The sequence below is a fragment of the Quercus robur genome, chromosome 6 (genome assembly GCF_932294415.1).
Source record: "Quercus robur chromosome 6, dhQueRobu3.1, whole genome shotgun sequence".
Classification (NCBI taxonomy): Eukaryota; Viridiplantae; Streptophyta; class Magnoliopsida; order Fagales; family Fagaceae; genus Quercus; species Quercus robur.
In genome coordinates this window covers 44217328-44361506 of record NC_065539.1, presented here as the reverse complement: position 1 = coordinate 44361506, position 144179 = coordinate 44217328, and the positions used below count along the sequence as shown (strand labels likewise).

General features: G+C 33.8%; 10 protein-coding genes and 1 pseudogene across 11 annotated transcripts; 4 read left to right on the top strand and 7 right to left on the bottom strand.

Annotated features, from left to right (window-relative positions):
• Positions 1-9809: 9809 nt before the first annotated feature.
• Positions 9810-10609, top strand: LOC126689738 (zinc finger protein 6-like). The gene has a single exon (XM_050384926.1). It carries the CDS (start codon positions 9862-9864, stop codon positions 10429-10431), a length of 570 nt encoding a protein of 189 aa, XP_050240883.1. The 5' UTR covers positions 9810-9861; the 3' UTR covers positions 10432-10609.
• A 26182-nt stretch (positions 10610-36791) lies between these two features.
• On the top strand, positions 36792-44135 carry LOC126688945 (uncharacterized). Its single transcript, XM_050383890.1, has 6 exons — positions 36792-37091; positions 38564-38776; positions 38909-38967; positions 39068-40804; positions 43025-43178; positions 43282-44135. Exons 2-6 carry the CDS (start codon positions 38656-38658, stop codon positions 43947-43949), a joined length of 2739 nt encoding a protein of 912 aa, XP_050239847.1. The 5' UTR covers positions 36792-37091; positions 38564-38655; the 3' UTR covers positions 43950-44135.
• An 8421-nt stretch (positions 44136-52556) lies between these two features.
• Positions 52557-53015, top strand: LOC126690242 (uncharacterized). The gene has a single exon (XM_050385365.1). The coding sequence runs from the start codon at positions 52557-52559 to the stop codon at positions 53013-53015; it is 459 nt and encodes a 152-aa protein (XP_050241322.1).
• Positions 53016-71441: 18426 nt separating this feature from the next.
• LOC126690670 (U1 spliceosomal RNA) lies at positions 71442-71566 on the bottom strand (annotated as a pseudogene).
• Positions 71567-71636: 70 nt separating this feature from the next.
• LOC126688944 (transcription factor MYB111-like) lies at positions 71637-76604 on the bottom strand. The gene is made up of 3 exons (XM_050383889.1): positions 76346-76604; positions 76055-76184; positions 71637-72941 (listed from the first exon to the last, which is right to left on the bottom strand). Exons 1-3 carry the CDS (start codon positions 76584-76586, stop codon positions 72032-72034), a joined length of 1281 nt encoding a protein of 426 aa, XP_050239846.1. The 5' UTR covers positions 76587-76604; the 3' UTR covers positions 71637-72031.
• A 7529-nt stretch (positions 76605-84133) lies between these two features.
• LOC126688943 (AMSH-like ubiquitin thioesterase 3) lies at positions 84134-93843 on the bottom strand. The gene is made up of 14 exons (XM_050383887.1): positions 93492-93843; positions 92408-92472; positions 92227-92302; positions 91937-92137; positions 91593-91693; positions 89678-89783; positions 89531-89577; positions 89004-89328; positions 88756-88845; positions 88572-88634; positions 87552-87626; positions 86392-86454; positions 85625-85677; positions 84134-84657 (listed from the first exon to the last, which is right to left on the bottom strand). The coding sequence occupies exons 1-14, from the start codon at positions 93588-93590 to the stop codon at positions 84483-84485; spliced, it is 1539 nt and encodes a 512-aa protein (XP_050239844.1). The 5' UTR covers positions 93591-93843; the 3' UTR covers positions 84134-84482.
• A 4004-nt stretch (positions 93844-97847) lies between these two features.
• Positions 97848-99304, bottom strand: LOC126688942 (uncharacterized). The gene is made up of 4 exons (XM_050383886.1): positions 99140-99304; positions 98957-99051; positions 98260-98485; positions 97848-98175 (listed from the first exon to the last, which is right to left on the bottom strand). Exons 1-4 carry the CDS (start codon positions 99219-99221, stop codon positions 98060-98062), a joined length of 519 nt encoding a protein of 172 aa, XP_050239843.1. The 5' UTR covers positions 99222-99304; the 3' UTR covers positions 97848-98059.
• A 7567-nt stretch (positions 99305-106871) lies between these two features.
• Positions 106872-107308, bottom strand: LOC126690241 (uncharacterized). The gene is made up of 2 exons (XM_050385364.1): positions 107178-107308; positions 106872-107070 (listed from the first exon to the last, which is right to left on the bottom strand). The coding sequence occupies exons 1-2, from the start codon at positions 107306-107308 to the stop codon at positions 106872-106874; spliced, it is 330 nt and encodes a 109-aa protein (XP_050241321.1).
• Positions 107309-107456: 148 nt separating this feature from the next.
• LOC126688941 ((S)-8-oxocitronellyl enol synthase CYC2-like) lies at positions 107457-115493 on the top strand. The gene is made up of 2 exons (XM_050383885.1): positions 107457-107570; positions 114177-115493. Exon 2 carries the CDS (start codon positions 114221-114223, stop codon positions 115358-115360), a length of 1140 nt encoding a protein of 379 aa, XP_050239842.1. The 5' UTR covers positions 107457-107570; positions 114177-114220; the 3' UTR covers positions 115361-115493.
• A 7382-nt stretch (positions 115494-122875) lies between these two features.
• Positions 122876-127515, bottom strand: LOC126688940 (uncharacterized). 2 transcript variants are annotated; one of them, XM_050383883.1, is made up of 7 exons: positions 127220-127515; positions 126914-126979; positions 124027-124089; positions 123872-123919; positions 123704-123766; positions 123369-123431; positions 122876-123018 (listed from the first exon to the last, which is right to left on the bottom strand). In XM_050383883.1, the coding sequence occupies exons 2-7, from the start codon at positions 126962-126964 to the stop codon at positions 123010-123012; spliced, it is 297 nt and encodes a 98-aa protein (XP_050239840.1). In that variant the 5' UTR covers positions 126965-126979; positions 127220-127515; the 3' UTR covers positions 122876-123009. The 2 variants fall into 2 exon arrangements, with proteins under 2 accessions (XP_050239840.1, XP_050239841.1); XM_050383884.1 differs by lacking the exon at positions 127220-127515 and adding an exon at positions 127068-127195.
• Positions 127516-129262: 1747 nt separating this feature from the next.
• Positions 129263-136225, bottom strand: LOC126688939 (beta-D-xylosidase 1). The gene is made up of 7 exons (XM_050383882.1): positions 135685-136225; positions 133346-133627; positions 132259-132428; positions 131989-132086; positions 131461-131811; positions 130516-130929; positions 129263-130266 (listed from the first exon to the last, which is right to left on the bottom strand). The coding sequence occupies exons 1-7, from the start codon at positions 136117-136119 to the stop codon at positions 129671-129673; spliced, it is 2346 nt and encodes a 781-aa protein (XP_050239839.1). The 5' UTR covers positions 136120-136225; the 3' UTR covers positions 129263-129670.
• Positions 136226-144179: the final 7954 nt, after the last annotated feature.

The window sequence follows — 144179 nt, the reverse complement described above, 5'->3', positions numbered from 1 at the left end:
TGGAGGTAAAGAAAAGTAGTCCGTGGATTGACAAGAAAGGTAGTGAGGAATAGCACCATCTCGAGTGGAGTTTAGTCCATCCTTAAAGGTAATCCGTTATCATTTTCCTTTCAAGAGCTAGTGCATGCACATATAATGTTCTGACCCTTTAAAAAAAATCTACACTATTTAATTCTTGCAAGTAATGTGTTTTCTTTTGATGACATTGGCTAAATTGTTAGCTAGAATGAGCATGCTCTTAGGTTATGGATGTGACATGATAATAATAAGTTAACATCCAAAAATGAACATGCATGAATGAAATTGCAATGTGAATATCCCTGATCTTTGTATGAAAAGAATTTTTTAGATTATTATGCAAACTTGATGAACATGATTCTTGGACTAATGGCTTGTAAATGTTATGTTTTCTTTGACAATAATTTGATGAATTTACATGTTTGTGTAAAGATAATATGAAATGAATTACTTGTTCATAAAATGATATGACCAGTGATTCCTAAAAGATCAACTTTTAAGTAGGCTGGGTGGGTGTCCACATTCTAATCTTTTTATTTATCTTTCGAACTTTGGTTTGGAGTCTAAATTAGTGACCTATTTATGTAACTTTCTATTTTTAGAATGTAATTAGGAGTAAAAGTGTTGTATTTATTTTTTGATTGTAACTAGGAAAACAGGCCATGTAATTTTTTGTTTTTATGAATTTTCAAGAAAGACAATGTAATATAGAAGTTCATTCAAGTAAATTTTTTTTTTTAATTGTGATTTTATTATAGAATAATCAAATGATGACTCCAAATATAAAACCTTCAAAGCGAAAGTAGAGTATTGTCAATTGAGTAACCATTTTTTGACTCATTTTAACACTGTTGGGTCGTGTTTTTTTGCAAAAGTAAGGAGAAATAAATTAAAAACTTGATAAAAAAAAGGAGAGGGTGAAATTACAGCCAGTAAAACATAATTTTTATTATATAGTATTTGAGATGATATAATTTGGATGTGAACTTATATTGTATATAATTTTATTGTGAAAATTTTGGTGACAATAGTATTCTCCAATGGACAAAATGGGCTTCTGCCATTTTCAGCCAAATTAATTAGCTTTTTGCCCTTCTTTCCAAACTAAATAGGAAAATGCCCCTCTTTTGAAACTCGACTTTTTCAAAATCGAATTAAGCCCTATAGTGACGTTTTCAAGGACTTATAGTGACGTTTTTAAGAACCTATAGTGGCGTTTTGTAACTTGATATCTAGGAAATCGAGGTATAGGCAATAAAGGTTCTTAAAACGTCACTATAGGTCCTTAAAAACGTCACTATAGGGCTCCAGAATTTTTTTTTTTTTTTTTTTTTAACTCGATTTTGAGAAAGTCGAGTTTCAAAAGAGGGGCATTTTCCTATTTAGTTTGGAAAGAAGGGCAGAAGGTTAATTAATTTGGCTGAAAAGGACAAAAGCCCATTTTGTCCATTCTCCAATGGACTAATTATGCACGTACGTATTACAGTCAAAAGATAATATTCATGTGGCTCAGTATCATTACTTAATTCTCTCCATGTCTTCAAAATTTCCTTTCCAAGACACTACACAATAAGTTTCATGACTTGAAATCAATTTGAATCGAGAAAATTTCTCCACTCTCCTCTGTGACAAGTGACTTGCAGCATTTTCCACTAGACTTGACAAAAAAGAATAAATTTGGGTCTGTCCTTCGGTCTAGCTAGCCTCCCACTAGTGGCTTCGTACATTGTCCATTAGTTCTAACAAAAATGGAAAAGAAAAGAGGTACAGTACACATTTAGTAATATTACCAAAAATGATGGTTAGAGACTTTAGCATAATATTTCTTTTTTTGGACAGGTTTAAAAGTATACACCTACAAATTTTATTTACTCATATTTTTTATATATTTATTAAAAGGGAAAAAAATTACAAATCATCCTCTTGTGTGGTTTACAATTATAATTTCGTCCATAAATTTTCAATAAATACATTTAACCCTCTAAAATTTGGATTAAAATAAAATGGTTAAGATTCTATCTAAATAAATAAAATTTGGATTAAAATGAAACTATTAGGATTCATCCGAATTAGATACATTTAACCCTCTAAAATTTGGATTAAAATTAAATGGTTAAGATTCTATCTAAATTAATAAATTTTGGATTAAAATGAAACTATTAGAATTGCTCCAAATTACTAAATTTTGCCTTGTTTAGACAAACAAATTACCCCTAATGTGATTTGATTAAACAATAGTTTAGTGCCACGAGATTTTTTTTTTTTTTTCAAAAAAATTTGTTACATTTTCTCTCCTAAGTTTGGATTAAATGAAGGATCCGGTTAATAGGTGCCATTGGGGAATTTTTTTAATTAATTATTTAAGGAAAGTTTTAATACCACTTTGATGGGAATATAAAAAGTTGTAAAACAAAGTCAGTTGTTTTTTTCTTTTCCCATAAAAAATTTCTAAAAAAATTTCATAAACCAATGTTTTTAGGGGATCCATTAACTTTTCCCTTAAATGAAATCATTGGAGGTACTTTAGGCGAAAACTTAACAATTTCATTTTACGCTTTGTTTGTTTCGATAATAATATTTTCTAAAAAATGAGTCATTTTCCAAAAATTATTTTCTATAAAACTATCTCATTCTCTTATGTTTGGTAGTAACTTTAAATGAGTTGAAAAAAAATCTTTTAACTTCTCTTATTTAGCTTACTATGAAATAGAGTTGTTTTCCAAAAAAAATTAGTGGAAAACAATTTTTAAAAATAAGTTATACTTTTTCTGTTAACCAAAAGTAGTTTTCTTTTAACTCGTTTTTCTGATACTATCAAATACTGAAAAATACGGAAAACTATTTTTATACAATGTTTTTCATTGAAACAAACGGAGTGTTAGTCCAAACCATAGGGAATTAAGTATCGCAACAGAAAATTTAAAAGTTTGTGGATTTATTGTGATTATGTCAAACTACAATGGAGTAAATTGTAATTATCCAACATGAAGCATGATAATATTATGCACTATCATGTTATTTAGAAATTTCAAATACAGAAAAACGTACTCTTGGCCATCATCATGAGCATCAATGCTTAGGAAAATAGAAAAGAAAAGACCAAGTCAAATTATAAACTAGAGGCAAGCATTCATATCATGCTTATCTAATTTAAAATGGTCATTAATAAATGCTTGTCTAATTTAAAGTGTGTTTGGATGAGAAGAGAGGAAAGGAAGTATGGGGGAGGGTGTGAGGATTTACATTCCCCTTGTTTCAAAGCTTTTTTTAAAGTGAAGGAGAAAAGATTTAAAGGGGTTTGAAGGGGTACATTATCCTTTCAAACTCTTTATTTTCAATTCCTCCAAAGTGGGGTAATTTGCCAATTTGGAGGGAGAAAAGTACTATTCAGCAAATTTTGCCCACTTTATTGATTAGTATGGACTTCCAATTTTTCCCTTAATGAATATGATATATAGAATTCAATAAATGAATTTTTATAATCATCTGTTTCTCTATTATATCTTTTCCTCTATTTTCCATTCTACAACTGAATAAGGGGTCTTTCTAAAAAAAAAAACTGAATAAGGGGAGTGATCTTTACTCTCCTCTCCCCTCTTTTAATTTTTAAAACTTCTAACAAATTGAGGGATATCTACTATACTCTTCACTCCTCTCCCTCCTATCTTCCTATCATCTCCTTTTCCTGCAAACTTCTAATCATAGTTTTAGGTGAAATCCTAATAGAGGTGATTGGATTATGGTTCTACATCTCAATATCATTTTTTATGAAGTTAATAAGTGCTGATCTCCTTTAACTGGGATTTTGAGAGCTAGGGGTGTTTAGATTACAATTCTATGTTTTAGTATTTTTGCATAAGTCGTGGTTCTTAAAACTTGACTCAAGCACTTGTGCTTTACAATTCATGATAATATGAATTTTATAATGCTTTCAAAAAAAAAAAAAAAAAAAATTATAATGCTTTGGTATTTTCAAACTTTTTTTTTTTTTGCTTTTACTTTTTCAAGTTGGGAGGATTTAAACTCATATTCTTCCCATAAATAAGACAAGTAATGTCACTAAGTCATAAGACTCTTAACAAGCTAGTATTTTCTTATTGATTAACTACATCTTTATCTTTTTATGTGTCGCATCATGTAATCTTCTTATGTTGCAAGATACAAAAACAATGGTGGAGTGAGGGAGGCCATGGTCCTTTGGATTTTGAAAATTTCCATGCTCTCCTATATATTTTTTATAAATATTAATTTAACTAATTCCCCCTTAGATTTTAAAGAAATTATACAAATGCATCATTTATTTCCTCTTACACCAAACCTAGCATTAAAACAAAGCTTATCATGTCCTAAAAAATATATAAGTTTATGTGTATAATTTTTTTTTTTTTTTTGATAATTCAATAGTTGAGGGAGGGAGAAATTGAAGCTTGTATATTCAGTTGGAAACTAAGAGGTGTCAATTGAGCTATAAAACTCAATGGGCAAGTTTATGTAAATTATTAATGTATCATTTTTCCATTTATTACTCTTTTAACCATACATAAATAGTTTATCAAACCAAAGCATATTCAATATATATGTTCCTAAAAATATATAAGTAAATTTCCTTAATTGAAGCCCTCTTTGTTTTCTAAAAGAAACAATTTTTTTTATATGGACAAGTAGAGAGATAGGGATGCTACCTTTTACTTTTATGTTAATGATGGGCCTAGATGAAAACTAATAATAAGTTAGCTATATTAACAGTTGTAAAAATATTGTAAAATAATTTATGACTGTAACATTACTCTACTTTTATTATTAGAAGAAAGAAAATTGTAGTTTTTGTAGTTAGGATTTAGAAGAAAAAAAAATTATTGCATTTGTCATTCATGAAAAATAAGGTTTTCCTTTATTTTTTATTATTGTTTTATTTTCCTTATATTGATTTGTACTACATGTTTAGGCATGCAAAGTGACACTTATTACTTAAATGATTTAAAGTTGATTAAATTTATATGTTTCATAATTTTTAAAACTATTAGTATACTATAACTATGTAATTTCTATTTTATTTTACCAAAAAATATTGATATAAAATATTTTAAGAATATCAATTATGATTAATATAATTTAAAAGATACTTCATAGTTTATAAACTGATTTGAAAAAGAAATAAAAAAAGGTTTGAATTATGGAAAGATTAACTTTATATAAATATTTTTGTTATATATAAGAAATAACATATATTAAATCATGTTATTGACACACTTTATGCATAAGTAATATATATGGGTGTGTGTGATTCATAGGTTATTTTTTAGATTTAATATTTTTAATATATTTGATTTGGTCCCCCAATTTTTTTTTTTTTTTTTTTTGCTCCACCATTGTACAAAATGATAGTATTCTCCCAATATTGCGATCTAGAGTAACATGATATGTTAGTGGGACATGATTTATTTAAGTGACCATGTGGCACGTACAGAATGTCACATACTTTTGCTTACCCTTCCAAAAATGCATCATTCTGTCACATAATGAATAAGCTACCTCCATTAAGCATTGTACTTCAATATACATCTTAATTTATATATTTGCACAAAAAAATTTTAATTTCTATGATATGTTTGACGACCTTACCATAAAAAACAAAACTTGATCATAGGGTTAGGTCCTTAACTAGCTAGCTTCGCACTACAAAAGGCACAAACAAGACAACGATAAATCACATTCGATGGTGAATGGCAAGAAGTGGACCAATATATTAAGTGGTAAAAGTAAAACGGTACACCATACTTGTGATTTAGCAATCATGGGCTGAGCTAGATTTTGAGGTCGATGCTGGGAGGGGGAGGGGGGGGCCATAGACCCCAAAATTTTTGAAAGTATATTTAGAATAACTTTATAAATAAAAGTTAATTTTTTGGTACGTGGACCCCATGGGTTATGAGCTCCTCCCTCTCAAAAGAAAAAAAAAAAACATTTAATTCAAAACTTTATCATAAAATAAGAATAAAATTATAAATATATCATAGAAAAATTGGGAAAATTATTAGATACTTCCGGAGTATCATAAATACGTACTCCCCCCTCTCATATGAATAGTGGGTCCCACCATGAATTTAATTAGTGGGACCCACCATTCATGTAAGAGGAGGGAGTACGTATTTATGATATTCTGGGAGTACACAATAATTTCCCATAGAATTGATACGAATGTCGATGTCCAATTCATATTAATTTTTTTTCTAGTATATAAAAATTAAGTCTTTATTAAGTTATAAATATTGTTAATTTCATTGAGCTTATACAATCTTACATGCTAAATATATGAAAAGAGCTTATCTGACTTACATGAAAATGATGAAATGGTGATATTTAATTAAAACTTATAATGTTAAGAAGTCTAAAAGAGAAATTGAATCAAGAGCCTTCTCTATGATGTTGATATTGTCTTTTCTTAGAAGGCATGAAATCTTCACACACACACATAAAATATATATATATATATATATATATTTGTGTATTTATGTAAGTTAATATGTAGATGCTAATTAAATATATTTTGATATTATAGTCTAGAACCCCAAACAAAATTTCCTAACTCCATTCCTGTTTATGGTCTTCCAAAAGTTATGTCAAGCATATATGAATAATCCACAAAAGATTTTATATTTAGTGTCAGAAATTCTAAGCCTCTAAAATGTGTGTAACTCACAATGCAGTATCTTCACCTTCTATAATTATAGTATTAGACTAATTATTTTTATTGTCACTATCCCCAAAAAAATTGCTAGATAAGTCTACAAATAAAAACTTCCTAGTGGAGAAGATTTGTGAAGGCACCACAGGCATTTAGAGTGCCCTCTCACAAAGACATGTCTCACATGCAAGCCCTAGCCATGTGCATATGATCGGAGAGGAGAACATGCACTAGTGGGGGCATGAAATACTAGCTCGTCCTAATGGCGCAATGTGTGGATTGTTGTGTGTTTAAATTGTGAAGATGTTGTCTGAAAAAGTTGAGATCAAAGGCAAAAAAACTTTTTGCTAAAACGACACCTCGTATATGCAAGGAACACCATCAAGGGCCGATTAAACAAAAATAAACCTCAGATCTATGATACTAACTACCAATGCTAATGAAAGAGTTTGGCATGTAAAATTAATTTTATCCTATATATTTTTGGATATAGAGAAAGATGAGGGCCCTTAAGAATAACTCTACTGCATATGAAATCTTAAAATCTTATTCATTCATTTTAAAGTGAGTAGATTAGATTTTATTTTACCATGTCATCAGCATTTAAAACACGTTTACTGGCAACATTTTGATATTAACTAATAGGGATAAAATCCCCAAATAGACGGATATAAATAACGAGAGCAAACATTAGTCATGGAGTCGCGAAAATAGACAGTCTTGGCATTCTAAAAACTAGAGGATGGGCTCACAACCTGGATGGATGAGAGACACAAAGGTTGTATTCCTTGAAGTAGATGGACGTGTGACATGGACGGAGAGAAGGTGCGACGGGTGGATCCCTCGAGGCAGACGGACCAAAGCTAGACGATCTGCTAAAGCCACGTGTCACCTTCGTGGCACCCACGTGTCACCTTTGTGGCGTGAGTGGTCTCCAAGAATCCTAGAATTGAAATATCTTGCACTCCACGCCCAACTACAATTGAAGGAAGCCTTATAAGAAAAGAATCTCGTAAATTACGAGTATTAATGGGAATCTTCTCTACAAGCAAATACCTTTTCCTCCAAGAAATTAATTAAGGTTAACTCCGCACTACTATAAAACCCCAAAGCCCTCACAAATCAAGGTACGTGTAATTTCTCCCAGCTCTAGCATTCTAGAATTGTAAAAATTCTCTAACTTAATTTTCAGAGGGTATTTAGCCAATATCATACTGGTACTCTCTGCAAGATATTAGGTTCTGTTTAGAGCACATGAGAACTATGCAGCTCACTAACGATTTTTGACATCATCATTAACGATGTTTTAAATTCTAATGCACTTATTTTAAAACAAACAAAAATGAAAAAAGATTTTTAAGAGCTCCACACTAAAATTATTTTGAGAACTGTAGATGATTTATCCTTTTAACATTCAGAGGTCTCAATTGTAATACGAGACAGACAAAAAGGTGAGTGACATGATTTAACAATTAGCATTTTTGAATGAATGGCCTTGCTTCATCAACATAACACAAATCACTAGTCCTTGGCATGCCCAGGTGCCCTTCTACCTTTTCTGTGACGAGCCGTCCCCCACCAGCTTAAAATATATGTGTATCAACTTTTTGGTTTATCGTCAAGTCCAAGAAAGAAATGTCCCTGGTCTAGATATGAAATTCTCTATTCATCATACTTTTCAATGGCAAGATAAAAGGACAAAGGAATCATCACGAAATTCAAATTATCAAGCACATTAGTGGGCCAATAGGTGTACTAGAATGATAATAGCTTTCAAGCCATTGGCTTAATGCTGTGAATTGGATTCATACCAAACACCTTGAGACTAAGGATAAGTCGTATATGAAATGAAACACGAATTAATTGATGTTTCACACAAACAAAATTCATGTCTTTTAGTTTAGTGCATTACACACAGATACACACAAACATTTCGATAATCCAAACACACACAGATATATTGCTATGTGGTCATTAATCATGCATATAATTCCATGGCCAGGGTATTGCCAAACCTTGATAAAAACAAAGGCCCTTCGTATGCTACTATTATGTTTTTTTGGTGTGTATGGCATGATATAGTACAGTTTTTGATGGGAAATGGTGATAAGTAAAGGTTCATTATCATGGCTCTTTAGAAGAAGGATCTTTCAAAGGATTCTACTTGAATATGCACACCTTTTTCCAATGGTCTCTCATTGAAGTCCCAGCGTTCCACAAAACCCGAGCCTTTGTTTAAGTCAAATGAGCTTGGATTGCGGGGAACAGGGTCATCATCTAAGCGTACAGGGAATACGAATATTGCAATTTGCAAACCCGTCCCAAAAAAAATAGTTAGTGCCGACAGTCACTTTCTGTCATAACCATCATCGATCATTTTGCAGTACTGTATGTGTGGCCAATTTCCCATGGCACAAAAACCACAATGTGGTTCATACTTTGTTAGACAGATATATATTGCCAAAACCATTAAAAAGACATCCATTTAAGCTTATACACACAGAGATCCCAATCTATTTTCAATATTATTATTTGATCAATTTATACTTCAATATAAGATATATATATATATATATATATATATTTTTATAGCAGAGCTAGCAGACAGTACGATTTTCATTTTTCTTTTTTGTTGGGTGGCCCAGGAGAATTGAATAGATGGAAAACTAAAAATGACAATAACAACAGTCAATCCTTAGTCCTAAATAGTTCTGAAATGTAGAACTAACAAAAGTAATTAATTTCAAACGTATGAAAGGAATATTTCATATATATGTTGAAAACTAATAAACCTTTATTTTTTCAGCAGATATCTTGGTCTAGGTTTAGCTAGCGTGAGTGCAAGACTCACTATCAGTCTGTCTCTCATAGCAAAAGACGACAAACAAAATTAACAGTTAATAAAGCTTTTTGGGTACCTTTACTCTCAAAACTGTAGCTTTTGATGCACTTAGATTCTTTGCTATTGGTCAGTTTTGGATTCTACACCATATTGTTCAGTGTTCACTGTTTGAGGCTAACCTTGTTTTTATTATGCATGGCACACGTTGTCTATATAAACAACCATTTTAGAATTTCACTTCCCCACGCATCTCTAAGAGTAAGACTCTTACCTCATACCAAAAACTGTCACAAGGGTTTTTTCTAGAACAACTAGCATGAGTGCTTTAGATAATGCTAACCCATATGGGTCTGAGTCTGACTCTGAGTCAGACAAAAAACCAAGAAGCTCCTCTGTGTTAAAGCTATTTGGGTTTCCTGTAACGGGCTGTGACGATGTGCCCGCAACAGAACCATGTGATAGCAAGAATAAGAGAGCTTTTGAGTGCCAGTATTGTCACCGAGAGTTCTCAAATTCTCAAGCACTTGGTGGCCATCAAAACGCGCATAAGAGAGAACGTGAACGAGCCAAGCGGGCCCAATTTCCAAATGATCATGATCATCATCAACGGTTTGTAGCTGTTCCAATTATTGTTGCCCATGCAGGAAGATCAGGACCGTTCGTTTCCTCAAGTAGTTGTGGGTCACCAAGCTTTGTTGGACCTGTTGGTGTGGCTCGGTTCCCAGCAGTGAACCCTTATCATATGTACGTTGGACGGCCACGTGAGCTTCCTGTTGTGGGCCCAGCTGATCTGGGCCGTAGGAAAGCCTTGTCAATGACAGAAGAAGTGAAAGGAGGAGATGAACTTGATCTCCACTTAAGATTGGCACCCTCCAACACCATGTGATATTTATCTCGATTATGTTTTAATTAATTAAGCAAGGTCTTTCTTTGTTCAGCCCAAAAAAGAAAAAGAAAAAGAAAAGTAAGCACTTTCTTTCTTCTTTTTTATTTGGAGTGCAACTCTTTAAGGTGTATTCTAGATGAATCTCATGTCAAAACTCGGATCAATTCACATTTTAACAGAGCAATTGCTATGCACTCTTTAAGATAAAAAAAAATGGAAAAATTAAGAAAAAATTTACTTTCTACTGGTCTCATGGAGTGCACTTTTAAAGAGTTTTGATGGATGGGCTGATTTGGATGGAGGTAAAGGAGAGGGGAAGTGTGATCATAATATATCAATTTTAATATACCATGCACCTTTCCTCCTCTTTTGCTTTTTTTTTTTATTTTTTTATTTTTTATCCTAGCATAGAGCAAATATGATCATCGGTTCAATACAGTTTGTCAGTTTTGAGATCTAATAAGATGATAACTTTAAAAAAAAAAATTAACAACTCTCTTTTGGTGAAACAATACATGGATGTTAATTGGATTGGATTTATATAGACTTTTTTTATTGTTAGGGCTTTTTTTCCCCAATGTGGGGCCTTGGAACCCTCTAGTAAAGTTTTGGGCCTAGATCTAGGGGGTAATCTTATAACATCATCAACATGTAAACCCACCAAAGATTTGACTCAAAGTGAGATGTTGGTTGATGGTTGTATGTGACCTAATTTGATATTGAAGATGCTATGATTATGATTAACTTTCTAAGAGCACTAGCATCGGGGGACCCCCCAAGTTACTATTTTACCCACCAAACCCATAAAAAAAAAGCTCCAATTGGGTTGTTATTTCTACAAAATTTTGCAACTCAGTTACAGTAAGAACATTAGCATTGGGGGGTGTAAAACCCTCTAAGTTGCTATTTTACTCACCAAACTCATAAATATGGGTATATAGAACCGTACTGTAGTAAGGATGGATAATTAAAATGATAAATTTTCTTTCCTCTCTCTTCTCTTTCTTCTCAATCTCTGACTCTTTCTTTCTCTCCTTTCTCTCTCTTCTTTTTTTCTTTTTCTCTCACTTTCACTCTCTGTCTTCGATTCTTCTCTCACTCTCCAACTCTTCTCTCTTTTCTATTCTTTCTTCATCTTTCTCTCTTGATTTGGTGGCATTTTTTTTTTTTTTTGTTGGTTGTGGGTTGTGGGTCGGGTGGAGTTGTCAGTTATGAGTCAAATAGGGTTGTGGTGGAGACGTGATCTGTGGGTTTCTAGTGGTTGTGGGTGATGCGATGGTGGCAATGTGAGGATTGTGGGTCGGATGAGCTATGGGTTTTGGTGGATCTTGGTGGGTGTGGGATGGGCTGTGGGTTCGTGTTTAGGTGGCCGAATTGGTGTTGGTATGGTGTTTAGGTGGTGGTTGTGATTGGTGATTAGTGTTTGGGTGCTGGCTTTTTTTTTTTTTTAGTGGTTGTTGCCTTGTTGGGGTGTGTGTGGTGGTGGGGTGGTGATGGTTGCTACTAGTTTGCTGGAGAGATAGAGATAGAGATAGACCAAAGAGATAGAGACAGAGACAAAGAAAGAGAGGAAATAGAGAAATGGGAGAGGAGAAAGAAATGAGTTTTTTTTTTTTTTTTTACAATTATTTTATTAGGTAGTTATATTATTTTATTGTGTTGTAATTATTTCACCCTCCAACTCCTCTCTTTTCTATTCTTTCTTCATCTTTCTCTCTCGATTTGGTGGTATTTTTTTTGTTGGTTGTGGGTTGTGGGTCGGGTGGGGTTGTGGTGGAGACGTGAGTTGTGGGTTGTGGGTTAGATAGGGCTGTGGTGGAGATGTGATCTATGGGTTTCTAATGATCATGGGTTTTGGTGGATCTTGATGGGTGTGGGATGGGCTATGGATTGGTGTTTAGGTGGCTGAATTGGTGTTGGTATGGTGTTTGGGTCATCGGATTGGTGGTGGTTTGGTGTTTGAGTGGCTGTGGGTTTGTGTTTGGGTGGTCGGATCAGTGGTGGTTTGGTGTTTGGGTGGTGGTTGTGATCGGTGTTTGGGTACTAGGTTTTTTATTTTTATTTTATTTTTATTGGTGGTTGTTGCCATGCTAGGGTGTGTAGTTGTGGGGTAGTGGTGGTTGCTACTAGTTTGTTGGAGAGATAGAGATAGACCGGAGAGATAGAGATAGAGACAAAGAAAGAGAGGAAAGAGAGAAATGGGAGAGGAGAGAGAAATGAGTTTTTCTATAATTATTTTATTAGGTAGTTATATTATTTTATTGTGTTGTAAGTAAAAGTAAAAATTGGGATGTAGGATGAGTTATGAAATGGGTTGGTAAAATAGATAAAATGGTGTTTGAGAATGAATTTTTTTTTTTTTTTTTTTTGCATCCCTGGATGTTGATACTCTATGGTTGTATAAATACAACCTTACTGTAGCAATCACTTAGGTTTTTTTTTTCCCCTTACTTTACCCTCTCTCATCTCTGACTCCCCACTTCTCTTGTTTGTGTCCCTCTTGCTTCTCTCTCCTCTCTCACTGCCCTCTCTTTTCTTTACTCTCTCACTTTTCTTACTCCATCTCTTACCTCTCTCACCTTTCTACCTTCATCAAATTGGGCTGTTGGTTACCTAGTGTTGTTCTAGGAACTGTGATTTTGGGAAGATTTTGTCTCAAGCTGTGCAAGGGAAGATATCATTTCGAAGAGGAAAGAAAGAGTGGAGATATCAGATTCTGAGGAAGACCTAGATTGTTTTTGACTTGGAGGATCTAATAAGTGAGTTTCAAGTTGGATGATGAGAGGGTCAATGGAATGCTGGGATGATCTGGCAGAAGATAAAAATTTGATTTTGGATGATCTAGCGAAGATATTGGTGTTTTTTTTTTCCTAATTTTGAGATGGATTTGGTGATTGGTAGTAGTGGATTGATGGTGGTGGTTTTGGTTGTGTTGATGGTGTTGTGGGTTTAATGTGTTTTGGGGTTGCTTTGGTTGTTGTTGGTGGTGGTTCATGGTGGATTTATGGGTTTAGTGGTGGTGGATTTGTGGGTTTTTGTGTGTTGGAGGTGGTGGTGGTGTGTGTATGGTGCAATGGTGGTGGGGACCGCGGGGTTTATGGTTTTTTTTTTTTTTTTTGAGTGATGGGTTTATTGATGATGGTGGATGATTTGTGGGTTGTTGATGGTGGTGGTGTGTAGTGCAGTGGTGGTGGGGTGGGGTTGCTTTTTTTTTTTGGCTAGTGGTAACTAGGGTGTATGTGGTGGTGGATGGGTTTTGATTCTAGGTAGTTGGGTTGGGATTTGGGTGGTGGTGATGGTGGTTGATTAGTTCAATTTTTGGTGCTTGGGTGGTGGTGGTGGTGGTGCTTGAGCTTCGATGCTGGGTATTTGCTAGATGGTTGAGCTTCGATGATTTGGTTAGATGTTTGCTGGAGAGATAGAGACAGAGGAGGAGAGGAAAGACTGAAAAAGAGAGATGGGAGAGGAGAGAAATGAGTTTTTATATATTATTTTATTAGGTAATTTATATTATTTTATTGGATTATATGTAAAAATAAAAACTGGAATATATGGTGAGTTGTAAAATGGGTTGGTAAATAGATAAAGTGGTGTTTGAGGTTGCAAAATAGGTTAATTTTTGCATACTCAAATGTTAATGCTCTAAAGAACGAGATGGTTAAGTGTATGTTTGAAACGAAGAGCTCAATAGAAGGACAGGAGAGTAGATGAGTGATTGAATTATACTAATTTATTATTCGACTACCTTTCCTCTTTCTCTATTTCCCATCCAAATAAAGGAAGGCCATAATCTATATATAAATTCAAAGTTGATTAAAAATTCAATTAGATTTTATATTGAATTCCAATTGTTGACTAATTTTGTGTCATGTGTTCTATCTAAGTTTTTTAAAGTTTTGTTTTAGGTTAGTTAATGTTATGCAAAAGACATAGAGTTTAATATAAATAAATCATGAAAAATCCAATAAACAAAAATGAGAGTAAAACTCATGTATATATCTATGGCTTAAAAAATGTGTAACTCTTACACTAGGTATAATTTGAACTCATATGTGTATGTAATTGTGATTGTTTTTAATTGTACCATGTATATGCACAAGTTATACACTAAGTAATGTTATATTAAGATGTAAACCCACCAGTTATTTAATTCAAGTTGAGCTTGATTAGGAATTAATTGTGTATGATTTGATTTGATAATGAAGTTCTCAATATTTAGTGCCTATACTAAAAAAAACATAATGGAAATTTTTTTCAATATTGAAGCAACTAATGTCAAGGAAAATGGGTAGGACTTTATCCAAAAGATAATGCAACCTTGAGGCTTGTATTAATTAACACTATCGTTTTTTTTGGAGAGGAAAATTAACACTATCTTTAAGGTGATAATTGTAATCAGCCATTTTTAGTTTTTTTACGTAAAGAAAAATATTTTACAGTGAAATATCTTTAAGGTGAAAATATTAACACACCTCAAGGTTGCATTATCCTGTGTTTGGTATGTAAAATATTGAGGAGCGTAAAAAATTTTTAGGTGATGGAACTCAAACTAAAATCAAACATAATTTACAAACAGTTCTTTGCCGACAATACAGTAGACTGTATGTGTTTGGTAATGGACAAATCTCCTTCAGAGTGCCATCATATCTTCTGGTAGGATTTGTTGGGAATGATAAAAGCTTCTGACATAGGTGGGAATGATAAAAGCTGTCAACAGATTTGGATGAGGATGAAATCTTTTCTTTTCTTAAGTGTTGAACACTATTAGTCCCATCCATCTCTTCCTTGGTACCAATCATCATCAAGATCCACGTCTGGGTCATGGTTGTCATAATAAGGGTCATTGATTGCAAAATAGTGGCCTACTTGAAGAGGATTGGGTACACCCAAGACTCAACGCATGGCAATTGTTGATGATAGACTTCTAGAGTACTTTGACCTGGTTCATTCGGGTTTTCAATTCCTGTGTTGAGAGTTTCTATCCACCTAAGTGCTTTATGCCAACATGACCAAGAAGGGTCCACATGCACATGGAGAGAGTTATTTGGATTAGTAAGCCAATGGACTTCTGGTTGGTGGAAGATTCCTTCTGCTTGAACATCATTTTTTGAATTAAGCTTGACAATCATAGATCTTGTAGTAATTTTGTGTCCAAATCTTGGATGAACTGCGGTGGTTTAAATCTCCATTATGAGCTTCATTTTTTAGGATTTCAAACTAGAATTTTTAAAATATTTATTATTGTGAGGGAAAAGGAGCTTGTAAAATCCTGGTTCAAAATGAAGGCATAGATAATACTCATTGAGCAGATACCACATGTACAGGTAATGGAACACAGTCCAATTAGATATCCAAAAGGCAAAAGGTGTTTTCCATGGCTGGTCAGGATTAGGGTAAATGGCAAGAAAATGGTTGTAATGTTGTTTAAGGTAATCATGGAGGACTCTGATAATTCTTTTGGATCTAGCTTCAAGGGTCAGGTTTTTTATATGGTCTTTTATATCTGAGGGAAGGCTTTCTACCATTACAGTTATGGAATATGAATGTAAGGATGAGGATGGGTCTGTGGTAGGGTATACACACAAGGGTGAAGAAATGACTGTAGTATTAATAGTTGGGGATTTTCTAGAAAGATAGTCGGTGATCAAATTATCTCTTCCTTTAATATTCTTGACTTGGAAGGACCACTGTGAAAACCAATTTGACCATTTGAGTAACTAGGGATGTGAGAGCATTTTCCTTTTGAACTGAAGCATTTTTGGAAAGGAGGACATGTCCATTGCTAGTAGAAAATTATGCCCAAAGAGATGAAATTGGAACTTTTCAATTCCATGCTTTACCGCAAGTATTTCTTTGAATGTGGAATGGTAATGAAGTTCTGAGGTCTTGAATGCACCACTTTTATATCCACAAATGTTCATCTTTCCATCATTTTCTTCAAAAAGGGCTGCTATCCAGTATTCATTGCTTGCATTTGTTTGTAGTATTCGTTTGTCTATCCTGAAATTTGCAATAGAGGAAGCTTTTCTGCTAATTTTTTCAATTGCTAGACTTCTTCCGTGTGGAGTGAATTCCATTATGGGGGGTTCTTTTTCAAAAGTTGAGCTAGGCAGTTTCTATACTTGGAAATCTTTGGTATAAAATCAGACATATAATTAACAATTCTAAAGAACTATTGTATCTATTTGGCACCAGAAAGCTTGTCTGGAAACTCTTTGAGAAAGGAAGTAATATGTGGCTGTAAAGTATACTTTCCATATAAGATAGTCATTCCCAAAAATTTTATTGATGTTTGCCCAATGACTATTTTTTTTTTCTCTGAGAGCATAATCCCTTGAGATTTCACTAAATTGTAAAATTCAATGAGCAATTTTTCATGGGAATCTACATCTTTTAAGAACAAGAGGATATCATCTACATAGATTGATGCATTTGCCAGGAGAGGTTGAAACAAGGTTGCCATTGTCTTTTGGAACTAGGATGGAGCATTTTTTAGTCCAAAAGGCATAACTGTCCACTGGTAATGATGATCTGGGATACAAAATGCTATTTTGTATTTGTCTTTTGGATGAATTCCTAGCTGCCAAAATCCTGCTTTAAAATCAAACTTTGAGAGCAATTTTGCATTTGAAAGATGCTAGAAGAAAGCACTTTTGTTTGGCAAAGGAAACTTGTCATTTGCTAAAAAATTATTGAGATCTTGGTAATTGATTACCAATCTAAGTTTTCATTAGATTTGCTTAGCATGCTTGTTAACATAAAAGGCTTCACAAGCCCATGGGGAAGAAGTGGGTTCAATAAGACCTTCAGTGAAGAGTATGGAAATCTCTTGTATAACTAGGGCTAAATGTTTTGGATTCATTCCTCTGTGGCTAGCTTTGTAGGATTGATGTCTTCATTTTTTTTTAAAATGAAGGTGTATGAAAAAGTCTGGGTTCCTCCATAAGGGATTTGGATTTTTCAGGAGGAAATCAGAATGGCTATTTGCGCAACAATCATTGATGATCTGGAATCTTAGGGAGTCATAGGGATCAACAATAAACAAGTGAGGGACTTGGGTCCAGGTAAGGAGGTGTTGTTTGTGTGAAAGTCCTTTTGATGACCATCTAAGGCTGGGTATTTGGAGAAGGATATTGAAACCTATAAGAAGGTCTCTACCAATGAGAGGGGATCCAAGGACTTTGTGTTTTATAGTGAGGATTAGGAAAATTCTAATGAGTATGGGTTTGCTTTTTTTTTTTTTTTTTTTTTTTTTTTTTTTTGTGATTGGGAATGTTTCTCCATTTGTTGCACGGAATATCTGGTAATGAGGTAACCAAAATTCTTCAGGTAATATTTTGGGATGGATAATTGTTGCTGCTGCACTAGTGTCAAAAAGGGCAATGACAGGGGTAGGTCTAAAATAAGAGTCAAGGAGAATGTGGACTTGGGCAATAGGAATGGGGCTAGCCAAAGAGACTAAAGTAGGCTGAGAGGTATAAATGTCTTGAATTTCTGGGTCTGAGGCCACTGATTTAGAATCTGAGTCTTCTTCAATTGTAGAATATCCCATGACTACTAGTGCTTGGGAAGAGTATTTGTCATCTAATGAATAAAGTGATTCTACATCAGAGAAGTGAGTGTCTTCTGCATGAATCTGTGCTTGCTCAAGGAGCTTTGTTGCTTTTTCTCTCTTCAGGCAATTTTTTGCAAAATGTCCTGGCTTTCTGCATACAAAGCAGACCTTGGAAGTCTTTCCTCTGAATTGCTTTTTTTTTTTTTTTTTTGATGAGGAATCTCCATTTCTTTTTCTTGAAAAACATTTTCTTTGGTTCTGCATAGTGTTTCTTTTTGAAAGAATACTTCCTAAAGTGGGTTCTTTTTTTTATCGAACCATTACAACCTTTTTCATGGAATTTTATCTGCAAATCCTTCCTCTTGCAGCTGTCTTTGAGTTTATTGTGAATCTTTTCCATTTTTGAAAGGAATTTTCTTTGATTACAGAGCTTTTCAAGGGCAATAAGCATATGTTGATAGATTTCTCCCAATGAAGCTTGGTTTAGAGTTATTCTTTGGATATTCATCATTCGGAGTGTTTCGTCTCCTAATGGTTCTGAAAGAGAATTAAGGAAGGTTCTTTTGATATTCACATCATCCATGCCATTGATAGTATAAAATCGCCTTGACATCCGATCAAAATGTCTTTCTAAATCGCTCATTTCAAATGAATAGCATTTCATGGCAAGAAATTCTTTTCGCACAACTTCTATATAATGTGTTGGTGCTCCAAGGAATTCATTATGAATGATTGTGAAGAAATCTTCCAGTGTTTGAGATTAGGCTGCATGCTTTTGACGAAATTCTCCTAGGGAAATCCACCATTCTCTTATTCTTCCTGTAAGCCTTGCAATGAATTTAGCAATTACTTGGGCAACTGTGGAATTCGGAACATAGAGTTCAGCAATGCATCATGAGTACATGTCAAAAAACTTTTCATGCCACATGGAAGGAGGAGCATCATCAGTGGTGAATAAATGCTTCAAATCTGTCATTAATGAATAGGTAAGACGAGTCTGGTTAGCAAGGACAAAAGGTGGAGGGGGAAAAATGGGTGGTGGAGGTGGAGGGTAAAGAACATCATCTTCTTCAACTGTTGGTTGGTCATCTTGTTGATGCATAAATATACCTTCAATATCCAAATCAGTATCAGTGATGATTGGGAGCAAAGGTGGGGTATTTGAGTCTTTTAAAGTGATGGTATTTAGGAAGGATGAAATTGGGTTCGGAGGATTAGGGTCTATGGTCAACATGTTCATATTTGGAGGTTTTGAGGATGCACCAATGATTGGGTCTGAGGGCTGGGATAGTGGGTATTTGTTAGGGGAGGGTTTATTTTGTGATTAGCTTTGAGACTTTGGTTTGGATTGTAATGGATACGTTATAGCTGGAAGGATTCTACTACTCTTGAGAGGGCTATGGTCAGGGTGTATTGTGGTTAAGGGCTGGAAGTTTTGACTTGGGGAGTTGGATAAAAATGGAGAGGATAAGGGTATGGATAGCTCTTTATACAATGATTGTCTAGATTGGTAAGGGGTATAGACAAACATTGGGCAAGCTTGTGTTTCTGTCTTCTAGGATTTCTCTATAAACTAGAGTTGTGTCAACATATGTTTTCTTTCTTTTTCTTTCTGTCCCAAAAAAGGGAAGGAAACTGACATATCTTTGATTGTGGATGCGATTGTTGCAAGTTCTTGTTCTATTTTCTTCTTCAAGTCATTGGTAAGAGATTCTGATGATGAAAATGTTTGTGTCACTACCTCTGCTAACTTTTGCTAATTACCAAGAATCTTTAGAAGGGCTTGGTTTTGGGACACAACATTTTCTACTTGCCAATTTAAAGCTGCTTTTGCTAACGAAACCTGTTTTCGGGTTCCATCTTGATTGGTTCCAACGGGAGTTTTGATTTTTCAAACATGTTTTGTGTTGGCTTGGGGGTGTTCAAAGTTTTCTAGTGGAGGAAAATCTTGGGCATAAGAGGGTGAAGTTTTGTCAAATGTGTAGTAGGGTAAAAGTTTTTGTGTTTGGGTTTGTGTGGAAGGAGCAAGATGATATTTATGTATTTGAGAGAGGATATTCTGGTAGTATAGGATCAATGGAGGTTTAGGCTCATGGTTAGTATCTTGTTTAGGCTTGGTTTCTTTACATGGAGGAAGTTGAAGTTTCTACTTTCTGGTTCTGGGATAAAAGACATAATAGTCAAATTTTCCAGAAGGTTCTCCCAAGAGATCTACTTTAGGATCACCTGCTTCATATCTCTCTTTCAAGCTTTGCTGGGACGATTTTTTCTTTCTTCTTCTTGGTTGATCATCATTATCAATTGATTCTTCTTTGCATTCATCGCAGTCACAAATATCTCACCATATATGGCCAAAGGGTGATTTTCCTTCATAATAAGGTTTTCCATCTTCACAGAATGCTTTAATTATTAGGCCTTTTTCACCAACATATGGTACAGGCTGCAGCATTGCCATCTGGGTTGGAAAGACTGTTACATCTTTCTTTTCTAATGAGGCCTTCAGGAATCTTGTCTTCACTTCTCCATTTTCTTTCCTGATAAAGAAAGGATTGTTAGATTGGATTGGTTGGACTACTTGGTGAAGTTCCTTGTACTTTGTAATCCATGATTTTGGGAAAAGGGAAATCATCTGGTCCCTTGTAAGTTGTCTAGGGACAAATGTACACATCGGAGTTAATCTCGAGTCAACTTGGATAAGCAATGCATCATCGGTTTGGGTCATTTCTGGCACTGCCATATCAAAGGCATGATTTTGGAGTCTATAAGCAAGCTGGTAATGGAGTGTGACTACATAAATATCTTGTACCAGAGAAGCTCCAGTAATTTAAATGTGAACTTTGGGAGCATCACAGAGATAGGGATCCTTTAAAGGTATATTGAAATTCGGGAAGTGTGTGACAAAAACAGTTCTAGCATTCAAAATTGTCTAGACAGTTCCTATAACTGTGTGTTGATACTCCAAAAATCTGGAGTCAAGGAGTGCCATTCTGGAGACTACAGGGAGTCCCTTTCTTCCGTGGAAAGTTAATGCCAACCTTACAGCACCAAAGTGGAGATGAATGTATCCTTGCTTTTGCCACGGGTTGACAAATTCTCTGGGGAGCGAAAGGGTAATGAAGTTTCACCATCATTTGCTGGAATATTGATGTTGAGAGAAAATCCAATTAAATTTCAAATTGAATTCTAATTATTGTCTAATTTTGCACCACGTTTCCTATCTATATTGTTTTTTAATCTCTAAGTGAGTTAATGTTGTGCAAAAGACAAAAAGTTTAATATAAATAAACCATAAAAAAAAAACCAATAATAAAGAGTAAACTCATGTGTATATCCAAAAAATAAAATAAAGAAGAAAGAAAGAGTAAAACTCATGTATATATCTATGACTTAAACAAGGTATAATTTGAATCCATCTATGTGTAATTGTGTTGTTTTTAATTGTATCGTGTATATGCACGAATTATACAGTAGTTTAAAGATAATAAAGAATTACAACTTAAAAAAAAAAAAAAATCACTTATGAATATTATTACTTTTCAGCCTTAACCTTTAAATATTTTTTTTTTTTTTGGAGAAATTTTCAACCTATGGTGTCCGCTCCTGATAAGCGCTCTTTATCATCAGACCAAAACACCAATTAGTTTTTGGTGTAGGCGAAGATTGAACCCCAGATCTCTTATACAACTACCAGATATTTTACTAGTTGAGCTAACTAGAATCCACTTTACCTTTTAAATTTGGTTATTTTCATATTAGAAAAACAACTTTCATTGGTTATGATCTAGTGCACTCAATTTTATTTCAATTAAATAAAAATCATCATCTAATCTTGATCAAGCTTGCCAAGTAAACCACACGTGTGCCACATGTCCATAAAATCTTTTAGGGTATGTTTGTTTGGAGGTAAAATAGGGTGAATGGAAAACTTTGGAGAGAAAATGAGAAGGAAAACTTTTTTGGAGTGTGTTTGGTTGGGTGAGAAGGAAGGAAAATAAATGGTGAGGCTTAGGTATTTTCTCTCCGGGCTCACCAAAAAGTTTTCTCCCTAAAATGGAGAGAAAATTTGGGAGGAGAAATACGATGGTTGAATGACAAAAATGCCCATGTGCAACTAGCACATGGGCTTAACGTTGCTTTTTATTATTATTATTTTTTTAGTTTTTAGCCTTAGGCTTCACAATATTGCTTCTTTAATAGCATTTTGCTTCACTGGGCGTTTACCCTTTTTTTTCTTTTTTTGTGTGTGTGTGATTTCCTGGAGCTGTGGCGTGGTGCTTTGTTTTGTTTTAACTAGACACAATTTTTTTTTTGGACATGATTTTTAATATTTAATATAATTTGGGTCATCGCTTTTTTTTTTTTTTTTTGGGTTGCTTGTCACTTTTTTTGTTTTAATTGTGCATCATTTTTTAACAAAGGTATATGAGCAAATTTATGCAAACTCACTTTTTCCATCCCTCCACTTTTTCACTCTCAACCAAACAAACATGAGGAAAATTAAAAATTTTTCTATCCTCCCACTTTTCTATCATTAATTCCACCATTTTCTATCCTCCCACTTTTCCACCCCTCCATCCAAAGAGACCCTTAATTATTTTATATGTTGGTGTAATACAGTGAAACAACATTGGTTCTTGAGCGGAGATGCGCCCAAAATTTTAAAATGTTTTATTCCATATGCATTTTTTAATGGGTCATGTTAACAGATACCCTAAAATTTTAACACCACTTATATAGGAAATATAAAAAGGTGTCAACAACATTTATTGTTTTATCATTCTTCCAATAAAATGTTTATAAAAATAGTTCCTAAACTAATGCCTCAAGGGCATCGGTTAACATTTCCCTTTTTTAATAACCTTTTACAAGTTTGGCTTTCCTTATCAAAAATAAGGAATCATTAATTTCTTTTCTTTTTATAGACAACTTTTGTTTACTCACTGAAATTTAGAAAAAAATAATAAGTTCTATTTAAAATATATATACACACACACAAAAGTGTGTTTGTATGTGCTCTAAGTTTATCTTGACCGGTTTATGAATATAAAATTTAGCTCCCAAACACAAATTTTTGTCTTACTTTATATACTCACAATTTTTTTTTGCAGTCTTCCATTAATTTTGGACATGTCATAAAACAAAATTTCATATCCTTTCTTTCATATTACAATCTAAAACACTATATATATATATATATATATATATTTTTTTTTTTATAGCTAATTGATCATTAGGCAGGAGTAGAAGGGGCAAAGTTTTCCTTTGAACTAGTTTATAGGAAAGTTCTATCAAAAAAAAGTTTATAGGACCAATCCATTGCATGTTAACTTAAAAACTATCCAAATCTACTTTTTATAACATTATGTATTTAATAGTCATATAAGTTGCTTAAATGATTTGTTGAATCATGTAATTTAAATATGCATGAATGGTCTTTTAAACCGATAAGCAATAGGTCGGACGACCCAGACTGGTGGAAAACTTTATCCAAAATATAATACTATCTAAATTAGAGAGAGATGGATGGATGGATGGAGAAGAAATGGGAAGAGTGATTGGAATAGAGTAATTCTAAAAATACTACAAATTTTTCTACATAAGTTTTACAAACTAATGCGTCACTAATCGCAAAAAAGAATTCAAACATTCATTTATTATCTTGTTGAGATTACTAAAATTATATTCATTACCACATTAGTTTATAAGCTTTTTATTGTAAAATATGTAATAATTTTAGCTTTTATTATTGTAATATACTTCAGCCACCTTCTCTTCTTCGTTCATTTCCGCTCATTCAATCACAGTAATTAAGCAATTTTGCCCTATCAACATGTAAACCAACTAAATTTTTTAGTCAAAGTACAGGTGAGGAGGGTTGAATGCATTCTGATTTGATACTGAAGCTGTAAAAACTCTGGACTATGTTAGTGGCAGCGCCCCCATAGAGGTCAGGGTGGTCCTAGGACCACCCTGACCTGAAAAAAAAAATAAAATTATATGTAACAATTAAATATTTTTTATTTATCTACCTTAAAAAAAAAAAAAGGAACACCCTCAAATTTTTTTTATGCCAATAAAATTAAAGAGAAATGCTATGTCCACAACATTTTTACAATATTTTCATAACAAATCACAGGTGGTTAGTTGTTATTAGTTCAAATTTGAACTTAGCACTAAGATTACTTTTTTATGACAACAATAATAACCAGTAACAACCTATCACTTAGGATTTATTGTAAAAATGTTGTGAAAATGCCATGGACATATCATTTCTCAAAAATTAAATTTTGGTGGATTATTTGTTACATTTCGGCTGGTACCAGTTTTTAGAAAAAAAAGAAGAAAAATCCCTAAACGGACAAACTCATTAGCACAGCATGTCATTACCTGCGTCGAATGCCTAAAAAACAAATCTAGTCATCGCAAAGGTCGCCCCTACTTCTTCTTCTTCCTTTTCTTCTTCTTCTTATTGTACTATTTTTGGTTGTTGTTTTTTATTATTTAATTACATATTTATGTTTTAATATTATAAAACAGTAATTGTTATGTAATAACTAAATGATCTGAGTGTCAAAAAAGAAAAACTAAACGATTTGTTTTATTTGAGGTTTACTTATTTGGATCAATAATTTTATGTTGTATAAGAAAATATAAATATAAATATATATTATTTTTAATTTTTTTTAGAAACCCCGAAATATCCTGAAATGGTATGTCGAAATAGATCAGTACCGAAATATTCCGTTTCACTAAACAAATTGAAACAGTGTTTAAAACAGTATTCATAACATCGCTTTCAAGCAAAAAGAAAAAGCTAAAAAAAAAAAAAAAAAATTGAACTAAAATCTAAAGAAAAAAATTGAACAAGCCCACCCAGTAATTGTTATGTCAACTTTTGGAGGAGTTGTTGAGCTTTACAAGACAATCTATTCAGAGTCTTTAAAAACTCAATGTTAAGACTTTGATAAGATTGCCAAGTCAGAATTGGTTTACTTAAATATTAAGATCCAAGAAATTACAAATGTCGTTAATTCATTGGAGTTTCCAATTAAGCACAGTTATCTCAGAAGGGGAAGTATTTACTTCAAGCGGTTACTTCAAGCACTTATATATCAGAGAACATCAGAATTCAACATGAGCCAGGCAATCAAGGGTGTCAAGGTCACAACTGCCTTGAAGTGGTAAAAGAGGTTACCAAGCTTAATTTGTTATTGTTAGGACACTTGGCAGTGGAGATGCAATCAGAAAATGACACGCAACATCGAGTACTGTAAGTATCAAAGACTCAAGTATAAATAGCCTACAAGAACATTAATAGGCACAAACCATGCAGAGCGCTTCTAAGATTAATTATTTTAGATTCTTTAAGAGATCAAGTTCTTTGTAACCAAATCAAGTAATCCTTGGACTCGTAGAAGACATTATTCTTGTAAGTTCATTTCTTTTGTACTTGTGTTATATTCAATCAAGTATTCAAGTAGTTTGATGCAAAATTTAGTTGTTTATTGAAATTTGATCTGATTTATTGCTTTCTTTGAATAGAATTACTGTTAGAATAAACAATTAGGCTTGAATTCTTTACATTTCTTGTAATCTACTTTATTTCTAGATGACTTGCTTTGGTATGATTTACTTCACACTAGGTTACTTCGAGACTTCGAATTAATTCTCTTCAAGTAGGCTTGATAATTTATGCCCAGTAACTTAGTCTTGGTAATTCAGGCTCAATAACTGAGTCATTTAGAAATTTAGTCACCTAGGATTTCTTATTCTCATTGTTAATTTGCGCATTTCTCAAAAAATCCTATTAAATTAAGCGTTTCCGAACACCATACCCTAGTCTCTTTAAAGTCAGATATTTCACAAAAGCTAGAATAAGCATCTTGACATTCACTTCGAGCAAACTGAAAACATAATTAACGAAAATTCAAAATTGGTTTGTACTCAAATAAAGTTGTGATTTTTTTTTTTTTTTTTTTTTGCTTTTTTAAAAACAGGAAAAAAGAAGAAGAAAAAGAGAAGATTAAATCAAGCTCAGCTAACTGAGCTTGATTTAATTTTCTCTTTTTATGGATCCCATTTCTTGTCCTCCCCCAACGAAAAGCACAAGAGACCAGTCTAAGTTGGGATATGTGATACAGTGGTATAGTATTACATTGGCAACTATAGCTAGTTCTCGATCTTCTTTCTCTTGCTTTTTGACCTAAAAAATGCATGTTTTTAGGTCATAATTTTATTTTATTTTTGCTAAATTTAGGTCATAATTTTTGAAGAATACAAAAAATTAAATTATTATCCTGTAATCCTGTCTGGTTGATCGGTCAAACCAATTTCTTAGGACAAATTTCCAAGAACCAGTCAAATCAAGAGGTCTTTAACCCATTTTTACAGTACCGCAGATGTAGCACAATTATTTTTATAATTTTTTGCAACTTCTTATGATCGCAAGTTAGAATTAAAATAATATATTTTTGGACAAAGTTTGACTACAACTTTATTTAATATATTTTAATTAAATGTGAATTTTTACAAATCTATTATTAAATTACATTATATTCTTATGTTCTTTATACTTACAAAATTTCTAGAAGATCAAAGATAAAAAAATCAATAACTATATCATCAATCAAATATTTAAATATCAAGTTTTTGTAGTATAATTTATGCATAAAAAAATTAGTTTATAGATTAAATAATAAATAATATTCTAATTGACACAAAATTTGACATATATATTAAGAATATAAAGAACATGCAATTTAACGGTTATATTTACAAAAGATTAAGTCATATTAATTTTTTTAGTGAAAGTTTTAGTTATTGATTATAACCAAATTTGTAGTAAAACTGTATTCTTTATTTTTACATAAATCCACCATTAACATTACTTTTATTATGTGTTAATAACAATAGACCACGCCTCATAAAAAAAACAATACACTACGTCTACATGTCCTAGGGCCAAGACTTATTGAAACATATATTGACCAAAAAAAAAAAAAAACTCCATTCAATTATTCCAGAGTCCTAATTTAAGAATGTTATGACAGATTATATTTGAATATTTTCCCTTAAGAATTCAACATATTACTTTCCATAATCATGAAGGCATTTGAGTCATCATAACAAATTATTATACAGTGCCATTATTTTCGCTTTTGAAGCAAATTAAACAAGCAAAAATAAGGATTTTACAAAAGTATACTTATATATAATAAATTTCCAACTTTTTTAAATATATGTTATTCGTTGAGTTTGCTGTTTGTGATTGGCGTCGATAAGTGGGGACTCATTTAAATGTAATGTTGCACAAGTTATCAGATATTGTATTTTTTTTAGATTAGATTAATTTTTCTCTACATATTGTAGTTCGCATGTGCCTTTTGTAATTTTTCTACATATATTTCGCATGTGACTTTTGTAATTAGTTAGAACTAGGTAGTTAGTTTGTTAGTCTTCAATTAGTTAGTTTTAGTTGTATTTCTTGTGCTTCCTGTTTTAGATGTAAGAGAAGTTAGTGATGTAATTTACATAAAATCAATAACGCAAGAAGTTTATTTATCACACCCTCTATTTTATTTAATACCAATCAAAATTTTCCACCTCTAAAATTTAAAAAAAAAAAAAAAAATGAGAAATTTGTTATATTTATCGCATTACTTATAATCAAAAATCCAAAGCTCGAGAGATATTCAAGGTCATCCACACACTATCCTTGTCTACCTGTATTTAGTATATACTTACTGTTTACAATCATTTAGGTGTCAAAAAATCTCTATACTCACATTAATTAGTTGGGAAATTTTTTTCAAAATAGCTTATGCCACCCCAGTGTCAAAAATCTCTATACTCACATTAATTAGTAGGGAAATTTAACAAAAAAAAAAAAAAAAAAAAAAAAGCTTATGTGCCACCCCAGTGTCAAAATTTATTTTCTCACATTAATTAGTAGGGGAAAAAAAAAACTTATGCCACCCCAGTGTCAAAAATCTCTACACTCACATAATTAATTGGGAAAAAAAAAAATTAAAAAATAGCTTATGCCACCCCAATCACAAAGCAATTTAAGACAGCTTGAACTGTCTTTCTTTCTCCCACAGGCACTGCAATCCTTGCTGTAATTCTCATACTTCCTCACAAAACCAAACCAGGTACGTGCTGTTTCTTTTATTCTATTGTTCTCTTAATTCCTTTTCCTCCCACTTAAAGGCACATAGAGTCATATATATATTAACCCGAGTCTCCCAATACCTAGATATATACAGTCCAGGTCTCCCTCTCTCTCTGTCTCTCTCTTTCTCATGAACTACAGGGCAAGAAATATGAGAGCTAAGGACGAGTTCCCAGGGTATAACAAGCCATACAGAAAGAATGCCGAAGGGAGGCTCCAAAACAAGCCCGGCACAAACCAGATGGTCATGGTACGTCACTGCTTGCCAGAAAAACCACAGTTCAATAGAACATCAGTATCCACGAGGTATTCTCATTTCCACACGTCCTCGTTATGGGGCTTCAATGACCCAGAAACAAAGAGGAAAAGGCGTGTGGCTAAGTACAGGTCCTTTGCGGTTAAAGGGAAAGTGAAGGCCTCCATAAGCAGAGGGTTTCGTTGGATCAAGAACAAGTATAAGCAGCTTGTGCATAGATGCTAGCTACGAAGGAGGCAGATGTGCAATAAGACTGTGTGTATGATGCATATGACATACACATAATTTTTCTATATATGTCTTCTCGTTTTCTCAAAGAGGGCATTGTATGTCCTCAGATTTGTAAATTGAGGTTTCTGTTTTTCTCATTATTATTGGGTTGAAATAATATGAGCATTGTGTTGTGTCTTCATCTTTCTCATTTGCCTGAATGTTAATTGTGGACTAAACAGAATGCGAGGATTTTCAAAGCAATTAAGAACATATGAGATGTCATTCGTTTAATCTATAAGATTTTCTCCATTAGGAGACTAATGGAGACTTAATGTGATCCATATTGAGTTTGTTTGAATCATTTAATTATCGCATATACAAATTTATTTTATTTCTCTAAAAATAAAAGTGATAGGACGAACACTTATATTTGTTAGTATATAGTTGCTTTTTAGTGAATAAACATACTTCTTGATGGAATGAGTATAGATAAAAGAAGCAATGTTAAAATTGAGGGAGTCTGTAGTCTAGCCTTGAAAAAGACTGTTTTGGATCAAAAAGTTTCTAAGAAGAAGACCAAAGGTTAAAAGAAATTCTTCATAATTCTCTGCTTTGTGGTAAGTTTAACTCTAAGAATCACTTGAGTAACCATTACATGAGGTATGTTAATTTCTTCCGGTGTTTAAGATCTCTCACATAATCAATATAAAAAAAATGTTACAATTTTTAGTTAGGATTTCTTCTTCCTTCGATTACTTTTATGATCATTTAGATTGAGTGTTAATAAAGTAAAGTTGGCTAAAAATTGGTCATGTAACTAAAACTACACATAATTAGTTTATTTAATTGTCACATGGTAGGTTGGAGAGAGTGAAATACCTCCAAATCAGTTTGAATAAATTTATTTTGAGCTTTCATGTCATTGATACTGAATTCAATAATTCAGAATTAATCCGATGCCTACATTTGGTCTCAGGATGTACTTAATTTGAAAAAGAAACTAGTTTCCATTTTGTATGTATCAATTAATTAGATTCTTCATCTAATTTTTCTTAATGCCATATTCTGTTGCTGCTTCAGAGCTTGTAAACGTAAGGATGAAATTAGTAAAAATAGTAATTAACTAGATGTAAAATATACAGCCAATGCCTACTAGAATTAGAATGAATAATTTGTTTGTAGAAACCTTTTTTTGTTATTGTTAATACCTTTTTACCCTTTAGATTTCTCAGTATTGTTTATTCGTTGAGGGAAAGGGATTAGTGGGATATTTGATCATTGGTTTGGGTTTTTGAATCCACGGACTTACCTTATGGATTTGCTGGAGGAGTTGTGCCTTGATAAATTCTTTGCTTCGTTTGATGATGATGATTGGTGTGCTACCTTGAAAACACTCGGATCTTTGTGTGAGTGAGTAGAATTCTATGGATTGTAATGGATTTGCATGCTGCCATAGTTCCATGCTGTATGTGTTGTATTTAGGTGGTGAAACTGTACGTGAAAGTGCAAAAAAAGAATGAAAATTCGTGGTTCGAAATGTTTGGTATGCTAACTTTGCATTAGGGCTCTCACAAGTACCGTTGGTGAAGATTTTGAACCCCCTTTCAGCAGTTTGGATACATCTCCTATTTATAGAGAGAGGCATTTTCTGGGTTTTTAGGGTAGTTGAGACTTGAGAGTCATGTATTTTTAATTATAAAAACTGATGTCTATCCTTTACAAAATGATTATATATATATATATATATATATATATAAAAAGATGAGTTAAATTTACATTTTTTTAACGTCGTTGATTTGTAAATTGTAGGAAACTTAAGGTTAAAAAAACATATTGACCACCTTCGTCATCCTAATTAATATAGCATCTTTTATGTTTCTCTTCCTTATTTGTGACAAATTAATTCTATCCTAATTTCTCTCTCTTTCTTACTTAATATAAAATGAAATTCTCTTCTTCTTTCTCTCACCTATTTTCTCTCTCTTGCTTCTCAGGTAAAAAACAAAATTCTCTACTTCTTTCTCTCACCGTGATCTGGGTAGAGGAAGAAAAGATAAAAACAAAATGATTTTTTTATGAATTAAAATAAAAATACGGAATTAAGAAGCTTTGCAAGAACTGGGTAGAGGAAGAAAAGATAAAAACAAAATGATTTTTTTATGAATTAAAATAAAAATACGGAATTAAGAAGCTTTGCAAGAAAATAAATCCCAGGAGGTTTTTTAAGCTTTAATTTTGAGATTTATTTTATTTTATTTTTTCTGTTTAGGAGACTTGGTTAATTGGTTTTAAGTAGAAATGTAATTAAGTATGAGTTTTGAGTTATGTTTTATATGAGGCTTTACTCTATGCCTGACACCTCTAGCAACACATGCACGGTCTTGGTGAGCTAGTTTGATTAATTTTTAGTTACACTAATTTATATATAATCATTTCATGTCCATAAATTTTTCTATCAAAATTTTTTTAATACAAAAAGAGAGTATGTGAATTAGGAGATTAAAAAAACTGAAAACCCTAAAACCATTTGAAACACAGAACAAGTCTAACAAAGAAGAAGAAACATTGTCTAATAACACCCGACCAAAAAATATCCAGCAATTTTAGGAAGAAAGGGACACTGTTAAACAACACCCAATGAGATCTATGGAAAGTAATAAATGAGGATAAAAGAAAAAAATCTTATTAATTAGGTAAATGAGGTGGAAAACAATAATCATTTAATGCTATTTTTCCAACCATTAGAAACTCTAAGTAATGTTATACTTCCCAATAACTTGTTATAGAATTCATATTTTGAAAATCTAGCCATTGAATTATATGTTTTATATGTTCTTAATATTCATGCCAATTGGATGTTATTTACCATTCGATCTATACACTCATCTTTTATGCATTATTTTAATCTACAAAAACTTGAATTTAAACAATTGATTGATGACATAATTATTAATCTTTGATCACCTTGAAATTTTGTAAATATGGAAAATATATGAAAATAATGTAATCTAACGGTGGATTTGTCAAATTTTGCATCTAATTAAAAAATTTTGAGTGGTGTAACATAGCTTGTAACTTTAACCAATGTTACACCACTCAAAATTTCGCATCTAATTAAAAAATTCGCATAAGCTTGTTCTCTTAGATAACTCAAAATTTAATAATTTCAATATTTTTCCTTTCCTTACCTACCTTTTGAAGTATGGTAAAAGGAGCATTGAGATCGTACAAGTTACATAACTTGTAACTAAAGGAATTAGTGGATAATTATTTAAATCATTACATAAGAGATTGGAGGAACAAGTTTAAGAAAATAATAATAATCTTCTAAAAAAAGTTTAGAAAACAATGAAGAAAGGAAATTTATTTAATAGAGAATTCTTCACACATATATACACTTAGATTAAGCTAGAGTAGAATTTCTATTTTAAATAAATAAATAAAATTGTTTCTACTTTGTCCTTAATGACACTCTGATTGTAATAATATCTTTTGTAATGTTTCATGTTTATGTTTTAACTCATTCTCTTATTTTCTAACTATCTACTTATATATATATATATATATATATAAATGTTTTTGCTTTGACAATAACATTTGCCTTTTTTAAAGTAATCATCATAACGAGCAAGTGAATGCATAATTCAACGAGAAATAAACAAATCAAGGAAACTTCTTGAGATACAAAAATTGTTTTTGCATTGACAATAGCATTTGCTTTTGTGAAATTAACTACTAGACAATTATTTCTTGTCATATGCTTTGTGTTTCAAAGTTTAAATTGCGGGCCAGAAAAAAATAATTGCTTTGCATATGATTCTTGTCATGTGCATAAGTACTAGATTTTGGGAGTGATTTCAGCATTTTTTGTTGGGTCCCAAAGACAAAGAGAGGCCCACTATTGGAACCAATCCTGAATTCTGAAATAAGATAAGGCAGACGTATAGGATAGGATATATATAAGCGAAGCACTGAAGTGTTTCCCTTCACACAAATTAATTCGGATCTTTCTGTTTGCTTATCCGACCCTCTTAAATTTGACTTTTTAAAAACCCTTTTGCTTCATGCTATCTTCCTCTCCATCTGACACGTACCCACATCTCCTAGGTGTAAAGTGCAGGAAAATTCTGACGCCACTACTTTTGTGCACAACTCGCCAATGGTGAGTTGTGCACAAAGTAGTGGCACCAAAACCACACATGTAAAGTGCAACGTCATCCTCAGAGTGGCAATTAAGGAAAATTCTGGTGACACAACTTTGTGCACAACTTGCCCACGTGGTAACTGGTGAGTTGTGGTTGGTAGAAGGGTGACCCACCATCACCCCTCCACCAACCACAACTCGCCACAATGGTGAGTTGTACACAAAGTTGTGCACAGAGTTGTGACACCAGAACCACTCGACAATTAATTCTTGGAAAAATACCTCAGAATCTGCATCTCCCAACATTTATTACATAACAATTTTGAGTCCTTAAAATTCATACAATATATATATAATTTTATGGGTAATTTTTTTTGATAAGTCGATAATTAAGGTGGATGGAACGAATTTGAATTCCCGATGTCTCTAAAAGTTTTAGCCCTTCACTTGTTTCAATTAAAAAAAAAAAGTTTTAAGGGGCCCATTCAATAAATAAAAGGCCCCAAAATTGCACCCAAAATGTCTCAAATTGTAAGATGATAACTAATTTTTTTATAAAGAAAATATATATGTGGATTTTGCTTCATCTTTTTTTTTTCTCCCATCTTCAAGAAGACCCCAAAAATATTGAGACAATAAAATTCAACATAACTGAAACCTTAAATTGTTTCCAATAAAAATAAAATTTTTATAAGTTAGTTATGAATTTTTTGAATAATCATTGAAAATCAATTTTCTTAAATATTTGTAAAAGAGATATTAATAAAACCTAAAGCCAGACACTATATTAGCACTTTTGAATCTTAAAAAGCAAGAAAAATAATTTAAAAAATATATAAAATTCATCGCCCTAAGCCCCAAAATGTATTAAGCCAACCATGTCCATAGTATTCATTGCATAATAATTATGCTCCATATAAGATAGTAATTGTGTATGATATTATGTAAATCTCCATTTTTAATGAATTTTATGTAAAAGATTCATAATACATTAAACAATCTAAATTTATGTGATAGAAGTTATCAACAGATGTGACAAAACTACAATTGTGTGATCTTATTACTACTTGTCTAAAGTGGCAAAAATTTGGGTTGGTGTTTGGGGGGGGAATTGAGTTACTATACAACATTAGGGAACCTACTGTTGGATTTGATGTAGCTCCTATCTTATTATGTGACTCTATCATAGTCTAACAAGAAAAATGATTTTAAAAGTTGTAGAAAGTCATGGAATTTTTTTTTTTTTTTGATAATTAGATAGCAACAATGGTGAAAGAGGAATTTGAACCCTAGACATCTTTGTTTGAAACACTAGAAAGTGTCAATTGAATTAGAAGACTCTTGACAAAAAATTGTAGAATTACTGCTCAACATGACATGACTTATAAATAAATTTGACAAAATTATTGTCGTATGTAAGTGTAACCATGTTATGCCTTACTCAAATTGACAAATAAATGAGGGAAAAAAGACCTAGGTTATTACATGATGTGTTGAAGTTATCATTGGGTTGACGAAGAAACTATCTTATGTGACCTTGTCACAATTTAGCGTGAGTTTTGATATAGCTGAAATCTAAACTCACATCTGCGTTTGCATTTAAACAGAGGGTCTCATGTACTGTTCACGGGACCTATAAGTACGGAATTTGGCAAAATTAACTTTAAAATTGAGTCTTATGGCACTATTCACACATTTAAAAATTATTTTACTATAGTGTTTTCAGTTTTCACCAATAAGCAATATCTAAACAGACCTTTAATATGAAAAAAAAAAAAAAGTTAGAATATTGTGGAATTATTGTTCAATGTGACATAAGTGACAAGCAAATATGACAAATTTACGCGTGTCATGGGAGATATCATACCCCCAAAAATATAAAGGTACCACAAAATTCCTTATTGTTTTTAATTTAATTGTATATGATATAATTGATTAAATTCCAACGGATAAATTACAATATTATTGTAGAACAATGGATTTAAGTAGGTTATCTCAAAAAAAAAAAAAAAAAAAAGGATTTAAATAGGTATAAACGTTGGCATTCTTATGCGATATATATTGCAATATGCAACGTATATTCTTATACTTACAAAGGATTTACACATCAATCCAAATATCTTTATGCTCTTCAATCATCAATTATAAAGATGTTAATCATTAAATATGTGAGATATATATATATATATATATATATGTATGTATAAAAATTCTGCATGAATTTCATAAATAGCATTACACATATTTGTCTCAAGAATAAATCCTTGAATCCAGTTTTTTTGGGGCAACTGAAAATGTTGATCAGTCAGAAGTGGTTTTACTATTAAATTGTCTCACATGATAACTTCTTACTTGAAATGATTGGTTTGAGTGGCAGAATAACCCTTAAATTAAGTTTGATCGACTTGTGAACACCCTTCTATGCTTTTGTTGGAACAAAAAAAATAAAATAAAAACTCAAATCAATTATATATCGGTGAAATTCATATATAATAGTTTTTCTTCAAATCTAATTGTAAATTAAGTAAAACTTAGATACAATGTCTTAAATGCAGTACATTAGATTTTTTAATTGCATTCAAACACTTAGTTGTCTTGAATTCAAATATTATTGGAAAAGATAACATTATTCTTGTCTTATCAATCAATGCATCCATTGCAAGTGTTTAAATTCAATTAGAAAATCTATGTTTTTTTTTTTTTTTTTTTTTTTTTTTTTTTTTTTTGTAAAATATTTTCAAATGTAAACATTTTCCAAGTGTTTGGTGTGCCCTAAAAAAAAAAAAAAATCCCATATCTCAATCTACTAGCCACCACCAACAACTACCACAAGATTAGCACAATTTGATGCGACCACACACCAAATTGGTGTCTATCGAGCTCGTCACCACCTTATCAGCCCAAAACCCACCCAGATTTATAGTCCTAACCACTAGATTGACGCAACCTAGAGGAACCTATGACCTTAGCCACCATTGGCGCCCCTCAAGACTTCAATGACTACCATGAGTCTATGATTCAAGGCTTCAATGACCACAACAACCTAAGGCTCCGATGACCACCTTTGTGAGTGAGAGAGGAGAGGGATGGGGAAGGGGGGTGGGTGGGTATACAATGAGTGTTGCGGGGGCAGGGGAATTGTCTGAGCTCAATATATAGTTTGTTAAATGCTCTTTTTTTTTTTTTTTTTTTTTTTTTTTTCTTAATAAAACATTTTACAAAATTTTACAAAGGATAATATAGTTAATTAAAAATGTTTTCAATTTTGTCCAACATTTTAAAACAAAATTTTTGGTAAAATGTTTTACAAAATTTTAGGTAAAACGTTTTACAAAAGTTTACAAACAGTTTTATGGTTAATTGAAAATGTTTTAAATTTTGACATACATTTAACAACAAAGCAGATATTGTTTTTTTTTTTTTTTTTTTTTTTTTTGATAAGAAGCAGATATTGTTAAATGCATAATATTTGACAGTGAAACAAGTAGAGCGCTAGTATAATGTATTGTACCTAACTTCTAAAATTGCAATCATTACTTAAATATTTTCATGCATTTAAAGCATCCTCAAAGCTTATGTATATTGTACTTAACAGATTTTTTGGCAAAATTATTGTACTTAGCAGAATAGATGTGTATGTTTTTTTTTTTTTTTTGGGTAAACAGAGATGTGTATGTTATCCACAATGGTATTAATATTATAATATTTATACTCTGGTAGCACAAATACAATGGATTGTAAAAGGCAAAATAAAAGTTTTACAAAAAATGAGGTTGCCTTGTTGTCATGTCTCCCCACACCAACGTACAGCCATCTGTAACTCTATCATGCTCTCTATCCAAGGAAAGGACCACTCCGAATTTGGAATTTGAAATCTCTCCCTCTCTCTCTCCTCTCCCAGAGAGACGTTATAAACTTTTAACCTTTTAATAATACCCATCTCTCATAAAATAAATAAAAAACACATTTTAAATTATTTTTGTTTTTATATATAATTATTTTGTTTTCGAAAAACACATTTTCATTGTGTCTCCATTTAATGCTTGAACTACGCACGACCTTTCTCACTCTTTCTTCTCAACTCTACTCAGTAATAGTAGCTCTCTCAGTCTTAATTTCTCTCTCTTTTGAGTCTGACCCAAAAATCTCAAATTCTCAGTCTTTCTTTAAATCTCTGCAAAAATCTTAATTGCTTCACTTGGTTGCTTTTGTGTATTTAAAACGCAAACCCCACTACCAAAAGATTTTGGTGCATTTATAGTAGTGAGTAAGTCAAAGATTTCTGGAGAAATTTAAACGATCTTACTATCATTGTTTCAAGGTAAAGTCTTTTCTTTACCTTTCTATGTTAAAGTTTGGATTTTTGAATCTGGGGTAGTGAGATTTTAGATTTTAGATTTGTAGTTTGGTATTGGTTTTTTGGCATTATTAGAATCTGGGTTTTGGTGGGTGCTGTTTGGTTGATGAGAAAGTGTGGGAAAATGAGGAAAGATTGATGTTTTCTCAAAGTGATTGTTTCGTAAAAGTGGGACTTTTGATCTTGAATTGTGAGATTTGTGGGTTGTGATTTGTTACTGCTTTGCTTAATTTGAAAAGTAGTTAGTGAAGTGAAGTTGTTGGTATTGATCTTTCTGTTTGTTACTATTTTTTATTGTTGGCTTTGTTAGATTCTGTGTTTTGTGGAGTGCTGTTTGGTTGATGAGAAAATGTAGGTAAACTGGAAAAGATTGACGTTTGTCAAATTCGTACTTCGTTAAAATTGGGACTAAGAAAACTAGAAATCTATAACAGGCTAGATTGTTTTTGTGGTTTATCTGAATAACTTAACTTTAAAAACCAATGCAATAGATTAAAAAAGGTGTTGACCTTTTTGGGTACATATAAACCGTGGAGTTTCTCAGTCAAATCAAATGGAGGATTATGCTCCATTTTTTGTTAAACTAGAGTTGTTTGGAAATTGGGGGGCTATTTGTTTTTCTGAATTAGGGGATGCATTTAGCTTAGTTAAGTTAGCTGATCCGAAAGTTTTGGGATGCAGGCTTTGTTGTTGTCTCCCCTCATTGATTTATAAAGTTTAGTTGCATCAAGTTCATTGAATGTTGAGCAAATGCATATCACACTGTATTGATTTTGAAGCAGATTATGGTTTTCAAATAAGGAATATGAAAGTAGAACAATTTATGTGCAAATCGTTGTTTCCTTTTGGTGGCAGTAATTCAAATTTAATAAAAATTAGGGTCCTGTTCTTTGCATCCAATATTTTTGTTTCCTCTTTCCGTACTTGTGTTAATCGTCTCTATTTTGTTTTTGGAAAATGCGAAAGTTATTACCAATCTTATTACAAAAATCTTACAAACTAACATGTCAACAATTGTGATTGGTGCTACATTAGCAACATAATAAAATTTCTTATTTACTTTTTCTTTTTGTGTTTAAAAGTTAATGCATCAGTTTGTACAGCTTATGTAGTAAACTTTGTAGTATACCTAACATCATTCTTTGTTCTATAACATTTATGACCTATTTCCACCACCATAAGAATAGATCAGAACAAGTAGTAACAATAAAGTCAATTGTAAAATTCTAGGTCAGCTGATAAAAGGCTATCAATGGTTTACAATATATATCTGTGGTCTCTGAAAAGTCATGATGCAAAATTTGCCCATTAAAATGTGAAACCACTTCTATTCAAGTGTATGAGTTGTTCGGTGCATGAGTCACATTTACCAATCAGAAAAGGAAAAAAAGTGTGTTTTAAGGTTGAAAATTTTGTTCTGTTTGATCATGTTGCAGATGGATTTTGGTTGGCGAAAGGGGATTTGTTGCTTGCTCTTGCTTCTTCAGTTTTAAACATTGAATTACTTTTTATTTTCTGTGTGAGAAAAATGGGAGTTGAGAAAGAAGGTTCGAAAAGTGGAGGAGGTTATGTAGGCAGTTTTTTTCACCTGTTTGACTGGAGTGCCAAATCTCGGAAGAAGCTATTCTCAAGCAAGTCAGATTTATCTGGTACAATTATATTCCATGTGACTAGAATATTCAATATCAAATTTCAGTCCCTGTGTAGATTTAATGTTGCACATATGATTAGTATCTTCCATTATCGGTTTTGGATTTATATTTTTTCTTCATTTTGTGTAGAGCTTTCCATACAGGGAAAGAAATGTGATGGGAACATGCCAATGACGCGGCTCCATCTGGTGGGAGTGTGGCTACTTATTGTTTCTGTATTTAAGATCTTATTACTTGGTTTGTAAAATTTAATCTAAGACATTTTATGGATTCTTTTAACATGTCCAGGTAGATGACGATGACACCAGAGCAAGGTCAAGCATTAAAGGAAGCGATTATAGTTGTGCTTCATCAGTTACAGATGAAGAAGGGTGTGGAACTAGGGCCCCTGGGGTAGTGGCCAGGCTTATGGGATTAGAATCTTTACCCAAATCCAACTCGCCTGAGCCCTACTCCACGCCATATTTTGATACTCAGTCTCTTCGAGATGCTCCTTATCAGAGGAAAGATTTTGATTATCATCATGACCACCAAATCATGTATTCTGGAAATCTACTGAATAAGGTGGATGGCCCTGCCAGGAACTTTGTGGAGTCAAAACCCCTGAAGATGCTAAACAGGCCAATTGAGAAGTTTCAAACTGAAGTTTTGCCTCCTAAATCAGCTAAATCAATTCCAATTACACACCATAAACTTTTGTCTCCTATAAAGAGTCCTGGCTTCATTTCTACAAAGAATGCTGCTCACATAATGGAAGCAGCTGCAAAAATTATTGAGCCTGGACCTCAAGCTACTACCAAGACCAAGGTGCCTCTGGTAGGTTCTTCATCAGTACACTTGACAGTTCGGGATCTCAAAGAAAAAGTGGAGGCTGCACAGAAAGTGCCTGTGGTTGGGTCTTCTTCAGTAAACATGAAAGTTCGAGATCTAAAAGAGAAAGTAGAAGCCACTCATAAAGCATCTAGGGTTGCTGATACTTCTCAAAGGCCAGTTGAGTCTAATGCTGCCAAGTATCTAAAGGGACAATCTATGAACAAGAGCTGGAATGGATCTGTAGATACGTTGTTCAGGGCTTCTCCTGACATAGAAGAAGGCTCTTCTGGTTCAAGGAGTAAGTCAAAGTCCATTTCACTTGCAATCCAAGCAAAGGTCAATGTCCAGAGAAGAGAAGGAATAAATTCAAGTGCCAGTAGAAATTTGGTAAGCCAGAAAGAACAGAGTGAGGCTAACATAAACCAGCCCTTCAAGAGCCAGCCAATTATTCATAAGAATTTGAATAAGAAATCTTCCATACATAATGCTTCAGGAGTTCTAAGGCAGAATAATCAGAAACAAAATTGCCTCATGGACAACAAATTGCCCTCCAAACCTTTGGGTTCAAACTTGCATAGTAGAAAAGTGATGTCTGGGGATTCATCTTTTGGGCGTCACAAAAGTTCAAATAAAACCGCTGGGAACTCCAGACTTGGGTCCAGAAAGTTAGGCGTAGAGGCAGCTGATGGTGATAAAGACACATATTCTAGTACAAAGAATTTCCCTAGGAAGAAGCGAACAATAGATAGGGAATTTCACTTTGAGAAAAATCAGACTGTTGATAATGTGTTGAATGACAAAAATCAGAGGCCAGGTCAATCTAATCTGGCTATGGACAGGGACTTTAGTCGGGCTCAAGATAGCAGAAAGAAAGGCATGGATGTTATTTCTTTTACATTCACAGCCCCACTGGCACGATCAATGCCTGGTTCTGACCCCTCTTGCCAGGCTGCACAGAAAAATAATGCTATTTCCATGGATCATCGAAGTAAAAGAGCGTTGCTTGACTCAGATAGTATTAAGTTATCTTCACTGGGATACAATGTGATAGGGGGTGATTCATTGAGTATGCTTTTGGAACAAAAGTTAAGGGAGTTAACGTATGGAGTTGAGTCTTCTTCCAGTGACTCCTTGAATGTAGGGTCAGCTTCTAGTTCTGTGTCATTTTCCTCCTCTAATTCTTCTACCTTCAGATGGAAAAATAAGTTTCAGGTATATAATTTTTCATTAATTAATTTTGAGAAATTTTTTTTGGTAATTATTTATCTTCTGTTTATTTGGACTTTAGACTCTTAGTCATGCTAGATACAAACGATCTAGTGCTATTCATGCTAGATGCACTGAACTGATTCTAGAAATGAGAGGAATGGGTGTTGGTATAAGTGACAGGCGTGCTTAAGCACACATTTAAAAAAAATAATGTAATAGATTTGAAAATAATTATTAATGGACAATATAACAATTAACTAATAAACTAATCATATAAAAGTGAAAATATAATGTTTTATATTATTTTCTTGTGCTTTACAAAATCTACACAATCATATGATATTTTGATAGTCATGATTAAAATGAAGACTTGAAGTACATGGTTGAATCAAGATATACCCAAAAGGCTAAGGCCAAAAAGTACTGGAATGTCAAGTAAGGATTTCTATGCCTAACTAAAGCAAAGCAATGCAATCCTAAAGCATATAATCATCATCCTCATTAAGCATCATCATTGTCATCACAAGATTTGTAACCCTTACCATTTTTCTCATCTACTTCATCTAAATTAATAGTCTATCCCCCATGGGGAGTATGTTGTGAACTAGAACATGAACTTGTTGCCCTCTCTAATGACCTCATTCTTGATCTCATGTTGAATCTTTCTTCTTCAACACTAGCAGTCCTATGTCAAATGATCATCATTAAATGCAAGATCATCTTTAGCACATTCATCAGGTTCTTATATTCTTCCGGTCAACCACTCTTTGCTATTGTCTATATCATTCAAGGAAATTGGATCAATTGTGTCATGTACATGGTTAAAGTGATAGCTTGTCTTGGTCAAGTCTCCTTTTCTGAGAATGAGTGGTGGAGTGTGGTCCTGAATGGAAGTTTACATCTTCTAAAATCTGTAAAGGGGTGGGGGGGGTGGGTGGGCTTAGGTGTATGAAATCATACCATAAACTTGACTATTGTATAACAAATCAATGGTGTGTGTCAACAACATCAGATTTGGTCACTACATTTCACTCTTTTTGTTTTTTTTTTTTTTTTTTTGAAAAATAACAAAGCTCCAAAAAGCATGCTTGCTTTAGAGGCAAACAGCGCGAAGTTCTGGTAGTGTTTTTCGCACTTTGCAGCATGCTTTTACCAACAGTGAAGGAATATCTGGAGTCACTGTGCTGTTTAGAATTGCTCTGTTTGGTACTTTGGTTAAACTGCAATTGTTATTCATGCTAGATTAATTCATTTTTGGGTTATATATATTGTGGCAAATGCCGCAAATCAATCTTTAATTCTAGAAATGAGGAGTCGATAGAAAAATACTGTACTGTTTAGAATGAATTTGTTTGGTTGATTTGCAATTGTTCCAAAAAACTAGGAAGATATAGCCATTTGGTATAGTTCACTGTCCTGACTATATGGGGGCCACTTTAGCTGATTATCAAGGTTCTTGAGCGCTTAAGGGTTTGTTTAGAAACAACTTAGTTAACTGAAATTGAAATTTTATTGTTAAAAGTACTATAGATAAATGTAAAAGTTAGCTGAAATAATACCCCATGAATAGTACCAAAAATTGCAATGGGGCCTGTGACTAGTAGCAAAAATAAGTTAAATAGTAAAATAAGCTGACTTTAAACTCTAATCCCGAACACAACTTAAATCGTTGTGTTTTACATGTTTTGTAAAATTTAAGTGCAGATGGGCATTCCAGTCTTAGTTTAACTCTCTTTTTAGAAAGTAGAACTTGTAGCAATTCAAATAAAACATGGGTTTCTGTTCATGTCTAGTGTAAGTGTATAACAGTTAATTATCTAAAGAAAAAGGTCCATGTCTAGTATAACTTAAAGTTATTTATAGAGGTCTATTCTTTGTAGTGATACTCAAACTTTTAGCAAACTGTGAAAGTTAAAAAGAGGTCATCCTCCTGGTGTTCCAAGATTGTGAATTTAATTTTATAGCAGTAGCATTATATTGGTGAAACTTGCTTTCTATTGTTGAATTTCTGACTTGATTTTGTTTTTTTGATTTTTTATTAATATTTTGTGAACCCTTTTGAGCAAATGTGATTGGTGTTTGTTACTAATGATCCCAAGAATTGCTGTAAAGAGCCACCATGCCCCCTACACCATCCCCAATTTCTTGCAGTTTCAAAATTTAATTGGTAGCATTTATCCCTGTTTCATCTAATGGTAGTTGATGCAAATGCAATATCATTAGGGAGCCGATGAGATGGATGGATGTAGCAGCAATCATATTGAAGCTGGACCATTGGTTGGTTGTCGACATCCTAGTCCAGTCTCTGTTCTTGAGCCTTCCTTTTCAACTGAAAGTTGTGACTCTTCAAATAGCACAGATAGTAACAGTTTGGAAGGTAAAAAGAATTATATCCTTTATGCTTACAGATTCAGTTATTTAATCTCCATGTAAATGTATCATTCAGTCAGCAATGCTAAGCATTCAAAACTTACTTTCAGGAAGCAAGTTGTTTTCATCTGTTCTAGCTCAGGAGGTTCTTGGTTTGAATTCTTCAAAGAAGTTCAGTTCAGTAGAAGCTGATACAGAATTATCAGATTCGGCTTCTTCTACATCGTATGGAACTATGGCAGAGAAATATGCAAGCATTTCTATTTTGACAGGTCGTGTGAGTTCAATCAAGTGGGAAATAGAATATGTGAAGGAGATATTGTTCAATGTGGAATTGATGTTTAAGGACTTTGCATTGGGTCGGGCCCGTGGGGTCATAAACCCTTATCTCTTTGATCAGTTGGAAAGTCGAAAAATACAATGGGAAAGTAATAGTGGTGAATCTAGGCTAAGACGGAAGGCATTATTTGATTGTGTGAGTGAATGCCTGGATTTGAGATGCCAGCGATATGTGGGTGGGGGTTATGGAATGTGGGTGAAAGGTGTAGCAATGGTGAGAAGAAAGGAGTGGCTAGCAGAAGAAGTGTACAAGGAGATTTCTGGTTGGAGAGGCATGGGGGATTGTATGGTTGATGAGCTTGTGGATAAGGACATGAGCAGCCAATATGGAAGATGGCTAGACTTTGAAGCTGATGAATTTGAACTTGGGATAGAGATTGAGGGTGAAATATTTGATTCTTTGGTTTATGAGGTGGTTGCTGATATCTTGCAGCTTTAATGCATTAAGCCATTACTTTTTACTCCTGATGTAATTCCCAACGTGTGAATTTTTTGGGGGGATACTTTATTGTCAAATCGTCATTATTCTTCAATTTATTGTTTCATTTTACTGTATTCAGATTCATAATGTCTCTATAGATCCTAATCAGTGTTCTGCTTCAAATTACAGCTTCATTTACCATGCTGTTTTTCATCTCTCTCTCTCTCTCTCTCTCTGACCCTAATTTGGAGGTGAATACCATAAATGGCAAGCCGGTAGAACATGTGTTATATTTTTAGCATATCCCTACAACCTGAAGTTTTATTACATTGAAAGTTAAGAAAGAAAGGAAAAGAGGATTTTCTCAAGATTTTTGCTTCTACCATTTTATATTAAAGGAAATATCACAAACCACTAATGAAAATTAATCAGAGAAAAAAAATAAAGAACTAAGAAGGGCCAAAGGAAGGCCACACATTCAAACTATCCAAGAGGCAAATCAATTGGGGGTATTTGGTTTAGTCATTTTCATCACTCAAAATTTGTACACTCAACCAGTGGTTTTCTTGTTTGACTTAATTTTTATTCATAATTCTCATCACTCAATACTCAAAAAAGTGAGAATGAGACAAGTTTTGTGAGTTTTCTAATTTTAGAAAATTGAGTTACGTGGCAAAATTATAATAACACACACAAAATGGGACCCACATGTGATGAAATGTCTCATCAAGTCAGATGGTATTTATTACTCCAAGGTCTCCAATGACTATATATATATATTTTTTTTTTTTTTTTTTTTTGAGGAACTGGCTCTTTGCTCCTTTACTAAAGAGGAGGGTACTATACTAAAGACCCACTAACTGAGTTATTCTTTGCTTTTTACAAACCAAAACTAAGGAAATATCAAGTGCCAAATAGGAATTGGAATTGAGTTAAAGAATTATGAATTATGAGAATGAGTTTATGAATTGTAAGTTGTGAGTTATGAAAATTGAGATACGAATTATGAGATATGGATGAGATGTGAACTAAACAGGGTATTGGTAACTCATCATGAGACACATAAGCTTAAGCATAGACTATAGGGTTGTTGGTGAGGTGTCACTTCAACAACCTTGTACATTGTCATTGCTTTGTCCTTGATTCCTTTCCTTCCTTGATCTCATCTTTTCTTTGAACTCTACACCAGCTTTGATCCTATCTTGTCACCTAATACATCACCTTCAATCAAAGTATACTTGCACACAAAATTCTCTGTCAAGTGCATGTATCCAGTGCTTCAAGTATTTGAAGTGAGTGGTTACATTTTGAAACAAACAAACAAGAACATGTTAATATTTAAATATATGATTATTGTCAGTTTTTGAAGAATCCTAATTTGTGGCTGACTTTTAAGTACCAGTGAAGTTAGTTTGTATGATGCTTCCAAGTTCCAACCCGCAGATTCAAGGCTCTTAATTGAATGTGGCATGAGCTATGGGACCAAGTTGTGGGATTCAAGGATCAAGGCCTTAAACATACTAGCAGGAGCAGTAGGAGTTGAGAATTCATTGGTCTATGTGATCGTTTACTTTGATTTGGTGACTGAAACATTTAGGGAGGTTCCATTGCCAGATTTGTTACCCGACGATGCTAAATTTGAGTTGGGGTTGGATGGCTGCCTTTGCATAACTCATAATTCGAATTGATGTGCTTTGAGATATGGGCAATGAAAGAATATGGGGGTAAAGGTATCTTAGTCTAAATAATAAATTGATAGATTGAAGTGGACCGAAATGAACCTAAGTGGACTAAATGAACTAAAATTGATCAAAATACTACACTGATGTGGCTTAACATGAGTGTAGCAACAATAAATACTATTGAAATGAAAAACAACTCTATTTCACACCAAACTAAATAAGAAAAATCAAAATATAGTTTTCCAACTCATTTTAAGATTTCTTCCAAACATAAGAAAATGAAAAAATTTTTCTAGAAAATACTTATTTCCAAAAAATGTTAATATTGAAACAAACAAAACATAGTTAAGTTTTCCCCTAAACCAACCAATGTAGAAAAGAATGAATTTACAAAATAATGAGTTTAGAATATCATAACCTGTTCTTATATTACTGATGATATAGAAGTTTGTGAAACCCTAGCTTCCATCACAAGTCACAACGAAATAGTAAACCGAGCCCCCCCCCCAAAAAAACCCTAGCCTCCATCACATTAATCTCTACCTTAGCCACAACCGACTTATAGATCCAAGACGGTATCAAAATTCCCTAGCCTCCATAAAAACATAATCCAGCCCTCCCATCAGATATAATATAACCACTAAACAGATATCCAATGTCACAGCACTTTCCACAAGACCTATTGCTTGATATAGTGCTAAGACTACCCGTCAAGTCTCTACTACGATTCATGTCTGTAAGAAAATCATGGCGTTCTATGATCACAAGCCAAGGTTTTGTTGAAGCCCACCACAAAGAGAGCTAATAAGATCGACCGTGTCACCCTTTGTAGATGTGCACAACTTTCTCCACCTGGCAACTCCTATATATCTCTCTCTATACCATTGATTGTGATGCTTCCAATCGTGAAATTATAAAGCTTGAACATGGCAAGGATACTTTTAATTTTACATATATTGAATCGACCATGTAGGGCTAATATATTGGGTTATTGTAATGGTTTGCTACTTATTAAAGTAAAAGATAGGAAGCATTACTATAATAATGAGGATTACTTTCTTTGGAATCCATCTATCAATAAGTGCATGAAGATTTGCGGCTTGGAATTGTTAAGTTAGCGGAAGGTCTGACACTAGATTATTAAACAAATGACTAAACAAAGAGTTTTTATTAAAACTTGACTCTTTGAATTACAACACTTTACAAGCACTAATGCTTTAACTCACTAACACTAGTGCACACAAACACAGAACTTACTTACCAAATACACTTGCACACACCTCACTTCTAGACACCTACACACATTAGCTCTTGACTCTATTTCACTCTACACACTTGCTACCTATGGCACTCACTTCACAACTTCATACATCTCTCACTTGGTGCTTTATGACACACACTCTACTTCTCTTCACTTCACAAGTCTCTCACACATCTCACTAATCTCACACACTCTTCACATACCACCACATCTATTTATACTAGGTATATGTTGGTTAGGAAACCAACTTGAAGCTTCTAGCATCTTCCTTTTTATTAACATTAAATGAATGCCATTCTCCAACCTTCTAGACTATTCTATAAACATGTGGCTAAAATTCACTAGTGCAAGGAAGCTTTTAGAGAAAATATAAGAACTATCTTGGAGAGAATTTTGGAACGAGAGCAAGAGAGAAATTTCCGGAATTAGAAAGAAATTTCTAGAGAGAGAGATTGTGTGAGAAGTTCTAGAAGTTTCTAGAGTACTCTAGAAATTTCTAGACACAAGAGAGTTAGTGTTGATTTCTAACAGGAATCAAATCAACATTCTGGTAAAGAGTATGTTCTCTCTGGACTTGGCTACAGATCCACCACTGATAGCTACAAGGCAGTAGTTATATCTAAATATGTTAGTCCACCAGGCTCACCAATAAGTGGTTTTAATTATGAATCTACTAATTTCTCAGTCTATAATTTAAATTGCAATTCATGGAGACATATGCGTAGAGAATTCCCATATACATTTTTATATAGCAGTATAGGGGTCACAGTGAAAGGAGCTCCACATTGGGTTGTATGGTCTGTCCTGCATAATTCAGTGGTCTATGTAATCGTTTACTTTGATTTGGGGAAAGAAGAGTTTAGGGAGGTTCCATTGCCAGATTGGTTACCCGAGGCCGAGTATGCTAAAATTGAGTTGGGGTCGGGGATTTTGGATGGCTGCCTTTGCATAACTCGTAAGTCCAATAGAAGGTGATTTGAGACATGGGCAATGAGAGAACATGGGGTAAAGGAATCTTGGTCTAAATTATTCGTCATCTCAGAATCATGTGCATCCTTGACTCCAATTTGTTTTACAAGGAATGGTGATGTTATGATGGATGTAGATGGAGGGAAGTTAGTCATCTTTAATCTTAAAGAAAATACTCGAAGAATCATATCATTGTATGATCACAAGGATAGGGGTTTGAATGTGATTGCATATGTGGAGAGTTTAATTTTTCCAAAAGCACATGGTGGGAATGAAAACAAGAGGAAGCGATTCTAAATAAATATCTAAGGAGTTACTCATGAAGCTTTTGTTTTATATTTTCCAAGTTCCTTTAAGAAGCTTCTTTAGTTACCCACTATTTCATTTTTGTTTTAGACTTAATTTTGTCAGTTGATAGAGTATGATATCATTGATATTGTTTGATTATTTTCCTATCCCATTTTGTGAACACATGGAGTTAAAAGGAACAATTAATGCTCAAAGTATCTTTAGGCAAAGAGTTATAAGTAAAACAAAAGTAGCAATGATACCCCTCTGCAGGTAAAAGCCACTCAATATCACCTTCAATCAAGTTCTCTCTGTCAAGCGCTTCTATCCAGTGCTTCAAGTATTTGAAGTGACTGTCTACATTTTGAAATAAGTAAACAATTGCAGGTTAATTTGTAGTATACGATTATTGGCAATTTTTAAACAATCCTAATTTGTAGCAGTCTTAATTACCATCAGTGAAATTAGTTTGTTTGAAGCTTCCAACCCACAAATACAATGTTCTTAATTGACTGTGGCATGCTTGAGCATTGGGACCAAGTTGTGGGAGTCAAGGATCAAGGCCTTAAACATCCTAGAGCAGCAGCAGGAGTTTTTTCATACAATTCAGTATGTGTACTTTCAGTCTTAACTTTATTTTATGTGAGATTTTATTGAAGTTTTAGGTGGCTCATTAATTATTAAGATTGCATTATTTAAACTAGGAGAAATGTTTTCTTTAATTACCATCGGTGAAGTTAGTTTGTTTGATGCTTCCAACCCACAAATTCAATGCTCTTAATTGACTGGCATGAGCATTGGGACCAAGTTGTGGGAGTCAAGGCTAGAGCAGCAACAGTAGTTTTTTTCATACAATTCAGTATGTGTACTTTCAGTCTTAACATTATTTTATGTTAGATTTTATTGAAGATTTAGGTGGCTAATTAATTATTAAGACTGCATTATTTAAACTAGGAAAAATGTTTTCTTTAATTTGCATATTATTTATTATACCAAATATTAAAAACCACTCGGGCTAGACTCAAAGAAATGGGGTTGAACCTAGAACTTGCACTAATTAATGAAAATAGTGGATTCTTATGAGTTTAACTTATATAATATAGTTTTTTTTAATAAAAAAAAAATCCATTATTTTACTCTGATCTCAACTCATATTTTATTTTTTTTTTTATTTTTTAGTTTCAACCTATGACGTTCGCTTTTGATAATAGCTCTCTCATCAGACCAAGATATTAATCAGTTTTTGATGTAGGCGGGGGATTGAACCTTAAATCTCTTATTTAACCATCAGAGATATTACTAGTTGAGCTAACTAGAACCCGCATCCTTTTATTTTTTTTAAAAAGAAAGAGAAGGATAATTTTACCTAGGAAAGCAATCCTAATAAAAACCCATTTAGTACCACACTTATTAAATTTCATGTTAAATTGAAAAAGAGAAAATGATAACATTAAAGTTCAACTTAGTTTTTTCACTAGAAGGAAAATAAAAGAGGAGAAAAACAAGAGTAATTCTTAGGTACTCTCAGACCACGTTGAATGGTATTCACTCCTCTCACGTTCATGGTGGGGTTCACTAATTAAATTTATGGTAGGGTCTACCATAAATGTGAGAAGAGGAAACACAATTTCTCTATATTTCGAGAGTACCTAAGTATTTCCTGAAAAACAAAGTGGATAGAGTTAATAACATTAATCTTTACTAATTAAAGAGGTGATGTGCTCATACAATTTAATTTAACTAGTTGATGTTCCCCGCGATAGGTGAAAACTTTATATTTTTATTTTGAAATAATTTCTAACTATTCATTATGGCCCTATAACACTCATCTTATGTTCAATTAATAATATACATATCATTATGAGGAAAAAAAAAAAAAAGAACCAAAATTATTATGAATATACATAATTAAGAATATGAATATATATATAGTCTAAATGAATTTCACAATTATTTAATTATTTTGGCTAATTAAAGTGTACAATTATCTTTTACATTCCTTGAAAGGGAGTTGACAACGGGGCATATAATTTGTTGGCTTCAAGAGTCTTCTACAGTAAAAATTAAAACAAAAAACAAATTGAGGGAATTATTGTTTCTATTATATAAACTGTTTGCTCATTTATTTTTAATAGATTCCACCATATAAAAGAAGATGGTGTAGAAATAATCAATTTTTGTGCAGAAATACTATCAGCCATAGGAAAAGGAAAGAGCAAATTGATGTGACACTTAATAATAAGTCTTATAAAAAAGATTGTAGAAAGTCTTTTACAGTGTGTGTCCTATTTTATTATGCCAGCCCATATTTTCGAGAATGTGAGAAAAAGTTAATGTGGAAGGGTTAGTCGGTTAGACCTGGTTCATAATATGTAAGGTAATAAGTGGGCTTAGGCTTTTCATAAGATTTGGTTTGATTTTAATTTAATTTTAAATTATAGCCCATATAGATAACAGTTAAAAAAAAGTTAATGTGATCTTTTGGATTAAAAAAAATAAAATGAAAAGAGGTTAAAAATACTAAATGAAATATTATAGTGTCACATGGCAGGAGTTCATGCGCTCCCGCATGAGGTCTCTACTTTTACATAAATATTAATTTAATTTTTTTTTTCTTTTGCAATCATTTTTTTTTCCTTATCAGATTATCTTTTTCCCTTTATTGTGTGTTTTACTGTGTGTCTGGGCAAGGGATTTGTAAAATGCTCAAACTTAATGATGAGATATTTATAATCCCACCATTTACAGATTCTTTTGTTTGGCTCTAATCTTTTTAGAAATTTGAAAACGGTGACATTGGGAAATTCTAAATTTTGGATACAACTAGAATTTCTAAAATCCTTCACTATACAGTTATGTTGATTTTATTGAATTTCATCTTTGGTTAGTGTTCGAGCAAAAAATAAAGAAAATAAATAAACTAATACCAAGGGTACCCATATTTTGAAATAGATCTATAAATATGAAAGAAACAAAAAGAAGATGGAAATTTTGGGATTTTTGTGTTGCCAAATGAGGGATTTGATTTACGAGTGGCAAAATCTAACACAACCAATAAACACGACATGACACAACACCAATATAGCAGGTTAGAGGTTGAAGCTTAACGGGTTCGTGTCATATTTAAGTTGACACGACTGACCTGTTAATAAATGTGTCGTGTTTGTATCTTACTTGTACGACATCGAGGTACCTAGACCCAATTGGGCCTTGGGTTCAGGCCCAATAGCACGGCCCCATTTCTCAAATCTCTACTTCAAACTACCTTCATAAACTACGAGTTTTAAATCTCGTCCCCTAACCGGTGCTAGGCATAAATTTCCCGAACAACTAAGAAAGTCTTTTGTCCAGACGTACCATAGGGTGCTCGGCAGTTCCAAGAAACATCACTACCGAGCATATTAACTTGAGTTGGAACCAAGTTCAAAGCCATAATCTCAGCATTCCACTCTCACCTAAACACCCACTTACAACAGATAATATTGGACCTTTGATTGCACTAACAATGGCAGTAATCATGACCTCCCCACTAGCTTAGGGCTATACATAGTAGAAGAAGAAAGGGTTCATAAACAAAGAGAAAAAACAAGAGAGAGAAAAGGAGAAGGAATATTACTTTGAGTCTCTGTGCCGAGAATGACCAAAAGTAGGAAATCCTAAAACCCACCTCATAAATAAGTTGTGAGCCCAAGTGAAGTTAGGCCTAATAATTTCATTTCCGGTGCGCACAATTGGTGCCCACCGTGGGGCCATCCTACGAAGCTGTGGTTCGACTGAGACTTAAACACGGGAAATGTCCGAAGGGCGTTTAGGAGGCCAAGCTGAGAGCAGATCGATAGGATCTTCTCAGGGTTCCACATGGCGGGAAAGAAGGCAGAAAAGGCGTGAGGATAGGAAGCGTGTGCTAGGAGAAGAAGAATCTGGCCTGGGAGAGGGATCAGACCAGACTCACCGAACAATGTCGGGTGCCTCGGGACACGGGCAGCGTGATGGTAGAGACCGAGAACTGGAGCGGTTGCACAGATTGGTGATGGATCTAGAGTTGGAAGCAAGAGGTCGACACCAGGGAAGGAACCGAAACAACCGATAAATGAGGGATGATAGCATGGGAAATTGAGGCGAAAAGGGCTCTAGCCAGTCCAGTCCCCGATGATTCCGGGTCTGGTCACTTTCCTGAGAATCACGCCGATGCAAGAACCATTCGCACTCCCGAGAGACGTGTCAGCACCAGAACCGTTCGCGTTCACGTGGATATGACGACCGAGGCTCAGATTCACCAGAGGAACGGCGAACCCACAATGCTGCCATGGACGCCATAAGCCGGGCCTTACGAAGAGTTGCTCGGTCACCATTCTCAAATGAGATTGAACAAGCCCCTATGTCGAGTTGGTTTACACGGCCGCCATTCAATTCCTACGATGGGAAATGGACCCTGTGGAGCATGTCAGTCATTATATCCACATGATACCCTTGCATGCACACAATGATGCGCTGATGTGTAAGGTATACCCTTCTAGTCTCGGCTCCACAACCTTGAGATGGTTCAATGGATTACAAAAAGGTTCCATTTGCAGCTTTGCCGAGCTAATCCAAGAGTTCGGCACTCGATTCGTGATGTGTAGCCGAGTGCCACAACCGGTGGACGCGCTACTTTCCATAAAAATGAGGGTCGGTGAAACCCTTCGGAGTTATGCCAGTCGATATTGGGAACTTTACAATGAGATCAGTGGGGGAAATGAGAAGATTGTGGCAAGCACCTTCAGGATGGGGCTTCCCGAAGATTCCAAACTATGGGAGTCGCTAACGAAGAGACCTCCCGAGGATATGAGGCAACTTATGAGGCGTATTGAGGAGTATAAGCGTCTCGAAGATGATCGGCTGTAGAATAAGGGGAAGGCCCCGTTGCTCGGTAGATCTCGACAGGGCATTACTCCGACAAGACCAAAAAAGGATTTCAGGATGTAGGAATCAGAAGCTCAAATTGAAAAGTGAATGTGGTGTTCAAAGAACCGGTGCATAAAATTCTAGATCGGATTAAGAACGAGTCATTCTTCAGGTGGCAGAACAAGATGGGGGGCGACCCATCTCGGAGGAATCAAAACTTGTACTACACATACCACAGAGATAAAAGGTACACCACTAAGCAATGTCGGGTATTAAAAGATCACTTGGGGCAACTAGTAAAGGCAGGGTATTTGAAAGAATTCGTAGTGGATTCTGGTAACCGAGACGTCGGCCAGGGTGCTCAGTAGAAAAGGAATCCCCTCCCACCACCGTTGGGAGTGACCGAGGTCATCCACGCCGCCCCGAGGAGTGCGGCCACTGTTAGGAGAGTATTGACGGTGGCCTGCGTGGAGGGAGAATCACCCGAGAAAAGGATGAAAGTTGGTCGGCAGACAATCTCTTTTGACGAGGAAGATTTGGAGGGGACGATCCAACCTCATAATGATGCGTTGGTAGTAACAGCACGGATAAGCGGCTTCTTGGTGAAAAGAGTGATGATAGATTAGGGAAGTGGAGTTGATGTAATGTACCCAAATTTGTTCGAGGGGCTCGGATTAAAGAATCAGGACTTGGTGAAGTATGATATGCCGCTGGTCTCGTTTGACAAAAGAGTCGTGATCCTCGAAGGTCAAATTTCTCTCTCGGTGGATATGGAAGGCAAGGAAGTAATGGTGACATTCATAGTAGTCAGGTCGTTCTCGCCGTACACTGCAATCCTGGGAAAGCCGTGGATTCACGCAATGAAGGCTGTTCTGTCCACCCTGCATGTAAAAGTTAAATTTCCCATCGAGTATGGAGTTGCCGTGGTACGGGGAAACCAGAGAGTGGCTAGGCCGTGTCTGGTCGCCGCGGTCAGGTGGAAGGGCGAATAGGTTGGACAAACGGAAACCACCGAAAGAGAAACTTTATAGCAATTACAGAAGCCCTGAGGAGAAACAGGGGCAGATGGTGCTGAGAAGGTTTTGAAGAATGTGGATGTCTTTGCTTGGAGTCCGTACGAAGGGCCTGGCATAGATCCCGAGTTCATTGTCCATAAGCTCAATGTGGACCCATCATTCCCCCCGAAAAAGCAAAGGTCGAGAAGAGCTATGAATTAGCAAATGGTTCTGTTTTCGATGCAAAATGCAAGTATTGTATACCGTTCTTAGCCTAACCAGAGAGATTGATGAGCTTTGAATGAGCAATGAGAACCAACCCAAGTTATCTGAAGAGCACTAGCAATGGAAATATAAAAAAACACCTATTTTACATCCTCAAAGGTTCAGACACTACATTATCTATTTTACTAACCCATCCAACAATACACCCAACATTCTAGTTTTTTATTTTTTACATACAACCCAATAAAACAATATAAATTACCTAATAAAAAAATAAAAAGTAAGAAGAGAGAGAGTGTGTGAGAGGAAGAAAGAGTGTGTGAGAGATTAAAAAAGTAGTTTTTTTCTTTACAACCTCATGAATAATAAGGTTGCAAATATGCAACCTTGTTGTAGCTAGGATGAATAATTTTCTGGGTTTACATATCCAGATGGAGCTTGCTTTTAAGGGTATATTTGCTAAAATAGCAACTGAGGGATTTTTACAACCTCCAATACTAGTGCTCTAAAAAAATGAGATAAAAATAATGGTCCATCGGTTTAGATAGAAGTTTTTTTTCTACAATTTTATTTTTTTTTATTTTTTTTTTATTATTTTTTTTTTATGTCGGGTATTATATTGACCAGTGTTGGCCAACTATGGACTCTTTTCTCTCTCTCTTTTTTTTTGCTCAATGTATTTTTTTTTCTTTTTTAACTTTTTGTGTAGATTCTGAATTTAGAGCTGTTTGCTGCTCCTGAATGACTCTCCCCCCCCCCCCCCCCCCCCACCCACACACGCACAAAATTCATTTTGCTATTTTAATTTTGGTGAATGAAAATTTTTGTTATATATAACTGAAACTTCTGAAACTCTCACAATTTTCTACGTCATCACTATTTTATTTTTATTTTTATTTTAGATTCTTTTTATTTTAAGTTTTATATCTTATATATTTATTATTTCTCTTCAACATGTAATTATTTTATCCAGTGTTACAATTGTTTAGTTTAAGTAAAATTTTATTTGATATATGTTTTGCAAAGATCATTTAATACAGTCTCATACTGTTTAATGATAAGTAGAAGAATTTAATTGAGCATGAAGCGGAAAAAGTAATAATTAGGCTGGGGATGTTCATAGCTAGAGACAGTGGTATAGTCTCTGCCCTTCTTCCAATTGCAATGTACTGATGGCACACATTAGTCCTTTTGGTTTATGTTTCATAATATATATGTTCAACAAATTTACACTTCATTAATATTTTTTTAAAAGTTTTATTTTTAAAAAACCTTTAGGGTTTCTTCCTTTCTTGCATAAGAATCCTGAACGGCACCAACACAAACATAAATCCTGATTTTTTTTTTCTTTCTTGCATACAAACCTCCCTTTACAGCACCAACACAAATATTAAACCTGCTCATTAGTATCTTTGCGTCCCACTCCTCGGTGAAGGTTGATTCTCCACTCCTTCTTTGTTTCTTGGAATTATTTGTTTAGTGTTTCTTGGAATTAATATATAGATTGCTTTTCTTTTCTATTATTTTTGGAAGAGAATTGCATATGTAGAAGTGTTCCTATATAGGGTTTTTGTGTGTGTAGTTTTTAGATTGGCGGCAATTAGCAAAGAGAGAGAGAGAGCAAACTAAGTTAAAGAGCGGCATTGTGACTACTCTATTCAACAGTTGGGAACGTTTTATCCAGCAGAGCCTAAACATCAGGTTTAGTATGTTGATTTATTGTATTTTATCCAATACAAATTTCACACCTGATCTTTTTATTGTAGAACTTTATAATTTAAAATTTAAAAACAAGAAGCATGAACCAAGAAGATGAACTTCCTAAATTTGGTGGTGAGTAACTACTTCTGTTTATGAAATCAATCTTTTGTGTTCATTATGCTGTAGGCAATCATGATTAAAAGTGAACACGTTTAGCATTTGAATTTAAAATATTTTATTCCATTTTGCAGAATTCAATAGGTGTGTTTGAAAGATTGAATTAATCTTAATTAAGTTTTCAATATCTTTTCATTACTCTCTCCTTATATTAATTTTCCAATATTGTTACCATATTTATAATCAACTTACTAGTGTTTGCTTTTATGAATAATCAGTGAATCAGTTATTATTCGTATTATATTGGATGTTTTAAACTAATACTAATTATTTCTACTAAACATTATATTAAATTGTATATTTTTAGAATGACTGAATTATCTTGATTGTCTTTTGTTTTGATATTTGGGTCTCTTTATTTCCTTTCAATTTATATTTTTGTCTGTTCTAACATCTAATTGAAATGTTTGATTTAGCCAATGGCCATAACAAACTCCAACCAATTCTTTGTTAGTTTAAAAGTTTCACCTAATTAGTGGCTAATTGATAAAGAATGAGAAAAACACTATAAGGAGGTACGAAAATAGCACAAGAATACAAGAGAGCTTGGTGGGCTTCAACTTCTAGAGTTTCTACCTCTCTATCAAGGTAAACTGATGTTATTTAGGAATGAAATATCACTTGAGTTATTGAGAGAATAATAATTTTATTTTTTACTTTGACATTGAAATCAATATTAATTTTACACATTTATGTTAAATAATATAGTGCATTGCATGGGTTAGCAACTAGTCTCTCTCTCTCTCTCTCTCTCTCTCTATATATATATATATATATATATATTTATATATATATAACTGAAACTTCTGAAACTCTCATAATTTTCCACGTCACCACTATTTTTTTCTTTTTATTTTAGATTCTTTTTATTTTAGGTTTTATATCTTATATATTTATTATTTCTCTTCAACGTGTAATTATCTCATCAAGTGTTACAATAGTTTAGTTTAAGTAAAACTCTATTAGATATATGCTTCAAGAGCTTGAAAATTCTACTTCAACTAAAATTCTATAACAAAATTTTCAACAAATATAAACCCTGCCAAGGTCAAAACTCTTCATACTCACTCAAATTTTCACAAAGAAAACACACACGGCAAATTAAAGTCATGGTAGGAAGCATGAGGGTTAAAAAAAAACAGATAATTGAAAGAGATGATGACAAAGATGAGGATGACATAATTGAGGGTTCATACTCTTATGATTTCCATTTTTTTTTTATTCTACACTTTTTCACTATAACGTATTATAAAAATCAGTGCTCAAAAATTGTTTTCCTCATAATTTATATATAGATAAAATTATTATTTTTTTGGAGAAAATGCGGTGGGGTACTGGGGTTCATAAACAAAATCTGGTAAAACATAAAAGCAAAACTAACTTTTAATTATTTTAAGTTTAACACGCATTCACACAACCAAACATTAACCATTGTTTTCAAGCCACTCCATAAATTGAGCTGTTCAGGCGGTTTTGTAGGTTTGGTTTTTAATTTTTAAGTACTGTTTTTAATTTTTTTTTTTAAATATAAACCTCAACCACAACAACTAAATCATGATCTAATATATTTTTTTTGTGGTCGGTTATAGATCTTTTAAGATATTCGTTAGGATTGATCACAAATACTCCTTTGAACTCGTATATATTTAAATAAAGCATTTCTTTTTTTTTTTTTGGAGAAAAATCAAAACTACAACCTATTTCTTTCAGCCTAAGGAATGATAAATTTTTATTGGGTATGTTATATATAAATTTGTTGAATTTGGTTTGGTTTTGAAGTAGAATTTGGAGATTTTATAAATTTTGAAGTTTTAAGTCTTGGGGTTTTTGGTATTTGCGTCTCAGTAGGTTGGTCTTAATTCTTCACCTTAAATGCTTTTTATTTAGGTTCATGTGATTTTTTGTTTTCTTATTAAAAGTTATGATTTTTGGTTGATTAATTATTTGTTTGGATTCAACATAAAAGATAATGGAATTAGGTATTATAATTTTGATATTGTTCCAAATTTTGAATTGTTTATATTGTTATTATTATGAGAAAGTCATATTGCTACTCAAATATGAAACTTGGTGTGTCTTCCTCATATCATGGCCTTTGTTTATATATTTGCAATTTATATTAGTTTTAAGTGTGTGTGTGTGTGTGTGTGTGTGTGTGTGTGTATAACTATTGAGAGTTTTGCTTTATTAATTTAAGAATTGTAAATTACTTTGTAGGTTCTGGTAACTATGCGTTTGCAACTTAATAACGTTCAATATTAGACAACACTTCTAAACTATGGAAAAGTATAGAAGTTAAATATTTCTTCATTTTTTACGGAGTCAATAGCTTTTCCGTGCACGCATGGGCTAGCAACTAGTGTATATATATATATATATATAACCGAAGCCTTTGACTTTTTATTGAACTCTCTAGAGCTTGCCACATCATTATCATTTTTTTTTTAAATTATTTTTGTTTAGTCCAAACTTAACAAGGAGTAAAACTCTATCTCTCTAACAAATTCAATTTAAACTCAAACTTATCATTATCATTTTTTAAAACAAAATTATTTTTGTTTAGTCCAAACTTATAACAAAGAGTAAAATTCTATCTCTCTAACAAATCTAACTTAAACTCAAATTCACATGTTGATAATTTATCTCCAAATTTGCAAGGTTAATCATGAACACTATAAAAGCAGTGCAAACCCCAAACTTTTTTTTTTAAGCCGAATAGAGGTATGAACTCTTCTTCTGTTATTTTATTCTCCTCTACTTCATTAAAATATATATATATATATATATATATATTATTTTATGGTTTTGTATTTGTTATGGTTAAGTGTAAAAAAGGGATTTCGTGGTTTGATGTTTAAATAAAATTATTTTTGTTTAGTCCAAATTTAACAAAGAATAAAACTCTATCTCTTTAATAAGTCCAAGTTAAATTCAAACTCATCATTATCATTATCATTTTTTTAAAACAAAATTATTTTTGATTAGTCCAAACTTAAGAAAGATTGAAACTCTATCTTTCTAATAAGTTCAACTTAATCTCAAACTTAAACTTTGATAATTTATCTCCAAATTTGTGAAGTTAATTTTGAACACTATAAAAGCAATGCAAACTGCAATATATATATATATATATATATTTTAAAGCTGAGGAGAGATATGAACTTTTCTTATGTTATTTTCCTCTTCTCTATTTCGTTAAAAAAAATAATAATAACAAATTATTTTATGGTTTTTCATGTATTTTTTATGATTAAGGGTAAAAAAGGGGTTTCGTGGTTTGATGTTTCAAACATCGAAGTGTACGTGAATGTATTGTAGTTTTTTTTTTTTTTTTTTTTTTAAGTTGAGAGTCGAGAGAAATACGGAAATGTTTTTATTATGAATAGGATTGGGATTTGCATCATCATGGGACCCATGGTAGTTGGAATAACACGAAAATACAAAGTAGTAGTGTAGCCTATGTTGAAGGGGTGTGGACTGTGCTGCAATATATTGAATATATTATGGAGCGAGCTTTTTTTTTCTTTTTCTTTTTTTTTTTTTTAATTTTTGTCACGTAGTGATTCATAATATATATATATATATATATATATATATCATATACTATATAATAAAAGTTGGGTTTAGACATCGTGGTTGCGTTACACCAAATTTTGTTCTTATCAACTTCTTTTTTTCTGTGTGTGTGTGTGTGTGTGTGTGTGTGTGTGTGTGTGTGTGTGTGTGGGGGGGGGGGGGGGGGGGATAAAGTAGCGATTTGTGTATTCCTATTTGATTTTAGGCAAAACTACACTATTGGTCCCTAAAGTTTACCTACAGAGCATAATTAGTCCCTTAAGTTTGAATTAAGCTCTATTGGTCCCTCAAGTTTAAAAAATAATCGCAATTGGTCAATCTGTTAGTCTTATTGCCTACGTGGCTAACAGAGCTATGACATGTCAAATTTTAAGTTACATGCCATCAAATTTAATATTAAAAAATCAAGATTCAAATATGACATAAAAAAAACTATTAACCCAGTAGAAGAACCCAATCTAATCGGGTGACCCATTTAGAAATTGGTATTCCCAATTTCAAATGATACTACCCAGATTTGAAACTAGAGAAGGAGATCCCTAACAACACCGTTGTCCACCGCTCTCACCGCCGTCCTCCTCCATCTTGACCCATCTCTCTAATACACACAGTCACTAGTGTGACAAACAACTCAGCTACATATTACTTTTACTTTTAAAATAAAAACGAAGCATGATTAATTGATTATAATATCTTATTTTTTTGTGGTGGTTATGAGAGAATAATGAAAAGAATAGTATAGAAGAGCAAGTAATTACACCAAAGAGTTTTATGTAGTCCATGAATGAAGTTGGCACTAGTAGTCTACTAGGCTAGTAGCTAACTCATAAAACTCAAGAAAATAACATATGTTTTTCAATGTGAAAAGATATGTGACACCAGTGGCTTTGCGTGTTAGAGGAATTTGTCTCGAGGAAGGAGGTGGCAATTAAGTGGTGGATGACGGCGTTGTTAACATGGATGGAACTAAGCTTGGGCTTTGGGGGGCAATGGCCCCCCCTGATTTGATTTTTTTTTTTTTTCTAAAAGATATTAGTATATATATTGGTACTAATTTTAGCAATTTTGTTTTATAAAATTACACTTTGCCCTCTTAACAATATCATTGATTTTTTTAAGAGTAATATTATAGTCACAAACTTTTCTACAATATTTTTACAAAGTGTTGAGATAGCAAATTCTTATTGGTTTATATCTAAGCTCACCATTTATATAATTTTTTGTACTTACCAATAACACTCACCACATCATTAATTTATAAAACAAGTTTGTATCCTTTACATTTTTCTATTTTTAAAGGTTATAAAAAAAATTATAGATCTAAAATCTAAAACAAAATATACAAGCCCAAAAACATTAGCGCAACAACAAAAATTACTAATAGCAAAACTAAAAAAAATTAAGTCCAACCAACAAATTTTACCCAAAACAAACAACTTGGCCCTTTAAAAAAATTTTAGTAGAATAATTTTGTCCTTACCTAGCAGCAAACATACACATCAAAGACCGCCCCCCCCCCCCCCCCCCCCAAAAAAAAAAAAAAACCCTCAACATCTAAGCAGCAAAGTTGGAGGTTGGAGTTACCGCACATAACTAGAGCCGCCCCCCCTAACTCTAAGTCCTAGCTCCATCCTTGGTTGTTAAGAATATCTCATCTAGGTAATGTTATTTGAAATTGGGAATATTTGTTTCTAAACGGGTCACCCGAATTAGGCTAGGTTCTAATAAATTAATGGTTTTTTAATGAGTTAGATATTGGATATGAATTTTTTAATAATAAATTGGATGCCACGTCACTTAAAATTTGCCACATCATAACTCCGTTAGCCAAGTAGGCACTAAAACTAACTGTTGTTAATGAAATGACCAATTGAGCTCATTTTTTAAACCTAAGGGACTAATAGTGCTTAATTCAAACTTGAGGGACTAATAGCACTTAGTATGTAAACTTAAGGGATCAATAGTGTATTTTCACCTTGATTTTAACGTAAACTTCTCTTACCACATATTAGCTACTTCATCTTTTATAATTGACGTTAAAAAGTTTACCACGTATTAGCTACTTCATCTTTTATAATTGATGTAATTTTTTAACGTTAATTAATTATGGAGTTGTGAGGGATTTTAGAATTGGAAAAGTTATAAGATAAAAGTAACTTCATTTAGATTATAAAAAATAAATAAATAAAAATAAAAAGCATCTTCATTTAAATCAAAATTAATATAGTTCTAGATATATATATGCATGTAGTGCTCGGTTTGTGATGCATGAGTTATAGTCAAATTGCAATTCTTATTTAGCTTAGATAATTTATTTTTATATATCAATTAATAAAAAGTACAATGGATAATGAACATATCCTTAAAGTAATTGAATGAAACATGTGGGGTCGCAATTCGGGGTCCAGGCCCAACAGGTATGGGGTTCTGGCCCAAGGAGTCCGAAATAATGAATTTATAGAGAGTGGGTTACAGAACTAGGCCCTAACGAAGTGCATACTAGTTAACATTGGGCCATACAACAATTGAAAATAAGAAAATCTCCTTCATGTCCATTAGATATACGGTCTGAGGAGACGTGGAGGATGTATCTCTGTCCTTGCTCAAAGGCTATGGTTCTCACCTTGTTCTTCTGTTCTAAGTTCCTCTTTTTTCCGTCCCCTTCTTCATGGGGACTCCCCTCTCTTATATAGCCCCCTTGAAGTTATCAGGGTCTTACACTTGTTGATTATCTGGACCTTCACTTGAGTGCCCGTCCCATCGGACTTCTCCCCCATCTTTCTGTGAGTTGTGGTAGCCAAGATAACACTGTTTGCAAGTCCTCTCCACATTAATGCGGCCAGAAAAGTAGCTGCCATACATTTAATGTGGCAGCTGTAGCCTCTCTCTTGGCATCCTACACTTTCTTCCCTCTTACGGGCTTGTGGGACTCATCCCTGTTACTAATACTCGTAGGAGTGGATCCTTATAGCTGGCAGAGTGTATGTTTGAGCCATATTTGGTACGTCCGAGGAGACATTTCCCCTCGGACCGGCTTTTTAAATAATTTTGGGCCCATAAGAATTGGGCCGGGAGCCCTTTTGGTACCCACACCTTCTCCTCGGACGTGGTCGAATTTTATATGAGGCCCAAGGCCCATTGTATGATCTTGGGACTTTACCCCTACAATAGTCCCTCAAAATTCCGATTCTTTCCCTCTTATCCGAGGAGAAAATGCGGGATTTTGACACTCATGGGATTATTTATTGTAAATCCTTGACTTATGCGTGTGAAGGTACAGCCTCACGTGCCTCATTACTGCTACTGGCGTTTCGTAACCCACGAGGCGCTAATTATTGCACTAGGCGGCTTTATGTCCCTCGAATCCAATGGTGGGGCGCCTAATCAACGGTTGATATTTCCCCAATTCTTTGGGCGGGAGTAAGCCCGTTCAATTTCTCCTCGCTATATAAGGCTTAAGGGGAATTATTTCCATTTTTTGAAAAAGCATTCAAGCGTCCCAGAGCACTCTAGTACTTCCTTTTGCAAAGCATTCAAAACTCCACAGCCACTCCCTTGAAGATTTCCGACGAGTTCTTCGCAAGCTCGAGAGGTTTAGGATCTTCGCTCCCGTAAGTGCTCATTTCCCGTATTACTTAGCCCTTCCCCTCCGTTGCCTTTCCCGGCTTCCTTCCTTAAGTAAATCTTCTTCGTGTCGCCTAGGGTTAGTGGGATGGGTAAGTTTGAGAAACTGATAGACTCTCCGGCCGGTATGGAAGGTTTCAGGGCCAAATACCGTATCCCGCCGGGAGTAGGTCTAGAATATTGCTCCTCGGACCATATCTTAACCAAGAGAAAGACAGGGCAGGTCGCCATTCCAATGATAGCTTTCATAGAAGGAGGAATGACAATCCCCATGGGGAGAATAACTAGGGATTATTTGCGTGGTCATAAGCTGGCCCCCCACCAGTGCGCCGCGAACATGTTCCGAATCCTGGGGTGCGTAGACGCTTTGAACGAACAGATGAACCTCGACCTCTCATGGCACGATGTAGTTCACCTATATGAATGTCATTACCTCAATGAGTCGTATTACTTGAAATCCAAGTCCGACAAGGTGAGGCTGATATCTTGCCTTCCCAAGTCCAACAAAGGCTTGAAGGACGACCTTTTGATCGTCTCCGGAGCATGGCATGACGGTCTTCACTGCCCAGTTAGGGTGGGAACACTAGGTGGGGCACTGTAGGGTCAGATCCCTTGGAGGGGATCTTAGTTTTGAGTTTTTCTCTCTCTTATTTCGGTTTTAGTTTTGATTATTTGCCTCCTCGGACTAACATAACCCTTCCTTTGGGTTTTTGCAGACAAAGAACAAACAACTCTACGAATAAGTTTGGTCAACGTCCAGGCCCTCAACTTCCTCCTAAGGCCCGAAATCTTTGTGAGTGAGGATGGGCAACTACGTGCCGTTCCTCTTATCTTGGACTACGAGCCCTTTTCACGCACTTTCGTGGATGCCGGTCAAGCCATCAGGGCTGGAAGTCCCCGATTAGCTCGCATCGATGTTTCTAAACCAGGCTTTCTTGCTCGGAGAGACCTACCTCCAATCCAATTGCCTGTTCAACGCGTTCTTCCAGAGGTAATTGTCCCAAGAGAAGGAGTTGATTCCTCGCACTCATCTCTTGAGGCTGAAATTGACCAATTCCGCTTCGCCGAGGAGGGAGAGGTATCAACCAGGCCTGTAAAGCTCTCAGACTCCGGCTCGGACATAGATCGTTCCTCGGCGGCTCCCACTCTTGGCTTGGTAATTGCTCAGGTTGACACTAGCCAAGAGATTGAAGAAGAGGACATGGACTTAAAGCCAAGGTGTGGTCTTAGGGGTCTCTTGTCCAATAGAAACAAGGGGCAGCCTTCCAGGGATGCCCCCAAGGAGCAGGTTACAGCCAAGCTTCCTCCTCCTCTTCCCCCCTCAACTGACCCAGCGCTACAACTTCTTCCTAATTTGAGGTAGAAGAAACCAGTGGAAGAGTTGGAAAAGGGCGAGGTCGGCCTTGAAAAGGCTAAGCAACAGAAGAAGGGTAAAGAGCCCAAGGAAAAAAGGACAAGGTCTGTTAATAGCCGAGACGAGGCGGCTATGAGGAGGGAGCAGCACACCTAGTCCCCACGCCTAAAGCTGGACGGCGCCCCTATCTCGTGGGACGCAACTCTGTGGGAGTCCTAACGAGGACAGGCGTCTTACCTTGCTGAGGCCTTGTAGCAGCCCCTTCTCCTGCCTCGTGACATGGAGGGGCTCTGGGCTACTCGGTAACCGGATCTCTTTATGTCGCTGAAGAGAGATCTGGCCATGGTAAACGAAGACTCCTCCTCATTCAATTTCTTTATTCCACACCTGCCTATTTGTTATTTTCTTTTAATGATTCTTCCATTACTCCCGCGCAGGTCACTCAACAAATCTTTGTAGCTGAGGAGTGGACCAAGAAATCTCATGAAGATCTGAACACTGAGGTTCAGTCCCGCCTTGCAGCGGAGAAGGCTACGAGTGTCCTCAGGCTGGAAAAAGATCGCCTGAATAAGGAAATAAAGGAGGCGCTGAAGGCCCGTGACAGCACTGAGGTCGGCCTTAAAACCACAACCAAGCAGGTTAAGGACATACGCCAACAGTTTCATCTGTTTGAAATAACCTCGCGACCGAGAAGCAGATGGTCTTGGACCTCAAGGCAGAGCTATTAAAGACAAAAGACGTGGCTCGCTTGGCCAAGGAGGCTGCGGTGGCAGCCTCCTACAAACGCAGAGTGGTGGATACCGAGGCCAGGCTGACCGAGGAGGTGGCTGCGGTTTGTAAGGACTATATCACTATGTCCTGGGGGCTGGCCTTGGACCGGGCGGTAGTTCCCGCGGACTCCGACCTTAGGAAGATTGAGAATATCTTCTTTCCTGAAGATATTCGCGAGATTCAGGGCTCGGTTCCTCCTGAGGAGCCCCTCTCTGCTAGGGTCACTACTCCGGATTCCTTCATACCTGAAGTCGAGGAGGTGCAACCACTTGCAAAGGACAAGTCGCCTGAGGACACCCTCACTATAAGGGACGTTGTCGCGCAAGCCAAGGAGGCCGTACCTGAGCCCAAGGCAGAAGGCGGTCACTCTAAGGCAGAGGTCCCTGCAAAGAGTTCTGCCCAAGATAAAGCCTAAGACGTTAGTGTAGGACTTTTCTTGTAATTGTCTTCTTTTGTCTTTTATTTCCTTATTTTGCCAATGCTTGTAAGAAAATACATTTCGAAGCCTAATGAATGATATGATTTCTTCTTTGAATCTTGTTTTACTGCTTCCTTTTCTGCCTTTGTTATGAATGAATTTCGGTTATGTTACTAACTGCTGAGAGCCAAACGTTACTCGAAATTTAAGCAATACGGCTAAGCATGAATGAAAGAATGAAAAAATGATACTTAACACTTAGATAAAATTGCGTCGTGGTTAATTTCCCCCAAGCCTGTGGTCCGAGGAACTAGGCAGGACTCAGGTTCTGTTTAATACTTAGATAAAACTGCGTCGTGGTTAATTTCCCCCAGGCCTGTGGTCCGAGGAACCAGGTAAGACTCGAGTTCTGTTTAACACTTAGATAAAACTGCGTCGTGGTTAATTTCCCCCAGGCCTGTGGTCTGAGGAACCAGGCAGGATTTGGGTTCTGTTTAACACTTAGATAAACCTGCATCATGGTTAATTTCCCTCAAGCCTGTGGTCCGAGGAACCAGGCAAGACTTGGGTTCTGTTTAACACTTAGATAGAATTGCATCATGGTTAATTTCCTCCGAGCCTGTGGTCCGAGGAGCCACACAGGACCTGGGTTCTGTTTAACACCTGGATAGACCTGCATCATGGTTAATTTCCCCCAAGCCTGTGGTCTGAGGAACCAGGCATGACTTGGGTTCTGTTTAACACTTAGGTAGAATTGCATCATGGTTAATTTCCCCCAAGCCTGTGGTCCGAGAAGCCACGCAGGACCTGGGTTCTGTTTAACACTTAGATAAAATTGAATCATGGTTAATTTCCCCCAAGCCTGTGGTCCGAGGAGCCACACAGGACCTGGGTTCTGTTTAACACTTAGGTAGAATTGCATCATGGTTAATTTCCCCCAAGCCTGTGGTCCGAGGAGCCACGCAAGACCTGGGTTCTGTTTAACACTTAAATAAAATTGCATCTGGTTAATTTCCCCCAAGCTTGTGGTCCAAGGAGCCACGCAGGACCTGGGTTCTGTTTAACACTTAGGTAGAATTGCATCATGATTAATTTCCCCCAAGCCTGTGGTCCAAGGAGCCACGCAAGACCTAGATTCTGTTTAACACTTAGATAAAATTGCATCTTGGTTAATTTCCCCTAAGCCTGTGGTCCGAGGAGCCACGCAGGACCTGGGTTCTGTTTAACACTTAGATAGAATTGCACAATGGTGTGGCACTAAGAATTACAAACTTTCATTAATAATAGTACCTTTTCAAGTTATTTACATTCCAAGGGCGTGGCACTACATGTTGGTCCAAATCTTCTAAAAAGTCGGCCCCTATGCCGACCACCGAGGTAATACGATATGGGCCTTCCCAATTTGGTCCGAGTTTTCCCCATGCGGGATTTCTTGCATTGCCCAGGACCTTCCTCAATACCAAATCCCCAGGTGCTAGGGGCCTTAGCTTTACCTTGGCATTATAACCTTGCTTGAGCTTATGCTGGTAGTAGGCGAGTTGGATCATTGCTCCCTCCCTTCTTTCCTCGATGAGGTCTAAGCTTTTTTCCAGCAGCCCATTGTTAGCATTGGGGCAGAATGTGCTGGTCTTCAGTGTTGGAAAATTTTTCTCTAGAGGAATAACAGCCTCAGCTCCATAGGTCATTGAAAATGGGGTTTCCCCTATGGACTTGCGTGGCGTGGTGCGATACGTCCATAAAACATGGGGCAGTTCTTCTACCCACCTCCCTTTCGTGTCATCTAATCTCTTTTTCAACCCATTTACTATGACTTTATTGACGGCTTTAGTCTGCCCATTCCCCTATGGGTAAGCCGGTGTGGAGTACCTATTTGCAATTCCTAACTCGCTACAATACCTTTTGAAAGCTTTACTATCAAATTGGAGACCATTGTCCGAGATTAGGGTGTGGGGTCGCAATTCGAGGTCCAGGCCCAACAGGTATGGGGTTCTGGCCCAAGGAGCCCGAAACAATGAATTTATAGAGAGTAGGTTACAGAACTAGGCCCTAACGAAGTGCATACTAGTTAACATTGGGCCATACAACAATTGAAAATAAGAAAATCTCCTTCATGTCCATTAGATATACGGTCCGAGGAGACGTGGGGGATGTATCTCTGTCCCTGCTCAAAGGCTATGGTTCTCACCTTGTTCTTCTGTTCTAAGTTCCTCTTTTTTCTGTCCCCTTCTTCATGGGGACTCCCCTCTCTTATATAGCCCCCTTGAAGTCATCAGGGCCTTACACTTGTTGATTATCTGGACCTTCACTTAAGTGCTCGCCCATCGGACATCTCCCCCATCTTTCTGTGAGTTGTGGTAGCCAAGCTAACACTATTTGCAAGTCCTCTCCACATTAATGCGGCCAGAAAAGTAGCTATCATGCATTTAATGTGGCAACTGTAGCCTCTCCCTTGGCATCCTACATTTTCTTCCCTCTTACAGGCTTGTTGGACTCATCCCTATTACTAATACTCGTAGGAGTCGATCCTTATAGCTGGTAGAGTGCATGTTTGAGCCATATTTGATACGTCCAAGGAGACATTTCTCCTAGGACCGCTTTTTAAATAATTTTGGGCCCATAAGAATTGGGCCGGGAGCCCTTTTGGTACCCACACCTTCTCCTCGGACATGGTCGAATTTTATATGGGGCCCAAGGCCCATTATATGATCTTGGGACTTTACCCCTACAAAACATATCCTCACTATAAATCTACAGTTTAATTGGATTATTTTAGCTAAGTTCCGTTTGAGCTGTTAACATCCAATGCTAAGTAATATATAAAACCAGAGAAATAACAACATATGGAGCGCCACCAATTTTCCTCAACCATTCATAAAATCCATCTCCTAGACGTTTTGAGTCTTTCAATAAAATGCATATTTCTTGATTTATTAGTCTCACTTTGAAATAAAATTTGTTGTTCTTTGTGATTCATGATTTTTTTTTTTTTTTGGGGGGTAAATAATGCATGATCCTTATTCATATATCTATATATTTATGAATTTGATGCTGATGGGCCATTATTCTCACTGCATTCTATGTGGTAGGTAAAATACATAATTTGATTTTGAGTCCTTGCTAGGTATTTGCAGGTTTCCTATGCAACTATATTGATCAGATATGTAGAGAGAACAAAAAAAATCTTTATGAGGTAAATAATTATAGTATTTTTTATCAATTTGACATGGAAAACAAAGGAGGATACTTATCTAGACATTTTTTTTTTTAAATTAATTAACTCTACTTTTTTTTTTTTTTGGGCCAAAATTGTTGTATATTAGTTAGTAGTTACCCATATATGATTTGTCACTCTATTCTAACCTTTTGTATTTCTTAAAATACTAATTGTTATTCTCATATTATCATCCACTCAATTTACTAAATTTGCTTTTAGTATATATGATTTATATCTAATTCTTGATTTCATTTATTTGCTTTTGCTTAAACTTTTTTCTTTTAAAATTAAATATAGAATTTATAAATTATAAATTATGACTGTGGTCAATATATAAATTGTTATATATTTATATATATATATATATATGAATAGTTTGTACGACTTTTTTTTTTTTTTTGGTTAATAATAGAGAGTAGAGGGTGAGATCAAATTATACATATTGTTGGTCACAAGGGATGTTACTCGGTATTACTTCTCAATTCTCATCATATCTCAAGGTTTTTCCATTTAAATAGGCATTGGTGATTACTTGAGCCTTAAAGCTCAATGTATTATTCAAAATCATTTTATTTTAGTTATATAGTTATCTACCATCTTCCATTCAATTATTTTATGTGTGCGTGTGTGTGTTACCTTAGTCTCACACAGAATATACATTCATTATGTAACGTGAAAGTAAAATATTCATTTATTTTTATTATCTATTTTATTATTTAATTTAAATTAAATTAATAATAATAAAAATTGTTTACATATGAATGTGATAAAGCCGTGCATCGCACGGGTATAATGCTAGTATGTATATAAACCGAAGTTTTTGACATTTTATTGACTTCTCCAGAGCTTGCCACATCATTATCATTTTTTAAAAATAAAATTATTTTTGTTTAGTCCAAACTTAATAAGGAGTGAAACTCTATCTCTTTAACAAATCCAACTTAAACTTAAACTCATCATTATCATTTTTTTTAAACAAAATTATTTTTGTTTAGTCCAAACTTAACAAGGAGTGAAACTCTATCTCTAACAAGTCCAACTTAAACTCAAACTCAAACGTTGATAATTTATCTCCAAATTTGTGAGGTTAATAATGAACACTATAAAAGTAGTGCAAACCCCAATATTTTTTTTAAAGCCGAGTAGAGGTATGAGCTCTTCTTCTATTATTTTCTTCTCCTCTACTTTGTTAAAAAAAATAATAATAATAATATTTCATGGTTTTTCATGTATTTTAAAAAAAATAATTTTCATATATGAACCACCAAACTCTCTTTAGCTATTTTTTACAAGATAAAAAAGCTTGCAATAATTGAAATTTAAGGTTGTTGTTACTGCATATGTCTTTGTTTCACTTCATGATATGAAAGTATGTTAATTTCTTAGGCAAAAAGCTTGTATACGATATATTAAGAGGTATGGCTTTCATTATTTCAATGTGGGCTCCTGCTCCACTTTTTTTAGCTTATTGCTTTGTGAGTTCGTGTACTTTTTTTCTTTTTCTTATATTTCTCTTTTGAATAGTCATATATTTTTTGAATTGTTTTAATAACTTATTCTTTATTTATATATCTTTGTTAGCATTTTGGAAGTTTTAACATCTGAATTTGTGTAGTCACACACACACACACATACACATACACACATATATATATTATCTATAATTTGTAGACTCTGAATTTTTTGATTCCTTTGAATAGTTATAGTCATGGATTATTTTTTTTTAATATAACTTATCTTTCTCTTATATTTCTCTATTATTTAGTCATATATATTTTGTTTTGTTTTAATAATTTCTAAGTAGTAAATTATTTGATTCTTTAATATGTTTTGCTCTTTCAAAAGTTTTAATATCTAGATTTTTGAGTTATTTTTTTGTAGTATCTGAAATTATCTGACAAATTTTTTGTAAGCCATTGCACGTTAAAACAATGGCTTCTTCATTAAATTGTAACACATATTGAAGTCATACAAAAGCAAATCATACAATAGTGTAGTTTCTTAATCAATTTAAAATTTTATAAAATTATTTTAGTTTACCTCATAAATAAGTAGGTTCCCGTGCATAGTACGAGTTAACGACTAATTATTTAAAATTATAAAAATTATGAATGCTTTTCGGCGCAAACCAAACAATAGAATTTTTTTTTTAACTCACTTTCGTGATTACAACTAAAAAAAATAAAAATAATTATTCAGAAAATGGGTCGATTTTTTCAGAAAACATGTTCCATTGAAATAAGGGAGTGTAAGATAGACAATACCATGAGTTGATCACACAAAAATAAAAAATAAAACCAATGAAGAAAGTGAAAAAATTTATATAAAATCATGCACATTGTAACATTTTATCTTTTTATCATTTTTTTTTTTTTTTTTTAAAGGTTCCATCACTTGGACAGACCTTAAGTGAGCACCCCTCCGTAGTGCAATGGAAGTCACAAGCTTAGGCCATGGGCCTACTTGGTCACCTATTGACCCCATCCAGGTAAGTTATTTTAAGAAATAATAGTAGACTTTATTTATTCAATATCACATTCTACAATAAGAAAAAAAAAAGATGAGCATTCTTTTACAAATATTGTAACATGTATTAAGATATACTGATTACAACCTTATTTCACACTAATGATCTGAGCAACTATAAAGCGTGTTGCGTGACGCAATTACAGACATTATCCTACTAGCACTTTAAGTGTTCTGCTAGACACAATTACTTGCATCAACCTACTAGTATTTTGAAATATCTTTATTGGATTGTACATTCACTCAGACTACAAATGCAATTGTAAGATAAAATCAATTATTCCAAGAATAATAATCTCTCCGCTCACATAATAACACTATTACATAAGAGTGATGTGAGAGGAGGGAATATTATTCCCGAATACTTATTAATTATTCGACAACAATGACTAAACACAATCTCTTTCTTACACTTTTTGTGGTTTATGGACGGTATTACTCTTCACCCTTGCCAGTTCCCCATAAACAAGCCAACATATTTTCTCCTTCATCCCATAATTCATATTGATTATGACATTCAGCACCACCTACCCAGTCCCAATCAAGCCACTCATAATCAAAGCTTGAATTAATTGATGAAGAACAAGTATTCCATTCCCCATCTACAACATTTGAGCTTATGACACTACTCTCTTTCTCCTCACTTGTGGTCTCTTTCTCTGTTTTAAGGGCCCTATTATTTACTCTCTCCTCCTCACCATTGATGCCCAAGACCCCATTTTCTCTTTGCTCCTTATGAGCCACAGTCCCATCTGTATTTACAACCCCACTTTCAAGAACATAACCAGGTTGCATTATTTCACCATCAAACCATTCATATGGCCCCAAGCCCTCATTTTCTCTCTTCTGGCTGGGACATAACACAGCTTCACTGTTTTGAATATTAGGGCCAGCTTGGCCCAATATGATCACTGTTGTGTCCATACAAGAACCATGAACTCCAGGGCCTATTTTAGCCTCTCCCTGCTGCTCTGGGGCCCCAGACTCAACAAGACCCATCATTGGGTTCTTTCCAGCTTGTCTTACAGAGGTACAACCAGTTACACGCGCTTTTTCTTGGGCTGTTGGATCAAGCACCTCATCATCTGTGGCTGTGGTACCACTTTGTAGCAGCGACATTCCAACAATATTTGAGGCTGTGTTCTTGTGCTTCTTCGTGGCTAATCTTCTAATTCGACTTCTTCCATCTCTTCTCTTGCGTGTAGCAGCCATGTTGATAACTGTAGAAAGAGATTCATTTGTGGATTTGGTGAAGCTGTAAAGCTTTCTGCTTAAGTGGGAGTTCCAATAGTTCTTTATCTCATTATCTGTTCGTCCAGGTAAATTTCCAGCTATCAAAGACCATCTACAACAATTATATCCATGAACTCCAAAGGGTTAGTATATACACACAAATGTACTTCAAAAAATAAAGGCAGAAAAAAAAAAAGTACTCTTTGGTTTCACATTGGAATTTTTTTTAGTTGAAGCTACGTTTTTAATTTTTTCCTGCCCCGCTCATTTCCTTTATTTAAAAAAAAATAAAAATAAATTAATTGGGATAAGTTTAGACACAATTGTAACAAGTAAAAGTGACAATACTCCAATCATAACTTGCTATGTAAAAAGGTTTTGGAATTTTAAGATTTTAAATATTTTATAACCCAAACCCAATCAAAGTCTTATTATATTTTATAAACATCATTCTAAACTTATCCTATTTATATTTGAAAAATCGAAATCCATCCCATGCAATTAGTGGATTTAAACAACCATCTCAAGGTAACTTAAAACTAAACAACTAATATATTACTAAAACCAAATTCATGGTTTAGCAAGCATTTTGTTTGTTTGATAGAGAGAGAGAGAGAGGTGGTCTAAAAACCCTAAGTCTTCTATACCTATTTTAGATTGAAAGTGATGCACATGTACTTTTGGTATATAAACATTTCTTGTATATAAAATCAATAATACCGGTATCTTAATTATTTGAATACATGAATGAGTCAGATTCAAGTATCCAAAAAGTAAGATTGTAAATGATTTGGGCTGTTTATGAATAGTTCAAACTTGTCTTGAGAAAAAACTTGTTTATATACATTTATTAAGAAAATAAACCAATTTTAAGCTCAAGTTTAGGCATAACTATTAAACTTGCCAATCACAAATACTATAATATGTTTGTGAACAAGTTCGTGAGTATAAGACTAAATACACACACAAACACAAATATATTTATATATAAACTTGAGCTTGTATTGTGTAAGTTTATAAATAAGTTCTAAAAATATCAAAATAATATTTGGAATTTATTGATAATATATATAGTCCATTTTGTCACAAAAAAATTATATATAATTTTTAATAATACAAGGTTAGCAAATGTAATTTTTTTTAAAGTTCATTAATATATGAAAACCATTCTATTTGCATAACTCAAATAATATTATTTAAACTATTATTATTTATTAATTATTATCATGGATTTGTTAAGGGGCTAAAAAATTATAGTTAATTATATAACTCATGAACAAGCTTAAACTTGTTTGATAAAAATAAAAAATCAAATGAACCAAGCACGAACATATATTATAGTTTATTCATAAACATGTGTTTAGTTCGAGTTTGAAATATACATAAATAAAAAATTTATAAATTTTAATATTCACCTCAACTCAATTCAAGTCATTTATAACTCTATCAAAAAGTAGAGTTCAAATATTGAGTTTACACTTTTGAACCCAAATCTATTTATTCTCAATTATATAAATATATATATATATATATCTTAAATTTGTGACGTCATTAGGCTTAACCTCAGGTTCCATGTCCCCCTCAAACCTAACCCACTTCCATGTCCCATTCCTAATCAACTTAAATTCAACAAATCATTAATAAAAGAAAGTAGTCAAGAATTTTTAGTTCATGAGTGAATTTAAAACCCATTTTAGGAGGCAGATTAAAACGTTTTTGAGTCAAACATTTCCTTTTCATCAACAAATTTGGAAGGGTATTCACGCTCAAAGCAGTCCCAAGGGATCTGATATAAGTGACAATATAAGCCCATTAATGTGGTTTATGCAAAGATAAGCTAACATTGATTTTTTTTTTTTTGGTAAACTAAGCTAACATTGATGTTATCATATTTAAAATTTACGTCTATATCTCAAAAAGACATATAAATTCTCTTGCCCACAGCACGACGAGTTGGGCCTCTTTTTGTTACACTGAGAACCATTCACATCTCTTCTGTTCACTATGATTTTCTGGTTTTTTTTTTAATTTATAGATGATTTTCTGGTTTTTTTTTTTTTTATAGATAAGGATTCCCCCCCCCCCCCCCAACAAAAAAAAAAATGTTCTCTCTTAAGATTAATCTTTAAAAAAAAAAAAAAAAACACTTACTGCAAATTAAAAACCTATTTGATAATGTTGTTCTAGTAACATTATTTGTATTTTTTGAAAATACACATAAATAAAAAAATGTGTAAAAATATATATAATATTATTTAAATATTAAAAATTATTATTTAAAATTCATTACATTTTGCCAAAAGCCCAATAACCTATTATTCTAGGGTGTACCTGAGTTTTAGGCATCTTGGGGCAAGAGTCATGCTATATAGGCATTTATGGTTTTGGTCATGCTATTACTACCAGAACTAGAACTACCAGTAGGGGATAAAAGGTAATAAAGGCACCCCTTTTTTTTTTTTTTTTGATAAAGGCGCCCCTTGGGGCTACCATTCATTAAAATGAAATGTCAAATTAACCATTCATTGTTGCTGCATGGCCAAAAGAAAAGAAAAAGAATTAAATAAAAGGACATGCTATTATTGAATGACAAGCAGCACATTTACTACAAAAGGACAACAAAATATGATAGTGCCCATTATAGCAATAAAGTTTGAAATTGACGTATAGTTATGGTACATGCATTAATTAGCTTCTTCTTGTTCTCGTTTTTTTTTTTTTTTTTTGAAGTGTTACTATTATTCAAGTATAATTATATTTTAATATATCATTTTTTTAGCAAATAATGTATGAGTAATTTTCCTTAATCAAACAATTTGCTTTAAGAAAAAACAAAAGAGGGATAGCTTCTTTAAAAATAAACAATAAAAAAGCAAGATAGAGAGTGGTTTGAGGTGCATGTTTCCATACTCTTGCTCTTGCATGAGGTTGCCTACTCTATTCCTTTGAACTTGCATTCCAGGAATGTGGATTTCCTGATTTTAAGAAAGTTTCATGTTGGGTCTAATATTATCGAATGGTTATTCCATTTTTTTTTTTTCCAGGCTGATAAAGAAAAATTCATAATAAACCATTTCCACATATATATATGCTCCAACACTCTGGACATAATACAATACTTATATGTATTAAATTTGGACACTCAAGCACTGAATACAAGCTAAACACACACACACACACAAAGCATAAATATTGTAATATAATACAGCTTAAAGTAGAGCGCACCTATTTCCCAATACAGTGTGCAACTTCACAATGGTTTCTTCCTCTTCAGGTGTGATGTTCCCTCTCTTCAAGTCTGCCCTCAGATAATTTATCCACCTTAGTCTGCAGCTTTTCCCACACCTTAACAAACCTTCAAAAAAACCATTTTGCCTCAAAATAAATAAATAAAACAATTCAAGAATCAAGACCCATCTCCTTTTTTATGTGTCAAATATTAGTTTTCAACATATATTGTACGTACTTGGATTTATTGTTAAAAAAAAAAAAAAAAAAAAAAAAAAAAAAAGGCACCTGCATTCTTGGGCAAAGTCCTCCAAGAGCCTTCACCATTGGCTTGAATGTAGTTGGTCAAGATTTCATCTTCTTGGACAGTCCATCTTCCTTTCTTCAATCCCACTTTTTCGCAACATGGTGCTCTTCCCATTTCTGTAGACTCGAGAGAGAATGAGAAAGATAGAGAGCTCTCTGCTGGATTATAGCCTGTGAAGTTTATGGGAAGAGAGGAAGAGAGAGAAGCTGGTGATATAGACATGTGAGCGGTGACTAAATTTTGTGCATGGACTAGGTTTGAATTGTCGGAAATATGGATCCAGACTTTATTGCAATCTTTCTACATTAAGGTGTATGGACCCTACGGGCCCGGAGAATATAACGAAAAGAAGAAAGCCAGTTGTCCTCCCAATTTAAATAATTGAACAATTTTTGCCACAATTTTCCTTCATATTTTTGTGATGAGTAGAGAAAAAGTTTTGAGTTTATTTGTTATTATTGTGATGGGTAGATAAAAAGTAATGGGTTTATGTAAAAATAATAAGCAATTAGATACAACCTGTTAGATAGGAGAGATATGGACCATGTTGTATTGAATAATTTCTAGGAAAATATTAGAGCCACAATCAATTTCACACTCATTTTCATGATTATTTTATGTGGATGACGGTGAGTGGTAGGTTTATTTGAAAATGATAGACAACCAATCACATACAATTGTTGTTAAAAAAAAATATGTGGAATTAATTGTGGCCCTAAAGTATCTCTAATTTCTTATGAGACTGCCACCAGAACATTAAATGTATATAGTTTTTATTTTTTCACTAATAAATATGATTAGGATTTGAAATTTATGATATTTGTCTTATGTGATAATTACTTTTTACCATTATTTTACTCTTTATCATTATCATTATCATTACCATTTTATTTTTTTTACATTGAATTTGAACCAAAATTTCTTTAGGAGGTATTTATAACACCTGTAACTGTATTATGTGAAAAGTCTTGTAGTTCAATTGATACTTTCTAGTGTCAGTATTTAAATGAAAATATTTAGATTCAAATATCTCATCCTTTAACTATCAAATTTAAAAATTATTTCCTATAAAAAAATTTTAAAAATTTATTAAAAATATTTAAAAAAAAAAAAAAAGATGCTGTCATAGAGTTTTTTTTTTTTTTTTTTTTTTTAACTTTTTCCCCCTTCAACTTAGTCAATTTAATGAGAAACTGTGACAGAGAGCTCTCAGAAATGAGCTACAAAGGGATTGTTAATACAGTATGGGGCCACTTGAGTGACACCACCCTTGATTGAACTTTCACTATATATGATGTATTTCTCCTTGTTTTTTGCTCATCTAGAGGACAATAGGACAGATCCACTGGAAAAGTATTCAATTCAATTCATTATTAGAAGTTAGAAGTTTTAACTTTAAAGGTCCAACTCCAATAACATAGGTGGGAAGCTCAACAATTTTAGCGGCTAGCTCTTGCCGCCTATGAGAGCCAAACTCGTGCAAATTTAATTAACTAAGCATTCAAGAAAATTAAAATAAAATAAACAATCTCTTAGACTAGGGTTCTACTTCAACCCTCATTTTTTGTTGAAGTGCATGTTGGGCTATTGAACATTTCTTTGATCTCTTTTGTACCCATGGAAGTACTAGACCTTCTTGTTCATGGTGTGCTTTAACTTATAGCCATGGGCTCTCACAATTCATTGACAATGTCGTATAGGGATTTATTATATCACCTACCAAGCATGTGCGATTCCTCATCCTTTAGGTGATTCATAGGATGTACTATAAAGCAATACTGGATCCAATCATGTAAAAAGCATGATGATGTGAATAATATTGACTGAAACTGAAAATAGGGACCATTCTCTCAGTTTGTCCTTGTCAATTTTGGCAAACATTGAATTGGATCACATGCATAGTTTAAGAATGCAAAGATTTTCATTGATATGGAACTAATATCACTAAAGTATTATATTTTTTGTTTTATATTTTTTTGGCCATGACTCAAGAACCCAACTGTTCAACAATTAAATTGAGGGAAGGGAAAAGAGCATGGTCATGACTCAAGAACCCAAACACAATACCTTAGGTAGTAACTTGGCCATACTTTTTGACTCAGTTAAAGGATGGTATATTGAATATTGATATTAGAGGAAAATTACTATTGCGCCAATCAAGAAGAGTTACAATGTGACTACTCGAGTTTCAAACCGCATAAGATACACAGTATTACTTTAAGGAATTCTTCTTATAATTACACTATTTGTAGGGTGGAGGATCATAAACACTTGAGGATTAGCCAAGTGCTCTAAAAACCCTAGAAACCCATTATAACAAAGAAATATAACGTGATTAAGTTATCAAGCTCCGTCACAACTATAACTTATATTGATGTGCATATCAAATAATGTCTCCTTTAAAGCCAGCAACATTTGATGAAAACAATATAACAAGGGTTCATTTGTCGCTCAAATTAAGTTTTCTAGACTTACTGATTAGAAAGAAAGTATGGGTCTAAGCACCTTTTTTCACATTTAAAAAAAAAAAAAAAAAAAAAAAAAAGTATGGTGCCTGATCAGGTGTCCTTTTTGCTGAAACAAAATATCCCATTATTCCATTGGGACACCACTTTCTAACTTTTACATTCCAAAGCAGTGTGCATATCAATAAACGAAATGGACAGCAAGAGGCGTGGTAAAAAAAATTGCAATAGGTCATACACTATTCATGCATGTATTTTTTACTGTGTTATTGTACTTTGTATATATGTATTAATCAGCTCCAAAGTTTCGAATTTGGGGACCCAAGATCCGATTATATCACCAATTCACATTGTTCGGGTGGTTTCGTTCTTCATTAGATCTTTATTTAAAAACTAACTAGTCGTTAAACTGTGTAATATATGGGATAGGTTTGTTCTAACTAGTTTTGAATATATTTAGCAAAATAATAATAACAATAATTTAGAATCCTTACAACTCTGAAAAATAATGACGCCTACATGAAAAACCTAGTTGATGTAGCAAAAATTTAATGCTACTGGAGAAAGTGTTAGCAAAAATTTAATGCTTCCATTTTACTATAAATTATATGAATAAATTCACTACTGTATTATTCCCTATAAAGTATGTACTGTAGGGTTTTTAGGGCAAAGCTGAACAAATGTGCAGCCGAAAACCATAATGGAAGTGTAATTTCTGGCCACTGTGGTGTAGCTCAGTTGGTCCCTGGGCCTTGGCTCAGGACTATGGTATATGGGTATGTGTCCAACCTTTACATTTTTAGGTGGTCCTCATACTCATAGTCACCGTCACAGCTAGCCCAGCCAAAAAGTGAAAATGAAGGTAACCCACAGAGTACAAAGTTATTCAAACTTTAAAGCAAGTCAATAGGGTTCAATTAAAAGCATTAATTGGAATGCCATTTATAACATTACGGCTCAATTGAACTCCTTTTGCTACTAAATTCAATAGGTTTGAGTTTAGAATCCCACACAGCTATGACTTCTTAACATGCAAATTATTAAAAGGCGGCGTTTGGTAACTCTATTTGTCAGAAAGCAAAATGCAATTAGTTTTTATAAGAATTTGTGAAATGCATTTAGAATAGAGGTACCAAAAAGCCAGGAGTCATGAGATGCATGAAAACCTGGCAGGCTGAGTGATTTCACGTGCTCCTCTTTACTCTTTAATATTGGCAAGTTGGCAACCCACCTGTAGCATGGTAGACAATCAGCATGTTCATGAAGTCACAAGAATTTTCTTCACCAAACACTGGTTGTGGTCCAACATTATAAAAGAAACTGATTTTTTTTTTCTTTCCTTTTTGATACATTGATGATAGGGGGGAGATTCAAACTTTATGTATATCTCTGTTAGAAACACCAAGAGGTGCTAACCAATTGAGTAATAAAGTTTTTGGCAAAAGAGACTAATTTAAGAAACATCCCAAGCTTTTCCATTTTCATTAGCCTAAATGAGCTTCATCCTTCTTTAAATTCCTTAATACTTACGACTTGAGGAAAAAAAAAAATCATTTGCGTTTGTGTTATATTGAATAACATAATTATCTTATACATCCAACATTTACATCTCTCTCTAACATGTGAATCTCATATTAGTTATAAAATGATGTCATGATAGAAATTATACACATGCGGGATGCACAAGATACATTCTCCTGCGATTAATTAACCAAGGATAGACAGCTGCTAGAGCTAGGGGTGGCAATTTTTATCCATATCCATGAACCCACCCATTACCCACCTTATTTGGATAAGTCTTAACCCAATCCATTTGAATATTTGGGTTAAATAGGTAAAGATCCATTTGGTTATTTAATTAGATGGGTCTAAATAGATAATCTCACTAATACCCACTAAACCCATCTAAAATTTAAATAAACAACATAAAATCTAAATTTCTAGAAAATGACTAAAATACCCCTGAAACTTAAAAAAATGACCAAAATACTACCAAAACCCAAAAAATGACCAAAATATCCTTGAAACCCAAAAAATGACCAAAATACCCCCGAAACCCAGCAAATGACCAAAATACCCCCCGAAACCTAAAAATTACCAAAATACCCCCAAAATCCAAAAAATGACCAAAATACCTCTGAAATCCAAAAAATGACCAAAATACCCCTAAAACCTAAAAATTACCAAAATACCACCAAAACCCAAAAACTGACCAAAATACCCCTGAAACCTAAAAATGACCAAAATACCTCCAAAACCCAAAAAATAACCAAAATACCCCTGAAACCCAAAAAAATGACCAAAATACTCCCAAAACCCAAAAAATGACCAAAATACCTCTAAAACCCAAAAAATGACCAAAATACCCCTAAAACTTAAAAATGACCAAAATACCTCCAAAACCCAAAAAATGACAAAAATACCCTCGAAACCCAAAAAATGATCAAAATACCCCCAAAACCCACAAAATGACCAAAATACCCCTAAAACCTAAAAATTACTAAAATACCACAAAAACCCAAAAACTGACCAAAATACCCCCGAAACCTAAAAATGACCAAAATAGCTCCAAAGCCCAAAAAATAACCAAAATACCCCTGAAACCCAAAAAAATGACCAAAATACTCCCAAAACCCAAAAAATGACCAAAATACCCCTAAAACCTAAAAATGACCAAAATACCTCCAAAACCCAAAAAATGACAAAAATACCCTCGAAACCCAAAAAATGATCAAAATACCCCCAAAACCCACAAAATGACCAAAATACCCCTAAAACCTAAAAATTACTAAAATACCACCAAAACCCAAAAACTGACCAAAATACCCCTGAAACCTAAAAATGACCAAAATACCTCCAAAACCCAAAAAATAACCAAAATACCCATAAAACCCAAAAAAATGACCAAAATACTCCCAAAACCCAAAAAATGACCAAAATACCTTTGAAATCCAAAAAATGACCAAAATACCCCTAAAACCTAAAAATGACCAAAATACCTCCAAAACCCAAAAAATGACAAAAATATCCTCGAAACCCAAAAAATGACCAAAATTCCCCCAAAACCCAAAAAATGACCAAAATACCCCCAAAACCCACAAAATGACCAAAATACCTCCAAAATCTCTAAAAAGCGCAAAATACCCCCCAAAACCTCTCAAATGTCCAAAATATCCCCAAAACCCAAAAACTGACCAAAATACCCTCAAAACTCAAAAAATGACCAAAATACCCCCAAAACCCACAAAATGAGAAAAATACCTCCAAAACCTCTAAAATGAGCAAAATACCCCCCCCCCAAAACCTCTAAAATGTCCAAAATATCCCCAAAACCCAAAAATTACCAAAATACCCTAAAAACCCAAAAAATGACCAAAATACCCCCTAAACCTTAAAAATGACCAAAATACCTTTGAAACCTTAAAATTACCAAAAATACCCCCGAAACCTAAAAAATGACCAAAATACCTCTAAAACCTGTAAAATGATTAAAATACCCCAAGACCTAGAAAATGACTAAAATAACCCCAAAACCTATTACAATGACCAAAATACCCCAAAAACCTAAAAAAATGACCAAAATACCCCCAAAACCTAACAATTACCAAAATACACCCTAAACCTAAAAAATTACCAAAATACTCCTTAAACCTAAAAAATTACCAAAATACTCCATAAACCTAAAAAATGACCGAAATACCTCTAAAACCTAAAAAATAACTGAAATACCCCAGAAACCTAAAAAAATTACCAAAATACCCTAAAACCTAAAAAATGATCGAAATACCCCCAAAAACCTAAAAAAAAATTATCAAAATAACCCCAAAACCTAAAAAAATTATCGATAAAAACCCATGAAACCCAAATTATGACCAAAATGCCCCTAAACATGTAAGATGACCAAAATATACCTGAAACATCTAAAATTACCGAAATAGAGGTTTCAGGGTATTTTGGATGTTTCAAGGATATTTTTGACAAATTAAAGGTTCTAAGAGTCTTTCATTCATTTTATAGGTTTCGAGGGAATTTCGGTAATTTTTCAGGTTTCGGGGTTATTTTGATCATCTTTTAGATTCTAAGGGTATTTTAGCCATTTTTTAGGTTACGAGGGCATTTCTGTCATCTTTTAGTTTTAGGGTTATTTCGGTAAATTTCTAGGGTTCGAAGTATTTTGGTAATTTTTAGGTTTTGCGGTATTTCGGTAATTTTTTAGGTTTCGGTGGTATTTTGGTCATTTTTAGGTTTCGAGGGTATTTCGGTCATTTTTCGGGTTTCAAGGGTACTTGGTATTTTTTGAGTTTCGAGGGTATTTTGGTATTTTTTGAGGTTTTGGGGGTATTTTGGTCATTTTTAGGTTTTGGGGGTATTTTGGTAATTTTTTGGGTTTCGAGGTTATTTTGGTAATTTTTAGGTTTTGGAGGTATTTTGGTCAGTTTTTGGGTTTCAGGGGTATTTTGGTCATTTTTTGGGTTTCAGGTGTATTTTGGTAATTTTTAGGTTTTGGGGGTATTTTGGTCATTTTTTGGGTTTTGGGGTACTTTGGTCATTTTTTGGGTTTCAGAGGTATTTTGGTCATTTTTAGGTTTTGATGGTATTTTGGTCATTTTTTGGGTTTTAAGGGTATTTGGTAATTTTTTGGGTTTTGGGGGTATTTTGGTCATTTTTAGGTTTTGGAGGTATTTTGGTCATTTTTTAGGTTTTGGGGGGTATTTTGGTCATTTTTTTAGTTTTTGGGGTATTTTGGTCATTTTTTGGGTTTTAGGGGGTATTTTGGTCATTTTAGTGGTTTTTAAGCATATTTGGTGATTTTAGAGATATCAGGGGTATTTTGGTCATTTTAGAGGTTTCATGAGTATTTTGGGATAATTTTAGAGATTTTTGGGATAATTTTGGATGTCCAAGGGTATATTGGTAATTTTGGAAGATTAGGAGTATTTGCATCATTTTAGGTATTTATGGGTATTTTAGAGGTCAAGAGGGTATTCAAGTAGTTTTAGAGGTATTTGGGTCATATTGGGTTAAATGGGTGGATTACTAATTAAATGGGTTGGGTTGGTAATGGATAATTAATTTATATATAAACGGGTCATAAATGGATAAATGGGTAATTATACACCCAACCCATCTATGACCCAACCCATTTATGACCCAACCCGCCCATTTGCCACCTCTAGCTAGAGCTCCCTTTGCATGATCTGAATGCTTCATCAGGTCAACAGCCTTTTTTATTATGCATTTACGAAACGGGAAAAACTCACCTTTCAGGCATTTTTGAGAAGCACGTTTGAACACATATAGGCATTCATATGAAATCGTTCACCTTTCATAACTTATCTAATAACTTTGATGAGATTATCAGGGTTCCTTGGAAAACATGGACTCATGAACAGTGCTGGTGTTAATTACAGAACTCATATTTACCAAGTATCACTACAACGAGTACAAAATCGAAGACCAATTATACTTCTTAGCACATGGTGGAACATAGAAGAGGATGTGTGTGCTTTGTATTCAACCTGTATCTCAGAAACCATTTGAATTTACAATGCTTTTCTTGTCAAGTGATAAGAGATTTACTCTTGATATACATATTTTCCTTCAACCTGATGATTATTTTCTCAGAAACTGTGTCAGTGTTAAGAAATCATGGTCATCGAAGATCTACAACGTCATACTTCAAACTGGGGTTCATATAGACATGTGAACAATGCTCATAAATTGGACTTCCATCATCTGGCTCCTCATGGGGATGAAAGCCACGTTGTTGGCAATTTCGAATCACAGACACACCAGCTGGATCAGATAAATGAAATATGCCATGTGGACTGCAGTAGCATAGGAAAAATGTTAGCATGTTAACTAGTAATAATATAAGTCAGATCTATAAAATGCTAACTATTCATCCCTTTATATCATCTTACTCAATATCTTAACACATAATCTAGCAACATTAATCTGCACAATCCAAATAAAAGACTAACTATTGCATTTGCCAACCAGTAAGTCTGCACCTAAAGAAACAACCAAATAGAGTCCCAATGGTTGGCTTGCCAATAGATACCATCTACATTTGGCACAAGTTCACAGGAGTAACACACTCCAACGCTCAACCAGGGGAAGAAAACGAGGTTTTTGGGGGTGGGGGGATTAATCTGCTATTCACCTGCTTTAGTTCTCAATAAATTACAGTGGCGCTCCTCCAATCAATTTTGTTATGCCATGTGAATGTAAGTTTATTAAATGGGACGCCAAGGCTTTCATGAAAATAAAAAAGGTAACAGCTGGAGTTTCATTACTCTTAAATGTCATCCACCAGGCATCCACAAGGAATTTGGCAAAAGAAAGAACACAATATAAGGATCAAGCAAATCAGTGGCAGCCCATTTAAATGAAGAAAGAACTAAGGATACCAAATGGCCATACCTTTACAACTCTATCCACCTAAAATCAAACATCCAAATTTTAGATTTTGGTCTATGCCCTTTCACGGGTGAGGTGACCATTTCTGGAAAATAATTGCTTTCCAAGTGTGACAGAAAAGGACATGTGGCATATACTATAAACTTTAACCTCAGAATGATTTAATGTTTATGTGGATGTTATTGTGTAGAACCCATTTGAGAGAGAGAGAAGGAAAACTCAGAATGATCTTTTAACTCATCATGATTTGTAATACCAACAATAATATTAAGTTCAAAATATTTTGCAATTAACTGTTCTAAATCAGCAGATTTTTGCATTGCTTCATACATATTTGATGTGATAATCACTAGGTGATACAGGAAAACCAACCTCGAAGTATCTGTAGGGGCCATAACAATTGCAATTGCTTCAGGTAGCATAATCTACAACGAAATCACAAAGAAATCCTGTCAGCAAAGTGTAAATACAAAATAAAAGGGCTGGAGGAAACATAGCAAATATGCAAACCTACATGCAGTTAAACTGATTCAAAAAGCTCTCTCAAGTCCTGAGAAATGCTTATAATTATTAATTGCTAAAAGCTAAAATTCACATTCAATTGCAATTTCACCATTTCTCTATTTTGCTTCCACTGCCAAAAAAACTAAATGTTCTTAGTTTTTTATTTTCTTTATTGGTAAGCTATTAATGAACCCAGGGGATCTTAACTCACAACCTCACCCTCCATCACGCTATTATGTGAGGAGGAAGTGCCAAAAAAGCCATAACTCATTGGCTAAATTTTCTTAGCTTACATATCTTTTAATTCTACACTTTCTCTTCATGTATGTTTCAAGAACCATTTGTCATTATTGCTAACAAGTGTACAGCTTATTTATCACAATAACCTAATGCATTCATAAATATAGAGGCCACAATTGTTAGGGGTAACTAGGGATGTGGCCCTAAAAAAGATCCATTGTAGCTTACCCCAACTACAAAAAATAATGGAAAAAAAGTAAAAAGAGAAAAGAAAAAGAAAGCATTAATCTAGCTCCAGTAAAAAACTATAACACTTTGCATTTTACAACTTAGATCAACACTACTAAAATTTTAAATTAAAAAGCAAGTAATCTATCAACAATACCCTTTGTTACCTGGTACGAATAATGAGTGTGCAGATCCACTGATGACATGAAGCAGGTCTGTGATGGATGCGTCTGAATATCACAATCATAACAGACAGAATAGTCAAAAAACAAAACAATTGCCTACAATAACCCATGACCTCAGCCTCCATTCATTCTTGAGGGAGGCAAAAGTTTCATTTGATCTAGAGTTCATTGGCAAAATAAGCATTTATCTTTGCAATGTAAAAATACAAATATAGCACATCAACTTCTCTTCTCCTAACTACAAATTTTAGATCAACCAGGAAAGAGAAAACATGAATGCCACCTATAAGAGTGTCTCACACAGGTAAGGTCGGTTCCCAGATCAAGTCAGAAAGACAATGAAAGAGCATATTGCACCTAAATGGAACAGGGAAAAAAAAAATTGGCAACCCAAATAATCCCACAATAAACTGTTGTTTATCATATCTTACATATTTACATAATGATATTTTTTTGAAAGGGGATTGAATTAACTCACTTAATTATATATTAACAAATCCAGACAGTTCAGTCATCTGATAGGTTTTTAAATTTGAAGCTACGAACCTATCAAGTTGTGCCAAACCAAAACAATGAACATTTGCATGAGCATGAGCAAACTGACAAGCCCAGTCTGTCAGTTACAGCATACGTACATTTTTTTTTTTTTTTATGACATGAAACCTCACCAAGGAAGGGTTCTTTGGACCCACCCCTAGGGAGTAAGCCACGGATACACAACCCCATCAGCCAAAACCAGTATCAGGTAATCCAGGGGAACTCCTAGTGGGGATCTAACCCAGGATGTCTACAGTTCATCCCAAAGCTACAAAGTTACAGCATGCGTACATGGAAGCCTATGTGTTGAGTATTGTATAAAATTCATGAGCATGGTAACAACACAATTAAGATAGGCCAAAAAAGTTTAGTGACATCATATCTATTATTTCAAAAGGGGAGCAACATCATTAAATTAAAAGTGCAAGACTTTTGAGGCTAACAGCGTGGAGACCATAAGTCAATAAAATAGCAAGATATAGTTCAAAATTTTTGTCAAACCAACATTTCAACACGTTCTAAGCAGAAAAAGAGCATGAACAAATAAAACTAAATGAGAAGTATAATTAACAATTACTGTTCATTGAGAGTATTCACACACTTACGTGAATCCATCCAAGAGGAAAAAGCGATAATTTGTCTTGAACTTCAAATATCTCTTCTTCATTCAACGTTTGACACTGAACACAAAGGGGTTACAATTTATTATTGTTAACGGCACATAATACAAGTGTATCTAATAAAAACATACCAGTCTAAAAATTGAGATATTAAAGACAAAACACAGAACAAAGATCAAAGCGCTATCTGAACACATTCAAGCTTTTGTATTCTACAACATATCCATTTAATTTTAAAAATATTGACACATCATTTTCACCCAGTAAAGTCCACTGTTTGCATTATTTGGCTTCACTCAAAATTCACAACTGACAAAAGTAATATCTGTTTCTTATATAAGTTTTTTTTTTTTTCTTCTTATTGGTAAGTATATGCACAAGCATTTAGACGTAGAACTTCACTCAAATTAGTTACACATTGCAGAGCTACAATAATCCTCACTATTAATCAAACTCCTACGGGCAATTGACCCCGCCCCTTCTTATTGTGGGGGGGCATGCCCTATTGATAGGGAAATATACCAAAAGGGCATTCCAAGATAACCACAAAGAAAAAATAAATAAGAGACAAGCAGTTATTTATATTTAGAGAAAAGAGAAATACTAGGAAGGGAAATTCAATAAAATTAAGGGCAAGGGCAGACCTGCAGAATGTGAGATTTGCAATTACTCTTTCTTTAGTATTATATCCATTTACATCAGTGGTTAAACAGTACATCTGAAAACGGAATGAGAACTAGTTTTGGATGAGAATGAAATGTCCAAGAATCTCAAATTCTTCTTAATACCCAAACATTTAACAATGCCAATGCACCCTCAACATTTTTTCAGCATTTGATCTCAAAGTTAAGTAGATTGCCTTTTTTATCAAAAAAAAAAAAGTTAAGTAGATTGCCTAATGGCACAGAATACTTTTCACCTGAACCTTACAACAACAAACAGGAGCGAAATTCAACTTGAAAGAAAGAGAGCATAAACATTAATATTAATTGATAACTATCATACCGAATCTGAAGTTGACTCCTGCTTTGGGATAATAAGTGTAGTGATGTGGAAAACCCTGTTTTTCTACAGCCACATGAAATTAAAAGTATAAGAAACCACAAGATGAACTTTCAAGCCCCCTGTAACTTCTTTTTTACTAGCAAAATACAGTATTATTTCTCCTTAAGATATTAGTTAGGCTTACCAGTGAACCCGCAAGAACGCCACATGTTTCTAAATTTTTCTGTGTGTTTGCCCGAGCCAATCTCAAAAAATCTTCCATCATTTTTACAGGCTGCAATATAAATTAATTGAAACTAGAATCATATTCATCAAGAATTAGAAGCAGATTGACACTTAAAAGTAAAAAGGATAATTTATTTTGATGTTATCAAGAAATAGGCAAATGTATTTTCCAGGATATACAACACAAGAAAAGCACTAGAAGCCTACAACGTGTAGATGTTGATATGAATCAGAACTTGGCATCCCATCCTGAGAAGATATAGCAGGTCCAGGTCTCGGATCTGCAACTTTTGATGGAGGAATTGGAGTGAAGTCCTGCTGTAGTTGAGCAAGGACAGGAGGAATGGAAGGTTGCTTGACCAACTGGAAATCATCTTCCCTTGCTTCATTGATCAACGGAGAACAAGACTCCTCAGCAGGACGTAGCCATCTGCCATCATCTAAGGAGAGCACTGACTCCATTGCAGATCTGACCCCTCCTGGATCGCCATCTTTTGCTGCCACAAGATCATATTGTCCAGCCTGATTCAGGCTATTAACATATGACAAAGTTTTCAAATGTTACAAGCAGCCACAATTTAAAAGCAAAAAAATTGACAAGAACAAGTGTATGGTCAATGTGTTGAATTCACTACAATGCCATATGAGAAAAACATAAAACATACAAACAGGGACAATAGGTAGTACAAGTTTGGAGGTTCAGTTGAGCAGATGACTTTGGCAGAAGTCCTTACCCCAAATTTTCAGTAAGAGATAAGTCTGTATTGCTTGGATATTGAACCTGTATTACACCATGGCCTTTATTAGTTTATGGAGTTTGTCCCAATCCAAAAAACATATATATTATATATGTGACGAGAAAAGTAAACAAAAAATTTCACCTTCATTCCTGAAGTAGGTCCTAGCCACTGGCCCCGAAGACCATTTGGACCTAAGAATGAGTGTCTAGACAAAGTTTCCTTCTTCGGAGCAACTAGACCAAAAGATCTGCACATTTCCAAAATATTATATTATGCATCGTCCTTGGAAAAAACTACCATACTAAGGTAGAGTTGTTTAGCAATTTTATCTTTAGGAACAATTTAAGTTTGAGAAAGACGTGACCTGGTCTCTCGAGATTACAAGTACAATAGAAGAAACATATGTAACATAAAAAATAAAAATAAAAAAGCAATGAACACATGAACTAAATGAGGGCACAATGAGATGAATTAAAGGAGATAACAGCAGACAGAGGAGAAAGGCCAGCACCAAACATCAACATTAAACTATAGACGCTTATACCTCAAGAACCATATAAGAAACAGAAAATAGACATTAAATATGGTTTTGAGTGATTGTTTTGTAAAATTGTACCAACCTGGGAAGTATGAAGAATTTCTTAAGTTCACACAAGTTGAGACACTTATTTTAAGTAGCAGGAGTACAGGTGCTTAAAAGAACCTTTCTTAACCTGATTTTCAAAGCATACACCTCTTGCTACTAATTTTTCAAATATAAGTGCATAGGATTGTTCCATTACAAGGTTAAATTCAAATGGTGCTTAAAATTAGGATTTCCTTGAATACAAATAAGTGGAGAGAGAGTGTTTAATAAAGAATCCTTAAACTTTGTCCATATCATTGCTTTAATATTCTCTGCAAGGATTATTAAACATGCAAAATTGTTTATTAAGTAAAATCTCCTAGAAGGAGCAGAGATGAAGAATACCTAGCAACTTCTATAATCTCTAATTATATCAGAGCACAAAACCTGGTGGACCCTAACCAGCTCGTGTTATCTGAAACATGAGCAGGTTCAGATGAATCTGTACCAAATCAAACTCACTACTCATGGTCACCTGAAAGTGATAAACCCAAACCAAGGCCATAAAAATTTTCCTTTTTGTTTTCAATAAGTAACAAGGCCATCTAAATTGTAGCATTCCAAGGTCGCCAACCAACCTGCCACTCTCTAAAGCTTCCAAGCCCACTCCCCTAATTGGGAGAAATAAAATCGGGATTGATGTATAAAGGTCAAAAATAGTTGCACCATAACAATTGCTTGTCCCAACTATCATGATAAGTGCATACCATAAATCACAATCGCAATTATTAATTCAATATATTTGCCTCAATGCTACAGAAAATTATTACACCTAGTCAAGCAACCACAAATGTCAACATATACGTGCAAATGTAAGGAACTCTGTTTAAAGCCTAGGTATTTTGGGGGGGATTTGGGTGGGTAAATACAAATGCCCATATGAGATTAAACCCGTGACCTAACCCCCTACCCATGTTTACAGTAGGCAAGGAGATGAAATTTACATAATCACCATAAATCTTCTTTTTTTTCTTTTTTCTTTTTTTCGATAAGTGATCACTATAAATCTTCTGTTTCTTTGTCAACTTGAAAGCCAGCCATCAAAAATCAATAGAAAATATACAAAAAACCCAAGCATAGCATAAAAGGACTACACTTGTTGCCATACAAATATTCAGTTACTGCTGGCTCCTCACTAAAAGAACAGACATCAAAAACTGAAAAAGTTCCAAATTACACAGGTAGATTTTGCATTTTTTTTTTATTGGTAAGTTACACATGCACCCAATGGGTCTTGAACCTACAATCTCACCCTCAACCTAGCGCTTATAAGGAGAGGAGGTTCCAGTTGAGCTAGAGCTCATTGGCAATTTTCATTGTCAAAAGATATGACTATCTTTTATTTTATACATAAAAAGATATGACTATATTATAGCAGCCCCATGTCTCTAGTCACTAAATGATGAGTAAATAATACATTAATGTACTCACAGCTTCTGAAACTGCTTGTCAATTTGCATGGAATTTGGTGAAAAAACCTGAGAGTGATCATTCTTATACTTCCATGAAGACTGAGGTGCCATGCTGGCAAGCTGCAGCAACATGAAGAGAAAACTTATATTTAATATATTGACTGAAAGTATAAGGGGAAAAAAAGCTTCCTACAAACTTCATATAATATTGGAAAGAACATTATGAAAAAACAACATTTTTACTGAGACACAATACTAAAGAAATAATGAAAGGAGTGATGGAAAGCTTCCTAAGAACTGTATTGGCAGATAAAGCAAATGACCCGAAGATGAGTCAATATAGTGCATTAGTTGGGTCCATACCTGCCTATTATCAACACTCGAGTAAGAATTTTTATTAACAGCAGGCCATTCCAAGGAATATATTTCCGAACCAAATGAATTTAATTCCAGGCCATCAAGTTGAGGCAATCCAGCTCCAGAGTGGCCCTCATTTAGTTCATCCACTCGACGTTGGAATTCTGGTTTCAAAGATTCAAGCTCATCTAGTACTGCTAACAATCTCTGGAATACAAACATGAAAAGCACATGAAGATATGTTACCATATATCAAAAACAAAAGAAAAATTAGAATGAATAAATTGTTACCTCACCTTCTTATAATTTATTCTTTCCTTTGGAAGCAGAACCTGGTAATCTCGGTGGAATGGTATAGTTTCAGACACCAAACTGCATTGAGTCAAAAATAAGTTCACACATCCAATGCACAAACACCATTTTAGCAGCAGAACAATCACCACACACACACACACGCACACCCTTTTTCTTCCTTACCTCGAATATCTAAGAAGTATGATATACAAATCTACAACATTCTTCTCCTCCCGATAAATACTGGCCTGAGCATACCCAAAACAAATAAAACAAACAATAAGATAAAAGAAACAAACAAAAAAAATTGCATTTCATACTATTCAACATTTTCACAAAAATTCCTGCTTCAACATTTTATGAGTGTTTTTTTTTTTTTAATCTTTCAGGTCTTTACTATTAATAATTCATAAGGAATGAGATTTTGAAAAATATGTAAATCATAGGAATAAAGTAGAGTGGATAAAGTAGAGAAGGGTATCAGGAGTATTGAAAAGAGTGTTTGTAAAAAAGCTATGAGGAGTTGCACGGAGTTTTGGGTTTAAAAAACGCACTTTTGACCCTAAGACTCTTATAAGACCAGCTATGCTCTATGGTAATGAAGAGTAAGTTGTTTCAAATCGAGGGACAAAAAAAAAATGAAGAAACCCCAAAATAGTATTAGTAGTAGTTAGAAAAAAACATGTCCATTAACGAGGTAGTAAAGAGTATGGTTTTGGATGTACTTGGCTTGGGCGTAGTACACTAGACCCGTCAGGATGATGACACACAATCAAAAGTAAAACGTGTCACTATCCTTACGCGTCCACTTTAATATAGCACTAAACTCAAGCTTTGCCCATTTTGGATAGGATAGAATGGCGGATAAAAAAATTCATGTGGCCAACCCTAATTAGTCTTATTGGGGATCCATAGTTGTTTGTTGCTGTTGTTTCCAATTACTCTGCTTCATTAGTAGGCATTAATTAATTCTATACAACCAAAATGAATGATAAGCTATAGACAATTATATAAGCAAAATATGAGAAATGCTGTTATTCTATCAAAACCTATAAAAGCCATTTGCAAATAAAACTGTTAATAGTTTCCCCTTATATGAAACGGAATTCAAAAAACCCTAATTGATAATCAACATGTTCATAATTAAATCCAAAAACAGCTAATGAAATTGAAATTGAGAACTAATAAAGCAGGAATTAGAGAAAATTAAATAAAAAAGTGTGATTAGGGAATTAACGAAAGGGATTATTTTATTTATATGAGAAACCTGTTTGAGGAGATTATCGGCGATCCGGTAGTAATGGCGCAGAGGAATCCGATTGTCGACCTCGACTCTCCGAGCGATCGAGTCCACGTTGATCTTCATTTCTCTCCGGCGACGGCGAAAAAATGCCGGTTGTATAGGCAACTCTGATTACAATTTGATCGGCGAGAAATTACAGGCTCGTTCTCTTTCTCTCTCTCTCTCTCTCTCTCTCTTCTCTTTGTGTGTGAGGGAAGACAAGAAGGTTCGGAGTTGAGCGAAAATTCAAAACTTCGTCGTTTTGGAGAAGATAAGATGTTTCTTCTGTTTCTTTCTAAAGATGTCGACACGATGACGCTTTCTTATTAAGGTTTTAGACTTTTAGTTATGTTTAAGCGACCCCTCCCGTTAAGGTTTTGTACTTTTGTTTCAGAACATTTCTCATAACAATACTACTAATCAGTAATTCTAGGATTTTTTTTATCATAAAAAAATAATAATTATTTAAATAATTCTAGGATTTCCTAAATAAAAAAATAATTCTAGGATTTTCCCATCAAAATAATAATAATAATTCTAGGATTATACAATTTCTCACGACCATCTTATATGTTTAATTATGAGTGATGAAGAAAATATGGTAAGTCCATGTAAAAGTAGGAAATGATGTGGTAAAGATTGTTGTCCTATATGGCTAGAACAACTCGTTACTAAATTTTTTAAGTTTGATTCATTTCCAAATACTCTCGTGACATGACAAAATTTCATAACCCAAAATGTGACAAGTTGTTAATGATAAATAACAAATTGATGTAAGTGATGCACTTAGATGAGAATTGATAAAGTTTTGACAACTCAATTGTTGTTAAAAATATTGTGTACGTAACATTATTCTTTCAAAGTGTCTAGAGACTAGAGTTGGGCTAAGCAGGTCTTAATGCTTTATTTTTTTATTCTCAAAGTTATTTTACAAAGACTTGCCTTGATAAGGGAGAATGAGGGGGAATGAGCACACTTGGAGAGCCCAATACATCGAAGAGTTGTAAGCTACGCTGAGAAAGGATAAATAAGGAATTTACTGATTCTCTCCCAAATGATTGGACCGTAGGTGTGATTATTTGCTTCATAGGAGAAGTCTTTAGTTCAAATCCAAGATGACCCAGCTGTGCCAAGTAAAAGAAAAGAAGAAGCATTTGACTCCTTCGTGCAAGCTCCACTTTCATTACAAAGTTTTTTTCTTCTTCCCTATCCTTTTAACTTTTATTTGTTTTCAATGCATTCTTGATTCTTTTATCCAGTTTCATTGGATTTGTAATAACAGTCAGATTGGGAGGAATTAGATCAAATGGTTATTTTAAATATAAAATAAATTTAAAATATTGAAATAAAAAAATTAAAAAAAAAAAAAACTTAAAGGATTGAATTTTAAACATATCAAAATTAAAGAGTGTCATTTGTAATTGACTAATTTAGCCAAAAATATAAAAGTGAACACTATGGCTGTGGCATGTCAATTAAAATCAATTATCATTTCTTATTTTGTGAAATGAAATTTTAAATAAAGTGACATCATGTACACCTTTAATTCTTTTTAATTAAAATCTTGATTATGAAATGGACATGATCCACTAAATCTTTCGTCTATTGAGAGGTAGAGAGACAACGCAACCTCTTTGATATCTACAATATCAATCCTTTTTTGGTATCACCTAGTTGGCATCAAGTTGTGTTGAATACATTTCATATTTTCAATATTGAGTTTTGCCCTGCTAACAATGGGTTGTGCTATCTAGCCAGTCACTCAATGGATTAGGATTGAGAAACTTGAGGAATTTGGGTGAAAATATGCTAAAACTTGAAAGAGGTGGGTAGATTTTCTGAGAAATTATTTAGGATAATTTTGTAATCTTACTCTGTAAAATGGCAAAGGCAGAATTCAATCTTTTAGGGTTACTCAACTCGAATATGACCCATTAATTTAAGCCATTAGCAAATATAATTGTAGGGTGCAATTTGCAAACTCTATTAATCTTGAGGTGTTAATTCCAAGTTTTAATTGTTTGAAATGCTCTTTCAAAAACAGTGGTTTGGGTTTTAAAAAGCAAAGAACTATAGCAGAGGGAGGACGTGTGCAATTAACCCTTTTTTTAATCATGAGTTCTCGTCAGTTCAACTAATAAAGTCTTTTATTGTACATTAAAAGATATAAGGATCAAATACCACCACACGGCCCACACCAAAAACCAATTTGTGACTTGCCTAATGATAAAGAGCAATTATCATGGAACGAATTCCATAGATTGAAATTCTATCATATCTATAAATAAATAAGACCACTTTTATCAAATACATCTACATAGATAAAATAATCATAGTATAATTAAAATTTTCCTAATATGGAGTCTATATATATATATATATATATATATATCAGGATGATATAATTAAATAAAATCCACCTAAAGCTTTATAGCCCAACTAACACTTCTTAATATTTACAATAAAGATGTTTATGGTGTAAATCCCTTCTCCTCTCATTGTTGTAACTATCAAATTATATATCAGCTAGCCCCAAAAAAATTATACTAGTATAATAAAACAATAACATCATATGTTGCTATTTGGTGACATAGTAGAGTTTGGTTATCTTAATTCCACATTGAGCTAACTTTTGAAACAATCAATAATTTATTATAGTATTTGGGTTCCATACTTCAATGAGCTTATGCCTTATGCCTTATGAATTATGATAGATACAGGATAGTAAGTTATAAGATTAAACATTACTTTTTTTTTTTTTTTTTTTGAGGAACTGATTAAACATTACTTGACAATTGGATAAGTCATATTTTATGTCCACAGACATTGTCATATTTCATAAAGATGAATAGAAATCCATATTGGTCTTGCATTCAAAGGAATACTGGTAATGAATTCATTACCATTTATTCTAAAAAGTTAAACCGAAGGATTAATACTGGTAATGAACTCATTACCATTTATTCATTTTTTTTTTTTTTAAGAATCGTAAATTTAATTATTTAACTATTAATATCCTAATTAACTATTTTTTGTAAAATGCCAAAATATAATCCATGCTTTCATATTGGTCTTGCTCTCTCTCTCTCTCTCTCTCTCTCTCTTTAAAACACACATAATCATTTTGTGCGACTCTCACCTGGAGGATAAATATGCTTCTTATTATTGGCTTATAAATTATGGGAAATGTTAGTGAATGCCCATAAGGACATTTGTTAAGAATAATACTATAGTCACAAATTATTTTACAACATTTTTATAAAATATTGATGTGGTCAACCTCTTATTGGTTTTTATCTAGACCCACCATTAATATTATTTTTTCATTTACCAATAATTACTCAATACATCAGTAGTTTGTAAAAAAATTTGTAAAATAGTTTGTATTTCTAGCATTATTCCATTTGTTAATAAACCATTTTAGAAAAGTTTTAATAAGAAAAAAAAAACAATTAATGTTTTGGTAGCTTTTTCTATTTTCCATAAAAGTTGTGTCAAAACTTTCCTAAAATGTTTTGTTAACAATTGCCCTAAGGGCACCTTTAACATGACCCATAAATTATTAACAATCTAATTTGAACTTACTATATTTTACATGGGAGTAATTATTTAGTTCTCCTAGAACACAATAAACACATACTCTTCCTTTATAAGAAATTCTACTAATTAAATTATTGTCTCAAAAAAATACTAATTAAATTAATAATGAAATCTCCTATTCATATGAAAGGGGGAAGAACACATTTATTATGCTCTAGGAGCACTAAATAATTAAACTTTACATGTCATTGTATGTTTGCATTTATTGTGCATTGAGTCATTGACCTATATAGCGTGTAATTTTCTTATTATATGGTTTCACCACCTTCGGGATTTTAGGTAGAAAGCTGTGAAAAAGTTGGTACAATGGGTAAGCCACTTGTTTCTCAAAAACAAAAACAAAAAAACAAAAAAAAAAAAAAATGGTAAGCCACCTGAGTTAAACAAGGCCAAAGCAGAAGGATGATTCTCATATAGCTGAAATAGAAACAGTTTTGATCTCGTAAGCCACAATTTTCTTCCTTCTTCTTTTTTTCCCCCTTGAAACTCTTCCAATCTCTCACTGTTTAATCACTATCTATATTTTAACATTTTAAGCTCAAACATAATCATATTTTCATATTTCATATTTGTAATATGATAAATTATCCCTAGTCTCAAAATCTTAAGTTGATATGATAAATCATTTAACTAATATTCTAATATAACAAAAAAATGCAGAATAATTTTGTTACTTTTAGATAATACTAGTGAAGTCCGATACATTCCATCACATTGTCTTTTAGCGATAAACATTCCACAAAGCGAGAAACTACTCATCTACAATGTTAATCATATTAATTAGTACATATATCATATCGAAAACATATACTTGACTTAAGAGATTTATAACTCAATTAACACTTTTTAATATTTCCAAATGAAACATCAAGAGTTCAAATTTCCCTACCCCAATATTTGATTTATCAAAAAAAAAAAATGGCCTCTGAAAATGATTTATCTTAGTACACAAATTAAGGCAATAAACCAAGCCCCACAATCATCAATCCAAGCCCATAGAGAATATGATTTATGGCCTTGTATGCATTACTTTTTTCAGTTTGAATGTGCTCGGCCACATTAAAGTTACCTGCAAAATGCAAAGGCCAGATTACATTACTTCACAAGAAATAAACTAATAGAAAAACAATGTCAGTTACAGGCCAGTGGCTACCTCTTTCTGGGCCATTGCCACATGCTGACTTAACTGTATCTCCAACATCTTGTATTGTGGCCTTATTGTAAAACACAAAGTGAGCAAAGATGTTGTCAATGCAGTTTAGCACTAGGTTTGTCTCAATCAGGCACGATCCACCGCAGTATTCATCAGTGTTTTGAGGTGGCACATTGAGGTTTCCACTCTCAGTCAGTCTATAAGATTCTTCACAGTTACTGTAAATCTGAAAATTTTGTCCAAATGCAATCAAACAATACCAAAATAACAAAATTCATTAAGTTTTCTTCTCCAAATTAGTGGGATTCAGCTATGGATACTCATCAACCTAGTCAAGGTTACCTACATGCACCCTTTATCGTCATTCTATTTTTATCAAAATTATCATACTCTCTGTTATTTTCTTTTTCTTAATCAAAAGCACCGAAAATAATTAGTGAGAAAATTTACTATATCATCTATTTGCTCAGTTGTATATTAATGAGTATGAAAATGTTAAAGTTACTACTAATTTTTAAAAATTGACATGATAATAAATGTAATTAGTGCCACTTCAACAAGTAATAAATAAATGGTTAAATTTTTTTTTTTTCACGATTGGTGTCATGCTAATTTGTAGACTTATATAATAACGTATGTTTTATGCATAGCATCTCTACTGAGTACATAATAGGAGTTTTCATGCTAATTTGCTTACATAGTTATTATTGAAACAAAGCAATGCTTCGGAAACAATTTGAGACGGATCATGACCCGCACCACCGGTTTGAGGCACTGCTTCGTCTGCCTTCCCTGTCATGAATTAGTGCAAAATCTCAATCTAATGTTAACTGAAAACTATACATATAGTTGGAGAAATCTATGTTTCTTTGTTACATACCTAAGTTGCTGCAAAGAACAGAAACATAAGTAACAGCCACAGCCAAAACCCAGACTCTTATGCTCACCATTAAGATTGCCATGACAGAAGCTTTTAGGTAAGGCAAATTTGAGACATTATAAATTAAAGGGATGCGTGGAGCTACTTATATACCAATGTAGCATTACCAACATTAAATTATGGTTAGTTGCTATAAAACCGTGCCAATTTAATTTCTAGAATGACCCACCTAACTTATATTACTTTGTGGACTATTTAGCTTGCCCCACAGGAACATCCAAATTATTATATATACTTTGACATGGTAATTACCTTTTGTGCAAACTAAAAAAGAGCACCTTTTGACAAGAAAATGCAGTGGTAACGAAGTTTGGTGAATTGCATTGGAAAAGAGAACTGCGTTTCTCCTCGATTTTGAGTAAACTTGCGAGTAAGGGAAATGACTAAGTGTTAGAGAGCAGTTGGAATGCAAGTCACCAAACTATTACTTGCCTGGGACTGTTTTTTTTAAGTGCCAAAAATCAAACCTAAAAAGTTCTTAGGCTTCATGCTTCCACTACAAGTTAAGGCAAATTCACATTAGAATTTTGTTCATGGATGAAGAAACGGCCCTACATAAGCATCATATTGATATCAAGCATGACAAGTAGCCGCAAAATAGGTAGCAACTAGCAAGGCACTGGGAATCATGTTACCAACATTGTCTTCAAGAATTCTCTCTTCACTGGCCAAGTTTTGTGTGAGACAAGCTAAGTGTCATAGACTCAAGGTTTGGAGAAAGTATCTCTTACGACAAACATACCTAATGTAAAAAACTAAGAGTGAATGACATTTGATTCAAATTTATTTTCTTTTTAACAAGTTGAACCACCAGCCTAGCTTCCCATATGGTATTTATGATTTACCCATTAATTTGTTCCAATTTTTTTATGTTATATAAATCACGTTTAGCACATGTTTATATCCCTAATTTTAGTCCGTCAAGGAATATAAGTTGTCCTTAATTTTAGTTCAATCAAGAAATCCTCCTAAGCAAGGGAGTCAATTTCGTATGGAGACCATTCCGATTTGGTCAAGAGAACAATATATTTCGATACTAATCAATATTATGTACCATCTCAAAGTTACAACTATAAATATTTTATAACAAATAATTATATATATGTAATTATTTATATATTTATAAAAATATAATTTAAAATCCACATATTTATAAGCCTAAAAATTAACCCAAGTACATTAACCCAATGTATTAAATTCAATATCATATTTTATATTTTTTAACATTTTAAATTATTTTTATTGTACTTGCCGAAACATCCATATTAGCTTAAACAACCAAAAAATCTCCAAGACAACTTTTTTTTGAGAAACCACCCCTGGAAAGTAGGGGGGAGGGGAAACTTCATTACTGCAGATCAGAAACGTATACAGATGCAATGTCCGGAGGGATGTCCTCCATCCAAACATGGAAATGGGAAAAATTACAAGCTGATCTCGCTAGCCTATGAGCTACTTTATTTCCTAGCCTACGAGTATGACTAAAGGCTAGACTATTAAAGGCTGAAGCGAAGACTTTGATGTCCTTGATGATGTGCCCGAAGCTTGAATACTCCCAGCCACCATTGGATAAAGCATTGATGGTAATTTCTGAGTCACCTTCCAAAATAATCTGATCAAGACTTTAGCTCTTGCGCAAAGCCAATGGCGCTGCGCGCTGCCAACACTTCCACCGTCTCTACTGATGTAGGCAGAGGAATAAGTTGTGTAAAGGCAGCCATAACAAGACCTTTGTCATTTCGGATGATGCAACCTAGACCAGCTTGGTTCTTCTCCCTAAACAAAGCCCCGTCGAAATTCACTTTCAACCAGCCAACAGGAGGAGGCCGCCACTTCACGATGGAGGGGGTTTTTGGGGCCAAAGGGGGGGCTGCCGAAGCCCTTTGAAACTCCAGCAAGTTGTCAGAGGCTAAAGCATTTACCTTGCACAGAGGAGTCGGGCTATCACCAACTCTAGCCTGATTTCTACGATACCAGATCAGCGAGACAGTCATGGCAAACAACTCGAAGAGATCAGAGCGAGATTGACACAGCTGGATGATTTCCACGAAAGAGCTGCAATCCCTGGACAGATTTATCAACCACTTAAACTTGCCCATCCAGACTGCCGATAGTACAAGGCAAGACCAAATGGCATGAAAGGAGGTTTCGCTCATGAGTTTACAGCCGGGGCAGATATCTTCAGTGAGCACTCTACGCTTTAGAAGGTTGGCTTTTGACGGTAAAGAATTTGTACCTGCTTTCCATAGCAGCGTTTTGACTCTATTTGGAACCCGAAGGCTCCAAATGCCCTTCCAGATTTTCTTGGTGGGGGTTAGATCAGAGGGAGAAGGACCCTCCCTCAACTCTTCATTCATAAGAAGTCTATAAGCCGATCGGACAGAATATTTACCATCCGGAGAAAGTGGCCAAAACACCATGTCATCACACACACCAAAGCTAAGAGGAATGGACTTGATAGCGGCTGCCTCATGAGGCAAGAAGAGGTGATCAATCGTCTCCTGGAGCCAACAGCGTTGCTCCTTGTCAATCAGAACAGCCACCAGTGCATCATCACCAAGGAAAACTCTCGGTGACACCACATTCTTGTTGTATGGGTTGGGGAGCCAACTATCATGGTAGATCCGGATCAAGGAGCCGTTTCCAACCCTCCATTGCAGCCCCTTGCGGATTATATCTCTGCCTTTTAAAATGCTCCTCCAAGCAAAAGAGCCATTACCCACCCTGGCGTCAAAAATTGAGCCATTTGGGAAGAATTTTTCCTTGAAAAACCTGTGGAACAAAGAGGGCTGATTTTCTGCAAGCCGCCAAACCTGTTTTGCCAGCATGGCATCGTTGAAATTTTGCAACTCTTTGAAACCCAAACCGCCTAAGCTTTTTGGGCGGCATAAAGATTTCCATTTTGCCCAATGAATCTTCCTTTGGTTACCCCTTTGACCCCACCAAAAATTCCTGATTAAGGCCTCAATTTCATGACACAAAGAGAGCGGTAGCTTGAAGCAGCTCATGGCAAAGGTTGGGATCGCCTGAATCACCGCTTTAAGGAGGACTTCCCGGCCAGCTTGGGAAAGAAGTTGCTCTTTCCACCCTTGGAGTTTGGCTGCAACTCTTTCCTTGATATAAAGTAAGCTAGCTTTCTTCTTCTTCCCTACCAAAGAGGGAAGACCGAGATATCTCTCATATTGCTTGATTTCTTCCACACCTAGCGCTGTTTTGATCTGCTCCAAGATGTCAGGAGGGGTGGCTTTGCTGAAGAAAAGACCGGTTTTGTTGCGATTCAACTTTTGACTGGAGGCCTTTTCATAGCAGTCCAAAAGATCTATCTCCAAGACAACTAGTACAAAAGCCAGTATTATATCCAATATATTTTAGAGTAGTATCTGTACCGATTTGATAGCTAGTTCAATGCATACCTTTGGTACAACCTTTGGTACAACCAAGATTGTACCTTGCTCCAAGTCATTGGTTTTCATAGCAACCCAAAGCCAAACATCGCTCAGCTCAAATGTTGATCGCCCATGACCATCATCAGTTGTTTTCTCCATGGCACTTTTCCACTCCAGGTTTTTTTTTTTTTTTGCATTGATTCCGGGGTCCATTTTTCTATTTGAGGCTGCCAAATCCAACAACTTGGTCCATCACTAATTCTTTTTGGGTTCAATTTATGCGAAAATCACCAATTCACTCACATGCTTCACCACAATGTCATCTTTTGCCAATATAATTTAGGTCATTAATGATTAATGTAGTCTCCCTCAAACTATAATAGCCACTCTTAACTCTTTGGTCATTACTGCATCCGTTCTTAGGCCCTTGTAATTGTTTTTTTGACATTCATACATCATCATTGTCCGTTGCCATCACCAACATTTTGCTTGATTCATTCCACATTCTGCCTAACCCATGTCTACATCCAATTCGGTCAATGAGGGTAATATTCAAGGCATCTTCACTAGCTTACATTTCAAACTCAAGATATCATTAGACTTTTACCTTGAGTTTGAGGGGGACGTTAGTGTATAATGTATCACATTTAGAATATGTTGATATGCTTGATTGACTAAAATCAAGGAATATTGATTGTCCTTGATTTTAGTTCAATTAAGGGATTCTCCTAGGTTAACTTGTGTGTGCATGTATGCGTAGGGTTCATCGTAAAATAACAATTTTGAATAGTAGAGATATATCCAGTATTCATTAATAGTTTTCTATTATGGATGTAGGCTGTCAAGGCAAATCATGTCATTTTTCTTACTTCTATTCTCTCCTCCTCACCCTATGTAATCATGTCATTTTTCTTACTTCTATTCTCTCCTCCTCACCCTATGTCTTTAATTTTAACATTTGACTCTGTATGTTTGTCATAAGAGATATTTTCTCTTGATATGTTTGTCATAAAAGATTGGCGAAACTGCACTGTTAGTCCTTAAAATTTATCTACTAAGTGCTTTTGGTCCCTCAAGAATTTTTTTTTTTTTTTTTTTTTTTTTTTTTTAGGAAAGGTCCCTCAAGTTTTAAATGAGCACAATTGATCCCTAAAATTTTAAAAATAAATTCTATTAGTCCTTCCAATAAAAGGTGTTAGGTTTTTTGAATGTGTGTCTAATGGAGTATTAATATAGCATTTTTGGGGTAATTACACTACACTCCCTTGAGATTTTGGGAAATGACACTCTACCCCAAACTTGAAGGAAAAAAAAAAAAAAAAACACTTTCCCACCTAGACATCCAATTGACCAAACTTTGATAAATTAATATTAAAGTTTTTTTTGTTGTTGCAGAAATATTAAAAATGTTTTGTATTAACCTGCCCTTTGCTTAAGGGCATGTTTCCAAAATTATCTTATTTCGTAATTAAAATTCATTATTTTAAAGTTTTTATTGAAGTGTATTTTAAAATATTAAGCATGAATTTTGCTTTCTTTCTTTCTTTCTTTTTTTCTTTTCGTTTTTTCAACGGTTTATAAAGAGATTTTCCGTTGCAAATGTTTTTTGGTGCTTGATAAATTTTGCATTTTATTCTAAATTTACTGGATTTTTTTTTACTAACCATGATTAAATTTTTTAAAAGAAATTCTTGTAAAAATTTAGAATATTTTATTATTAATATAAACAAAAGGGGAAGAGAGTGTTAATTTTTTTAAACTTCAAAAGAGGGGAATGTTTTTTCCTTAAGGTTTGGGGTGGAGTGTCATCCTCCCAAACCTTAAGGGAGAGAAAATATTACCCCGCATGTTTTGAATGACATGGTAAATGTCATAGCTGTGCCACATCAATTATTTAATAACTATTTCCCCATAAGATTTAGTTTTATTAATTATTTTAATTTTACAAAACTAAACTCCAATAAGAATTTAAAAATTGGGAAAAAATTAAAATTAAAATTAAAATTAAAAAGAGAAAAAAAAAAATCCAATCTCATCGTTTATTCCAAATTTCTTCCATTGAAAACAAGTAGCAGTAGGTGGCAATGGAGAGAGGTTTGTGTGGATATGCATAATTAGAATCTTGAGTTCAAATCAACAAGTCAGAGGGGAGGGGCTAGTCAAATGCTCAGATACATGTGTTTTGCTGGAGGTGCTTGTCGGGCAATAGGTCAAAGGGAGAAGTGTTTACAAGAAGTAGATATAGGAAATGATGAAGCTGAATCCCCAATTTTTGTGCAGTTCAAGATTGGTGCCGTTGTGATGAAGAAAGTATAGAGTCGACGATGAGAATAGGGATTTTTTAAGATTTGGATGTTTTAGTTTATTTTTATTTTTATTTATTCTAATTAGTGTTTAATTTTAAAAAAATAATATGAATCAATAAAACTTTTTTTTTTTGAGGAACTATAAATAAAATAAAACCAAATCTGATGTGGCAATTCAGTTTTTTTAATAACTAACATGGCACAATTATGACATTTTCCATGTCATTGAAAAAATGTCCCATGACTCCCATCAATGCTCCTTTAGACACAGACACAAAAAATAAATAAATAACTAATAATACTCATTTTTTAAACTTGATGGATAAATTGCGTTCATTCAAAACTTGATTGACCAAAAATGTTTAATAGGTAAATTTGAGGGATTAATATTGTAATTTTTAGCTTGTAGTAAGGTGGCTTTATGATGATTGAAAAGTTTAAAACGTATATGGAGGTTAACTAACAGTAAAACTTGCACAAATTTTTTGAACACCCAATCTAGTAACACTGCAGAAAAAATGAAAAATATTTATTAAAAAAACCTGATTTTTTTCATACACTTTTTTGGAAACCACACGCAAACCGTTTGTAATTTTTTTTTTTTTTTTTTTTTTTAGAGGCGACTGTTAAAAATTGAAGGAACAAAAAAATGATGAACACCAAGACAAGAAGTAGAGTACTAAGAAATCAAACTAATTGTCACCCCGAACGCCATAGATTTCGTAGAGATTCTTGGTGAAAACGAAACAATGTGAAATTTCGATTTAACGAAAATATAAAGCTAAGAAAGAAATTATGCCAAAGAGTTACATCTTGAGAGTGAGAGCAAGAGAGAGTGCTCAAAGAAATTATGCCAAAGAGTTACATGTTATAATTTTATTGTGAAAGTATTATGAAAATGTTATGGACATAACATTTCTTAATATTAAAATGTTTTTCTTTCTCATACAAACTAAACAATGTGAAATTTTGATTTAACAAAAATATAAACCTAAGAAAGAAATTATGTCAAAAAGTTACATCTTGAGAGAGAGAGTGCTCAAAGAAATTATGCCAAAGAGTTACATCTTATGATTTTATTATGAAAGTATTATGAAAATATTATGGATATTATATTTTTTTTAATATTAAAGTGTTTTGCTTTCTCATACAAACTAATTGTTTAGACTCAATAAAGGACAAAAGCTATACCAAACCAAATTTTAATAAAAATGGTTTTAAAAACCGTACAGTCAAAGAATCATAAAAGAAATTGATTACTGAATTTTTGGTTTGACCGATGACATCATAAATAATTTAATTAATAATTTTTAAAATTATATAAATAAATAATAATTTTTTATATACTAATTCACAAATGAAGTATTAGCATTAGACCTAATTGCTAAGCATTTTTTTTTCATACACTGGTAAATATATATCAATTTAAGAGTAATAATAGATAATAAAATGAATATTATTTAGGAATTAATAGAATAATATTTTTACTAATTGCTATTATAAAGCCAAGTAAATTAATGAATTTAATATAGTTTAAAAAGAAAATCATAATGTTTTCAAAAAAAAAATCATAATAAAGTAGATTATATCTTTATATGGTTATTTACTTTTTTTTTTTTTAAATTCAAATTTGAGTTCTTTTGTATATATATATATATATATTGAGGTCGTTCTTTTGTAAGTAAATTAATGAATAAGTTAAGTAGGATATTTATAATTTATAGTTTTGGAAGCTTAACTCTCAGCACTAGCCACGTCCACGTACTTTCAAAAATGATGGAAAATTTTGTCAGAAAAAGTCAAAAAAAATCACACCTACAAAACTGAAAAAGTGACATATACCGTAAAAAAAAAATAAAAAAAAAAAAAAAAAAAAAAGACTAAAATTTTGTCAAGAAAAGTAAAAAAATTTGTGGTTGACGGACACCACAACCATATAATAATATCTTTTTTTTTGGGTAAAACAAGCTTAATCATTATTTAGGAATTCACAAGTCTATTACAACATAAATTAGCCTTATCAAAAGTTAATATATCCTTCACCACAGACGGTGGATTACAAAAAGTTACAAAGCTAGACAAAAATTGCGCTCCTAATTTAGCCAATGCATCAGCGCATTGGTTTGCTTCCCGGAAGGCATGGATCACGCGCTTGCTTGGAATTTCCTTCAAGAGGCTCCTGCAATCAGATAATAGAGGCTCCATTAAGAGATTTTCAGTTTCATGCTCAAAGCATCAAGTTCAATTATAAGTTGCTGAATGCCCATTTCCTTAGCTAGCAGCAACCCGTCTCTAAGTGCCCAAAGCTCAGCCAAGGCACTATTAGTGAACCCAAGGCCTCTAGCAAACCCCTTCAGCCAAGCCCCATCATGATCTCTAATTAAACCCCCTCCACCAGCTCTATCCGGATTCCTCATTGCTGAACCATCGATGTTAAGTTTCATCCAACCCCTCGGTGAACCATATAATAATATCACTTTCCCAAAACCCACTTCTCAAAAAAAAAAAAAAAACCTTTCCCAAAACCCAATTTCATTTCCAAGTCTCATAAACGTTCTACTTTATCCCTCTGAAAGTTCCAGAGCCACAAAAGAGGCAGTAACAGCATCGTAAGTTCCACTTTATCTCTCTGGAAGTTCCAGAGGCACAAAAGGCAGTAACAGCATCGTCGACCAAGAGGTCTGTGCTTTCTTCTTCTTCTTCTTCCTCATCTTCTTCTTTTTTCTTTTTTTTTCAAATTATTTGGTTCCACTCTTCCAGATCTGAAAACACTTTAAACTTGTTATATATTTCTTTTTTGGGCATAAATTTTGAAAATCTAATCATTAAATTTCATGTTCCTTAGGTTATTAACATGTATATATAATTTAAATTGAATATTATTTACTATTTGATCAATTAATTTATATTTTATATACATTATAAAAATTTGAAATTATAACATTTATTTATTTATTTATTTATTTATTTAATGACATAGTAATTAATTTTTGATTTTCTTAAAATTTTGTAAGCATTAAGGATGCAATAAGAACATACAATCTTGTAATTTAATAGTTAGATTTTCAAAATTCACACTCAATATATATATATAAGTTTATAGAATTTCTCTCCAAACTAATTTCAAGAAAAACTTTATTCAAAAAATACTTGAGAGGAAACAGAGGCCGAGAGTGCGAGAGAGGCTTGTGGGGGAAAGAAAATACGAATATATGAGTTTTTAGTTTTAGGTTTCCCCAAACAATGTAGTTTTAGTTTCAACACAACAGGCCAATAACCAATTCAACCGTATCGGTTTCCAGTTTTTACAGTTGAACCAGCCGGATTCCACTTATTTCCGATTTTTACTTATTTTTAGGTTTTAATCCATATTCGAATCAAATTAGTGACCAGTTTTTGGTTGAACAGGTTGGACTAGCCGATCCAGTCCGATTTTTAAAACTATGCTATACATAACCAAACTTACTATAGAAAAGTTATTCACACTTTTTCTTTTTACATAAAGTAGTGTGGGTGGTGCGTGCTTATCTCTTGTGTAAGAAAATTAAGATAAAATTTTTATTTGAAGAAGTAAGAAATTATATAATAAAAAAAATATATGTTATACATGATTAATCTTATCCGTATAAAAATTTTGATATGTATTTGTTAAAGGCAATATCCATCCATTAAAAACTTTTAAAAATGACAACGAATATCATTATCTTTCAACAATAAGCAATTGAGTTTTGCTAAAATTTTGTTACAATATTTAAATTTTCGCAATAAATGATGTCATATGCTACAATTGAAACTCTTCATCAAATACCTTCAACCATGCACAATATAAAAATAAAATATAAAAAATTCATACTTTCTTCTTTATCATTTTACATGAATTTAGGTACAATCTTTAGCTTAAATAGTTTTTATGAACATCCATTTTAGGAAAGAAAAAATATGTAACAAAAGGCATGTGTCATCGAATTTGTCATTAGATAAATTATAAGTTTTGAAAATTTAAACCTAGAAAATCAATGTGCTCTAGTTAACAAATAAAACACCTTATACTTATCAAAAAAAAAAAAAAAACACCTTATATTACTGTGGGGCCCAATGATTTATGGGCCCGGCCCGCCTTGCTCATGGGGAGTCCACAGGCCCAAGCCGAAGAAGGCCATGGCCCAAGCTCAAAATAAGAAGCACAAAATGGCCCGGAGATACAGCCGAGGACAGCTTGGTCCTCGGCAGACCCAAAGTCTCATTGATGAAAGTGGTATACGAGCAAACTTTAAGGATCAGAAAATATCTCAGGGAAGTTGTCCTTAATACCCTTCACTGATAAGACTCTACACCTGACAGAACCTGATTCTTAGGCTTTATTAACCATCCCCGCAATTCCGGGATTAAACTGACGGGACAAATATCAGTCCTGGAAAAGTTGACCCTACACGTGGACGAGGGATAACGAACGTAGGCTAGTATAAAATAGAAGATAAACTAATCATAAAGAAATCCCTCATCTCACTTCCTGGGAAAAACTCCAAGGATGAGAATGACCGGACAATATATGTAAACCACCACGAAAAACCCACCGCCGGGTAACCGAAGAAAGACATTAGTGCTCCTCGGACATGATCCGAGGAGTCCAATCCCTCAAGTTACAAAGTTATAGGGCTTGGATATCCAGGCTGAAGCCTTTTCTTATCTGAGTTTCCCTAAAATCCGGTTTGGACCAACGCCCCGTGACTAGACGCTAGCCTTTTAAGCCCACTCTCTACAAATCTTATTGTGAGGGATCCTTCACGTGCGAGCCCAACGTCATTGTTGGGCCGTTTGAGAATCGTGTCCCTACAATTGGCGCCGTCTGTGGGAAAGGCTTGCGCGTTGGCACAGGTGGCGCATGAGTCAACTCTCTAGCAAGCAGAGATTCGCGAGTTTTTCCCATCTCCGGCGACGTGCAGTTGTTGCTCTGACATAACCTTCTGCTAGGGGCTACGCCTTGCGCTGCTAACGGCGCGGGCAGCTCTAGGGGCTTCCGGCCTCAAGCCAACTCTCCCCTCCCTGGCCTAGGGGTTAACCTTCGAAAAATAAATAAGTATAGAGAAAAAATTACTTAAAAAGATATCTTACAAGTTTTGGACAGAACCAAGGCCTTGTATGGTCCTCGGACCCAAGCCTGTGGGGAAACCAAGTACAAAAAAGATATCTTACAAGTTTTGGACAGAACCAAGGCCTTGTATGGTCCTCGGACCCAAGCCTATGGGGAAACCAAGTACAAAAAAGAAATCTTACAAGTTTTGGACAGAACCAAGGCCTTGTATGGTCCTCGGACCTAAGCCTGTGGGGAAACCAAGTACAAAAAAGAAATCTTACAAGTTTTGGACAGAACCAAGGCCTTGTATGGTCCTCGGACCCAAGCCTGTGGGGAAACCAAGTACAAAAAAGATATCTTACAAGTTTTGGACAGAACCTAGGACTTGCATGGTCCTCGGACTCAAGCCTATGGGGAAACCAAGTACGCAAAAGAAAAGAAAAACATAAGTTTTGGACAGAACCTAGGACTTGCATGGTCCTCGGACTCAAGCCTATGGGGAAACCAAGTACGCAAGAGAAAAAACATAAGTTTTGGACAAAACCTAGGACTTGCATGGTCCTCGGACTCAAGCCTATGGGGAAACCAAGTACGCAAAAGAAAAAACATAAGTTTTGGACAGAACCTAGGACTTGCATGGTCCTCGGACACAAGCCTATGGGGAAACCAAATACGTAAAAGAAAAAACACAAGTTTTAGACAGAACCCAGGCGTTGCGAAGTCCTCAGACTCAAGCCTTTTGGGGAGACCAACTACTCGGATGGGGAAGGTTCTCAGTTCAAAATACTGTAAAAGGTTAAGGCTGATGTGTTAAGAAGATGGCGAAACGACCCAATGTTCATTAGCCTAAGGAAACTGATCATTTTGCGGGCGACATGTCCTCGGATGGTTACTTCTTACACCGTATCAAACACTCAGTCCTTATTTCGGCTAATTTTAAGGTGAGTCTCGTTCCTCACTGGTCGGCATTGCCATGTCGAATAATTTTATTAAAGTTATGGTGGCATCTCCTTATTAGCAAATATTTTGGCCTTAGTTGTCATTGATTCAAATGCTATACTATTGTGCCGAGCAGTGCTCGCAAATTTATTAAAACATATAAACAGAACATGCGAAGTAGAATAACAATAACTTTTATTAATATGAAAAATTACTACAACGTACAAAGAAGGGCTTAAACAAGCCTATACAAAAATGAATTGCTAAAGCAACAATAGCATCCGCAATACAGATAAGTAAACAGTCAGATGTTTTTTAAACTCGCCTTCAAAGTCTCTCCAATCTCTGCCTCAGTACTGTTCATATCAAGAGAAGAACCTTCTTTAGAAAAAGATGAAGGAGAAGGAAGAAGAATTGGAACACATGGAAGTACTTCAGCAAGCTCTTGTCATCAAGGAGCGCAAAGGAAGAAGAGGATGGAGGAGATGAATGAAGAAGATGAAGGACATGAGTAAGAAGGAGGAGAAGAAGAGGGAAAAGGTGAGAAGGAAGAAAGAGAGGCAAAGGGCGGCGCCAGTGAACGAAGAGAGGAAGAAGCAGGGGCATTTAGTCCCTGCCCCAGCCCTGACTCCTAACACACTGGGGCCATGTTAGATATGCTCATGAGAGAGCGGGTGGTGGTGATAATGGATGGCTTTGACTCAGTCACACCGAAAGTGAGATGTGACGAGTCCCTGCTTCGGATTTTGGCTAAAAGGAAGGGGAGACAAATCTTGAGTCTCCGCCATCCTTGCCCTAACCGAGCCATCTCGAGCTTTATTAAGACATGGTGTTTTTGGGAATGGGATGGTTTATTCATGGCTGACAACTGTGCTGAACGTATTATCGGATAAGGTATAACCAGAGAGAGGAAGTGGACTCTGGGAGGAATCTAAGGGACTCAGGTATGAGAAAATCAGCTTTTGTCTTCTCTCTTTATATAGGGGACGAGGAGGAGAGTATTTAGTGTTTGCAGATCTCCAAGGAGATCTGCAAACATGGATACGCCCGTTTCATTCCCCCACGCCATCAAAACCGTTGAATTTGGGAGGTCTCGTAAAAGAAAGATATTAAGGGCATGCTTCGGATAACCAAACGGCATAAACGCGTAGTGCGCAAATTGAGGGAAACGTCTTGTAGGCCGGCACATTCCCTGGGGAGGTGAAGAGCCACCAGCGTCGGTCAAGGGCTGAAATAAATGAGCCATAATAAAGGCTCGGTATTACCAAAACCCACCTTTCCAACCAAGATGTTGGACAGCAGGGTTTTGAGGGGCTATTGTGGGGCCCAATGATTTATGGGCCCGGCCCGCCTTGCTCATGGGGAGTCCACAGGCCCAAGCCGAAGAAGGCCATGGCCCAAGCTCAAAATAAGAAGTACAAAATGGCCCGGAGATACAGCCGAGGACAGCTTGGTCCTCGGCAGACCCAAAGTCTCATTGATGAAAGTGGTATACAAGCAAACTTTAAGGATCAGAAAATATCTCAGGGAAGTTGTCCTTAATACCCTTCACTGATAAGACTCTACACCTGACAGAACCTGATTCTTAGGCTTTATTAACCATCCCCGCAATTCCGGGATTAGACTGACGGGACAAATATCAGTCCTGGAAAAGTTGACCCTACACGTGGACGAGGGATAACGAACGTAGGCTAGTATAAAATAGAAGATAAACTAATCAGAAAGAAATCCCCCATCTCACTTCCTGGGAAAAACTCCAATGATGAGAATGACCGGACAATATATGTAAACCACCACGAAAAACCCACCGCCGGGTAACCGAAGAAAGACATTAGTGCTCCTCGGACATGATCCGAGGAGTCCAATCCCTCAAGTTACAAAGTTATAGGGCTTGGATATCCAGGCTGAAGCCTTTTCTTATCTGAGTTTCCCTAAAATCCGGTTTGGACCAACGCCCCGTGACCAGACACTAGCCTTTTAAGCCCACTCTCTACAAATCTTATTGTGAAGGATCCTTCACATGCGAGCCCAACGTCATTGTTGGGCCGTTTGAGAATCGTGTCCCTACAATTACCCTTCCAACTTTCTAAGCATTACTATCATTTAAAACACAAAATACGTGAAGAAAATTTTTGAGATACTAAAATTTAGTAGGAGTATTTTAGCCACTACACAATGGAATATTTTAAAAATCATAAGCTTTCATCATGGTTTTATTGAGAGAATAAAAATATGATATATTTACTCTTTTCTAAAATATTAATGAGGCAGCTTGATTTTAAAGTTTAAAGAGGAATTGTGAACTACCCCTAACAAGGATGAAAAATATTTTAATCCTAATTTTATGTGTTTTTACTTAAACTGGTGCATAAAGAAAAAAGAAATACAAAACAAAATATACAAAAATTCAACCCAAGAAAACTGTATGTAAAACAGTAAATTTTGGCTCAACAAAAATTGACTAATAAAAAAATAATTCTAGAAACACAAAGAATAGCACAACATTTTCATAATACATTTACAACTTTGTTATATTTTACTTGTTATATTTTACTTAACTTGTAAAGAACTGACACCAAAAAATATTGTAACGAAAACAAAATGTCTTAATATTTTCATAAGAGAAATACTATGTTTACAATATTTTCATTACAAATCATAAGTAGTAGGTTGTCATTGGTAAATAAAAAAGTGATTTCATTGGTAAGTTTAAATTAGAATAACAATTTATCACCTAAGATTTGTGATGAAAATATTGTAGATGTAGCATTTTCTTTTCTTCACAATACCTTTATTTTTAGTTGTGATTGGTTCTACTTTTCAGTATGATATTTTATTATTTTATATGAATTAACACCTCAACAATTGTGAAAAATATTGTGATAATTTGTTGTGTTTTTGTTTTATTATTATTATTATATAAGCAAGTTCAACTGAGGCAAGCATAACAATGGAAATTGACACAACCAAAGGACTGTAGATCAATTTTCATAATAAAAAAAAAAGGAAAAAAGAATTGAACAAACCGAAGTACTGTAGCATTGTGCACTGTAGCAATAACTCATTGGCTCTTTTTTATATATATAGAAATTGCCTTTCCATGAGAGAGAGGAGCTTTTTATTTTTAGATGCCACTTTTTTTTAGAAGTATTTTTAGATGCAACTTAGATTTTATATTATTATTATTATTTTGTTTTTTATAAGAGAGATGCAACTTGAAATTTGCACAGCCTAAGATACTTTGAAATTTGCAACTTATCTCTTGCTTTCAGCTCTCAAAATTGCAATCATCTCTAGCTCTCAATCTCCCTCACACATGGAGCAAGAGAACCACCCCAATGTCACAAACATAGCACTAATAGTTGGGGTAACAGGCATGGCTGGCTTGAGCTTAGCAGAAGCCTTAAAAAGCCCCAATGCCCTTGGTAGCCCATGGCAAGTCTATGGCGCGGCTAGGCGCCCCAAGCCGAGCTGGTTCCCGTCCTCCATTGTCAACAAATACATCACCTTCGACGCCACAAACTCCAGTGACACACATGACAAGCTTGCCAACATAGCTAACAAGGTCACCCATGTCTTTTGGGTAGCCATCCAAGTACGTGAAAATGAAGAAGCTAATGTTAAAGTTAATGCAGCCATGCTAACCAATGTGCTCAATGTCCTAAAATCAGGTCCAGCTTCACGGCTCAGCCACATAACCCTTCAAACAGGCACTCAACACTACGTGGGCCCAGTCCATGATCCAGCCCATTTGGCCCATCTCATCCCTCATGAGCCACCATTCATTGAAGAATTGCCCCGCCTTCCATACCCAAACTTTTACTACGCGCTTGAAGACCTTGTGGCATCACACGCGTCGTCGTTGACCTATTCCGTGCACCGATCGTCTATCATAACCGGCGCGTCTTCAAGAAGCGTGTACAACGCGCTGCTGACGATGGTTGTGTATGCAATTATATGCCGACATGAGAGCATGGCGTTTAGGTTTCCAGGTACACGTTACACGTGGGAGCATTTTTGTGACATGTCAGACACGCGTGTACTGGCGAAGCAACATATATGGGCAGCTGTTACGGATAAGGCTAAGAACCAAGCCTTTAATTGCACCAATGGTGATGTTTTTACATGGAAGAGCTTTTGGAAAGTGTTGTGTGAAATATTTGACTTTGAATTTGTGCCATTTGATGAGGCTGAAGAGTTTGATTTTGTGGGGATGATGGAAGCTAAAGGAAAAGTTTGGGATGAGATTGTGGAAAGATATGGGCTTTACAAGACGCAATTGAATGAGATTTGTTGTTTTGCTGCAATTAAAAATGTTTTACATTTTGGGTTTCAACATGTTTGTAGCATGAATAAGAGTCGTGAATTTGGGTTTTTTGGGTATACAAACACACTAAAGAGTGTTGGGATGTGGGTTGAGAGACTCAGAAAGATGAAGATTATACCTTCAAGGTAAGGTTAATTACAACTAACTTTGTTATTACTACATGATGTTTTTTATGATGCACAAGTACATTATAATTTTATTTTTAAATAATTTGTAAGATATTTTCATTAAGATTCTTGAATGTACTCATTTTGTGATATAATATTATAAGCTATGTTGTGTTTGGTGTGGCATAAAATGTTTTTTTCAAAATTTTTTTAATTATTTTTCCGTGTTTGGAGTGACATAAGTAATTAGAATAAAATATCATTAAAAGGGAGAGAAAAAAAAAAAAAAAAAAAAAAGATGCACATATATTTGCAGAATAAAAAACATAAATGGCTAAGAGCAACATAACTAAGCGTATGGTATATTGCTTGAATAAATTAAAAGTTATTTAATTATGCTTAGAAGATAGAATTCCAATATCCTTAGCAAAAGCTCGTGCTATATAAGTAGAGTTTTTGCTTTTCTATATAGGAAAAATTACATAATTAGATCTAAAAGAAAACTAATTAGGTGAAGAGTTCATTTTTTTTTTTAAAGGATATTCTCTTAAGCGAGAGATAATTTGAAAAGATGAATATGGATGAAGATGAGAATGAGAAAATGAGGGGAGAGGGGGGTGGAGATATTAGGAGTTTTAGAACCGGAATATTGTTAGGCACCTATATTCTTGTATTGTATATGGACTATTGTATTGTGTTGAGCTGAGGGCTTGTACCATTGTATAGTAGCATGAGCTATAAGATGTACCATTGTATTGTGGTATGTGTTGTAGGGTAGTATTGCTAGAAGGCAGTTAGTGGTGTTGCAGTTAGAGGTGGTTAGTTCAGCTGAAAATCCAGGTAGTTATTTAGGATGTGAGATGTCTATACTACTATTTAAGGGGTTGCTCCTGTTTGGACCAGATTTTTTTTTCCCCAAAATACCCTACACCTGGACAAAATTGGAGAACAATCAGTAAAATTATATTTCTTACTTTTAAACAACCCACTACAAAATAACTTCAGATCCACTAAACCATTACTACTAAAATTCAAATTTGCTACAAGCACTCCTATCAAAATCCGGCAACCAACTATCCTCTTCTTCTTCTTCTTCTTCTTCTTCTTCTTTTTTTTCTTTTTTTTTTTTCCCCCTCTCCTAAATGTTAAGTTGCTTTTAAAAAAAAGCCTTACTTCTTTTTATGGGGGAAAAAACCCTTATTCTTATCCCTTTTTTTTTAATTATTATCCTTATCCCATCATTAAAAAAAAAAAAAAAAATTGCAAGATCTTTTTTTTCCCTCTCCTTCACGTTAATTTGGTTTTAAAAAAATATAAATAAAAATAAAACTCTTACCTTTTTTTTTTCCTTATCCATATCCAAAAAAAACGCCATCAGGAAAACTCTCCATGTGTTCCTTGCAATAACTTCCTACTAAATATTACTAACAGCCAGTAACAGTGGTCACTAACTACAACAAACTTCTCCTAAATTCAAGCACCGAATTTTGCTATTGAAATTTTAATAAAAAATCCCATCATTAAAAAAAAAAAAAAAAATTTGCAAGATCTTTTTTTTTTTCCCCCTATCCTTTTCATCTCTCCCTCTCTCTCTCTTTCTTTGCTCCTTTAATCTTTCCAATCACTTTCTTAGCTATGGAGGCCTAGGTTCCCTTGAAGTGTCCTACCCTAAACTCTAATTTCATCAAAGTCTCTATCATTGGTATTAGAGCAATTTGATCCAGTTCACCACCATGACTGACACACGTTCAAACACACAAAATTCTGAAAAGATTGCTGCACTGTCCAAGATTGCAGATAGCCATGAATAGACCTTACAAGAAATTCAGAAGCAATTGCAGACTATTACTGGGTTCATGCAGAAATTAGTTGAGCTTTGCTTATCGAGCTTTGCTTCAAAGTAGCAATCATAGAGTTCATGAATCTCCAATCATGAATCCAATCAAGAACCTAAAACTGGAATTTCCTAGATTCCAAGGAGAAGACCCAACTTGTTAGATTTACAGGACAAATCAATTCTTTTCATACCACAATACTCCAGACCATCAATAAGTCATCATGGCTTCTTATCATTTTGATGGGGAGGCCCTAATTTGGTTCTAGGATGTTGAGCAGACTGGAGGTTTTGCAAGTTGGGAAGTGTTTGTAAAGGCCCTTCAAACTTGTTTTGGGGTCACAGCCTATGATGATCCAATGGAGGCACTCACTAGGCTCAAACAGACTTCTATTGCGGTTTCTTACAAAGGTAACTTCAAAATTCTGTCCAATAAGATTGTTGGTTTATCTGAGTCTCATAAATTGAGTTGTTTTTTGAGTGGACTAAAGGATGAAATAAGATTAACAATTAGGATGCTAGTGCCAAAATCCCTTAATGAAGCCTTTGGTTTAGCCAAAATTCAAGAAGAGTACTAACTAAATAGCAATAAAAGTTTCAAGAATGTTGTGGATAGTGGGAAACTCTCAATTTTGGGATTACCTAAGATAGAAGGCAAGATTGATTCGAGGTTTAAGCTTCCTTTATAGAGGTTAACTAATGCACAAATGGACGAAAGGAGGAAACAAGGTTTGTGTTATAATTGTGATGAAAAGTGGCAGTTAAGACATAAATATAAGGGAACAAAGGTATTTTTGTTAAAAGGATTATGTGAGGAGGTTGAGCACAAGTCTGGATTGCAATTGGTGGAGTTGGATGATGACGAGGTGACGTTGGGAACCCAAGATCAGGTTCAAGGGAGTGATAATATGGTCACCCCTGCTGAAATCACTTTATATGCGTTGATAGGCAACTCTTCAACTAATACCATGAGAGTCAGAAGTAGGATTAAGAATCATGAGGTAGTTTCTCTTATTGATTCAAGTAGTACACACAATTTTTTGGGGGATGCTGCAAAATTGGATATGTTGAATTTACACTTGGATACATCTCAAATTTTGGAAGTTAAAGTAGCTGATGGTAGTGTCATTAAGACTTTGGGAATATGTCATGGAGTCACTCTTGCAATCTAGGGGTATAAGTTTGTTGTGGATTTGAATGTATTGCATTTAGGGGACTATGTAGTGGTTTTAGATACTTAGTGGTTAAGTACTCTAGGAGAAATCAGTTGGGACTTCAAGTTATTGACCATGAAGTTCTTTTACTTAGGCAATAAGGTGTTGTTAAAGGAGTTACACTCTAAAGGATCTGTCCTTTTCAGAGGTTAACAGGTTCTTTAATGGTTCTGCTATAAGGAAGGGGCTGGTTCTCCAAATTTTAGCAATCACCACCAACTCAGCAAATGATTCACTGTTGCCTACTACCTTATTTGACCTTTTGGAACAGTTTTCAAAGGTGTTTGACATGCCCTCAAGCCTACCACCATTTCGTGGACATGAGCATTAGATCATACTCAAAGATGGAACCCCATCAGTTTATGAAAGACCCTACAAGTACCCTTACTTTCAAAAGTCAAAAATTGAAAAATTTTTACATAAGTTGCTTGAACTTGGTTCCATTCAACCTAGCCAAAGTTCCTTTTCCTCACCTTTGTTGCTTGTTAGAAAGGTTGATGGGAGTTGGAGGATGTGCATTGATTATAGGGCTCTAAATAAGGCAACTATAAAGGATAAATTCTCTATTCTTGTAATGGATGAGCTATTAGATGAACTGGTAGGGGTCACTATCTTCTCTAAGTTGGACTTAAGGTCAGGAAACCATTAAATTCATATGAAGCCAGAAGATATTCCTAAAATAGCTTTCAGAACTCATAAGGGACATTATGAGTTCCTTGTCATGCCCTTTGGCTTGACTAATGCACCATCTACTTTTCAAGTATTCATGAATGACATTTTCAAGCCTTATTTGAGAAGATTTGTTTTGGTTTTCTTTGATGACATTTTAGTCTATAGTTAGTGTTTGGATGATCATTTGGACCACCTAAAAACTGTTTTGAATGTCCTATTGTCTCATCAATTGTATGTAAAGAGGTTTAAGTGTGTCTTTGGGAGTTCTGAAGTTGAGTATTTGGAACACATTATTTCTGGTGAGGGGGGTTAAGGTAGATCCTAAAAAAACTGCTACAATGCAGCAGTGGCCAGTCTCAACCACTGTCAAGGTCTTAAGGGGTTTTTTAGGTGTTACAGGTTATTACAGGAAGTTCATTAAAGGGTATAACACCATTGCTAAACCCTTAACTGATCTTCTTAAGAAAGATAGCTTCCTGTGGTCTGATACAGCTTTGGAGGCCTTCAATGCTCTTAAAGCCACAATGATCCAACCACCTGTATTGGCTCTTCCCAACTTCTCCAAACCCTTCACCATTGAGTGTGATGCCTCTGGTATTAGTCTTGGTGCTGTTTTGATGCAAGAATATAGGCCCATAGCCTTCCACAACCAAGCTTTGAAGTGTAAGTATCAGCATTAGTCCACCTATAAGACTAAGCTCATAGCTTTAGCAACTACTATCAAAAGGTGGAGACCATATTTAGTGGGCAAAACTTGCATTGTTAAGACTGACCATCGAAGTTTAAAATTTATGTTGGAGCAAAGGATTGCCACACCAACTCAGCAAAAATGGCTTGCTAAACTCTTGAGATATGCTTTTGTGGTTGAATACAAAAAGAGTGTGGACAACAGGGTGGTTGATGCACTTTCCAAGAAGTCTGACCTTGTTCCTGAGGACTTGCAATTGCCTCTTTAGTAGAAAACAAGTTGTTTGTTCCTTCTCTTAGTTCCTAACCCACATGGTTGGTTGTTCTCAAGGATAGTTACTCTCAAGATCCTTTTATTCAGCAACTTCTTTCTTCAATTCAATCTGGCGCTCCTTCCAAAGGTTTTACCTTTCAAAATGATTTGATTTTCTACAAAGGCAGATTCTTCTTGAGACCCTTGTGCCCCTTAAAGTCCCAGGTTTTGCAGTTGGTTCATAGTAGTCTTGTAGTTGGCGTTTCGATTTTTTAAAGTCCTTTCAGAGAACTAAGAAGGAGTTCTATTGGCATGGCATGAAGACTGACTTTAAGAAGTTTATTTAGGAGTGTGATGTCTGTCGGAAAATCAAGTTTGAGACATCTGCCCCAGTTGGTTTGTTGCAACCATTAGCCATTCCTACTACTCCATGAGCTGATGTGAGCTTAGATTTTGTTGAAGGACTTCCTAAGTCTCAAGGGTTTGAGGTGATCCTAGTTGTGGTGGACAGGTTAACCAAGTATGCCCATTTTGTGCCTTTGTCTCACCCTTACACTGCTGCTAAGGTTGCTACCTTATACCTCCAATAATATTCAAACTCCATGGCATGCCCGCCTCTATTGTGAGTGATTGAGATGCAACTTTCACTTCATCATTCTAGTCTGAGTTGTTCAGAATGCAGGGTACAATGTTGGCCATGTCTACAACTTATCATCCTCAGTTAGATGGCCAAATTGAGGTTGTCAACAGAAGCTTGGACCAATACCTTAGAGTTTTTACTAGTGACAAACCAACTAAATGGGCTGAATGGTTACCACTTACAGAGTTTTGGTTCAATTCTAACTTGCATACTAGCCTTAAGATGTCACCATTTGAAGCTTTGTATGGCTTTCCTCCTCCAAAGTTACAAAGTTACATTCCTAGCACAACCAAGGTAGATGCCTTGGATTCTATTTTAAGCCAAAGGGAGAAAGTTTTGTCTATTCTTAAAGGGCCATCTTCATGTTGCTCAAGAGAGGATGAAGTCTCAAGCTAAGAAGCACAGGGAAGATAGATTCTTTATGGTGGGTGATTGGGTTTACTTGAGGCTACAGCCCTATAGACAGAAAAAATTTGGCTTATAAAGGGAAGTAAAAGTTGTCTCCAAGGTATTTTGGTCCTTTTAAGGTGATACAGAAGGTTGGGTCTGTGTCCTACAAATTGGATTTACCTCCTGAGTCCAAAATTCATCCTGTTTTCCATGTTTCTTGTTTGAAGTTGAAGCTGGGTCAACGTGTCTCACCTCTACCAACTCTACCACCTATAAATGATGAAGGGCAGGTTGCCACTGAGCCCATTTTTGTGCTGCAAACTAGGACCAAAACCTTGAGGACTTAGGTTGTCACTGAAGTTCTGGTGCAATGGCTAGGATATCCTCCTAAAGATGCCACTTGGGAGTCTTTGCATTGTTTGCATTCTAGGTTTCCTCACCTTGTGGGCAAGGTGTTTTAAATTGGAAAGGGTATGTTAGGCACCTATATTCTTGTATTGTATATGAACTATTGTATTGTGTTGAGGTGAGGGCTTGTACCATTGTATAGTAGCATGAGCTATAGGATGTACCATTGTACTGTGGTATGTGTTGTAGGGTAGTATTGCTGGAAAGCAATTAGTGGTGCTGCAGTTAGAGGTGGTTAGTTCAGCTAAAAATTCGGGTAGTTAGTTAGGACGTTTGATGTGTATATAGTGGGCAAGCATTGTATCTGTTGGATATATGAATAAGACTTTGAATGTTGATACTTCCTTTTCATCTCTCCCTCTCTCTCTCTCTCTCTCTCTCTCTCTCTCTCTCTCTCTCTCTCTCTCTCTCTCTCTCTCTCTCTCTCTCTCTCTGTTCCTTTAATCTTTCCAATCACTTTCTTAGCTATGGAGGCCTAGGTCCCCTTGAAGTGACCTACCCTAAACTCTAATTCCATCAAAGTCTCTATCAAATATATTGTTTTGAACCAAAATGGATGGTGTATTACTGAAACGTAATTAAAGACTCACTAACACTAAAACAATGTCATTTTTTGAAATATGAATTGTCTTTTGTGTGAGACTTCGTCTTGATTTTTTGAAATGGAGAGACTTGTTTTTTATTAAATAATTAAGAACTGGATAAATTTTTTTTTAAAAAAAATGACTAGATAAATTCCTTCTACATAAATAATTAATACATCATTTATAAATCATTAAACATGAAAATTAATGTGTTAACTCCATTGAACATATGACATTGAATTAATGGACTTTTTTTACACTGAAAATTAATGTGTTAACTTCATTGAACATATGGCATTGAATTAAAAACATTTGAACATAAATACAAAGTTTCACACATGACACGTAGCAAAAAGTCCATGTAATGGCTTTTGTATGAATAAATGAACAAAATTCTACCAAATATCTCCTGAAGTAATCATGAATCACTTATTTGTGTATCACTTTTTATGGTGGTTAGCATGAATGACTCTTAGAAGGAATACAATCATTTTAAAATGAAAGTTTCACTTGAAATGTAGAGGATCATTTTCTATGCATTTTTCATTTTTATTGGACCATGAAGTATGAGCAAATGTGTGTAGTAGCCTTTGTGCAATTCCATGTAGCTTTTTGTTGAAAGCTCATTTGTTTATTTGTTGAAAATTGTTAAAATATAATTGTGACTAGAAAAACAAGGTTGTAAAAAGCTATATATAAAGTATAAACTAATAAGTTAAAAACAATAACTTACTGAAAAGTATGTGAATAAATTTTTTCTTAAAAAATGATTTTTTTTTTTTTTTTTTTATAAGATGAAAATAATTATAATGGAAGATTGAACTGAGCACAAAGCATATATTACGACATAGAAAATTTCGCATATAATGAAAACTCTTTTATTAGGATCTAATTATTGACATATCAAGGGTTCAGCCAATTTAATGTATGCCATTTTATGAACAGACAATTTTGTGACATCCCTCAACTTCTTTAAGCCCTGAACGGTTCTACTCTCCCTGCAACATCCACAAACACAAGTAAATTTGTTAATATGTGAAACACCAAATCCATTTTCAGCGATTAGATTTGAGAATTTAAAAATAATTGCTAGTATAAATTGCTTGATACAAGTTTAATTACAACACATGATGATATGAATCTTGAATATTTTGTTCAAAGATGAACAATTTTGATATTGTAAAACTCAAACCCTCCATAAATTTCATCAATCTAAAAAAGGTTTATCATTTCATATTCCACTCTAGTCCTTTAAACAAGAAAATTGAAATCTAAATCCTTCTTTTTCATTTTTTTTTTTAATCCAAACGAACCAATATAAATATTACATCATGGAAACGAAACTCACCATGTTATCTGGACCAGATGTACAAGCTGGTCTCCTAGGGGGTAGCTGTTGGTGTGGTGTTCTCTGCAAATTGTATAAGACCATAAATCTCATGAGATACTTTTAAGTTATATATAGAAAATGTTTAAATTACTATCAAATTTACCACGAAAGACTTATAAACTGACATTTATAGTAATGTATCGTGTTTAAAAATCGGCGCATAAATTTGTACTTTGTACAACACTTATGTAGTAAAATTTGTAATATCCCTAACATAACTTTCAAGTTATGCATTACCATCAAAAAATGCATAAATGCAAGATTTGCAGGTTATATTATATTCTATTCTATACCTGTAGTTTTGGTCGCAAGGTCTCTACTGCAGCTGTTGATTTTTGATTTACTCCAGCACCTTGCTGTATCACATTAGAATGTAAAAATAAGCAAAGGTACAATACAAATGGTCAAATGTCTAGTGATGTAATGAAACACACTGAACAAGGCTAACTGAGATCAATTACCTTGCATAATGCCCAGTCTGCAGAATCAAAGAATGCACGTTCATGATCCTAAAACCATACAAGAAAATTTATAATTTTGTTTAGTGGTAAATTTTGGTACAAATTAATGTGACATAAAATTGTTTCATACTGGATATTGGTCTGTGTTGATTTACCTTTGAAATCAATGGCTTTTTCTTTGGCACAAGCTCTCCGTACTTCTTCCCTGTGGATTTTGCCTGTGATAACACACCAAATGAAATTTTTGATGATTAGGGCCTATTTAGGCTTGTTTGTTTGAAAGATTTTATATTATTGCGAGTATAAGATTCCTATAAATTTAAACTTCTAACCATTTGAAATCATAGAAATTAAATCTCAAGTGTTCTGTAAGTATTAAAGAAACCAGCTTTATAGTGGATGAGACCTGATAAAAGAAACCATAACTAGTACACAACTTAGAAAGATTTTTGTTTAGTCTTATCTATTATGCCACGTATTGCAATTACCATTATCCACTAAAAACTCACACTTTTAGCATTCTTTTTCATGAGTCAAGCTATTTGAAAAAGAATTGTACATGCAAATTGTTCATTTTATTCATTTCTTTTAGGCCCGTTTAGATTGGGTCAACTTTATTCTACCCTCTCCCCTGCCCTTCAATCTAAACGGACCTTTAGATCCATAGACCATACAAGAAAACAAGGTTTATTAATGGAAGTAAAAAAAGGTTGAATGGTTATTAATTCAATTACAAACTAACGCCATAATAAATTTTTTTATTGATTAATTTTATATACATATAGGAATAGTAAACTAAATGATTGGACTTCTTTATGGATTAGGAGACTTGTCATGTTTGAATAAATGTAAAAAGAATCTTGCATAATTTAATGGTAACACAACCATAATAATGGACCACTTTTCATTACCAAACAAAAGAAGTACTGTTCTATAAATTGCTCCCCACACTATATATACCTCCATGGCAACTCGTCTCCTTAAACCACACATATACAGGCGGGTTGTTCCTAGCCACGTGGTGGAAGGATCAGCCACATGCCAAAGAATTTTCCATACGTTGAATTGTCCCACTGAGTAAATACATTAGGCTTTTGGCATAAGTAAAGAAAGCTCTGACTTTGAAAAAATTGAACCTAACCTAAGACTCTAATCAAGTACTAAAACTAATTAAATCATTGCATTTTTAATACTACCAATTGTTCTTTGGCCCAAAATGAGGAAGGTCCTATCAGCTGTTAATTTAGGAAGTCGGCAAAAGATAGTTAAAGTATTGGTCATTCATTTTGATTTTGACTAGTCACGGAATGTGGATAATTCATCATTAAAAGTTGGATTAAACTTTCTTCCTAGTTTTGAGGAATTCAAAAACCAGCAACTAGTTTTGGCAATTTGAACAAAAGTTTATGAGTGACAACATTGGACATGCTCAAGATTTTAGACTCGGAGTTTGGCATTCAACTAACTCCATAGTGATAAAAAGTCAAGTAAATCAAAAAGCAAAGATTGGTTTTTCTTTTCTTCCCTTTTCCTCAAATCAAATACATAGAAAATATAAAAAAACAAGACGACAAAACTCTAAGCACGAAAGAGAGTTGAGCCAAATCAAATACATAGAAGAAAACAAGAAAATAAAACTCTAAGCACGAAAGAGAGTTTAAGCCAAGGGCAACCTTAATAATCAGTCATATAGTATAATTTATTTATTTATTTTTTTCCAAAAAAAAGATAAAATCATTCAGTATACTTTGACTAATAAAAAAACCAACAAAGAATTTTATCTAAGTTTTAGCGTTTTAAATTAGCAGCAGCAGTCACATTAGGGTGGGTGAGGTTACATATTACAACTAACAAGTTACAAAAACAAAATTGGCCACGTTTTGTAACGTTAACGTAAGCGTTTTAAGGGTTATCTTAGAGTCATGTCCAATTTGCAGTGACAAAAGAAAAGTCCACGTGAATAAGTTGACAGCCTAACAACCAGTTCCGATTGGCAAATTGGGTTTTGATAGAGTCTTCAGAGATAGAGATAGAGAGAGGTGTATATACTATATACTATATATATAATATATATATATATATAAAATATATATTATGTAGCATCCTACATTCTGCCGACAAATCAAAAAGAGTATCCATTATATAAGCAGGCATGTACCACTTTAAATGTATAAAACACTTAAACAATACCCATATCATTTCATCAATTTCTTGGGTTCTATTGTTAACCGTTAGATGTGGAGCCCATTTGACATGCCATAACAAAGCAGGCCTCATATCATTTATCCTTCTTCGATTTGACCCCATAAATATCTCAATTTTTTTTTCTTTTTCTTTTTAATATTTTTTGGGTTTAAGTTTAAACCCAAAAATAAAAATAAAAGATTCATGACTCTTCTTTCTAGGCCAATTCATATAAACCACCATTGATGAACATAATTAACACACAGAAATAAATTACGGTAACATTTGAAGTTTTTAACAACCCCTCCTCCCGAGGTAAAAAATAAATAAGTAAATAAAACGTAATGAAATTAATAAATGAAATTGAAAAGAGTTGTTATTTTCACTTTTAGGAATGATGATTTTGTAGTACAGTAGTACCCTGCTCCCATGTGGTGGGCTCAATGAAATTAACACAAAATGTGAAATGAAAAGACGACAAAAATTTAGGTATATTTCCTTTCCTTAAGTGCAATATCTTATATTTTTTTAATTAAATTCAAACACATTCCTTAAAAATAAGCCGAGAAAACTTATATAAGATACAATATCTAAAAATAACTTATAGGAAATCAATTTAAAAAAGTTATCATGTGGGTGAATGTGATTAGGAGAGCTAGGATGTGTCATCTACCATTATGAAAGAGGTAGGCTAGTCCTGAAATTAAAGTTTGAGATTGATGGGTGTTAGGTTGCCCAACACCAAGAACAGCGAGAAGTTTTTATGGGTTTGGACTTATTTTGAACAACACATTCTCTAGTCTTTGTTTTATAAGAAAGTCTATCACAACAAGATTATGAACAGGCAGAACAGCGTACCTCACGGTCTTGAGAAGCAAAATGTTCTTCACCTCTATTGCAGTCTGCCATCTTTCTCAGTTTCTCCTGTTAAAGCAACACACAAGAATTTAGTCATGGAAAAGAGAATAGAAATAGACATTAGGTTCCTACCAATATAATGTAATCAGAAAACCTTAAGATTTAGTGTTTCAAAGAGAAGAGAAAGAGGCCTCCAAGGCAGTGGCTTTCAAAAGTTTGTATACAATTTTGAAAATGGGTAGTGAGGTACACCCAATTATATACAAAAAAGAAAGCAAAAGTAAGAAAAAGAAAAGGAGGCATTACCTTGCAGAAGGAGAAAGGAAGGAGATGCAAAGAGGAAGAGAGACAAAAGTGTGAGACAAATGAAAAGAGAGAGAGAGAGAGAGAGGTGTGATGAAAAACGAGGAGGGTTTGAGTGAGAAGGTAAGGTAAAGAATATATGAATGAATGTAGATAGATTGTAGAAGATTGGATATGTGATGGGAGAGGGTAAGAGATAAATCAAAGAGTGAAAGATTATATAGAAAGTTAAGTAAAATTTGGAAATAAAATCTTATCTAATTAGACCCATATATGTATAATGTATATGATGGTGGTGGGTGAGAGTTGAGACTTGAGAATGAGGTTTAAGGGTGGTGGACTACTACTTATTGGGTAGGAGACTAAAATTATCCCCAACAAACCAACAAATATTAATAATTAATTAAAGCATAAAAACAAATAATTTAAAAACTAAAATTAATTGAAGGAATCCAAAATGTTTGGGTTTATTATGGCTTTGTGCCGTTAGAATATCACCATCGGTTTGGCCATTTAAAACTTAAAACCCAGGCCATACATTTTGTCACGTGCAAAACACCCTCTCTTACCGACACCTCCCATTCATACAATTAAAAATATATTTGAATTATATTTTTGGGAATAGTAAAACATCAATTTGTAAGTGAAAAATTGCTAAACATGCTACAAATTTTTCTGCATAATCTTTACTAGTTGATCTAACAATGAACATAATTGGTGAATTTTGAAAAAATAATAAATAAATGTCTATTTATTTTCTTTGATTGATGACACACCAATTAGATTATGCAGTAAAATTTGTGGTATCCTTAATATTAATCTTTTATAATTTGTGATACATTAATTTGTAAAGGTTAAGTTGTAAAATTTATAATGTTTCTAACATCATTCAATTTGTAATATCTCTAACGTCACGCATTTGATATTACCCCCACCATCACACAAACATGTGTGCTTTTGTAAAAAAGAGACTTTTCTTTTTATAATTTTTTTTTGGGTAATTAGTTAATTACTATTATGATAATATTATATGTAATAGTGGTGGTATCCATTTGGCTGAAGAATTAATTTTAATAAAGGGTCTTGATCCCATGAGGGTGAGATAAGTAGATAACCTCAAAAACTCACCCTTAACTTGAATTGTAGGTTGCAAACTCAACTACATAAACTGAAATCATTAGTAATTGTCGGTCACTTGTTCGTTTTTGGCCTTAAACACGCCAGCCATCAAAAAATATTTTTTTTAAAAGATGGTTGAAAGTCTAGTAATCAAAAGTATACTCAATTATTAGAATATATATATATATATATAGAATTTTAAATCCTTAAAAAAAATTGTCCAGAAAAATTATAGTATATATGTTTACAACTTAACAACCTATGATATTGATTGTATTTTAATGTTATTTATTACATCTAACCGTCTAGAGAAATGTATTTTTATTCATTTATTAATTTATTGTGATAGATAAGTCAAAACCATCAAAACCAATGGTGTATGAACTTGTGGAAAATCAAACGTTTCAAAAATGCCACTTAATTAGTATATGGTCAAGTCAATGTCTTTTAATATTTAGATATTTGCCTGAATTCAGATTCAACTCTAATAAAGTTATGAGTTGTTTTTATGATTTCTACCCAAAAAAAAAAAAAGAGTTGTTTTTATGATATGGCAGATTCTTTGTTGGATTGGATGATATGGCAGATTTCGATTGGTCAAATTGCAAGAATTGGATATTAAAAGATTGCAGGAGATTGGGTCCCCACTATCTATTATTGTGAAACGCTGGTTTGTTTGTTTGTTTATTTATTTATTTATTTATTTTTTGTAAAGATGCAAAGCTGGTTTTTGACGTTGGATAAGTTTTTTTTTAAAGCCTTTCAATTGCAATTTGTTTAACCATTAAGATTTTATCTTAGATTTGATAGTGTATAGAATGTTATATAATTTTTTTTAAATAGCTATTTATCGTTAAAAACTTTAACAAATTAAATTATTAGAGAGTCAAATAAGATCTCAATTCAATTCATTACAGTTTGAAAATCTAAATTCCAATCAATAATTTTAATATTCAAAGATTTCAAATACTTTGGTTTACATGTAATAATGATACAAATAAGGAATCACAAGGTCAATACATCTGTTCCAAAAATCCCTTGAACAGAAAGAAATACAAATCCAAACTGTGAAAATGTTTCCATCTTTGTCTTTCTTTTTTTCTTTTTACACTTGGAATGGATTGAGGCTTGACTTTTATAATAGAACAATTACAATTACAATTCCAAATACTATTCTGATCTTTCTCATTCTATTTATAATCTTACAATATTATGTCCACTTTTGGACCAATATTGTTTTTTCTTTTCCTTATGGTTTAATGGGAAAGGAATTAGAGGAACAAATATATATAGGGTCATCGAGCATTGATGTGATCACCATACTATGATGACTTTTTAGACTTGATGTGTTGTTGATAATTGGACTGAGATTGAATGTTTTTGGTCTCCAATTTGAAGTTTATGATTACCCATTGGAATTCTTCGAGTTCCAAAATTGTCAACCACACTGAGATGCTTGCACACTTGAATACCAAACCACACCCTTTGCTTAGACCCAGCTGGTACATGGACTTTTTGAAAGCCCACTAATTGCTTGTTCGTGGACCATGTACCAGAGGGTGGGGTTGAAAACACAAGTAGACTATGAGTCCCGTGCATAGTTCCAGTATTTTCTACATCAATGTGAAAACCAAGTGTGAGTTTGTTGCAATTGGTGTGCTTGGCCTTGATCCCATTGCTTAAAATGGTTGAGTTTATTGGGACATTGAATTTGGTGAGGGTTACTGAAACTTCTTTTGGAGCTTGGACTAATTTGTGGTTGAATGAGGTGTAGCTCAAACCTTGCCCAAAAGAAAACACTGTTGGGCCCTTGTAGAATCTGTAGGTTCTTCCAGGATAGCCATTTGATTGGTCTGCTCTCAATGCCATGTTTGTCATTGCCACCTTTTGTACATAGCCCTGTGGGTACCATGTCATAGGCAGCTTTCCTCCTAAAGAACAAAACATAATGAGAGCATCATTATTAGCCTTTTGTGATCACAATAAGTTTGGTAAGTCTAACAATAATGGTGTTAATATGTGGGTTCAATATGAAAATGATGTTATTCCAATCAAAACACTTTTATATATGATTGGAATAACAATACTTTTATATGGTTCATTATTGACATAACTTTTATTACGCATCAATCATAACAGAACGTGTCAAACAGTTGTGAAAACAATAATATCTTCCCTACCTGGATTTGTTGTACCAAACAAAACATCAGCAATGGCAGTTCCTCCAGCCTGACCAGGATAGCCAGCCCATATTATGGCACTGATTCTTGGATCCTTCTTAGCAAAGGACACATCAATAGGGCCACCACTCATTAACACCAACACAGTGGGTCCTTTAGAGGCCTTGGCAACCCTTGCAACAAGCTCTTGTTGGTGTCCTGGTAAGAGTAGCCCTACCCTGTCTAAGGCTTCTGCCTCTATGCTTTGGTCAAGTCCCATTACCAAAACAGTTGCATCGGCTCTCCTGGCTGCAGCCTCTGCGGCTCCAAATTGTTGGTTCCCATTGCAGGCAACCCCTGCGCACCCAGCTTGGTGAATGGTCTTAGCATATCTCCCTATGCCTTGTAATGGTGTTGTGTAGCCACATGGAATACCTACAACAAATATGCATCAATTCATTGTTCTTGTTATTCTTATTGACGAAAATTGTAAATTAAACCTTTTTCACTTTAACTTGTTTTCAATCTAATACTTGAGTTTCATTTCAATTTCTTAACTTTAATCTATTTTCAATTTAGTTTTTTTTTTTTTTTTTGAGAGTTTCAACCTATGGCGTTTACTATTGATGGTAACTTTTTATCATTAAACCAAGACACCAATCAGTTTTTTGTGTAGACAAACATTGAATCCCAGATCTCTTATTCAACCATTAGAGATTTTACCAGTTGAGTTAATTAGAACTCATTTTTCAATTTAGCCATAATGGATCCTAATTAATTCAATTTGATAAAATTTCTAGTTATCAAATAAATTATTGTCCTATATGGTTGAATCTTGCTTCCACCGAAATGAAATTCATTGGTATTTCAACATGATGACAAAAAAATAGTATTAATGAAGTAGATACCATAAATTTTAAAGAAACTATTGTATTTATCACCCAAAATAGAAACTATAAGACTTACCAGCATAATTTCCAATCATTGTAACTGTAGCATCAGAATTGGGCCCAATGACTGCTACAGTCCGGTGGCGCCTGGTGGATAATGGCAGTGAAGACTTGCGATTTTTAAGCAAAACAATGCCCTGTCGAGCAGCCTCAAGGGCTAACTCTTGGTGGGCTGGGGTGCATACATCTCTTGGGCCCAGATGGCCATAAGGCTGTGCTGATGGCTCACCATCAAACATGCCCAGCCTCATTTGGACTGTAATTGTGTTTGCTAATGCATTGTTCACATCAAACTCTTTAAGCAAGCCTTTACTTATGGCCCCTTGTGTGTGCACTGCCAAGAATGGTCCACAGTCCAAATCCAACCCTGTAACATTTACATAAAAAAGGTCCTTTTGTTAAATTATATCTATAGTTTCACGGGTTTTAAATCGAACCCTAAACTCTCTAAATCAAATCAATTTAAACCATGAACTTTTTGGATTTATTTGAGGGTTTAATTTGAGGGTTTTGTATGATTAAGATATGACACTAAGATTCTAACCTGCTTTGATAGTTTCTGCAGCTGCTTCTTCAGGTGTTCTCGTGTAGTGTTGGTTGTCAAATAGAACCCCTACAGAGTCACAATCCGAGACAATGTACCTAATTGGGCCGAACCAAAAAATAATCAATTATTGAAAAGAACTATCCATTTATAGATTTTCTCTACATATGAGAAGGGTGTTGTAACTTGTATATGTCAAATGCATTAAATAATTATCGTAGATTCTTTAAATTGCTGCGGTTAATATCCACCGTGATGGCCAGTGCTTACCCACTTAAACGCCATGATCCACGAATGGTATTTTTAAGTAGATAAGAATCAGCACAAGTGGGCTTTCCATTGACTTGATTGTATGAGCACATAACACTTGCAACCCTCCCTTGCAACACACAGGATTTGAATGGCACATTGTAGGTGTCTGCCAAGTCCTGCGGACTGACCTACACACATCAAAATGAACTAATTTCAAAGGCTGCCATACACATTTAGGTTAACCTTATTCTATATCCTAATTGGATTTGAACTGTTTAACCATATGATATGCCACTGTACCAGCTAAACTACTGTGACACATTTTGGACAGCTAAAGAAAACGACTTGCTATTATTGGACCACAACTTATTATTGCCATTGAATGCTCCTTGCTAGCTGTTGTTGATGTGATGTCTAAACTCCCTGATTATCTGGCTAAACTACGGTTTTTATTGCTGTATGTTCCGTGTAAGAAAATGTAAGTGTGATTCCAAATTCTAACACAATTATAGATATTTCTAGCTTATATATACTGTCTCCTTTTAACTACAAACCCAAAGTCAATTGTTTTAGGTTCAAATGTTACATCCTCTTATAAAGAGTGAGGTCTTGCGTTTAAAACCTACTAAGTATGTGTTACTTACTAAAAAGCAAGAATGATTAAATTGTATATTAGGTAATCAATATTTGACCTTTATTTCAAAATTGTATACTTTAAAAACTTTCGAAAATGTTTATATTATCATCTAATAAATAGAAAAATGCTAACATCACAAATGAAATTTATAAAATTGAGATCACTTTGACAATGTGGAGCTCATGACACAAAATTTTGTTTGTCATATCAACAGTTTCTATCCATTAGATAATTATAAGATTGTTTGAAATAATTTTAAAAATATAGAAATTAAAGTGAAAAGTTAAAAAAAAAAAAAAAAAAAAAAAAAAAAAGATGATTTTGAAATAATATCAAATGTTATTTTAACCAGAATACTTTGTTCATTTTGAATTACAGATAATTGATTTTAACATTTTAACTAGAATACTTTGTCAGTCCAATGATAAAATTGCAATGTGCATTTTAGGGTAGTTGAAATTAGCTTACTTTTGCATTGAAATGAAACCGATCGACCCCATTCCAATTATCAAGATCGTAGGCCGTGTAATGTTTGCAACATGCAGCAACCTTAAGCCTGTTTCCTTTTGCATAACCTTGAAGTCCCCTGACATATCTGGCAGCATATTTTCCGACTACAATGGGGTCTTCACCGGGAGTCTCTTGCCCCCGACCCCATCGAGGGTCTCTTAATATGTTCACATTTGGGCTCCAATATGTCAAACCAGCTGTTCCTTCATTGTACATTGCTCTAGCTTCATCAGACACTACCTGCACAGCAACTATGTTATCAATGTATATAATTGAACGTCTAATTAGTGTGTTTAATTGAGCATCTAAAAAGCCTTCATCATACTCAAAGTCAAAGTACTAGCCTAGTGAGCTAGCATAATAGGATTCTATCACTCATAATTCGTACAACCTCTCATAAACAACTACAAGCTTTAATTTTCCTTGGTCCCAAACAACCTTTCACTCTAACTTTTGTTCCCAATTAACTTTCAAAAGAAAAGAAGAATTACAGTGACTGAAAATATTAAATGCCCGAGGCCTGAAGTATATTTCTTATTTTAACCATAATAGATATGGTACCAACAAATTTACATAATATACTTTCATTTTTCAACCTTGTTACCCCTTAACCTTTTGTTTTCACCTACTGCTAACAGGTATTTCCCGAATTGGACATATTTAGCAGTAGCATGTCTTTTACAGTAATGAATGCTATTTTTCACCACAAAGTAATTTCATTAAACTTGTACCTTTTTTTTTTTTTTTCAACATTTGTACCCATAACTTTTTGTTTTCACCTTCAATTTGAGAAAAATATCTCCTGTATCAAACATATACGACATACCTCTAATATAATTTGTGAATGCATAAAGTAATTATCACTACTAGTTCAACTTAGACAAGGACATCAAACGGTCCTATGAGGTTATAATTTCATGAGTTATGAGTATATAAAGTAGGTTACAGTTTTCATATAAACCAATCCGTGATCTCAATAACTAGGGAGGTCCCAGCTCCACTGTAATGTCACTTTGACTACTATGTTCAGCAATTCAATTCATCAGCTATTGATTACACATACATTATTGTTGTTATTATTATTGGTCGAAGCTGTAATAATTAGCTAGAATGCTTTTTTTAAAAGAACAGTGAACCTTGTACAATTGCCTTAGGAAAAAAAAACGAAAAGGGTCACCTGTTGAATAATATATTAGTTTCAGTTACTACTTGTTGACAATATCAAAGATGACTTTACAATGAAAACCAAGGACGACAACAACCATCATTAAATTTGTAAATCTTGTTTTTAGTTGTTAATGTCATTGATGGCTAATATATGTGTCATTTTTTAAAGCAGATCATGAAACTTACAGCTACTTGCATGCACAATTGAAAAGCTATGGAACAGAAAACCAGGCAACTTGGTAGGTAGAAGTGTCTTTTTTATGTGTGTTTTCAATTCATTTTTTTTTTCCCTGATTGAAACATAAACTTGTTTTATTTATTTTCAAATATGGACAATTATCCTTTTCTCTTATAAATATATTTTATGGTTCTCCAATTATCAAGCAAATAAAATATATTATTCAGCATACTTTACATGATTTTTTTATCTTTGTCTCACATGTGACTGTAACTAAGGTTCAAAAGTGCGGACCATATGCTGCCTCTACCATCATTTATATATGTATACAAATATATATATATATATATATATATGTTTCTCAAAATATATATATTTATATTTAATACCTTTTGATGGGTCTAATCCATCCAAAGTAGTGCCTTATTTTTTAAATTTTTGGATAAATGATAAAATAGTACCAAAAACGAAACTCACTGCCCAAAAAACAGAAGTACTTTTTGTTTTCTTTTATCATAAAAAAAACAAAATTATGGTAGCCAATTAAATGGAGGTTTTTCTTGTTTTCCTTTTCCCTTTTATAACTTGAGAATAACCTATTCATAATGGTTCATAAGAATATAACAATGCATGTTAGAGGTTAATGACCTCAAACATCTAGAGGTACACACATCTCTTTCATATTATCATTGACATAATTTTTTCACTCAAATTATAATTTATCATTTCTCAGAAGATATTTCATACACATGTTTTATGCTACACTTCTATCCCACATAAAAATAGGTATTACATCCGGATTTACATATGGGATTCTTTTTCATGTGGGAAGAATGTGTATCAATAATTTTACTTGTATCTTTATGTTTTTTTTTTACATAAAAAACACACACATACAAGAAAGAAGGAACGAGATTCACATAATAGAATAAGATGATAGAAAAATCCTTACCGCTCCAATTGCCTCCCAAAGCGACTCATTGAAAGAAGCAGCGGTTGTGATGACTTGAGGGAAACTAGTGGCACCAGGAAAGGCCCCACCAAACTTAACACCAGGACCCACATTGGAGACACCATGAAGAGCCTCAGACCACCACTCGTAGCCTTGAATGCCAAGCCTAGGCACAGCCGCAGCATTATTCACAAGCAGCCTTATCTTCTCTTGCAATGTCAACCGTGCGATCAAGTCCTTCACTCTCACTTGTATTGGCAACGTTGCTTTGCAGAACCTGAGGTTTCTCGTCAGCCCATTTTTGGGGTCACATGCGAACGGTGAACGAGCTTCATTGACACCAAATGAAATGCATAATATTGATATGAAGACAATGACGAGAGAAAAGGGTGTTTTGTGATAATGGGGCTTATTGGTTTTTTTGTTATAAGCCATATGGGAATTCTAGAGAGATGGTGGGCTTGGTTTGTGAGAGTCATTCATCGGTGTTTGTATATATAGGAAAGGGTTGCGCTTAGAGTGTGGTAACGAAAGTTTCATGATTGGCTTTCCACGTAGGTAATTGTTATAAGGAATTATCAAGATGGAAGGAGTATGAGTGGTTGAGTCGTATTTATCAGTGAGTGAGTACTACACGCATCTAGTTAACAACAATAAGGAAGTCACTTAGACTAGTAAACAAGTACACATTGGCCATAACCTTTAGCAAGAAACAGCAATGCTAGGACAATTATTTTTCACAATATTTCTCATAATTTGTTAAACTTAACATCGTTTTTATGAGTTTTGTTCACGCGTTAAAAGTTGTGAAAAAAATTTTTGTTGTTAGAATTATTATTATTGTAAAGGAAAGATTTAGATTGGCCAAAAAGTATTAAAAGATTTTAGAATGTGGGTCACGGGCGAGAGAATCTCATTTCTTTCTTTGTAAATGATAGGGTGCCACAATATTCATGTTAGCCGCACTCTTTTTTTTGAAGCCATGTTAGCCGCACTCTTGAAAGACTTCTAAAGTTGCTTTTTTCTTACACTATTATAATTATAATAGTATAAGGTTTCGCTTAATGTTGAAGTTAGAATAAAAAAAAAATGATGAGAATTAAATTTGCTAACTAAAATGTACACAACAACCAGGCTTTAATTAGAGAAAATGAAAGTCCTTTGTGTTTTAGCTGACCAATTCAACAGGTATATAGGTGTTAATTAAAGATCCTTAAAATTTTGTTTGTACTCCAAAATAAAAGGTAATCCTGAATTTTAGTATTGTATTGAACCCTAATTTTTGTTGAAAGGATCAACTGTAAGTTTGTACTAATCGTCAATTGTGGCTGATTATTGTAACAGGGAGTTGGTAACAAAAATACTACAAACTAGGATCAGGCATTGTTTCAGGGAAGTTAATAATAGTACAGAAACATTATAGCACAGAGAGAATCTAATTTGAAACTTGACTTTGTTATTTTCTTAAGTCCTTTCGCTAAAGTATTAATGTCTTTGACAAATCTTCTTAATTCGCGTTCAAATCCCTTAACTCTTACTTTTTGTTGTTTTGTTGTAATAACAGCAACAACGCATCGTTTAAAATTTTAAATGACATATACAACTTATATATCATTAGAAAAAAAAAAATCTTAATTGTAAAATTGATTCTCTCCAATACAAACAAAGAAGAAAAACAAAACAGAGGGAAAAATCCTAATTTTATATATGAGTTGGGTAAATTTTGGGGGGTAAAAAGAAAACTGAAAATAAGGTCAAAATTTGGATGGTCTATGAAACCTCTTTGTCAAAATGCAGTCATTGATAATTACTATATATCCTATAGAAAACCGAGTTTGGTCTCACTTTGTTTCACCAGGGCCAGAAAAACTTTCGTCCTCGTGATATTAATTGACTGACTGACCACACGTACACAAAAGATAATCTCGTGACCATTACATCAACATGCTCTACCAGTCCCACAGATCATGAAACATAAACATTTGTCTTCTTGCTTACTTTTTTATTTTTGTCTTGTGAGCTTTGGTTGGGCCTTTAAACCAAAATAAAAAGTACCTAACATTAATTTTATGCTAGTTTTATATGCAAGCTTTTTCTTTTTCTTTTTTTTTTATTAATTTAATGAAGTTTTATATGCAGGCTTTGTGTAACCTATAGATAGACTTATATTTTATATATATATGATTCTATTCGGTTTTTTTTTTTTTTTTTTGAGAATCGATTCTATTCGGTTGTTTTTTTTTGAGAATCGATTCTATTCGGTTGTTGATAGAATAGATACATTGTAATAATGTATAATATAGTATTAATCTAGAAATATTTGATTAGATGGGATCTCATTAATTATTATTTTAGATTTGTTATGTCCACAATATTTTTACAATATTTTCATAATAAATTATAAATCATTATTTATTATTTATTCTAATTTAAATTTACCACTAAAATTATTTTTTTACTCTATTAATAATAATATGTAACAACCTACTACTTAAAATTTATTATAAAATTATTACAAAAATATTATAAACATAACTTAATGTTTCTCATTATTATATAGTTCGTCGTGTCCTCAAAATAGAAATAAAGAAAGCCATCCATGATGTCCCTTCCACCCCCAAACAAATTAATAAAGTTTCCATTGTCCATGGGATTCGTCCCCATGTCCCAAGTATGAAAAGACTCACAACTCACAAGACAAAGAGTCAAAGACTCTGCCTCACATGCTTACCACGACTCCTGTTTAGCCACGTTTGTACTATCATTTGGATCAATTTTTTCAATTTATGTAATTTCTCAAATTATTATATTTCTTTTTATTTCTCAAGCATTTTTTTTTCTAGGTAAATGCGGGTGCGGGTGCGGGTGCGGGTGCGGGGGCTTGAACCCTCGAGTAATCGGTCTCTGTACAACCTGGGTACCAACTTGCCTACATGGGGCAGTGGTATTTCTCAAGCATATTTGATATTTCCCACAAGATTGAAAATATATAATCTCCCTAGTTTTTTAGTTTTTTTTTTTTAATCCAATTGTTTTAAATTCATGTAAATATCTTGAAAACGCTAAGAAATGCCAACTAGGGGCTATTTGGTAACATTATTCTAGTAACGTTGTTTGCATTTTTTGAAAATACGTGTGGATGAAAAAGTGTGTAAAAATATGTGTAATGTTATTTAAAAACTAAAAAGTGTTTATTAAACTAACATACCAAACAGTTCTCTATCTCTTTCCCTATAGTGTCCTTAGTTGATTTAATGGGACCAATCGGATATATAAATGAACTAGTGATGTATAAATTAGATTAATGAGATATATTAATTATACGATTTTTTTTTTTTTTTTTTTTGAGAATGAATATTAATTATACAATTGAAATGTATCATTCAAATTAAGGCGGTGCATTATGGAATATGGACAGAAACCTTCGGTGTCAATTGTTGAGATCTAACCACCAAGATAATATAAAGAATGAAATATCTTATTTAGACTCCAAACAACCAAGGCAGCGATTTAATCAAATTAATTAATTAATCAAATCACATATTTTCCAACAAGATAATTTAACACATTAATTGCACCACCGTAACTAATCACCAAACAAAGCAATAAAATGTATAGATATTTTGGTGACAAATTAGAAAACAAAATAAATAAATAAAACCCCCTTTAATGAAAACAACCACTTTAGAGATCCAATCTTGTATAAAATTCACTATAAGAAAACAATTGCAAATAGTCTACTTACAAAATCTTTATATATAGAGCTAAACTTTCGTTTGCCTTCCCATCTCAATGACTCTAGAATATCTAAAATCTTCTAGTGAATTGCCTCCATAAATGAACCTTGTTCACAGCCCACAATGACTCACTGTTGGAGAAATAGCTATGTAGTTTCAAGAATAGTTTGAAGCTCAAGATTTCTAAAAACACACAATTGGTTTTATTGTATATATAGGATCAAAGCACAATGATAGATATTCTCTGTTAAGGCTCAATAAGATGGTTTTCTAGATGGGTCTCTAAGGAAAATTGTGCTTATTGGTATCTTAAGTTTGGCATTGGGGTAATCCCTCTTCTTGCAGTACTCAGATTGTAGATCTGAAATTTTCGCTTGAGTGAGTATCTCAGTAAGTTTTTTCCTTCTTTAATGTTTCACTCAAGTTTGAGTTTTGCTTGTAGAAATCCTTTTTCTTCAAATTTCTTCAGTATCATATAACAGATCTTTAACTAAACTTTTTTAATACCATGATTATAACCCTTAGATACTATATTTGTCACATGGAATTTTGTCAACATCTAAAACCTAACATTTTAGAGCACCTATTTGATGCAATAGCATAGAGTACTATATGGGTCACATGACATCATCTACAAAATAACAGAACTTTATATAACCAATTTTCTTAAAATAGTTTGTAGTGGGTAAAAAACTCAACTGAACTCAATACAATAAACTTAATTGTATTACTTGAGAAAGCCACATACATAAATACCGATTTTATTAGAATGCATGGCTCATTATAATTTTACTAGTAAGTAACCCGTGCTTATGCACGAAAATGATAAATTGAAGTGGTGATATTGATGTTAACTTGGGTTATTAAACATATAGGACATTAGTTCAACTAAAACATTTAGAGGTATTAAAATGATATTTCCTTACAGTTTTCATGATATTAGTTACACCAAGTTTCTCATTACATTGCTATTATGTACTCTCTCTATCCCAATTTGTTTGTCCTCTATTCTATTTTGGAATGTTCCAAAAATATTGTCTTGTTTCTAAAATTAAAAACTATTAATTTCCTAATGTTCCTATTATGTCCCTACTTTATTTTCAAAACCATTTTTGATAAATTTATTTAAGGGTAGTTTTGGAAACTTATATATTTTTATATAGCAGACAAGACAATAAATGATATTCTCTTAAAAAGTTTGATTTTTGAAACCAAGCAAACAAATTGGGACAACGCGAGTAGATAATTTTAAAAATCACTATTGAATACTACATATACAATATCAATTCACAATCATTGTACGTGAAATTCTACTAAATACAACACAAAATAAAAAGAATGGATTGGTCCAATGGTGTCTCTTAAATTGAATGTGGATAGGTGCATGAGATCATTCAGTTCAATTACAAATTTTTAGGTTCAAGATCTTTGCATATAAAATATCTTAATAGAAACAGTATAAAAAATATGCTCATTTGTTTAGAGAAAAAATAACAACAAAAATTTAAACAATTTAATTTTTATGGAAAGCTAACAATAGCAAAATCTAATTTTCATTCTAATTGAATTTAGGGGTGTGCGCGAGTCGAATTGGGAGGGTAAACACCAATTTTTCTATCCAATCCACCACTAGCGAGTTAGGAAAATTCTAATCCACTACCAACCCACCAAAGTCTAAATTTGGAGGATTGGTTACAAATTTTGGTGGTTTCAACTCGGCAGATTAGGTGGGTTGACGTTAACAATATTTTTTTAAAAAAAAATTATCACAAACTACAATTTTTTATTAAATAATCTCAAAATATAACTAATGCACAAAAAAAAAAAAAAAACCTAAAGGTTGATTTCAATGAATAATCTCAATTCTAACATAAACATAAGGTCAATGAAAAATAGATATATCATCTCTAGCAAAAGTAGGCTCTACCTCACAACTTAGGAAATTAAAAAACAGTAGGCTCTGCCTTACAACTTAGGAAAATTAAATCAACAAACTCAAAGTCTTAACATTTCCAAAGTCACATCAAGGATTAAAAATAATAAATAATAAATTAGACAAAGATAAAGATCTAGATGAATTGTATTCTTATGTAATATATAACATATTTAACTTGAATATACAATGACCTACTTGAATATACAATGAACCTGCCTACCAGAATGGCTTTACTTGTAATATTATAACACGTTTTATAACATATAAACGGATAAAATGACATAAACCAAAATAAAAAAGAAAAAAAAGAATTAAACAATAGAAAACAATAACGCAATTACGTACCTTTGTGATTGTCGATGAAGAATTGAAATGATTAGAAATAGGCTTCAAAAAGGTTAAAAAAGAAAGAGGAAGGGAAAGATGATGGCTGAAGGTGAAAGCCAAAAGTGAAAGGTGAGAAGAAAAAGTGAGACCTAGAGCCACAAAGTGTATACTGTATACACAGCTGAAGTAAATAGGATAGGTGGTAGGTAGAGGTGTTTAGGGTTTCAATGTTGACTTTTTAGATTTTGTTTAAGGAATTTTTTGAAGGACAGTTCTATTTAGGGAATTGATTATTGATTAGTTGTAAAAATTTATTAGGTGAATTTACTAACTTTAAATACTTAACAATCTGAACTAATATATTATATCTTTTACATATGTATAATTAAGCAGGTGGGTCGGGTTGTAACGGGTTGGCAATTTTTCAATCCATAATTTAATCCATAACCCAATCCAATCCGCAATTTTGGGGTCTAACCCGCCCAACCCAAATCGCCTAACTTAATGACCCGCACGAGGCGGGCGGGTCAGGCGGGTTGGCAGGTTAAGCGGATATTTTGCACACCCCTAATTGAATTTTCTTATATATACACACACACACACACTACCTAGTTAGTAATAAACCATAAATAGTCATGGTATATTACACAAATAACTTATAAATTTGAATTATTTTTAATTACACAAAAAAATGGCTCATAAATAGACAACTCTTTTTTTCTCTAATTTTATATATAAAGACACACACTCACTACCTAGTTAGTAATGGACCGCAAATAGTCATGGTATATTACATAAATAACTTATAAATTTAAATTATTTTTAGTAACAAAAAAAAAATGGCTCATAAATAGACAACTCTTTTTTTCTCTAATTTTATATATAGGTCAGATATATTATTAGCTTTTTTATGGTTTATTTATATTGAACTCCTCATTTTGTACACCAAATTACTCAATTGGCACAAAAATTTTAAAATTTTAAATTAGATGGGACGTGTGGCAAAATTAAACTCTAATTGAAATCCAATTTTTACTTTGAATTAACTCACTTAACACAAAAAATTAAAAGCTTAGATTAGATGGGACACATGGCGCAAAATTAGACACCAGTTAAATTTCAATTTGAAATCTAATTAGATTTTCTCTCAAATTTGGCTATTAATATATATATTAATGTATATTGGTATCTATTTAGTCCTCTTTCAAATTATTAAAATTAAAAGAATCATTAGTATAATAATAATAATAATAATAATAATAATAATAATAATAATAATAATAATAATAATAATAATAATAATCATAATAATAATGATAGAAATTATATTATTGTCATTGTCATCATCAAATCTCCCTCCTGAAAACTTGAACCCCGACCCTTACCCTCCACATCCCACAAGCACCCCATAAACACTTATACTTATGGAATGACCACCACACCAAGGGTACACGGTGATAAAGAAAATCTTAGATAATAGCTTGTTTTGTTGGTCATTAATTTGTTAACCAAACAACAGTTTTTTACAATGTTTGCCAAACATTCAAACTATTAACCCAACATTTTTTTTACATATTTTACCAATCACTCAAAATTTTCAAATAACTCATTTTAATTAAGCAATTATTAAAATCAAAAGTTTTTCAAAAGAATTATGCTTAGGATATCATAATTTTTACTAAATATATATGTCCTATAAATTGATGTGTAAATTTTTAAACATCAGACAAAATAGAAATTAATGAATTTATTTATTATATTTTCTAGGTGACATCAATCCTAGTTATTTTTGGGTAAGTTTGTAAGCTTTTTAATACTTCTTCAGTCCTAATTTGTTTGTCCTGTTTGAAAAGTTAAACTTTTTAAGGGAATATCATTTATTATCTTGTCTGCCTTATAAAAATGTATAAGTTTACAAAACTACCCTTAAATAAATTTATTTGTTTTTTTAAAAAGAATTATTCTTAATGAGGCAACTAAAAAGGTGCCCCAATTAAATTGATTTTTTTAAATATTAGTTAGTTTTCTTTTCAAATAGTTTTGAAAATAAAGTAGGGGTATAATTGGAACATTAATAAACTAATAATTTTTATTTTTAGAAACAGGATAATATTTTGAGACATCCCAAAATGAAATAGATGACAAACAAACTGTGACGGAGGTTGTAATAAAATTAGTAGTAACTTTAGTTTATTGTTTAAAAAATCCATTTTTCAAATGGGTGTACCAAACTCAAACTGATAAACTAAGTCTGAGAATACATATATCTCAAATAACATAAGTTTGGTAATGGGTATTTCTCTAGCCATGGCCAAAATTGGCAAATGCCCCTTTCACACAAACTTTCCAGCATTTTGCCCAATTTTCCAAACTAAATAGAGAAATACCCCTATTTTAAAACTCGATTTTTGGAACATTGAGTTATAGCAAATGTAGACTTAGCAAAAAAATTTTTTTTTTTTTGAAACTCGAGTTCCATGTGAAGTACTTGAGTT

Bases quoted from the DNA above. Each gene is read 5' to 3' on its own strand.
- LOC126688945 (XM_050383890.1), top strand. From the start codon at position 38,656: ATGGGAGTTGAGAAAGAAGGTTCGAAAAGTGGAGGAGGTTATGTAGGC. The intron at 38,777-38,908 runs GTACAATTATAT...CATTTTGTGTAG, and splicing joins AAGCAAGTCAGATTTATCTG to AGCTTTCCATACAGGGAAAG. The intron at 40,805-43,024 runs GTATATAATTTT...CAATATCATTAG, and splicing joins GATGGAAAAATAAGTTTCAG to GGAGCCGATGAGATGGATGG.
- LOC126688941 (XM_050383885.1), top strand. From the start codon at position 114,221: ATGGAGCAAGAGAACCACCCCAATGTCACAAACATAGCACTAATAGTT.
- LOC126688942 (XM_050383886.1), bottom strand. From the start codon at position 99,221: ATGGCAATCTTAATGGTGAGCATAAGAGTCTGGGTTTTGGCTGTGGCT. The intron at 99,052-99,139 runs GTATGTAACAAA...AATTCATGACAG, and splicing joins TGTTCTTTGCAGCAACTTAG to GGAAGGCAGACGAAGCAGTG. The intron at 98,486-98,956 runs GTAAGCAAATTA...CAAAATTTTCAG, and splicing joins TTTGTTTCAATAATAACTAT to ATTTACAGTAACTGTGAAGA.
- LOC126688944 (XM_050383889.1), bottom strand. From the start codon at position 76,586: ATGTCTATATCACCAGCTTCTCTCTCTTCCTCTCTTCCCATAAACTTC. The intron at 76,185-76,345 runs GTGCCTTTTTTT...GTTTTTTTGAAG, and splicing joins GACTTTGCCCAAGAATGCAG to GTTTGTTAAGGTGTGGGAAA. The intron at 72,942-76,054 runs GTGCGCTCTACT...TAATTGTTGTAG, and splicing joins CACACTGTATTGGGAAATAG to ATGGTCTTTGATAGCTGGAA.
- LOC126689738 (XM_050384926.1), top strand. From the start codon at position 9,862: ATGAGTGCTTTAGATAATGCTAACCCATATGGGTCTGAGTCTGACTCT.
- LOC126690241 (XM_050385364.1), bottom strand. From the start codon at position 107,308: ATGAGGAATCCGGATAGAGCTGGTGGAGGGGGTTTAATTAGAGATCAT. The intron at 107,071-107,177 runs GTTGCTGCTAGC...ATCTGATTGCAG, and splicing joins CTTTGGGCACTTAGAGACGG to GAGCCTCTTGAAGGAAATTC.
- LOC126688943 (XM_050383887.1), bottom strand. From the start codon at position 93,590: ATGAAGATCAACGTGGACTCGATCGCTCGGAGAGTCGAGGTCGACAAT. The intron at 92,473-93,491 runs GTTTCTCATATA...GGGTATGCTCAG, and splicing joins CCGATAATCTCCTCAAACAG to GCCAGTATTTATCGGGAGGA. The intron at 89,329-89,530 runs GTAAGGACTTCT...ATATGTTAATAG, and splicing joins TCTCTTACTGAAAATTTGGG to CCTGAATCAGGCTGGACAAT.
- LOC126688939 (XM_050383882.1), bottom strand. From the start codon at position 136,119: ATGGCTTATAACAAAAAAACCAATAAGCCCCATTATCACAAAACACCC. The intron at 130,930-131,460 runs GTAAGTCTTATA...TATTTGTTGTAG, and splicing joins AATGATTGGAAATTATGCTG to GTATTCCATGTGGCTACACA. The intron at 130,267-130,515 runs GTAGGGAAGATA...TTTGTTCTTTAG, and splicing joins GTTTGGTACAACAAATCCAG to GAGGAAAGCTGCCTATGACA.
- LOC126690242 (XM_050385365.1), top strand. From the start codon at position 52,557: ATGGACCCTGTGGAGCATGTCAGTCATTATATCCACATGATACCCTTG.
- LOC126688940 (XM_050383883.1), bottom strand. From the start codon at position 126,964: ATGGCAGACTGCAATAGAGGTGAAGAACATTTTGCTTCTCAAGACCGT. The intron at 123,920-124,026 runs GTAAATCAACAC...GTATGGTTTTAG, and splicing joins AAAAGCCATTGATTTCAAAG to GATCATGAACGTGCATTCTT. The intron at 123,432-123,703 runs GTATAGAATAGA...TACAATTTGCAG, and splicing joins CCTTGCGACCAAAACTACAG to AGAACACCACACCAACAGCT.